The following is a 144,179-nucleotide window of genomic DNA, read 5'->3' as shown; positions in this document are numbered from 1 at the left end:
GGACTCCAAATCTTGTCCTTATTTAAGTATGCGACAGCGGAAGCTCTTAATAATCACCTGAGAATAAACATGCTTAAAACGTCAACAAAAATGTTGGTGAGTTATAGGTTTAACCTATATATATCAAATCGTAACAATAGACCACAAGATTTCATATTTCAATACACATCCCATACATAGAGATAAAAATCATTCATATGGTGAACACCTGGTAACCGACATTAACAAGATGCATATATAAGAATATCCCCATCATTCCGGGACACCCTTCGGATATGATATAAATTTCGAAGTACTAAAGCATCCGGTACTTTGGATGGGGTTTGTTAGGCCCAATAGATCTATCTTTAGGATTCGCGTCAATTAGGGTGTCTGTTCCCTAATTCTTAGATTACCAGACTTAATAAAAAGGGGCATATTCGATTTCAATAATTCAACCATAAAATGTAGTTTCACGTACTTGTGTCTATTTTGTAAATCATTTATAAAACCTGCATGTATTCTCATCCCAAAAATATTAGATTTTAAAAGTGGGACTATAACTCACTTTCACAGATTTTTACTTCGTCGGGAAGTAAGACTTGGCCACTGGTTGATTCACGAACCTATAACAATATATACATATATATCAAAGTATGTTCAAAATATATTTACAACACTTTTAATATATTTTGATGTTTTAAGTTTATTAAGTCAGCTGTCCTCGTTAGTAACCTACAACTAGTTGTCCACAGTTAGATGTACAGAAATAAATCGATAAATATTATCTTGAATCAATCCACGACCCAGTGTATACGTATCTCAGTATTGATCACAACTCAAACTATATATATTTTGGAATCAACCTCAACCCTGTATAGCTAACTCCAACATTCACATATAGAGTGTCTATGGTTGTTCCGAAATATATATAGATGTGTCGACATGATAGGTCGAAACATTGTATACGTGTCTATGGTATCTCAAGATTACATAATATATAATACAAGTTGATTAAGTTATGGTTGGAATACATTTGTTACCAATTTTCACGTAGCTAAAATGAGAAAAATTATCCAATCTTGTTTTACCCATAACTTCTTCATTTTAAATCCGTTTTGAGTGAATCAAATTGCTATGGTTTCATATTGAACTCTATTTTATGAATCTAAACAAAAAAAGTATAGGTTTCTAGTCGGAAAAATAAGTTACAAGTCGTTTTTGTAAAGGTAGTCATTTCAGTCGAAAGAACGACGTCTAGATGACCATTTTAGAAAACATACTTCCACTTTGAGTTTAACCATAATTTTTGGATATAGTTTCATGTTCATAATAAAAATCATTTTCTCAGAATAACAACTTTTAAATCAAAGTTTATCATAGTTTTTAATTAACTAACCCAAAACAGCCCGCGGTGTTACTACGACGGCGTAAATCCGGTTTTACGGTGTTTTTCGTGTTTCCAGGTTTTAAATCATTAAGTTAGCATATCATATAGATATAGAACATGTGTTTAGCTGATTTTAAAAGTCAAGTTAGAAGGATTAACTTTTGTTTGCGAACAAGTTTAGAATTAACTAAACTATGTTCTAGTGATTACAAGTTTAAACCTTCGAATAAGATAGCTTTATATGTATGAATCGAATGATGTTATGAACACCATTACTACCTTAAGTTCCTTGGATAAACCTACTGGAAAAGAGAAAAATGGACCAAGCTTCAATGGATCCTTGGATGGCTCGAAGTTCTTGAAGCAGAATCATGACACGAAAACAAGTTCAAGTAAGATCATCACTTGAAATAAGATTGTTATAGTTATAGAAATTGAACCAAAGTTTGAATATGATTATTACCTTGTATTAGAATGATAACCTACTGTAAGAAACAAAGATTTCTTGAGGTTGGATGATCACCTTACAAGATTGGAAGTGAGCTAGCAAACTTGAAAGTATTCTTGATTTTATGAAACTAGAACTTTTGGAATTTATGAAGAACACTTAGAACTTGAAGATAGAACTTGAGAGAGATCAATTAGATGAAGAAAATTGAAGAATGAAAGTGTTTGTAGGTGTTTTTGGTCGTTGGTGTATGGATTAGATATAAAGGATATGTAATTTTGTTTTCATGTAAATAAGTCATGAATGATTACTCATATTTTTGTAATTTTATGAGATATTTCATGCTAGTTGCCAAATGATGGTTCCCACATGTGTTAGGTGACTCACATGGGCTGCTAAGAGCTGATCATTGGAGTGTATATACCAATAGTACATACATCTAAAAGCTGTGTATTGTACGAGTACGAATACGGGTGCATACGAGTAGAATTGTTGATGAAACTGAACGAGGATGTAATTGTAAGCATTTTTGTTAAGTAGAAGTATTTTGATAAGTGTATTGAAGTCTTTCAAAAGTGTATAAATACATATTAAAACACTACATGTATATACATTTTAACTGAGTCGTTAAGTCATCGTTAGTCGTTACATGTAAGTGTTGTTTTGAAACCTTTAGGTTAACGATCTTGTTAAATGTTGTTAACCCAATGTTTATAATATCAAATGAGATTTTAAATTATTATATTATCATGATATTATCATGTATGAATATCTCTTAATATGATATATATACATTAAATGTCTTTACAACGATAATCGTTACATATATGTCTCGTTTAAAAATCATTAAGTTAGTAGTCTTGTTTTTACATATGTAGTTCATTGTTAATATACTTAATGATATGTTTACTTATCATAGTATCATGTTAACTATATATATATCCATATATATGTCATCATATAGTTTTTACAAGTTTTAACGTTCGTGAATCACCGGTCAACTTGGGTGGTCAATTGTCTATATGAAACATATTTCAATTAATCAAGTCTTAACAAGTTTGATTGCTTAACATGTTGGAAACATTTAATCATGTAAATATCAATCTCAATTAAGATATATAAACATGGAAAAGTTCGGGTCACTACATAACAATCTTATTTCAAGTGATGATCTTACTTGAACTTGTTTTCGTGTCATGATTCTGCTTCAAGAACTTCGAGCCATCCAAGGATCCGTTGAAGCTAGATCCATTTTTCTCTTTTCCCGTAGATTTATCCAAGGAACTTAAGGTAGTAATGATGTTCATAACATCATTCAATTCATACATATAAAGCTATCTTATTCGAAGGTTTAAACTTGTAATCACTAGAACAAAGTTTAGTTAATTCTAAACTTGTTCGCAAACAAAAGTTAATCATTCTAACTTGACTTTTAAAATCAACTAAACACATGTTCTATATCTATATGATATGCTAACTTAATGATTTAAAACCTGGAAACACGAAAAACACCGTAAAACCGGATTTACGCCGTCGTAGTAACACCGCGGGCTGTTTTGGGTTAGTTAATTAAAAACTATGATTAACTTTAATTTAAAAGTTGTTATTCTGAGAAAATGATTTTTATTATGAACATGAAACTATATCCAAAAATTATGGTTAAACTCAAAGTGGAAGTATGTTTTCTAAAATGGTCATCTAGACGTCGTTCTTTCGACTGAAATGACTACCTTTACAAAAATGACTTGTAACTTATTTTTCCGACTATAAACCTATACTTTTTCTATTTAGATTCATAAAATAGAGTTCAATATGAAACCATAGCAATTTGATTCACTCAAAACGGATTTAAAATGAAGAAGTTATGGGTAAAACAAGATTGGATAATTTTTCTCATTTTAGCTACGTGAAAATTGGTAACTAATCTATTCCAACCATAACTTAATCAACTTGTATTGTATATTATGTAATCTTGAGATACCATAGACACGTATACAATGTTTCGACCTATCATTTCGACACATCTATATATATTTCGGAACAACCATAGACACTCTATATGTGAATGTTGGAGTTAGCTATACAGGGTTGAGGTTGATTCCAAAATATATATAGTTTGAGTTGTGATCAATACTGAGATACGTATACACTGGGTCGTGGATTGATTCAAGATAATATTTATCGATTTATTTCTGTACATCTAACTGTGGACAACTAGTTGTAGGTTACTAACGAGGACAGCTGACTTAATAAACTTAAAACATCAAAATATATTAAAAGTGTTGTAAATATATTTTGAACATACTTTGATATATATGTATATATTGTTATAGGTTCGTGAATCAACCAGTGGCCAAGTCTTACTTCCCGACGAAGTAAAAATCTGTGAAAGTGAGTTATAGTCCCACTTTTAAAATCTAATATTTTTGGGATGAGAATACATGCAGGTTTTATAAATGATTTACAAAATAGACACAAGTACGTGAAACTACATTCTATGGTTGAATTATCGAAATCGAATATGCCCCTTTTTATTAAGTCTGGTAATCTAAGAATTAGGGAACAGACACCCTAATTGACGCGAATCCTAAAGATAGATCTATTGGGCCTAACAAACCCCATCCAAAGTACCGGATGCTTTAGTACTTCGAAATTTATATCATATCCGAAGGGTGTCCCGGAATGATGGGGATATTCTTATATATGCATCTTGTTAATGTCAGTTACCAGGTGTTCACCATATGAATGATTTTTATCTCTATGTATGGGATGTGTATTGAAATATGAAATCTTGTGGTCTATTGTTACGATTTGATATATATAGGTTAAACCTATAACTCACCAACATTTTTGTTGACGTTTTAAGCATGTTTATTCTCAGGTGATTATTAAGAGCTTCCGCTGTCGCATACTTAAATAAGGACAAGATTTGGAGTCCATGCTTGTATAATATTGTGTAAAAACTGCATTCAAGAAACTTATATTGTTGTAACATATTTGTATTGTAAACCATTATGTAATGGTCGTGTGTAAACAGGATATTTTAGATTATCATTATTTGATAATCTACGTAAAGCTTTTTAAACCTTTATTGATGAAATAAAGGTTATGGTTTGTTTTAAAATGAATGCAGTCTTTGAAAAACGTCTCATATAGAGGTCAAAACCTCGCAACGAAATCAATTAATATGGAACGTTTTTAATCAATAAGAACGGGACATTTCAGTTGGTATCCGAGCGTTGGTCTTAGAGAACCAGAATTTTGCATTAGTGTGTCTTATCGAGTTTGTTAGGATGCATTAGTGAGTCTGGACTTCGACCGTGTTTACTTGAAAAATGATTGCTTAACAAATTTTGTTGGAAACTATATATTTTTAACATGTGAATATTATGTGATATATTAATCTCTTAACGCGTTTGATATTATGTGATAGATGTCTACCTCTAGAACAAGTCCCATTGACTCACCTAATAATAATGAAGAGTCAAATGTAAATTGGAATGATTCGTGGACTGATTCACAAGTTCCCGAAGAGGAACCGGAAGAAGAGTCAGAACCGGAAGAAGAATCAGAACCGGAAGAAGAATCGGAACCGGAAGAAGAATCGGAACCGGATGAAGAAATAGAACCGGTGAGAGAAATAATAAAACGGTTAAGTAAAAGAAAATCCTCAACCAACCGACCAAGGTTAATTATGGTCAATGGTGTTTCTGCCAAGGAAGCAAAATATTGGGAGGATTACCAATTCTCCGATGAATCGGATTCCGACGAGAATTCCGATGATGTTATAGAAATTACCCCAACTGAATTTAAAAAGGCAAAAGAAAATAATAAGGGAAAGGGCATAAAAATAGAGAAATCTAATTCCAACCCCGATGAACTTTATATATATCGTCAACCCCCGAAGTCCTTAAGTTGTAACAATGACCCGGGAACCTCTAAACCACCAGGTTTTTCTAAACCAATGTGGAAAACGACGGCTCGTATTAGGGGAACATCATATATCCCTAGAAACTTGGCAAAACGAACCAAAACCGAAGAAGAAGAAGAAGCAAGCGAGTCGGAATAAGATAGTTGTATTCGTGTGGTGTAATATATGTAATATAGCATTCTTATGCTTTATGATATATGTAAAAATTGCTTGTATTAATAAGTATTTTTTTATGAATCTAACTCTTGTCTATTTTACAGTATAAAAACACAAAATGGATAGACAACCCAATATTTTAAGAGACCTACCCGGAGACATGATTGATGAAATCTTGTCTAAAGTCGGTCAGAATTCTTCGGCACAACTATTTAAGGCGAGATCAGTTTGTAAGACATTCGAAGAACGTTCCAAGAATGCCTTGGTTTATAAAAGGCTTTCATTCGAAAGATGGGGGATATCACATTGGGAAATCCATAAGTTATGATGTGTTTACTTTGACGCATATATTGCGGGGAACCCAAATGCTATTTTACGCAATGGGTTAAGAAATTATTTTGACTCAATATATCCGAATATTGAACTTCGTGATTTAGAAAAAGCGGCTAACATGCAACATAAAGAAGCATGTTATGCTTACGGATTTGTAATGTTCGCTTCTCACCAAAGTGAGAACAAGAACATTGGGCTACAACTATTAAACAAAACGTTCCCACAAGTGACGGAGTCGGTAATTGGGGTAAGAAATGAGGTTTTTAGATTGTTACGGGACTGTTGGACATTACGTAACCTGAAATGTCCCGTTCTTATTGATTAAAAACGTTCCATATTAATTGATTTCGTTGCGAGGTTTTGACCTCTATATGAGACGTTTTTCAAAGACTGCATTCATTTTTAAACAAACCATAACCTTTATTTCATCAATAAAGGTTTAAAAAGCTTTACGTAGATTATCAAATAATGATAATCTAAAATATCCTGTTTACACACGACCATTACATAATGGTTTACAATACAAATATGTTACAACAAAATAAGTTTCTTGAATGCAGTTTTTACACAATATCATACAAGCATGGACTCCAAATCTTGTCCTTATTTAAGTATGCGACAGCGGAAGCTCTTAATAATCACCTGAGAATAAACATGCTTAAAACGTCAACAAAAATGTTGGTGAGTTATAGGTTTAACCTATATATATCAAATCGTAACAATAGACCACAAGATTTCATATTTCAATACACATCCCATACATAGAGATAAAAATCATTCATATGGTGAACACCTGGTAACCGACAATAACAAGATGCATATATAAGAATATCCCCATCATTCCGGGACACCCTTCGGATATGATATAAATTTCGAAGTACTAAAGCATCCGGTACTTTGGATGGGGTTTGTTAGGCCCAATAGATCTATCTTTAGGATTCGCGTCAATTAGGGTGTCTGTTCCCTAATTCTTAGATTACCAGACTTAATAAAAAGGGGCATATTCGATTTCGATAATTCAACCATAGAATGTAGTTTCACGTACTTGTGTCTATTTTGTAAATCATTTATAAAACCTGCATGTATTCTCATCCCAAAAATATTAGATTTTAAAAGTGGGACTATAACTCACTTTCACAGATTTTTACTTCGTCGGGAAGTAAGACTTGGCCACTGGTTGATTCACGAACCTATAACAATATATACATATATATCAAAGTATGTTCAAAATATATTTACAACACTTTTAATATATTTTGATGTTTTAAGTTTATTAAGTCAGCTGTCCTCGTTAGTAACCTACAACTAGTTGTCCACAGTTAGATGTACAGAAATAAATCGATAAATATTATCTTGAATCAATCCACGACCCAGTGTATACGTATCTCAGTATTGATCACAACTCAAACTATATATATTTTGGAATCAACCTCAACCCTGTATAGCTAACTCCAACATTCACATATAGAGTGTCTATGGTTGTTCCGAAATATATATAGATGTGTCGACATGATAGGTCGAAACATTGTATACGTGTCTATGGTATCTCAAGATTACATAATATATAATACAAGTTGATTAAGTTATGGTTGGAATAAATTTGTTACCAATTTTCACGTAGCTAAAATGAGAAAAATTATCCAATCTTGTTTTACCCATAACTTCTTCATTTTAAATCCGTTTTAAGTGAATCAAATTGCTATGGTTTCATATTGAACTCTATTTTATGAATCTAAACAAAAAAGTATAGGTTTCTAGTCGGAAAAATAAGTTACAAGTCGTTTTTGTAAAGGTAGTCATTTCAGTCGAAAGAACGACGTCTAGATGACCATTTTAGAAAACATACTTCCACTTTGAGTTTAACCATAATTTTTGGATATAGTTTCATGTTCATAATAAAAATCATTTTCTCAGAATAACAACTTTTAAATCAAAGTTTATCATAGTTTTTAATTAACTAACCCAAAACAGCCCGCGGTGTTACTACGACGGCGTAAATCCGGTTTTACGGTGTTTTTCGTGTTTCCAGGTTTTAAATCATTAAGTTAGCATATCATATAGATATAGAACATGTGTTTAGTTGATTTTAAAAGTCAAGTTAGAAGGATTAACTTTTGTTTGTGAACAAGTTTAGAATTAACTAAACTATGTTCTAGTGATTACAAGTTTAAACCTTCGAATAAGATAGCTTTATATGTATGAATCGAATGATGTTATGAACATCATTACTACCTTAAGTTCCTTGGATGAACCTACTGGAAAAGAGAAAAATGGATCTAGCTTCAATGGATCCTTGGATGGCTCAAAGTTCTTGAAGCAAAATCATGACACGAAAACAAGTTCAAGTAAGATCATCACTTGAAATAAGATTGTTATAGTTATAGAAATTGAACCAAAGTTTGAATATGATTATTACCTTGTATTAGAATGATAACCTACTGTAAGAAACAAAGATTTCTTGAGGTTGGATGATCACCTTACAAGATTGGAAGTGAGCTAGCAAACTTGAAAGTATTCTTGATTTTATGAAACTAGAACTTTTGGAATTTATGAAGAACACTTAGAACTTGAAGATAGAACTTGAGAGAGTTCAATTAGATGAAGAAAATTGAAGAATGAAAGTGTTTGTAGGTGTTTTTGGTCGTTGGTGTATGGATTAGATATAAAGGATATGTAATTTTGTTTTCATGTAAATAAGTCATGAATGATTACTCATATTTTTGTAATCTTATGAGATATTTCATGCTAGTTGCCAAATGATGGTTCCCACATGTGTTAGGTGACTCACATGGGCTGCTAAGAGCTGATCATTGGAGTGTATATACCAATAGTACATACATCTAAAAGCTGTGTATTGTACGAGTACGAATACGGGTGCATACGAGTAGAATTGTTGATGAAACTGAACGAGAATGTAATTGTAAGCATTTTTGTTAAGTAGAAGTATTTTGATAAGTGTATTGAAGTCTTTCAAAAGTGTATAAATACATATTAAAACACTACATGTATATACATTTTAACTGAGTCGTTAAGTCATCGTTAGTCGTTACATGTAAGTGTTGTTTTGAAACCTTTAGGTTAACGATCTTGTTAAATGTTGTTAACCCAATGTTTATAATATCAAAAGAGATTTTAAATTATTATATTATCATGATATTATGATGTACGAATATCTCTTAATATGATATATATACATTAAATGTCGTTACAACGATAAACGTTACATATATGTCTCGTTTCAAAATCATTAAGTTAGTAGTCTTGTTTTTACATATGTAGTTCATTGTTAATATAATTAATGATATGTTTACTTATCATAATATCATGTTAACTATATATATAACCATATATATGTCATCATATAGTTTTTTTACAAGTTTTAACGTTCGTGAATCACCGGTCAACTTGGGTGGTCAATTGTCTATATGAAACCTATTTCAATTAATCAAGTCTTAACAAGTTTGATTGCTTAACATGTTGGAAACATTTAATCATGTAAACATCAATCTCAATTAATATATATAAACATGGAAAAGTTCGGGTCACTACAGTACCTACCCGTTAAATAAATTTCGTCCCGAAATTTTAAGCTGTTGAAGGTGTTGACGAATCTTCTGGAAATAGATGCGGGTATTTCTTCTTCATCTGATCTTCACGCTCCCAGGTGAACTCGGGTCCTCTACGAGCATTCCATCGAACCTTAACAATTGGTATCTTGTTTTGCTTAAGTCTTTTAACCTCACGATCCATTATTTCGACGGGTTCTTCGATGAATTGGAGTTTTTCGTTGATTTGGATTTCATCTAACGGAATAGTGAGATCTTCTTTAGCAAAACATTTCTTCAAATTCGAGACGTGGAAAGTGTTATGTACAGCCGCGAGTTGTTGAGGTAACTCAAGTCGGTAAGCTACTGGTCCGACACGATCAATAATCTTGAATGGTCCAATATACCTTGGATTTAATTTCCCTCGTTTACCAAATCGAACAACGCCTTTCCAAGGTGCAACTTTAAGCATGACCATCTCTCCAATTTCAAATTCTATATCTTTTCTTTTAATGTCAGCGTAGCTCTTTTGTCGACTTTGGGCGGTTTTCAACCGTTGTTGAATTTGGATGATCTTCTCGGTAGTTTCTTGTATAATCTCCGGACCCGTAATCTGTCTATCCCCCACTTCACTCCAACAAATCGGAGACCTGCACTTTCTACCATAAAGTGCTTCAAACGGCGCCATCTCAATGCTTGAATGGTAGCTGTTGTTGTAGGAAAATTCTGCTAACGGTAGATGTCGATCCCAACTGTTTCCGAAATCAATAACACATGCTCGTAGCATGTCTTCAAGCGTTTGTATCGTCCTTTCGCTCTGCCCATCAGTTTGTGGATGATAGGCAGTACTCATGTCTAGACGAGTTCCTAATGCTTGCTGTAATGTCTGCCAGAATCTTGAAATAAATCTGCCATCCCTATCAGAGATAATAGAGATTGGTATTCCATGTCTGGAGACGACTTCCTTCAAATACAGTCGTGCTAACTTCTCCATCTTGTCATCTTCTCTTATTGGTAGGAAGTGTGCTGATTTGGTGAGACGATCAACTATTACCCAAATAGTATCAAAACCACTTGCAGTCCTTGGCAATTTAGTGATGAAATCCATGGTAATGTTTTCCCATTTCCATTCCGGGATTTCGGGTTGTTGAAGTAGACCTGATGGTTTCTGATGCTCAGCTTTGACCTTAGAACACGTCAAACATTCTCCTATGTATTTAGCAACATCGGCTTTCATACCCGGCCACCAAAAATGTTTCTTGAGATCCTTGTACATCTTCCCCGTTCCAGGATGTATTGAGTATCTGGTTTTATGAGCTTCTCTAAGTACCATTTCTCTCATATCTCCAAATTTTGGTACCCAAATCCTTTCAGCCCTATACCGGGTTCCGTCTTCCCGAATATTAAGATGCTTCTCCGATCCTTTGGGTATTTCATCCTTTAAATTTCCCTCTTTTAAAACTCCTTGTTGCGCCTCCTTTATTTGAGTAGTAATGTTATTATGAATCATTATATTCATAGATTTTACTCGAATGGGTTCTCTGTCCTTCCTGCTCAAGGCATCGGCTACCACATTTGCCTTCCCCGGGTGGTAACGAATCTCAAAATCGTAATCATTCAATAATTCAATCCACCTACGCTGCCTCATATTCAGTTGTTTCTGATTAAATATGTGTTGAAGACTTTTGTGGTCGGTATATATAATACTTTTGACCCCATATAAGTAGTGCCTCCAAGTCTTTAATGCAAAAACAACCGCGCCTAATTCCAAATCATGCGTCGTATAATTTTGTTCGTGAATCTTCAATTGTCTAGACGCATAAGCAATCACCTTCGTTCGTTGCATTAATACACAACCGAGACCTTGCTTTGATGCGTCACAATAAATCACAAAATCATCATTCCCTTCAGGCAATGACAATATAGGTGCCGTAGTTAGCTTTTTCTTCAATAACTGAAACGCTTTCTCTTGTTCATCATTCCATTCAAATTTCTTCCCTTTATGCGTTAATGCAGTCAAGGGTTTTGCTATTCTGGAAAAGTCTTGGATGAACCTTCTGTAGTAACCAGCTAGTCCTAAAAACTGGCGTATGTGTTTCGGAGTTTTCGGGGTTTCCCACTTTTCAACAGTTTCTATCTTTGCCGGATCCACCTTAATACCTTCTTTGTTCACTATGTGACCGAGGAATTGAACTTCTTCCAACCAAAATGCACACTTTGAAAACTTAGCGTACAATTCTTCCTTCCTCAATACTTCTAACACCTTTCTCAAATGTTCACCGTGTTCTTGGTCATTCTTTGAGTAAATAAGTATGTCATCAATGAAAACAATGACAAACTTGTCAAGGTATGGTCCACACACTCGGTTCATAAGGTCCATGAACACAGCTGGTGCATTAGTTAAACCAAACGGCATGACCATAAACTCGTAATGACCGTAACGTGTTCTGAAAGCAGTCTTTGGAATATCATCTTCTTTCACCCGCATTTGATGATACCCGGAACGTAAGTCAATCTTTGAATAAACAGACGAGCCTTGTAGTTGATCAAATAAGTCGTCGATTCTCGGTAGTGGGTAGCGGTTCTTGATGGTAAGTTTGTTCAACTCTCGGTAGTCGATACACAACCTGAATGTACCATCTTTCTTCTTGACAAACAAAACAGGAGCTCCCCACGGTGATGTGCTTGGTCGAATGAAACCATGCTCTAAAAGTTCTTGTAATTGGCTTTGCAGTTCTTTCATCTCGCTGGGTGCGAGTCTGTAAGGAGCACGAGCTATTGGTGCAGCTCCTGGTACAAGATCTATTTGAAATTCAACGGATCGATGTGGGGGTAATCCCGGTAATTCTTTCGGAAATACATCGGGAAATTCTTTTGCAATGGGAACATCATTGATGCTCTTTTCTTCAGTTTGTACTTTCTCGACGTGTGCTAGAACAGCATAGCAACCTTTTCTTATTAGTTTTTGTGCCTTCAAATTACTAATAAGATGTAGCTTCGTGTTGCCCTTTTCTCCGTACACCATTAAGGGTTTTCCTTTTTCTCGTATAATGCGAATTGCATTTTTGTAACAAACGATCTCCGCTTTCACTTCTTTCAACCAGTCCATACCGATTATCACATCAAAACTCCCTAACTCTACTGGTATCAAATCAATCTTAAATGTTTCGCTAACCAGTTTAATTTCTCGATTCCGACATATATTATCTGCTGAAATTAATTTACCATTTGCTAATTCGAGTAAAAATTTACTATCCAAAGGCGTCAATGGACAACTTAATTTAGCACAAAAATCTCTACTCATATAGCTTCTATCCGCACCCGAATCAAATAAAACGTAAGCAGATTTATTGTCAATAAGAAACGTACCCGTAACATGCTCCGGGTCTTCCTGTGCCTCTACCGCATTAATATTGAAAACTCTTCCACGGCCTTGTCCATTCGTGTTCTCCTGGTTCGGGCAATTTCTAATAATGTGGCCTGGTTTTCCACATTTATAACAAACTACATTGGCATAACTTGCTCCGACACTACTTGCTCCGCCATTACTCGTTCCGACACCATTTGTTCCTTTCGTTCTATTAATCCCTGGTCCGTAGACCTCACACTTCGCCGCGCTATGACCATTTCTTTTACATTTGTTGCAAAATTTGGTGCAGAACCCCGAGTGATTCTTTTCACACCTTTGGCATAGTTGCTTCTGATTGTTGTTGTTGTTGCGGTTATTATTGTTGTTGGGATGATTGTTGTAGTTGCTGTTGTTGTTGTTGTTGTTGTTGGGCCGTTTGTTGTAGTTGCGATTGATGTTGCGATTGTTGGGATAATTGTTGCGATTATTGTTGTAATTGCTGTTGTTGTTGTATTGGTGATTCTTATCACCGTTTTCCTCCCACTTTCTTTTGACTTGCTTCACATTGGCCTCTTCAGCAGTCTGTTCTTTAATTCTTTCTTCAATCTGGTTCACTAGTTTGTGAGCCATTCTACATGCCTGTTGTATGGAGGCGGGCTCGTGTGAACTTATATCTTCTTGGATTCTTTCCGGTAATCCTTTCACAAACGCGTCGATCTTCTCTTCCTCATCTTCGAATGCTCCCGGGCACAATAGGCACAATTCTGTGAATCGTCTTTCGTACGTGGTAATATCAAATCCTTGGGTTCGTAACCCTCTAAGTTCTGTCTTGAGCTTATTGACCTCGGTTCTGGGACGGTACTTCTCGTTCATCAAGTGCTTGAATGCTGACCACGGTAGTGCGTACGCATCATCTTGTCCCACTTGCTCTAGATAGGTATTCCACCATGTTAACGCAGAACCTGTGAAGGTATGCGTAGCGTACTTCACTTTGTCCTCTTCAGTACACTTACTTATGGCAAACACCGATTCAACCTTCTCGGTCCACCGTTTCAATCCGATCGGTCCTTCGGTTCCATCAAATTCCAAAGGTTTGCAGGCAGTGAATTCTTTGTAGGTGCATCCTACACGATTTCCTGTACTGCTAGATCCAAGGTTATTGTTGGTATGTAGCGCAGCCTGTACTGCGGCTATGTTTGAAGCTAGAAAAGTACGGAATTCCTCTTCATTCATATTCACGGTGTGTCGAGTAGTCGGTGCCATTTCCTTCAAAATAGTTAAATGGAACAAGTTAATCATACAGAATATTAAGAGTAGTTAATAGTATTTCGTAGCATAATATGAACTCATTTATAAAAGCTTTTTCTTCATATTAGCGTTTTATAAGTTTAAATTCGGGTAGTACCTACCCGTTAAGTTCATACTTAGTAGCTAATATACAATTCAACTACTACAATTCTATATGAAAAACTGATTGTAATAATATTTCGCGTTCAAACTTTTATACAATATTTTACAAACTTACAATACCGCTTATTTTACATAAAGCATGAAATATAGCACACAATAACTTTGATACAAGATAGTTGTGAAGACAATTCTAGCTAGTACACAAGTCGTTCGGCAAAGGCAATAAAGACACGTAATTCATACGTCCAGAAACAAGTCATGCATTCTGGTTTTACTAGGACTACTTCCCATCCTTGGTCTTGTGCAACATAACCGTTATGGCCGTTGATAAGACAGCGTGTTGTAACGTCATCAAAGGGACGAGGGTTACGTAATGTCCAACAGTCCCGTAATAATCTAAAAACCTCATTTCTTACCCCAATTACCGACTCCGTCACTTGTGGAAACGTTTTGTTTAATAGTTGTAGCCCGATGTTCTTGTTCTCACTTTGGTGAGAAGCGAACATTACTAATCCGTAAGCATAACATGCTTCTTTATGTTGCATGTTAGCCGCTTTTTCTAAATCACGAAGTCCAATATTCGGATATATTGAGTCAAAATAATTTCTTAACCCGTTGCGTAAAATAGCATTTGGGTTCCCCGCAATATATGCGTCAAAGTAAACACATCGTAACTTATGGGTTTCCCAATGTGATATCCCCCATCTTTCAAACGAAAGTCTCTTATAAACCAAGACATTCTTGGAACGTTCTTCGAATGTCTTACAAACTGATCTCGCCTTAAATAGTTGTGCCGAAGAATTCTGGCCGACTCTAGACAAGATTTCATCAATCATGTCTCCGGGTAGGTCTCTTAAAATATTGGGTTGTCTATCCATTTTGTGTTTTTAAACTGTAAAATAGACAAGAGTTAGTTTCATAAAAAAATACTTATTAATACAAGCAATTTTTACATATATCATAAAGCATAAGAACACTATATTACATATATTACACCACACGAATACAACTATCTTATTCCGACTCGCTCGTTTCTTCTTCTTCGGTTTTGGTTCGTTTTGCCAAGTTTCTAGGGATATATGATGTTCCCCTAATACGAGCCGTCGTTGTCCACATTGGTTTAGAAAAACCTGGTGGTTTAGAGGTTCCCGGGTCATTGTTACAACTTAAGGACTTCGGGGGTTGACGATACATATAAATTTCATCGGGGTTGGAATTAGATTTCTCTATTTTTATGCCCTTTCCCTTATTATTTTCTTTTGCCTTTTTAAATTCAGTTGGGGTAATTTCTATAACATCATCGGAATTCTCGTCGGAATCCGATTCATCGGAGAATTGGTAATCCTCCCAATATTTTGCTTCCTTGGCGGAAACACCATTGACCATAATTATCTTTGGTCGGTTGGTTGAGGATTTTCTTTTACTTAACCGTTTTATTATTTCCCCCACCGGTTCTATTTCTTCATCCGGTTCCGATTCTTCTTCCGGTTCCGATTCTTCTTCCGGTTCCGACTCTTCTTCCGGTTCCTCTTCGGGAACTTGTGAATCAGTCCACAAATCATTCCAATTTACATTTGACTCTTCATTATTATTAGGTGAGTCAATGGGACTTGTTCTAGAGGTAGACATCTATCACATAATATCAAACACGTTAAGAGATTAATATATCACATAATATTCATATGTTAAAAATATATAGTTTCCAACAAAAATGTTAAGCAATCATTTTTAAAGAAAACACGGTCGAAGTCCAGACTCACTAATGCATCCTAACAAACTCGATAAGACACACTAATGCAAATTTTCTGGTTCTCTAAGACCAACGCTCGGATACCAACTGAAATGTCCCGTTCTTATTGATTAAAAACGTTCCATATTAATTGATTTCGTTGCGAGGTTTTGACCTCTATATGAGACGTTTTTCAAAGACTGCATTCATTTTTAAACAAACCATAACCTTTATTTCATCAATAAAGGTTTAAAAAGCTTTACGTAGATTATCAAATAATGATAATCTAAAATATCCTGTTTACACACGACCATTACATAATGGTTTACAATACAAATATGTTACAACAAAATAAGTTTCTTGAATGCAGTTTTTACACAATATCATACAAGCATGGACTCCAAATCTTGTCCTTATTTAAGTATGCGACAGCGGAAGCTCTTAATAATCACCTGAGAATAAACATGCTTAAAACGTCAACAAAAATGTTGGTGAGTTATAGGTTTAACCTATATATATCAAATCGTAACAATAGACCACAAGATTTCATATTTCAATACACATCCCATACATAGAGATAAAAATCATTCATATGGTGAACACCTGGTAACCGACAATAACAAGATGCATATATAAGAATATCCCCATCATTCCGGGACACCCTTCGGATATGATATAAATTTCGAAGTACTAAAGCATCCGGTACTTTGGATGGGGTTTGTTAGGCCCAATAGATCTATCTTTAGGATTCGCGTCAATTAGGGTGTCTGTTCCCTAATTCTTAGATTACCAGACTTAATAAAAAGGGGCATATTCGATTTCGATAATTCAACCATAGAATGTAGTTTCACGTACTTGTGTCTATTTTGTAAATCATTTATAAAACCTGCATGTATTCTCATCCCAAAAATATTAGATTTTAAAAGTGGGACTATAACTCACTTTCACAGATTTTTACTTCGTCGGGAAGTAAGACTTGGCCACTGGTTGATTCACGAACCTATAACAATATATACATATATATCAAAGTATGTTCAAAATATATTTACAACACTTTTAATATATTTTGATGTTTTAAGTTTATTAAGTCAGCTGTCCTCGTTAGTAACCTACAACTAGTTGTCCACAGTTAGATGTACAGAAATAAATCGATAAATATTATCTTGAATCAATCCACGACCCAGTGTATACGTATCTCAGTATTGATCACAACTCAAACTATATATATTTTGGAATCAACCTCAACCCTGTATAGCTAACTCCAACATTCACATATAGAGTGTCTATGGTTGTTCCGAAATATATATAGATGTGTCGACATGATAGGTCGAAACATTGTATACGTGTCTATGGTATCTCAAGATTACATAATATATAATACAAGTTGATTAAGTTATGGTTGGAATAAATTTGTTACCAATTTTCACGTAGCTAAAATGAGAAAAATTATCCAATCTTGTTTTACCCATAACTTCTTCATTTTAAATCCGTTTTAAGTGAATCAAATTGCTATGGTTTCATATTGAACTCTATTTTATGAATCTAAACAAAAAAGTATAGGTTTCTAGTCGGAAAAATAAGTTACAAGTCGTTTTTGTAAAGGTAGTCATTTCAGTCGAAAGAACGACGTCTAGATGACCATTTTAGAAAACATACTTCCACTTTGAGTTTAACCATAATTTTTGGATATAGTTTCATGTTCATAATAAAAATCATTTTCTCAGAATAACAACTTTTAAATCAAAGTTTATCATAGTTTTTAATTAACTAACCCAAAACAGCCCGCGGTGTTACTACGACGGCGTAAATCCGGTTTTACGGTGTTTTTCGTGTTTCCAGGTTTTAAATCATTAAGTTAGCATATCATATAGATATAGAACATGTGTTTAGTTGATTTTAAAAGTCAAGTTAGAAGGATTAACTTTTGTTTGTGAACAAGTTTAGAATTAACTAAACTATGTTCTAGTGATTACAAGTTTAAACCTTCGAATAAGATAGCTTTATATGTATGAATCGAATGATGTTATGAACATCATTACTACCTTAAGTTCCTTGGATGAACCTACTGGAAAAGAGAAAAATGGATCTAGCTTCAATGGATCCTTGGATGGCTCAAAGTTCTTGAAGCAAAATCATGACACGAAAACAAGTTCAAGTAAGATCATCACTTGAAATAAGATTGTTATAGTTATAGAAATTGAACCAAAGTTTGAATATGATTATTACCTTGTATTAGAATGATAACCTACTGTAAGAAACAAAGATTTCTTGAGGTTGGATGATCACCTTACAAGATTGGAAGTGAGCTAGCAAACTTGAAAGTATTCTTGATTTTATGAAACTAGAACTTTTGGAATTTATGAAGAACACTTAGAACTTGAAGATAGAACTTGAGAGAGTTCAATTAGATGAAGAAAATTGAAGAATGAAAGTGTTTGTAGGTGTTTTTGGTCGTTGGTGTATGGATTAGATATAAAGGATATGTAATTTTGTTTTCATGTAAATAAGTCATGAATGATTACTCATATTTTTGTAATCTTATGAGATATTTCATGCTAGTTGCCAAATGATGGTTCCCACATGTGTTAGGTGACTCACATGGGCTGCTAAGAGCTGATCATTGGAGTGTATATACCAATAGTACATACATCTAAAAGCTGTGTATTGTACGAGTACGAATACGGGTGCATACGAGTAGAATTGTTGATGAAACTGAACGAGAATGTAATTGTAAGCATTTTTGTTAAGTAGAAGTATTTTGATAAGTGTATTGAAGTCTTTCAAAAGTGTATAAATACATATTAAAACACTACATGTATATACATTTTAACTGAGTCGTTAAGTCATCGTTAGTCGTTACATGTAAGTGTTGTTTTGAAACCTTTAGGTTAACGATCTTGTTAAATGTTGTTAACCCAATGTTTATAATATCAAAAGAGATTTTAAATTATTATATTATCATGATATTATGATGTACGAATATCTCTTAATATGATATATATACATTAAATGTCGTTACAACGATAAACGTTACATATATGTCTCGTTTCAAAATCATTAAGTTAGTAGTCTTGTTTTTACATATGTAGTTCATTGTTAATATAATTAATGATATGTTTACTTATCATAATATCATGTTAACTATATATATAACCATATATATGTCATCATATAGTTTTTTTACAAGTTTTAACGTTCGTGAATCACCGGTCAACTTGGGTGGTCAATTGTCTATATGAAACCTATTTCAATTAATCAAGTCTTAACAAGTTTGATTGCTTAACATGTTGGAAACATTTAATCATGTAAACATCAATCTCAATTAATATATATAAACATGGAAAAGTTCGGGTCACTACATAACCCTCGTCCCTTTGACGAAGTTACAACACGCTGTCTTATCAACGGCCATAACGGTTATGTTCCACAAGACCAAGGATGGGAAGTAATCCTAGTAAAACCAGAATGCATGACTTGTTTCTGGACGTATGAATTACGTGTCTTTATTGCCTTTGCTGAACGACTTGTGTACTAGCTAGAATTATCTTCACAACCATCTTGTATCAAATTTATTGTGTGCTATATTTCATGCTATATGTAAAATAAGCGGTATTGTAAGTTTGTAAAATATTGTGTAAAAGTTTGAACGCGAAATATTATTATAATCAGTTTTTCATATAGAATTGTAGTAGTTGAATTGTATATTAGCTACTAAGTATGAACTTAACGGGTAGGTACTACCCGAATTTAAACTTATAAAACGATAATATGAAGAAAAAGCTTTTATAAATGAGTTCATATTATGCTACGAAATACTATTAACTACTCTTAATATTCTGTATGATTAACTTGTTCCATTTGACTATTTTGAAGGAAATGGCACCGACTACTCGACACACCGTGAATATGAATGAAGAGGAATTCCGTACTTTTCTAGCTTCAAACATAGCCGCGGTACAGGCTGCGCTACATACCAACAATAACCTTGGATCTAGCAGTACAGGAAATCGTGTAGGATGCACCTACAAAGAATTCACTGCCTGCAAACCTTTGGAATTTGATGGAACCGAAGGACCGATCGGATTGAAACAGTGGACCGAGAAGGTCGAATCGGTGTTTGCCATAAGTAAGTGTACTGAAGAGGACAAAGTAAAGTACGCTACGCATACCTTCACAGGTTCTGCGTTAACATGGTGGAATACCTATTTAGAGCAAGTGGGACAAGACGATGCGTACGCACTACCGTGGTCAGCATTCAAGCACTTGATGAACGAGAAGTACCGTCCCAGAACCGAGGTCAATAAGCTCAAGAAAGAACTTAGAGGGTTACGAACCCAAGGATTTGATATTACCACGTACGAAAGACGATTCACAGAATTGTGCCTATTGTGTCCGGGAGCATTCGAAGATGAGGAAGAGAAGATCGACGCGTTTGTGAAAGGATTACCGAAAAGAATCCGAGAAGATATAAGTTCACACGAGCCCGCCTCCATACAACAGGCATGTAGAATGGCTCACAAACTAGTGAACCAGATTGAAGAAAGGATTAAAGAACAGACTGCTGAAGAGGCCAATGTGAAGCAAGTCAAAAGAAAGTGGGAGGAAAACGGTGATAAGAATCACCAATACAACAACAACAGCAATTACAACAATAATCGCAAAAATTATCCCAACAATCGCAACATCAATTGCAACTACAACAAACGGCCCAACAACAACAACAACAACAACTACTACAACAATCATCCCAATAACAATAATAACCGCAACAACAACAACAATCAGATGCAGCTATGCCAAAGGTGTGAAAAATATCACTCGGGGTTCTGCACCAAATTTTGCAACAAGTGTAAAAGAAATGGTCATAGCGCGGCGAAGTGTGAGGTCTACGGACCAGGGGTTAATAGAACGAAAGGAAAAAATGGTGTCGGAACGAGTAATGGCGGAGCAAGTAGTGTCGGAGCAAGTTATGCCAATGTAGTTTGTTATAAATGTGGAAAACCGGGCCACATTATTAGAAATTGCCCGAACCAGGAGAACACGAATGGACAAGGCCGCGGAAGAGTTTTCAATATTAATACGGCAGAGGCACAGGAAGACCCGGAGCTTGTTACGGGTACGTTTCTTATTGACAATAAACCTTCTTACGTTTTATTTGATTTGGGTGCGGATAGAAGCTATATGAGTAGAGATTTTTGTGCTAAATTAAGTTGTCCATTGACGCCTTTGGATAGTAAATTTTTACTCGAATTAGCAAATGGTAAATTAATTTCAGCAGATAATATATGTCGGAATCGAGAAATTAAACTGGTTAGCGAAACATTTAAGATTGATTTGATACCAGTAGAGTTAGGGAGTTTTTATGTGATAATCGGTATGGACTGGTTGAAAGAAGTGAAAGCACAGATCGTTTATTACAAAAATGCAATTCGCATTATACGAGAAAAAGGAAAACCCTTAATGGTGTACGGAGAAAAGGGCAACACGAAGCTACATCTTATTAGTAATTTGAAGGCACAAAAACTAATAAGAAAAGGTTGCTATGCTATTCTAGCACACGTCGAGAAAGTACAAACTGAAGAAAAGAGCATAAATGATGTTCCCATTGCAAAAGAATTTCCCGGTGTATTTCTGAAAGAATTACCGGGATTACCCCCACATCGATCCGTTGAATTTCAAATTGATCTTGTACCAGGAGCTGCACCAATAGCTCGTGCTCCTTACAGACTCGCACCCAACGAGATGAAAGAACTGCAAAGCCAATTACAAGAACTTTTAGAGCGTGGTTTCATTTGACTAAGCACATCACCGTGGGGAGCTCCTGTTTTGTTTGTCAAGAAGAAAGATGGTACATTCAGGTTGTGTATCGACTACCGAGAGTTGAACAAACTTACCATCAAGAACCGCTAACCACTACCGAGAATCGACGACTTATTTGATCAACTACAAGGCTCGTCTATTTATTCAAAGATTGACTTACGTTCCGGGTATCATCAAATGCGGGTGAAAGAAGATGATATTCCAAAGACTGCTTTCAGAACACGTTACGGTCATTACGAGTTTATGGTCATGCCGTTTGGTTTAACTAATGCACCAGCTATGTTCATGGACCTTATGAACCGAGTGTGTGGACCATACCTTGACAAGTTTGTCATTGTTTTCATTGATGACATACTTATTTACTCAAAGAATGACCAAGAACACGGTGAACATTTGAGAAAGGTGTTAGAAGTATTGAGGAAGGAAGAATTGTACGCTAAGTTTTCAAAGTGTGCATTTTGGTTGGAAGAAGTTCAATTCCTCGGTCACATAGTGAACAAAGAAGGTATTAAGGTGGATCCAGCAAAGATAGAAACTGTTGAAAAGTGGGAAACCCCAAAAACTCCGAAACACATACGCCAGTTTTTAGGACTAGCCGGTTACTACAGAAGGTTCATCCAAGACTTTTCCAGAATAGCAAAACCCTTGACTGCATTAACGCATAAAGGGAAGAAATTTGAATGGAATGATGGACAAGAGAAAGCGTTTCAGTTATTGAAGAAAAAGCTAACTACGGCACCTATATTGTCATTGCCTGAAGGGAATGATGATTTTGTGATTTATTGTGATGCATCAAAGCAAGGTCTCGGTTGTGTATTAATGCAACGAACGAAGGTGATTGCTTATGCGTCTAGACAATTGAAGATTCATGAACAAAATTATACGACGCATGATTTGGAATTAGGCGCGGTTGTTTTTGCATTAAAGACTTGGAGGCACTACTTATATGGGGTCAAAAGTATTATATATACCGACCACAAAAGTCTTCAACACATATTTAATCAGAAACAACTGAATATGAGGCAGCGTAGGTGGATTGAATTATTGAATGATTACGACTTTGAGATTCGTTACCACCCGGGAAAGGCAAATGTGGTAGCCGATGCCTTGAGCAGGAAGGACAGAGAACCCATTCGAGTAAAATCTATGAATATAATGATTCATAATAACCTTACTACTCAAATAAAGGAGGCGCAACAAGGAGTTTTAAAAGAGGGAAATTTAAAGGATGAAATACCCAAAGGATCGGAGAAGCATCTTAATATTCAGGAAGACGGAACCCGGTATAGGGCTGAAAGGATTTGGGTACCAAAATTTGGAGATATGAGAGAAATGGTACTTAGAGAAGCTCATAAAACCAGATACTCAATACATCCTGGAACGGGGAAGATGTACAATGTGACGATCGCTCTAAATCCATATGGACGAACACGTCATTCATTGATTTCATTGCGAGGTATTTGACCTCTATGTGATACATTTTGTAACATTGTATTCGTTTGAAAAGGTATTTCATAAATGAATATATAAATTCCAGGTTTTTAACATCTGATGATTCCTACGTATAGACAATCACCATTTAAATGGTTTACAATAATACATCTGTTGACAATACAGTCAAAATAAGATACATGGTAATGGTTTGGTGAATGCAAGTTTCTTGTATATAGCATGTATGACTCCAAGCACATATCTTGTATCACGTATAAGCAAACAGCGGAAGACTTCTAGAAACCTGAGAATAAACATGCTTCAAGTGTCAACACAAAGGTTGGTGAGTTCATAGTTTTAATATTACACATAATCCGTATATCAATGTGGATTACAAAAGTTCAGTTGTTTTATTCAAAACGTTTATCAATAGGTTTTACATAAAAGGTGGATCACAAGATTTCAGTTGTTTCATCCGAAACGTTTATCAATCGGTTCTACAAAATTGAGCACCCTGGTAACTAAACTTTAACGTTTATATAATTTGTACCCTTTGTATAATCATCTTAATAATACACGCAAACCAACGTGTACGCTTCTCAAATAGTATACGTCCGTTAAAAGGCTAGCGCTCTAGCTCGGACGGGGATATCAAGCCCTATGGATCCATATACTACTACCTGCGCCCACCAGTTCTTATAACTGGCAGTTACTAGTTACCAAAGCTAAGGGATTTTCGGTTCAAACTCAGTGTAGAATTTAGTATGTACTTGTATCCATTGCGTTTAAAATAAAGTGCATATATTCTCAGCCCAAAAATGTATTGCAAAAGCAATTAAAAAGGGATCAATGAAACTCACGCATATAAATATTGTATATCGGTTAATAAAGCATTTGCATGTATTCTCAGCCCAAAAATGTAGAGAGTAAAAGGGATCTTATGAAACTCACACAAAATCAGTTTTAGTATTTGTATCCATTTAGTAAAACAGTTTATAAAACTGCGCATGTATTCTCAGCCTAAAAATGTAAAGAGAAAAAGGGATCATATGAAACTCACGCATATAAATATTGTAAATCAGTTAATAAAGCATTTGCATGTATTCTCAGCCCAAAAATGTAATGGGTAAAAGGGATCATATGAAACTCACAGTTTAATATTGATATACAATATTGCAGGAAAGCACGTAGACGCATCGGAGATGATAAACACGAGGTTTGATTCACAAAAATACCCCCGAACATTACCCATAATTTCCTTGGCAATAACTCATATTTTCCTTAGCTCTTTCCCGCTCGAAAACATATTTTGAAATCATTTGGACATTACCTCGTCGTAGTATTTTATGTGTAATACTAATAATACAAATACTACTAATAATAATAAGATTAATAATAATATTAATCTTAATAATAATAATAATAATAATAATAATAATAATAATAATAATAATAATAATAATAATAATAATATAAATTATAATAATAATACGGAGTAAAAATAAAATGAAAAAAAAAAGAATGGAACCAGTCGAGCTTTTATAGGTGTCTCCTGAATTCAGACCCCATGCGATCGCATGGGTTCTGTGCCTATATGCCATGCGATCGCATGGCTGCTCCTGCCAGCTCACATTTGCTTTGTAATTTAGCTCGTCGACATAATTAAATATTAATATAATATATATAATTTAAATAATTAATTATATATTATATTAAATTCACGTGCATAGTTGACTTGTAATTTTTGTTCCGATAAGTCGTACGTCATCACTCGACTTATGTCCCGGTTCTGGTTTTTCGAATGTCCTTTCGTACGCTGAGAAAACTTGCATTTTACGTTTCGTGACACGTACCTTTGTCAAAATATAGCCTTAAGTTATCCATAAACTATACCACTCATAGTATATCTTAAACTTTCGAGTATTTTGGTCATTTACTTCTATAAATCATCGTCTCGTTATTTGCTAAAAATACATTTTAAAATAGTGTTTTACTGTAGCAAAGTTACTGTAGCAAAGATGAATTTTACTGTAGCAATTCACTGTAGCAAAGTCAATTTCACTGTAGCAAATAGTGATTTTCGAAAACACTGTAGCATTTTGAGTAATGTGGCAATTTGAAAACACTGTAGCAAATTAGTGTTTAACTGGTTCATCTTAAACGCTTTAGTTAACTTATCTAAATATCAATTGAATCAATAAACGAATGTTACTGATGTTTATTATATATATGTATATATCTTTTTAATATACATAAATCAGTTTTTAAATACACATTGGACGTTATTTATAAATAAATTTTAATAATAAATATTTCAACTTATCATATACATTCAAATAGATATTTAAACCAATAAGTTTAATGTACGGTATCAAACAATTAATACATTGTTACCTTTTCATGTTATAGTATATATGTATCTTTTTACATATAATTGTTCGCGAATCGTCGAAAACAACCGAAGGTATTTAAATATATAAAGTAATTCAAAAATTTTGAGATTCAGTTTTACAGACTTTGCTTATCATGTCGGAAATGTTAATCATACAAAGATTAAGTTTAAATTTAGTCGAAATTTCTGGGTCATCACAGTACCTACCCGTTAAAGAAATTTCGTCCCGAAATTTGAGTGAGGTCGTCATGGCTAACAATAAAAATGTTTTCATGACGAATATGAGTTGATAAATAGAATTTTATTACCGTTGAGTAATATGGATAAAACAATCCAATTACTCGAAGCGTATAAGAGAAGTTATCGTAATAGAGTGAAATGGAGAATAGAGATGCGTCTTATCTCTTGACGTAGTAACGATTGATTTCCGGAATTTAAGGAATAGAAAATCTTCATTATCTAAATAAGATTTGATTCTTCGGGAATTAAGGAAATTATGATTTCCTTTGATTAAATGCGTAATCTACCTCAATTGCTATGTCTGATATTTCGCTATAAATTGACCTCTTCCGTTTCATTTATTTTCACCACTCCTACTTTCTTTCCCAATTAATACATTCAAAAGATTGTGAAAATGCTTAATCCAGTTCTGGTTCTTGACCTAATATTGACGTTTGCCACACTCATCCTTCTTTTCCAGCTCCCACCAGAAGAATCTGTTTATTTCTATTATGCTCTAGGGATAGTTGTATTTATCATTCTCACGTGTCTTTATATTGCTATACGCATTGATATACACGGTTTGTAAATTTATGTGTTTTTATCTGGCTTTTATTTTCCATTATATTTCGGAGCTTCATGCTTTCGTTTTCTCTTCCCGACCTTAAGTCAAGCGGATACTGGTCCAGAATTCGTAGCTATACATTTCAGAATGAACATAGTTAATGTTCTAAGAAGGTAATCGTAATGGCACGATCTTGATTTGTCAAATTACCAGAATATCCGAAAAAGACCGAATCATCAAGAAAATATTTTCTTGATATGTTTAGAGGTTAAATAGAATAAAAGAGTTATGTAACATGGTTCATTATGAGGGTGGGATCTGTGAACCTTTATCACGTTCCATTAGAAACTCAGCATGACTTACTGTAATATAATCACGTTGATCAAGTGTCATTATATTATACTAATTCATGCTTCAGTTCCCAACACTACTTCAAAACATTCAAATTTTAAACTTGAAGGTTTCAGAATTTAGAAACTAAAATAGTTTCTTTTATGATGTAATACAGATAGCGCGAAGAGATGAATGATTTCAGATAAGAATGCTTATGAAAATATCTTCAGAAATATCGAGGATATTTATAATAAAAGATACGATGATATCTTAGAATTTCTAATATCGAAGAATGATGAAGAAAATTTGTTCGTAACGGATTTTGAGTTTGTAGCAAGGTATTCGTTAATGACTTCAGCAGATACTGAATCATTTGTATTCTTTGAAGGCAGGTTTAGTCTTTGTGATTTATCCACAGCCCTCCTTCATACTTTGCTCAATCCGTTTTCCAGTTTCAAACCTTCTCTTTTTCTCAGCTTTACCACCATACTATTCTTTATCATCAAACTTTTGATTGTTAAGGTTGTTTACAGTTTTTGCTGCTTCATCGGCATTGTTCCAATTTCAGAGAACTAGTTTCATAGTTTGGGGTGTTTTTTGGAAACTTCACATTCGAAGTATGTAATTCAAGGAGGTAGATGTTATATGTACACATATAACTGTTGGCGTAGACGTGCTGCAAGATTTCAAAATACTGATTGCAAATTCCCGATAGTTGGAACGGCAACTATTGTTACAAGATGTGGATGAGTACATGATAGGGTTTCAATGTATATATAGTGATTTCCGGAGAGATTCAAATAGCATAGTGACGGAGTCGCTGGTACATTTACTGCTAATATGGTGGAACATAAAAGGTTCCCCAGTAACAAAAACGTATATGCCAAAGTTATAAGTCTGAAAGGTCGTCGTTGACTAGTTGAATGGGTGATAATGCTGGATACTTTTAAAAAGGAATTGCAAGGTTATTTTCAGTAATAATAATGCCGAAGGATTTATCACAGATACGTGTTAAAGTTTTACTTAGGTTTCGAGAGCTTTCCAGATATATGATTATAAGTACAAATCTTTCTTCTCGTAGATATCGTGTAGTTGGTTTGTCTTCTCGTTTGTTCATTAGTTGAAGTGTTTCCAAGAATTTCGATGGGTTTGAATGCAAAATGTAATCATATGATGTTCTAGTACTGTTCTGAATTCAAAGCATGGTTTTCGAAGCATGGTTTTGAAAGATGTAGGAATCTAAGAGTGATGTTTTTCATTTAATCTTGACTTGGATTCTGATCTATCAAAATCAGAATATGAAATTGAATGAAAATGGTTATTCTGCGATGAACAGATACGTAATCTATAGGTTTGAGCAGTATAGTTAATGATTGCTGAATCAGAATTGAAGAATGTATAGTGTAACATATTAATGTGGAATTTATATATTTCTAGGGTATTACCTACCCGTTAAAATATTCTCATCATTAACAGTTTGTACAAAAGGATTTTCAATTACAATCTTTATGAAAATATATGTATGTATATTTCCTTCAGATGTAATATAGATTTAATGAGTTATTAAACTCATTTGGTTTTCGGTTGGAACTAGAAACGAATAATCTCTTCTATATTAAAGATTACATAATCGTCGCAGGATATTTCTCCAATGAAGTTATGAATTAATACTGTAGCAAAGTCAATTTCACTGTAGCAAATAGTGATTTTCGAAAACACTGTAGCATTTTGAGTAATGTGGCAATTTGAAAACACTGTAGCAAATTAGTGTTTAACTGGTTCATCTTAAACGCTTTAGTTAACTTATCTAAATATCAATTGAATCAATAAACGAATGTTACTGATGTTTATTATATATATGTATATATCTTTTTAATATACATAAATCAGTTTTTAAATACACATTGGACGTTATTTATAAATAAATTTTAATAATAAATATTTCAACTTATCATATACATTCAAATAGATATTTAAACCAATAAGTTTAATGTACGGTATCAAACAATTAATACATTGTTACCTTTTCATGTTATAGTATATATGTATCTTTTTACATATAATTGTTCTCGAATCGTCGAAAACAACCGAAGGTATTTAAATATATAAAGTAATTCAAAAATTTTGAGATTCAGTTTTACAGACTTTGCTTATCGTGTCGGAAATGTTAATCATACAAAGATTAAGTTTAAATTTAGTCGAAATTTCTGGGTCATCACATACAAGGATCTCAAGAAACATTTTTGGTGGCCGGGTATGAAAGCCGATGTTGCTAAATACGTAGGAGAATGTTTGACGTGTTCTAAGGTCAAAGCTGAGCATCAGAAACCATCAGGTCTACTTCAACAACCCGAAATCCCAGAATGGAAATGGGAAAACATTACCATGGATTTCTGATAATGCTAAAAACGAACATATATTTCATAGCATTATTCCTCAAGAAAGACAAGCTTTTAGTTGCAATTGTTCTATTTACAAGTGATATTCGTTTAAATAATAAAAGGTGAAGACAAAAGTCAGATTCGACGAATTGAAGACGCAAACGACCAAAAAGCTCAAAAGTACAAAAGACAATCAAAGAGGTTCCAATTATTGATAAGAAACGTCTCGAAATTACAAGAGTACAAGATTCAAAACGCAAAGTACAAAATATAAAATTGTACGCAAGGACGTTCGAAAATCCGGAACCGGGACCAGAGTCAACTCTCAACGCTCAACGCAACGGACTAAAAATTACAAGTCAACTATGCACATAAATATAATATAATATTTAAATAATTCTTATAATTATTTATATATTATAATAAATAATAAAAACCGTCGGCAAGAAAGACTCCAAAGGGACTGAGCTGTAATTTCATTCTCCGCGACTCGCGGAGTTTGAAGGCAAAAATGCCGCGAGTCGCGGAGCCCCAAAAGTCGACTTTTCCTATAAAAGCAATCGAATTCTGATCGCAAATCATCATCTTTTTCTTCTTCTCCTCATACGTAAAATATATATATATATTTATAATTTATATTTTAATTTTAATTATAATTCTAATAATAAGGGTATGTTAGCAAATGTTGTAAGGGTGTAAGTCGAAATTCTGTCCGTGTAACGCTACGCTATTTTTAATCATTGTAAGTTATGTTCAACCTTTTTATATTAATGTCTCGTAGCTAAGTTATTATTATGCTTATTTAAAACGAAGTAATCATGATGTTGGGCTAATTACTAAAATTGGGTAATTGGGCTTTGTACCATAATTGGGGTTTGGACAAAAGAACGACACTTGTGGAAATTAGACTATGAGCTATTAATGGGCTTTATATTTGTTTAACTAAATGATAGTTTGTTAATGTTAATATAAAGATTTACAATTGGACGTCCCTATAAATTACCATATACACTCAATCGGACACGATGGGCGGGGTATTTATATGTACGAATAATCGTTCATTTAACCGGACACGGGAATGGATTAATAGCCACTAGAATAATTAAAACAGGGGTGAAATTATGTACAAAGGACACTTGGTATAATTGATAACAAAATATTAAAACCTTGGGTTACACTCAGTCGACATCCTGGTGTAATTATTAAACAAAGTATTAAAATCTTGTTACAGTTTAAGTCCCCAATTAGTTGGAATATTTAACTTCGGGTATAAGGATAATTTGACGAGGACACTCGCACTTTATATTTATGACTGATGGACTGTTATGGACAAAAACCAGACGGACATATTAAATAATCCAGGACAAAGGACAATTAACCCATGGGCATAAAACTAAAATCAACACGTCAAACATCATGATTACGGAAGTTTAAATAAGCATAATTCTTTTATTTCATATTTAATTTCCTTTATTTTATATTTAATTGCACTTCTAATTATCGCATTTTTATTGTTATTGTATTTAATCGCACTTTTAATTATCGTACTTTTTAATTATCACAAGTTTATTTTATCGCACTTTTATTATTCGCAATTTCATTTATCGTTATTTACTTCATGCTTTAATTTAAGTCTTGTATTTATTTTTAATATTTTACATTTGGTTTTAACTGCGACTAAAGTTTTAAAATTGACAAACCGGTCATTAAACGGTAAAAACCCCCCTTTATAATAATAATATTACTTATATATATATTTGTATTTTTATAAAAGTAAACTAATATAGCGTTGAGCTTTGTTTAAAAAAGATTCCCTGTGGAACGAACCGGACTTACTAAAAACTACACTACTGTACGATTAGGTACACTGCCTATAAGTGTTGTAGCAAGGTTTAAGTATATCCATTCTATAAATAAATAAATATCTTGTGTAAAATTGTATCGTATTTAATAGTGTTTCGTTGTAAAATTTAATAGTATTATATACCACTCCGCTACCACATCAAGTATTTTTGGCGCCGCTGCCGGGGACTTCTCTTAAAAGCCGGAAGCGCAACGCTAATAAAAAAAAAAGATTTTTAGTTTACTTTTATTAAAATTCGTTTTTGTAAAAAAAAAACGTTTTAAATATTCGAAAATATAAAAAGAAAAACAAAAATATAAATATTTTTAGGAGTTTGATAAATATTTAAGTTTTATAAAGTTTCTTTGTTTTTATAAAAACATAAGTTTTATTTAAGTATTTTGTTTTTATTTAAAAACATATAAATATAAAAAAAATATATATATATATAAATCTAGTTTTAAGATTTTTATTTATAAAATTATAAAGTGATTCTATTTTTATTTAAGTTTTAAATATAAAGTTTTATTAATACACATATTTAAAAACATAAAATAAAATAAATAAATAAATAAAGAAAAACGCGTTGAAATTAAACCTGTCAGTTGAAATTCTGAACCCCGCGACTCGCGGGGTTTGATGCATTAAATACCGCAACTCGCAGAGGTATTCTGACACGCGACAGAAGCCCTAATCAGGCATTAATTACGGAGTTATTATTATTATTATTTATTAATTAAAACCCTAATTATGTTTTTAGTTTTTAATTAGTTTTTAGTTTTTATTATTATTTTGTATATTTTGTTTAAATTAGTTTAATTAATTTGTAAAATTAATAGTTTTATTAAATAAATAATATAAAAATAATATTTTTATAAAAATTGTAATTTTTACAACTTTTTGTATATTTTTATATTTTGTCCCTTTTTAATCGCTTTAGCGTAACTTTTGTATTTTTAGCTCATATTTAGTTTTAAACTTAGTTTTTGCCATAGTTATTTTTACTCCTAGATTTTTAGGCTTTTCCGTAGAATTCCTTAAGTGCTTTTTCTTTAGACTAAGATTTAGGTGCTTTAGAATTTTGCGACGCCTTTTTAAGTTTTAGTTTCTTTTTAAGTTATTTCCATTTGGGATTTAGTTTTTCTTGTAAGCTTTAATATTTTTAGACGACTTTTTACCTATGTATCAATTATCATTCCAATTAGTAATTTCAATTTGCGATTATAATTTTAAGTTAGTTGTAGTAATAAGGTTAGGTTAGTCAAGTATTTTTAAGTTTTATAAGTTTCTTTTATTTTTCCGTCACCTTTTATTTTTCAACCATTTTTCTTTTTCGACCTTTTTCAACGAACTCTTTTTCTTTCTTATTTCTCGCTATTCTAGTTTTAGGACATAGATTTTTATTCTACTTCTTATCTAAATTTCTTAAAATTACGAAAATTTATTTTAAGTGGTTAAATTAATAGACATCAAAATTTTCTGGTTCGTAGTAATAGTTGGATTTGTACGTGGACCGGGTTATTGGAGCCAAACAGTCCTCAATTATATTGAGACCAAACGAATCCTGCCCCTCTGCTGCATCTTTTGGCTATTCGAAACGTGGGCAAAATCAGAAAAGTCTATTAATTGGATAACTTATTATAATTTTTCTTTCCTTTTTAAAACTAATAAGATATTCAGTGAATGCACCGAGCAAGACGTTCACCACCTTTTGTACGTTCACCACCTGTAACTAGATCAAGACATTTAGCAAATATAACCGCCGTTGATTTTTCTTTAGAATCGTCATCCAGTCGACCAAGTACTTCAGTTCAAATTTCCGATAATCCATTTTTTGAACCCGACCTCACAATTGAGAATCCGGAGAATATTCAGGAACGGTTCGTAGATCCTGAACCACTAAACTTTCCTCCGGAGCCACCAATCATTCAAACAGAGATTGTTGAGGAACGAACCATTAAATCAGAATCATCTAGTGATACCGATTCAACAAATTCAATTATGGAGAATCTGGAACCTTTAAGTATGGAAGACCGAATGAGAGCTAAACGCACTGGCCAAGGTCACGCAATTACTCATCCAGACATTAATGCGCCAGATTATGAAATCAAAGGACAAATTCTACACATGGTGACTAATCAATGTCAATTTAGTGGTGCGCCGAAGGAAGATCCAAATGAACATCTACGTACCTTTAATAGGATCTGCACACTATTTAAAATCCGAGAAGTGGAGGATGAACAGATATATCTCATGTTATTTCCCTGGACTTTAAAGGGAGAAGCCAAAGATTGGTTGGAATCGTTACCTGAAGGGGCGATTGATACATGGGATGTTTTAGTTGACAAATTTCTTAAACAATTCTTTCCTGCATCTAAAGCCGTAAGACTTCAAGCAGAAATTGTTACGTTCACACAGAAACCGAATGAAACTCTATATGAGGCATGGACAAGATATGGAAAGTTGTTAAGAGGATGTCCACAACATGGTTTAGACACCTGTCAAATAGTACAAATATTCTACCAAGGATGCGACATCACTACAAGAAAAGACATAGATATAGCAGCTGGTGGTTCTATTATGAAGAAAACCGAAACTGATGCTTACAAAATTATTGATAACACTGCTTCCCACTCACATGAGTGGCACCAAGAAAAAGATATCATTAGATCATCTAAAGCAGCTAGAGCCGATTCTAGCCATGACTTAGATTCCATTTCCGCAAAGATAGATGCTGTGGAGAGACGAATGGAAAAGATGACTAAGGATATTCACTTAATACGAATTAGTTGTGAGCAGTGTGGAGGACCACATTTGACAAAAGATTGTCTCAGTATTGAATTAACAATGGAACAAAGAGAGAATATTTCATACATAAACCAAAGGCCTGGAAATAATTATCAGAATAATTATCAACCGCCAAGACCGATTTACAATCAAAACCAGAATTATAACCGAAATATTCCATACAACAACCAACAAGGTCCTAGCAATCAACAAGTATCCAATAATACTTACAATCAGCAAAGACCAAATTTTCAAAACAAACCACCACAACAAACCGATGATAAAAAGCCGAATTTAGAAGATATGATGACAAAGCTAGTTGAAACTCAAACACAGTTTTTCACATCTCAGAAACAAACCAATGAACAAAATGCTCAAGCATTTAGAAATCAACAAGCTTCTATTCAAAATCTGGAACAAGAAGTAAGTAACCTAGCAAGGTTAATAGGTGAAAGAAAACCGGGAAGTCTACCTAGTGATACAAACGCTAACCCCCGGAATGAAACAGCTAAAGCCATTACCACAAGAAGTGGTACAACACTTAAACCACCTGAAATACCTGTAACTTCTGATGAAGCCATTCCTACTCCACAAGAACCACAACCTGATCAAGATAAGGAAAAAGAACCGGTAGTTGAAAAGGTTAATGAAGATAACACAGCTAAGGCTAAACCTTATGTTAAACCATACCAACCACCACTTCCTTATCCGAGTAAAATGAAGAAAGAAAAACTTGAAGCCGAGCAATCCAAATTCTTGGATATGTTTAAAAAGATAAATGTAAATCTTCCTTTCATTGATGTGATTTCAGGAATGCCTAGATATGCTAAATTCTTGAAAGATCTAATCTCAAATAGAAAGAAAATGGAAGAACTCTCGGCTGTTACTATGAATGCTAATTGTTCAGCAGTGTTGTTGAATAAGATACCAGAAAAACTATCTGATCCAGGAAGTTTCACAATTCCATGTTTTCTGGGTAGTCTTAGTTCAATAGAAGCATTGGCAGACTTAGGTGCTAGTATAAATCTAATGCCGTATTCACTATACGCTAAACTAGACCTTGGAGAATTGAAACCAACCAGAATAAGCATACAACTAGCCGATAGATCAATAAAATATCCTAGAGGGATAATGGAGAACATGCTAGTTAAAGTTGGTACTTTAGTATTTCCAGTAGATTTTGTTGTTCTGGACATGGAAGAAGATTCTCAAGTTCCTCTCATATTAGGAAGACCATTATTAACCACGGCTAAAGCAATGATAGACGTGTTCGGTAAGAAACTGACCCTAAGTATAGAGGATGAGAGTGTTACCTTTTCAGTTGATAGAGCAATGCAACAACCACAATCTGCAGATGATACATGTTATTATATTCAAACTACAGATGCACATGCAGAATTATTAGAAGAATTTCCAGAATTACAAGGAACAGGAGAATGTTCTTTAGGAGAAGGTAATGAACCAATTGATGAAGCTGAAATGTTAGCTACACTTATGGCTAATGGATATGAACCAACAACAGAAGAAATTCAAATGCTAAAAGAAGAAGACAGATATCGATACAAATCATCGATAGAAGAACCTCCGAAATTAGAGTTAAAGCCACTTCCAAACCATTTGGAATACGCTTATTTACATGGTGAATCTGAATTACCTGTAATAATATCGTCTTCTCTTACTGAAAATGAGAAATCACAACTCATTTCTGTGTTGAAAGCTCATAAACCAGCCATTGCATGGAAGATTCATGATATTAAAGGAATAAGTCCTTCGTATTGCACACATAAAATCCTTATGGAAGAAGGTCATAAAACGTATGTGCAACGCCAACGAAGACTAAATCCTAATATGCAAGATGTAGTTAAGAAAGAGATTATTAAACTGCTAGATGCAGGTTTAATTTATCCAATCTCTGATAGTCCATGGGTAAGCCCAGTTCAATGCGTGCCTAAGAAGGGTGGCATGACTGTCATTACAAATGAGAAAAATGAGCTTATTCCTACTAGAACTGTAACAGGATGGCGTGTGTGTATTGATTATAGAAAATTAAATGACGCCACCAGAAAAGATCACTTTCCCTTACCTTTTATTGATCAAATGTTGGAAAGATTAGCCGAAAATAGTTACTATTGTTTTCTAGATGGATTTTCCGGATATTTTCAAATTCCAATAGCACCCGAAGATCAAGAGAAAACCACATTCACGTGCCCTTATGGTACTTTTGCTTACAAACGCATGCCATTTGGACTTTGCAACGCCCCTGCAACCTTTCAAAGGTGCATGATGGCAATTTTTCACGACATGATAGAAGAATGCATGGAAGTTTTCATGGATGACTTTTCAGTCTTCGGTGATACATTTGAATCATGTCTAGCTAATCTTGAAAGAATGCTTCTTAGATGCGAACAATCAAATCTAGTACTTAATTGGGAGAAATGCCATTTCATGGTTAAAGAAGGCATCGTTCTTGGACATAAAATTTCAAAAGAAGGAATTGAGGTGGATAGAGCTAAAGTAGATGTAATTGCTAAACTTCCACATCCCACCAATGTTAGAGGAGTTAGGAGTTTTCTAGGGCATGCCGGTTTTTACTGACGTTTCATAAAAGATTTTTCTAAAATTGCCACTCCTATGAATAAACTCCTAGAAAAGGATGCTCCATTCATCTTTTCAGATGAGTGTATCAAATCTTTTAATATTCTTAAAGAGAAACTCACTAATGCACCGATCATGATAACACCAAATTGGAATCTACCATTTGAACTAATGTGCGATGCAAGTGATTTTGCAATGGGAGCCGTTTTAGGACAAAGAATTGAAAAACGATTTCAACCTATATATTATGCTAGTAAGACGTTACAAGGAGCACAAACGAACTATACAACTACTGAAAAAGAACTCCTTGCTATTGTCTTTGCTTTTGACAAATTTCGATCATATCTCGTTCTAGCAAAAACGGTGGTCTATACCGACCATTCTGCTCTTAGATACTTATTTTCAAAACAAGATGCTAAACCAAGATTAATCCGTTGGATCTTACTCTTACAAGAGTTTGATATTGAAATCCGAGATAAAAGAGGAGCAGAAAATCTCGTCGCTGATCATCTTTCTCGTCTTGAAAATCCCGAATTAGAAGTTCTAAATGAATCAGCCATACAAGACAATTTTCCTGATGAATATCTATTGAAGATAGATTATAAAGAAATCCCATGGTTTGCAGACTATGCAAATTACTTGGTTTGTGGATTCCTTGAAAAAGGATTATCGTACCAAAGAGGAAAGAAATTCTTCAGTGATATAAAACACTATTTCTGGGAAGATCCACATCTGTTTAAAAGTTGTCCCGATGGAATAATACGCCGATGTGTATTTGGAGATGAAGCTAGTAAAATATTAAACCATTGTCACACAGGACCAACAGGAGGGCATTATGGGCCTCAACTAACAGCAAGAAAAGTTTATGAAGCTGGATTCTATTGGCCTACAATTTACAAAGACGCACACCTTCTTTGCAAATCCTGTGATGCATGTCAAAGGGCCGGAAAAATAAGTCAACGTGATGAAATGCCACAAAATGTCATCCAAGTATGTGAAGTATTTGACATTTGGGGTATTGACTTTATGGGTCCATTTCCAAAATCTCATAAAAATCTATATATACTCGTAGCCATTGATTATGTATCTAAATGGGCGGAAGCACAAGCTCTCCCAACTAACGATGCACGAGTTGTAGTCAACTTTTTAAAACGTCTTTTTGCAAGGTTTGGAACACCGAAAGCTTTAATAAGTGATCGGGGTACTCATTTCTGTAATAATCAACTTGAGAAAGTTCTTAAAAGATATGGAGTAACTCATAAAATCTCCACCGCATATCATCCACAAACAAGTGGACAAGTTGAAAATACCAACCGAGCTTTAAAACGTATTCTAGAGAAAACCGTAGGATCAAATCCGAAGGAATGGTCCATTAAATTGGAGGATACACTCTGGGCTTTTAGAACAGCCTACAAAACTCCAATTGGAACCACACCTTTTAGACTTGTTTATGGAAAAGCATGTCATCTTCCAGTAGAAATTGAACACAAAGCATTTTGGGCTTTGAAGACATGTAATCTTGATTTACATGAAGCCGGACGTCTACGATTAAGTCAACTAAACGAATTAGAAGAATTAAGACATGAAGCATACGAAAATTCGTTAATCTATAAAGAAAGAACGAAGAAATGGCATGATAAAAGAATCAGAAGTTCAAAAGAATTTAAAGAAGGAGACAGAGTTCTTCTTTTTAATTCACGATTCAAGCTATTTCCTGGAAAATTGAAATCAAGATGGTCTGGACCATTCATAGTCAAAAGAGTTTTCCCATACGGAACGATAGAATTGATAAATTCAAATGGGATTGAATTTAAAGTTAATGGTCACAGAGTTAAACATTACATACATGGTCCGATAGAAGTCGACAACGAAGTTAATCACAATTTCGACACCACAGCTAACTAAGTGTGGGGAGAATCAAGTCTTTAAAAAATAATATGTATTTCTGTTAGAGTTAGATTGTCTGTTTTCGTGTAGTTCTCGAAAATGGAACCCGAATGGTCTTTCCCTAGCAGACCCTAAAGAACTAGTCTTCTCCCCCCATTCTGAATTTTTATTTTTTTTAGGTTTTTACGAAATGAAGACTGCCTGTGAACTAAACCATGGTCTAATGCTACACGCTTTGATCACTAAACGTAATAATGACATACTACTGAGTGAATTAGTATCAGTAATCAGAGAAAGAATGGACGGAGTTAGAAAAGAATCCAGATGCGAAGATAATAAGTTACAATTTGGTAAAGGAAAATTAAAATCCGCAGCGAAAAGAAGAGCACGACACCTAGAAAGATGTCACAAATGCGGAAAATGGTCACATGGAGGTAAATGTTCAAATAATCAAACCTATTCAAATACCGAATTTGCTACTTTATGCAGAGACGGACCGTTCATATGTTTAGAAGAAAAGACACTGAATGCTCGAGGTTACGCCTATGTAGCCATGGAAAACCAATTAAACCGACTATCTTATGAATGGGATAGATCATATAACTAAGAAATGTATTTCACAGGTATGTCTGTACAGTTTTTATTTTTATTTTTAACCTTTTGATAATAAACGCTAATTTGTTCGCTAAAAAGTATTAAATTGGTATTGAATAAAATTAGGTTTGGCGACCGAAATTATTGATATCATTCAAAAATTTATTACATCACTGCGAAATTTAACGTTTATTCTTAAGGTATAAATATCTTTAATCAATCAACACAAAATATTTCAAAAATTCGTCATGAGTTAAATTAGGTCTTGGAACCGAAATTACTTTACCGAAAAGAGGGGCTCATATTTTTGATAATATTTGATTGATTAAAGTGGGATAAAAAGACAAAAAGATTTTTAATTTTATTTTTACCATGTTTTTAAAATTAATATATAAATCTTAAATTAATATTGTAAACTTTGTAAAAACAATATTTTTAAAATTGTAAATATTTGAAAAAATTAATATAAGTTTGGTATGAATTTATAATATGAATTTTTAAATTAAGTTTGGTGTGAATTTTTAATTTTTAAAATATGAATTTTTAATTTTATGCATTTCAAATTTTAAGTTTGGTGTGAAATTTTAATATTAATTTTGAATTTTATATTTAAGTTGTGTGAATTTAAAAACAAAAATTTACTTTATCTCATTAAGTTAAAATATGATTTTTAAAATTCGTCGTAAGTTGAAGACTATGTCTTTGAACCGAAATTGCTTTACCCGAGGGAGGGACGAGAACTTTTATTATCATTATTTTTAATCTTATTGAATTAAAGTATGCCAAAAACATTAAAAAACAAAAAAAATCTTAGCTTTTAAAACAATCGCTACAAAAAGACAAATTTTAAAATTTTGTCGAAGGACGGACTAGGACATCGATCCGAAACGACCTCGTCCTAAATAACAAGGGAAACAAAATTTTAAAAATTAAGTACTTAATTGTTTTATAAGTTAATGATTATATAAAAAAAAATAGCAAACTCCGCGACTCGCGGAGTTTGAAGGGGAAATCTCCGCGAGTCGCGGGAGGACCAATTTACAGAAAAAAAAATAACACGCAAGAACAGCTCAAACTACACACCACAACTCAAAAATACTGCGAAAACTGCACGAAAAAACCCGAGAAAAAACCCCCAAAATCACAATTTTTAACCGTTAATCACCAAATCTTTTACTAAAATCATGTTGAGAAGGATGCTATCTAGGAATTACTCAAGAAAAACGGTAAATTTCTACACCTAAACACCATTTAATCCGAAATTAGTGTTCTTGAGCCATTTTTTTTCCCAATTTGATTTTGATGCTTTTTAGTGTAATTAGGCTTAATTTGTTTATGTATTATGCTTATATAACCTAGATTGATGCTGTTTAACATGATTAGAAGCTTTAAACTTCAAATTTTGAGTAATCTAGGGTTTGTGTTCTTGAGCAAATTTGGGGCTTTTTGATATAAACAGGTTATGGCCGATTTTTGTCATGAATTGTTGCTAAAATAAGTAGTGTAACATGTTTAGGTAGTTAAATGATCCAAACTTTGAGCCTAAATATGATTTTGAGAATTAAAGTGGACTTTTTCAAGTCTAAAATTCATGAACTTGATTTTTGAAAGACAATGCCATTTGAAACTTGTTTAATTACTAGTAATGATTATTTTGACATGTTATTTGAGTTGAATGCTTATGAACTTGGCGAACATTTTCGTATATGCTTATTTGAAAAAGTGTAGATTTGATAAAAATATGAAAATGAGCTTAAGTTTGATATAAATTGATCATGTCATTGTAATTATTTTGATTGATGATTTTGCTGACACTAATGCATATTTGGATGCACAAAAATTGTGTTTGATGTGTTTTGCAGACTGAAAGGGGTGAATCTTCATCCCAAGCCCGCAATGCTCCTGCTGAGAATGTGGAACAACAGGAGGTGGATAACTACTACAAGCAGGATATACCTCATCCAGTCATGACCTTTTCTGATATGCACTTGGAAGTGTTGCACCCGAACCTGAGATTTGACAGACTTTGGATAGATTATCCAAAATATCAAAGGGGTTTGCATACTCTTCATTCTAAGGTTGTTGAGGTACCGAGGGTCATAGAATGGGGACCCTTAGAAGCTGTAGAATTGGCCGGGCCAATTAGGGAATTACTTGTACAGAGGTATGGTAATTCTTCTTTTAATGACTGGGTACGTTTATTCACCATTCGTAGACCTGTATATAAAGTATGGTGTGAAGAATTTTTGTGTAGTATAGAGTTGAATGATCGGGTAGCTAGTTTAACCGATCGTTCTTTTATTAGATTTTTGTTAGGCGGTTCGATGCGCCACATGTCTTTACTAGACATGGCTCAGGCTTTACGTATATATACGCCTGAGGAGTTAGCATCTGCCGATTGTAGAGGATTGATACTAAACGGTAGAAAGATAGATGAAAATTTTGATACACATGGTGTGTGGAGTCAAATGACAAGCCATCACCATTTCAAAGGGGGAAATTACTCTTATTTGGATATAGATAGAGCCGAATTAAGAGTGATTCATAGGTTTTTAGCTAATTCGATTACACAAAGGGGTAAAAACAAGGAAAAGGTAAATGAACAAGATTTGTTTTACCATATGTGTATTCGAGACCCACAAAGCGCTGTAAGTATACCATATTGTGTGGGTTATTATTTATCAGCTATGGTTCGGGGGATGCGACCGCATAGCATAATAGGAGGTGGTATTTTTATTACTTTGATTGGTGAATATCTCGGTGTGGATATAAGTCGGGGGGGATTATTAGTAGAAGAACCGGAACCCCGCGATACTATAGGTTTAAATGTATACCATGGTGCGAAAGTTTTGAAGAGGCGAAATAACGCCGTAGTACAATACCATGGTAGACATCCACAGGTGGAGAGAAACCAACAGCAAGGTAATGTAGGAGGGGGGAATGAGATGCAAGAAATGCAAAGGTTTATAGCTTCTCAGGAATACGAAAATGCTAGACAGAGAGCATTTGAAGATTGGCAAGTTCATCAGAACCAAATCATAGCTCATTGCCAACATATAGGTAGAAACTATATTCCTACACCGAAACCCATCTTCCCTCCTTGGTCTATAGAGATGCAGCCACCATATCCTACGTATAACCCTGCCGAAGCATTCTATAGCACCTATGGTTATGTCTGGAACCCCTATTGGTACCAGTATCATCCCTAGTATACTTAGTTTTTTTTTTTTTTTTTTGTAATTTGTAATTATTGATACGTTTAATGCTTTTGTTAATATTGTAATCATTTTTATAATTATCTAACTTTTATTCTTAGATTTTAATAATTTTTGAATGTGGGGTAATATACCAAACTTCAAAAATATGTATATATGTTTGCAGTTTATCTTATGTACACAACAGGGTAAAACAACGCATTTTCAAAGACTGGCATTAAGTTCAGCAAAAGCAACTAATTTTGACGACAAGATGCAAAATATATGTGAAATAACAACAAGACGGAATGAACAAATGATGTGCACCATTTATCATTCAGCAAACAAACGCCAATATATTTGGAAACTTTGGTAAAAATTTAATCATTTTCACACAAATCACCCTCAATAATTTAAATTGTTACTGATTTCTTGCAAATGAGGGCATTGCAAGATCTTAAGTGTGGGAAGGGGTTAAATTCTTTCGGATTTTAAATTTTTTATCTTAAACACTTGGTTACCATTAAAAATACTAGTAAAGCAGTAGTTGTATTAGAATCTAGTGCTCTCTGATAATAAAGAATAGCCCTAGTCTTATATACTGACTACCCAATTCTAGTAAAATTTTTCAAAATTTTCAATTAAATGAATTCAAAATCATGTTTATACATATTTATGAACGATAAAACTAGGTTTTAACACCGAAATTATTGTTACCTCGGAAAGGACATAAATTGAGAAACAAACTAAAATGTTAAAATTCATTTAAAATGGAATAGAGGACGATAAAAAGGAAAATAAAAGCCAAGTGTGGGAAAATTTACCAAGTTATCTTAAACATATGTCACATATATCTGTAACAAATAACTGAAAATACTTTTGCTTTGGACTAAACTAAACTGTTTTACCAAATGAAAGAAAAGAAAAGATGGATCTACACGATGAATCAATTCCATCATTAAAAGGAAGTAAAGTCTTCCGAAAAAGAAACGCGCTTCTTGATCTAGGTCATGAAGTTGTCGTCCAGGCCAGCTGTAGGTTGACGAAAAATCCAGAAAAGTCATCACTAAAATCAGCAGGAAATCCACGGACCTCAGCATCAAACAGGGTCGCCAAGTGGTCAGATTTATCCTAACCATGAGAAGGATTTATCTCGTACAATGGGGGGGCACCATGCAAATTAGCTGGATAAGACTAATGAATCAGATCCCCAGAAAGGATAATCTCCTTAAAGATTAAAAATCAGCTTTTAAGACTGATAATACTCAATCCTAGAGATTGACCTTAAAGATTGAGAATTCAAACTCATGGAATTCAATGATATCTAAACTCGAGCTTAAACGAGAAAATATTTTGATCAAAATTATAAACCGATTTGTTTTCTGAAAACCCATTTTCAATGCGTTCATTACCATTGAACGTAAAATCCTAGGAATTCACCTGGAATTCATTAGGTCACCTGAACTAAATCGGGTGTCAACCGTAAGAACGGTGGTTGCATAGTGGTCAAAGACAGGACCTTGTGCCATACCGAAAAATCATAAGGGTGAACTTTACTATTGCTCCTACCAAGGATAGTAATTGCGTCCGACACGTTATAGACCATAATTAAAAGCATGTCAGGGGACATTGCCTTAACAGTTGCTTGTTCAACGCTTTCCTTTATAACCGGACGGTAGTTTACCGAAAGGTAATATATGGGATAAGTAAACTGGACGTGTTGCTTTCCAAATACAAGGTTAGCAAGTGGGTGACACAAAACCGCAAGTTTTGAGCTAAAATTTTCAAATCTGAAACCCACCAAACCCACAAAAATATTTTGCAAACACCGGTAAAGGATTATCCCGGAAAACTTATCTAGGGTAAAAACTAGATTTAATTTTCAAAAGATCAAATGTTTTCATAAAGATCCAATTTCCTTAATGGATCTAAATTTTTATAGTCATGTGGGACTGTAAACCATATCGTTACTACCATTGTTTATACCGCCATATAGAAATCACTGATATACAAAGTGTGAAGAATAAAGAAGTGATTCTAGTATTTCAAGACGATATTGCTTGAGGACAAGCAACGCTTAAGTGTGGGAATATTTGATAATGCTAAAAACGAACATATATTTCATAGCATTATTCCTCAAGAAAGACAAGCTTTTAGTTGCAATTGTTCTATTTACAAGTGATATTCGTTTAAATAATAAAAGGTGAAGACAAAAGACAGATTCGACGAATTGAAGACGCAAACAACCAAAAAGCTCAAAAGTACAAAAGACAATCAAAGAGGTTCCAATTATTGATAAGAAACGTCTCGAAATTACAAGAGTACAAGATTCAAAACGCAAAGTACAAAATATAAAATTGTACGCAAGGACGTTCGAAAATCCGGAACCGGGACCAGAGTCAACTCTCAACGCTCGACGCAACGGACTAAAAATTACAAGTCAACTATGCACATAAATATAATATAATATTTAAATAATTCTTATAATTATTTATATATTATAATAAATAATAAAAACCGTCGGCAAGAAAGACTCCAAAGGGACTGAGCTGTAATTTCATTCTCCGCGACTCGCGGAGTTTGAAGGCAAAAATGCCGCGAGTCGCGGAGCCCCAAAAGTCGACTTTTCCTATAAAAGCAACCGAATTCTGATCGCAAATCATCAACTTTTTCTTCTTCTCCTCATACGTAAAATATATATATATATTTATAATTTATATTTTAATTTTAATTATAATTCTAATAATAAGGGTATGTTAGCAAATGTTGTAAGGGTGTAAGTCGAAATTCTGTCCGTGTAACGCTACGCTATTTTTAATCATTGTAAGTTATGTTCAACCTTTTTATATTAATGTCTCGTAGCTAAGTTATTATTATGCTTATTTAAAACGAAGTAATCATGATGTTGGGCTAATTACTAAAATTGGGTAATTGGGCTTTGTACCATAATTGGGGTTTGGACAAAAGAACGACACTTGTGGAAATTAGACTATGAGCTATTAATGGGCTTTATATTTGTTTAACTAAATGATAGTTTGTTAATGTTAATATAAAGATTTACAATTGGGCGTCCCTATAAATTACCATATACACTCAATCGGACACGATGGGCGGGGTATTTATATGTACGAATAATCGTTCATTTAACCGGACACGGGAATGGATTAATAGCCACTAGAATAATTAAAACAGGGGTGAAATTATGTACAAAGGACACTTGGTATAATTGATAACAAAATATTAAAACCTTGGGTTACACTCAGTCGACATCCTGGTGTAATTATTAAACAAAGTATTAAAATCTTGTTACAGTTTAAGTCCCCAATTAGTTGGAATATTTAACTTCGGGTATAAGGATAATTTGACTAGGACACTCGCACTTTATATTTATGACTGATGGACTGTTATGGACAAAAACCAGACGGACATATTAAATAATCCAGGACAAAGGACAATTAACCCATGGGCATAAAACTAAAATCAACACGTCAAACATCATGATTACGGAAGTTTAAATAAGCATAATTCTTTTATTTCATATTTAATTTCCTTTATTTTATATTTAATTGCACTTCTAATTATCGCATTTTTATTGTTATTGTATTTAATCGCACTTTTAATTATCGTACTTTTTAATTATCGCAAGTTTATTTTATCGCACTTTTATTATTCGCAATTTCATTTATCGTTATTTACTTCATGCTTTAATTTAAGTCTTGTATTTATTTTTAATATTTTACATTTGGTTTTAACTGCGACTAAAGTTTTAAAATCGACAAACCGGTCATTAAACGGTAAAAACCCCCCTTTATAATAATAATATTACTTATATATATATTTGTATTTTTATAAAAGTAAACTAATATAGCGTTGAGCTTTGTTTAAAAAAGATTCCCTGTGGAACGAACCGGACTTACTAAAAACTACACTACTGTACGATTAGGTACACTGCCTATAAGTGTTGTAGCAAGGTTTAAGTATATCCATTCTATAAATAAATAAATATCTTGTGTAAAATTGTATCGTATTTAATAGTGTTTCGTTGTAAAATTTAATAGTATTATATACCACTCCGCTACCACATCAATTTCATCACTAAATTGCCAAGGACTGCAAGTGGTTTTGATACTATTTGGGTAATAGTTGATCGTCTCACCAAATCAGCACACTTCCTGCCAATAAGAGAAGATGACAAGATGGAGAAGTTAGCACGACTGTATTTGAAGGAAGTCATCTCCAGACATGGAATACCAATCTCTATTATCTCTGATAGGGATGGCAGATTTATTTCAAGATTCTGGCAGACATTACAGCAAGCATTAGGAACTCGTCTAGACATGAGTACTGCTTATCATCCACAAACTGATGGGCAAAGTGAAAGGACGATACAAACACTTGAAGACATGCTACGAGCATGTGTTATTGATTTCGGAAACAGTTGGGATCGACATCTACCGTTAGCAGAATTTTCCTACAACAACAGCTACCATTTAAGCATTGAGATGGCGCCGTTTGAAGCACTTTATGGTAGAAAGTGCAGGTCTCCGATTTGTTGGAGTGAAGTGGGGGATAGACAGATTACGGGTCCGGAGATTATACAAGAAACTACCGAGAAGATCATCCAAATTCAACAACGGTTGAAAACCGCCCAAAGTCGACAAAAGAGCTACGCTGACATTAAAAGAAAAGATATAGAATTTGAAATTGGAGAGATGGTCATGCTTAAAGTTGCACCTTGGAAAGGCGTTGTTCGATTTGGTAAACGAGGGAAATTAAATCCAAGGTATATTGGACCATTCAAGATTATTGATCGTGTCGGACCAGTAGCTTACCGACTTGAGTTACCTCAACAACTCGTGGCTGTACATAACACTTTCCACGTCTCGAATTTGAAGAAATGTTTTGCTAAAGAAGATCTCACTATTCCGTTAGATGAAATCCAAATCAACGAAAAACTTCAATTCATCGAAGAACCCGTCGAAATAATGGATCGTGAGGTTAAAAGACTTAAGCAAAACAAGATACCAATTGTTAAGGTTCGATGGAATGCTCGTAGAGGACCCGAGTTCACCTGGGAGCGTGAAGATCAAATGAAGAAGAAATACCCGCATCTATTTCCAGAAGATTCGTCAACACCTTCAACAGCTTAAAATTTCGGGACGAAATTTATTTAACGGGTAGGTACTGTAGTGACCCGAACTTTTCCATGTTTATATATATTAATTGAGATTGATATTTACATGATTAAATGTTTCCAACATGTTAAGCAATCAAACTTGTTAAGACTTGATTAATTGAAATATGTTTCATATAGACAATTGACCACTCAAGTTGACTGGTGATTCACGAATGTTAAAACTTGTAAAAACTATATGATGACATATATATGGATATATATATATATATATTTAACATGATACTATGATAAGTAAACATATCATTAAGTATATTAACAATGAACTACATATGTAAAAACAAGACTACTAACTTAATGATTTTTAAACGAGACATATATGTAACGATTATCGTTGTAAAGACATTTAATGGATATATATCATATTAAGAGATATTCATACATGATAATATCATGATAATATAATAATTTAAAATCTCATTTGATATTATAAACATTGGGTTAACAACATTTAACAAGATCGTTAACCTAAAGGTTTCAAAACAACACTTACATGTAACGACTAACGATGACTTAACGACTCAGTTAAAATGTATATACATGTAGTGTTTTAATATGTATTTATACACTTTTGAAAGACTTCAATACACTTATCAAAATACTTCTACTTAACAAAAATGCTTACAATTACATCCTCGTTCAGTTTCATCAACAATTCTACTCGTATGCACCCGTATTCGTACTCGTACAATACACAGCTTTTAGATGTATGTACTATTGGTATATACACTCCAATGATCAGCTCTTAGCAGCCCATGTGAGTCACCTAACACATGTGGGAACCATCATTTGGCAACTAGCATAAAATATCTCATAAAATTACAAAAATATGAGTAATCATTCATGACTTATTTACATGAAAACAAAATTACATATCCTTTATATCTAATCCATACACCAACGACCAAAAACACCTACAAACACTTTCATTCTTCAATTTTATTCATCTAATTGATCTCTCTCAAGTTCTATCTTCAAGTTCTAAGTGTTCTTCATATATTTTACAAGTTCTAGTTACATAAAATCAAGAATACTTTCAAGTTTGCTAGCTCACTTTCAATCTTGTAAGGTGATCATCCAACCTCAAGAAATCTTTGTTTCTTACAGTAGGTTATCATTCTAATACAAGGTAATAATCATATTCAAACTTTGGTTCAATTTCTATAACTATAACAATCTTATTTCAAGTGATGATCTTACTTGAACTTGTTTTCGTGTCATGATTCTGCTTCAAGAACTTCGAGCCATCCAAGGATCCGTTGAAGCTAGATCCATTTTTCTCTTTTCCCGTAGGTTTATCCAAGGAACTTAAGGTAGTAATGATGTTCATAACATCATTCGATTCATACATATAAAGCTATCTTATTCGAAGGTTTAAACTTGTAATCACTAGAACAAAGTTTAGTTAATTCTAAACTTGTTCGCAAACAAAAGTTAATCCTTCTAACTTGACTTTTAAAATCAACTAAACACATGTTCTATATCTATATGATATGCTAACTTAATGATTTAAAACCTGGAAACACGAAAAACACCGTAAAACCGGATTTACGCCGTCGTAGTAACACCGCGGGCTGTTTTGGGTTAGTTAATTAAAAACTATGATAAACTTTGATTTAAAAGTTGTTATTCTGAGAAAATGATTTTTATTATGAACATGAAACTATACCCAAAAATTATGGTTAAACTCAAAGTGGAAGTATGTTTTCTAACATGGTCATCTAGACGTCGTTCTTTCGACTGAAATGACTACCTTTACAAAAATGACTTGTAACTTATTTTTCCGACTATAAACCTATACTTTTTCTGTTTAGATTCATAAAATAGAGTTCAATATGAAACCATAGCAATTTGATTCACTCAAAACGGATTTAAAATGAAGAAGTTATGGGTAAAACAAGATTGGATAATTTTTCTCATTTTAGCTACGTGAAAATTGGTAACTAATCTATTCCAACCATAACTTAATCAACTTGTGTTGTATATTATGTAATCTTGAGATACCATAGACACGTATACAATGTTTCGACCTATCATGTCGACACATCTATATATATTTCGGAACAACCATAGACACTCTATATGTGAATGTTGGAGTTAGCTATACAGGGTTGAGGTTGATTCCAAAATATATATAGTTTGAGTTGTGATCAATACTGAGATATGTATACACTGGGTCGTGGATTGATTCAAGATAATATTTATCGATTTATTTCTGTACATCTAACTGTGGACAACTAGTTGTAGGTTACTAACGAGGACAGCTGACTCAATAAACTTAAAACATCAAAATATATTAAAAGTGTTGTAAATATATTTTGAACATACTTTGATATATATGTATATATTGTTATAGGTTCGTGAATCAACCAGTGGCCAAGTCTTACTTCCCGACGAAGTAAAAATCTGTGAAAGTGAGTTATAGTCCCACTTTTAAAATCTAATATTTTTGGGATGAGAATACATGCAAGTTTTATAAATGATTTACAAAATAGACACAAGTACGTGAAACTACATTCTATGGTTGAATTATCGAAATCGAATATGCCCCTTTTTATTAAGTTTGGTAATCTAAGAATTAGGGAACAGACACCCTAATTGACGCGAATCCTAAAGATAGATCTATTGGGCCTAACAAACCCCATCCAAAGTACCGGATGCTTTAGTACTTCGAAATTTATATCATATCCGAAGGGTGTCCCAGAATGATGGGGATATTCTTATATATGCATCTTGTTAATGTCGGTTACCAGGTGTTCACCATATGAATGATTTTTATCTCTATGTATGGGATGTGTATTGAAATATGAAATCTTGTGGTCTATTGTTACGATTTGATATATATAGGTTAAACCTATAACTCACCAACATTTTTGTTGACGTTTTAAGCATGTTTATTCTCAGGTGATTATTAAGAGCTTCCGCTGTCGCATACTTAAATAAGGACAAGATTTGGAGTCCATGCTTGTATGATATTGTGTAAAAACTGCATTCAAGAAACTTATTTTGTTGTAACATATTTGTATTGTAAACCATTATGTAATGGTCGTGTGTAAACAGAATATTTTAGATTATCATTATTTGATAATCTACGTAAAGCTTTTTAAACCTTTATTGATGAAATAAAGGTTATGGTTTGTTTTAAAATGAATGCAGTCTTTGAAAAACGTCTCATATAGAGGTCAAAACCTCGCAACAAAATCAATTAATATGGAACGTTTTTAATCAATAAGAACGGGACATTTCATTATATACTGACTACCCAATTCTAGTAAAAAAATTTCAAAATTTTCAATTAAATGAACTCAAAATCATGTTTATACAATTTTATGAACGATAAAACTAGGTTTTAACACCGAAATTATTGTTACCTCAGAAAGGACATAAATTGAGAAACAAACCAAAATGTTAAAATTCATTTAAAATGGAATAGAGAACAATAAAAAGGAAAATAAAAGCCAAGTGTGGGAAAAATTACCAAGTTATCTTAAACATATGTCACATATTTCTGTAACAAATAACTGAAAATACTTTTGCTTTGGACTAAACTAAACTATTTTACCCGATGAAAGAAAAGAAGAGATGGATCTACACGATGAATCAATTCCATCATTAAAAGGAAGTAAAGTCTTCCGAAAAAGACACGCGCTTCTTGATTTAGGTCAAGAAGTTGTCGTCCTGACCAGCTGTAGGTTGATGAAAAATCTAGAAAAGTCATCACTAAAATCAGCAGGAAATCCACGGACATCAGCATTAAACAAGGTCGCCAAGTGGTCAGATTTATCCTAACCATGAGAAGGATTTATCTCGTACAATGGGGGGCACCATGCAAATTAGCTTGATAAGACTAATGAATCAGATCCCCAGAAAGGATAATCTCCTTAAAGATTAAAAATCAGCTTTTAAAGCCTGATATTACTCAATCCTAGAGATTGACCTTAAAGATTGAGAATTCAAACTCATGGAATTCAATGATATCTAAACTCGAGCTTGAATGAGAAAATATTTTGATCAAACATAAAACCGATTTGTTTTCTGAAAACCCTATTTTCAATGCGTTCATTACCATTGAACGTAAAATCCTAGAAATTCACCTGGAATTCATTAGGTCACCTGAACTAAATCGGGTGTCAACCGTAAGAACGGTGGTTGCATAGTGGTCAAAGACAGGACCTTGTGCCAGACCAAAAAATTATAAGGATGAGCTTTACTATTGCTCCTACCAAGGATAGTAATTACGTCTGACACGTTATAGACCATAATTAAAAGCATGTCAGGGGACATTGCCTTAACAGTTGCTTGTTCAACGCTTTCCTTTACAACCGAACGGTAGTTTACCGAAAGGTAATATACGGGACAAGTAAACTGGACGTGTTGCTTTCCAAATACAAGGTTAGCAAATGGGTGACAAAAAACCATAAGTTTTGAGCTAAAATTTTCAAATCTGAAACCTACCAAACCCACAAAAATATTTTGCAAACACCGGTGAAGGGTTATTCCGGAAAACTTATCTAGGGTAAAAACTAGATTTAATTTTCAAAAGATCAAATGTTTTCATAAAGATCTAATTTCCTTAATGGATCTAAATTTTTATAGTCACGTGGGACTGTAAACCATATCGTTACTACCATTGTTTATACCGCCGTATAGAAATCACTGATGTACAAAGTGTGAAGAATAAAGAAGTGATTCTAGTATTTCAAGACGATATTGCTTGAGGACAAGCAACGTTTAAGTGTGGGAATATTTGATAATGCTAAAAACGAACATATATTTCATAGCATTATTCCTCAAGAAAGACAAGCTTTTAGTTGCTATTGTTCTATTTAAAAGTGATATTCGTTTAAATAATAAAAGGTGAAGACAAAAGACAGATTCGACGAATTGAAGACGCAAACGACCAAAAAGCTCAAAAGTACAAAATACAATCAAATAGGTTCCAATTATTGATAAGAAACGTCTCGAAATTACAAGAGTACAAGATTCAAAACGCAAAGTACAAAATATAAAATTGTACGCAAGGACGTTCGAAAATCCAGAACCGGGACCAGAGTCAACTCTCAACGCTCGACGCAACGGACTAAAAATTACAAGTCAACTATGCATATGAATATAATATAATATATAATTAATTCTTAAAATTAATATATATATTATATTATATTTATAAAACGTCGGCACAAGGAAACAAGCAACATGTGAGCTCTCCCAGCTGGCCATGCGATCGCATGGCCAGGAAGAAGAAAGTCCATGCGATCGCATGGCATGAAAAGTCAGGCCACATCTCCTATAAATTCGCAGTTTGGTGAACGCAAAAACATATATATCCATCCTCTCTATATCTATACGTAAATATTTATATTTATATTTTAATTTTAATTTTAATTTTAATCCTAATAATAAGGGTATGTTAGCGAATGTTGTAAGGGTGTAAGTCGAAATTCTGTCCGTGTAACGCTACGCTATTTTTAATCATTGTAAGTTATGTTCAACCTTTTTAATTTAATGTCTCGTAGCTAAGTTATTATTATGCTTATTTAAAACGAAGTAATCATGATGTTGGGCTAATTATTGAAATTGGGTAATTGGGCTTTGTACCATAATTGGGGTTTGGAAAAAAGAACGACACTTGTGGAAATTAGACTATGGGCTATTAATGGGCTTTATATTTGTTTAACTAAATGATAGTTTGTTAATGTTAATATAAAGATTTACAATTGGGCGTCCCTATAAATTACCATATACACTCAATCGGACACGATGGGCGGGGTATTTATATGTACGAATAATCGTTCATTTAACCGGACACGGGAATGGATTAATAGCCACTAGAATAATTAAAACAGGGGTGAAATTATGTAAAAGGACACTTGGCATAATTGATAACAAAATATTAAAACCTTGGGTTATACTCAGTCGACATCCTGGTGTAATTATTAAACAAAGTATTAAAATCTTGTTATAGTTTAAGTCCTCAATTAGTTGGAATATTTAACTTCGGATATAAGGATAATTTGACGAGGACACTCGCACTTTATATTTATGACTGATGGACTGTTATGGACAAAAACCAGACGGACATATTAAATAATCCAGGACAAAGGACAATTAACCCATGGGCATAAAACTAAAATCAACACGTCAAACATCATGGTTACGGAAGTTTAAATAAGCATAATTCTTTTATTTCATATTTAATTTCCTTTATTTTATATTTAATTGCACTTCTAATTATCGCATTTTTATTGTTATTGTATTTAATTGCACTTTTAATTATCGTACTTTTTAATTATCGCAAGTTTATTTTATCGCACTTTTATTATTCGCAATTTCATTATCGTTATTTACTTTACGCTTTAATTTAAGTCTTGTATTTATTTTTAATATTTTACATTTGATTTTAACTGCGACTAAAGTTTTAAAATCGACAAACCGGTCATTAAACGGTAAAAACCCCCCTTTATAATAATAATATTACTTATATATATTTGTATTTTTATAAAAGTAAACTAATATAGCGTTAAGCTTTGTTTAAAGATTTTCCCTGTGGAACGAACCGGACTTACTAAAAACTACACTACTGTACGATTAGGTGCACTGCCTATAAGTGTTGTAGCAAGGTTTAAGTATATCCATTCTATAAATAAATAAATATCTTGTGTAAAATTGTATCGTATTTAATAGTATTTTCTGCTAAAATATAAAGCTATTATATATACACTCCGCTACCACATCAGTAGACGTTTGTGCATTGGGAAGGGGAGAGGGATCGGGAATTGGTGTTTCTGGGATATCCTCATTTAAACAGTAGCCGTTATTGCTATCATTATCCGCTTGTACCGAGCCGTTGCTGCAATTATGATCATCATTAATTTCAAAAACTTTTGGTTTCCATACGTTTGGTAGAGTGGGGAGCCGAAGAGTTTTCCTATGAATTATTGACCGAATTATGATCGGAGATGTTACCGGAGTTTAAAGTGTCATGGTTTTTTTGCGAATGATCGTTAGGGGGTTACCTTCAATCGAGTCATCATCATCCATGTTAGATTCTTCGTCCGAAACCGGTTCATCGTTATCTGATTCATCGTTCGAAGTATATTCAGAGGGTGTGACATCATGATAATTAAACATTGAAAAGTTTTGAACTTCCTTGACATAAACCAACGTTTGTTTTGATTCGTCATGATTGATAATGGCTTGTGTATCGATAGGTTTAAAATCATTGGTCTTTATGATCACCGAACCATGAGAAAGGTCTTGGTTATCTTCGTTGGAGATAGAACAATTAATTGTTTCAATAACCTGACCCCAATTGTTTGCAATATCACGAAAGGTTGATTCTAACCAACATGTAATCGGAACCCCAAAGATGTTAATGTATGCTAGTCGACCGGAAGTGGAATATTCATCAGGGTCCCATGGATTGATGTCATCGAGCCAGTTCCAGAGAGGGTGATTTTGGTTACTAAGCATATCGAGGGCTGGTCGTTTATCATCGTATACCAGCATAATATCGTGCCCGCCGAGATATTTGATCGTGAAACCATCTAAGTTTTCGCTTTGGCAAATCTCATGAAAATATTCAAGGTATTCAAGGTCCTTAACCTTACCAATGACTGCGTGACCAAGTAAATATAGTAATGATTCATTAGGGTTTACCTTGATCGAAGGAGTGTTGATGTCGCTAGGTTTCTTGTTCGTGGTTGCCTCCATAAAGCTGCGTTCGTCAACCATTTTGGACAAGTTAGGTTTAGGGTATCGAGTGTTGACAGGTTTAGGTGAAGGATGATAAGTAGGATTAGAGGTGTCGTTTGGTTTCTTATCCCAGGCTTTATAAACCTTAAGTAAAAAGTCCCCAGCAACAACCAAATTAAGTCTTCTAGCCAATGATTCCTTGTGATACTCAGGAACATCGATGAATCTGACGAAACCGAATCTTTTGCCATTTTTAAGGGTTTTTTTAGGAATGTAAACCTCATGAATGTTCCCATATCTTTTGAAAATGGCCCATAAATCCACTGATGTCCAATTATCAGGAAAGTTGTAGAACAAGTATGAAGTGATTCGATCCTTATCGATCGGTTTTAGGGATGGTGGTGTGTTAGCATTATGTTTGTCGAATTGTTTGATGAGGTTTCTTGATGATTCACTGTGATGACCCAGAAATTTCGACTAAATTTAAACTTAATCTTTGTATGATTAATATTTCCGACACGATAAGCAAAGTCTGTAAAACTGAATCTCAAAATTTTTGAATTACTTTTATATATTTAAATACCCTTCGGTTGTTTTCGACGATTCGCGAACAATTATATGTAAAAAGATACATATATACTATAACATGAAAAGGTAACAATGTATTAATTGTTTGATACCGTACATTAAACTTATTGGTTTAAATATCTATTTGAATGTATATGATAAGTTGAAATATTTATTATTAAAATTTATTTATAAATAACGTCCAATGTGTATTTAAAAACTGATTTATGTATATTAAAAAGATATATACATATATATAATAAACGATAGTAACATTCGTTTATTGATTCAATTGATATTTAGATAAGTTAACTAAAGCGTTTAAGATGAACCAGTTAAACACTAATTTGCTACAGTGTTTTCAAATTGCCACATTACTCAAAATGCTACAGTGTTTTCGAAAATCACTATTTGCTATAGTGAAATTGACTTTGCTACAGTAACTTTGCTACAGTAAAACACTATTATAAAAATGTGTTTTAACAAATAGCGAGACGATGATTTATAGAAGTAAATGACCAAAACACTCGAAAGTTTAAGATACACTTTGAGTGATATAATTAAGGGATAATTTAAGGCTATATTTTGACAAAGGTACGTGTCACGAAATGTAAAATGCAAGTTTTCTAAGCGTACGAAAATGCGTTCGAGAAACCGGAACCGGGACATAAGTCGAGTGATGACGTACGACTTATCGGAACAAAAATATCTAGTCTACTATGCACAAGAATAAAATATAATATATAAATAATTATATTAATTATTTATATATTTATATTTATTTTATATTATGTCGACAAGCTAGGAGCCAAAACAATGTGAGCTGTCCCTGGTCCTCATGCGAGTCGCATGGCCATAAGGCCATTTCCATGCGAGTCGCATGACTCCAGATTCCAGGCCAGGTACTATAAATTCAGGTGTTTTGCTCGAATGAAAAAATCAAAACACACATACACAAATATATATTACTCCGTATAATATTTATTATTATTCTTATTATTATTATTATTATTATTATTACTATTAAGATTATTATTAATCTTATTAATCTTATTATTAGTATTATTATTTTTGCAATACAAAAATAATAATGTACATAAAATATTACGACGGAGTACTGTCCAAGTAATTTTCAAAACGAGTTTCCGAGCGAGCTAGAGCTAAGGAAAATATGGGTTATTGCCAAGGAGGTTATGGGTAATGTTCGGGGGTATTTTTGTGAATCAAACCTCGTGTTTATTATCTCCGATGCGTCTACATGCTTTCCTACAATATTGTATATCAATATTAAACAGTGAGTTTCATAAGATCCCTTTTACTCTCTACATTTTTGGGCTGAGAATACATGCAAATGCTTTATTAACCGATATACAATATTTATATGCGTGAGTTTCATTTGCTCCCTTTTTAATTGCTTTTGCAATCTATATTTTTGGGCTGAGAATACATGCACTTTATTTTAAACGCAATGGATACAAGTACATACTAAATTCTACACCGAGTTTGAACCGAAAATCCCTTAGCTTTGGTAACTAGTAACTGCCGGTTATAAGAACTGGTGGGCGCGAGTAGTTGTATATGGATCCATAGGGCTTGATATCCCCGTCCGAGCTAGAGCACTAGCCTTTTAACGGACGTATGCTATTTGAGAAGCGTACACGTTGGTTTGCGTGTATTATTAAGATGATTATACAAAGGGTACAAATTATATAAACGTTAAAGTTTAGTTACCAGGGTGCTCAATTTTGTAGAACCGATTGATAAACGTTTCGGATGAAACAACTGAAATCTTGTGATCCACCTTTTATGTAAAACCTATTGATAAACGTTTTGAATAAAACAACTGAACTTTTGTAATCCACATTGATATACGGATTATGTGTAATATTAAAACTATGAACTCACCAACCTTTGTGTTGACACTTGAAGCATGTTTATTCTCAGGATTCTAGAAGTCTTCCGCTGTTTGCTTATACGTGATACAAGATATGTGCTTGGAGTCATACATGCTATATACAAGAAACTTGCATTCACCAAACCATTACCATGTATCTTATTTTGACTGTATTGTCAACAGATGTATTATTGTAAACCATTTAAATGGTGATTGTCTATACGTAGAAATCATCAGATGTTAAAAACCTGGAATTTATATATTCATTTATGAAATACCTTTTCAAACGAATACAATGTTACAAAATGTATCACATAGAGGTCAAATACCTCGCAATGGGACCAGATGTTGACGTGTTCGTCCATATGGATTTGGAGCGATCGTCACATTCACGTTGTTTAAAGTGATTATATATGAGATTAGAAGATGAGTTGAGATTGGTGATTTTAGGGTTAGGGTTATTGGGACCGGTTTTGATGAGAGAAGAGGATGGGTTTTTTCGGTTGCCATGTTCAACCTTAACCCAGATGCCTTCGTTGATGGGTTTATATCGGATGTGGTCGGTGGTGGTGCCGGATTTGTTGTGGCGGCGTAGGAAAGGGGTGTAAAAGGTGATGTGGGAATGTGAAACATGATGAAGAGTATTTGATCGGTTATAATGAAAATAAAGAAGAAAAAGAAAACAAGATTGCAGAAGAAAAAAGCTAGTAGCCGTTACCGAAGCTTGATTCCGGCGATGAAACAGGAGAAGGAGATGTAGATAGCATTTTTTTTTATGGTATAAAGCTCTGAATGTTTCGATAGATATAGATATAATCTATATAATAAATAAAATAAGAACCAAAAACAAAAATAAGATCATAAAAATAAATAAGAGAAAAAGGGAGATCTACAACAGATTTAATAAGATCAATGAGAAAAGGGAGATTTAATTAAAGCTCTAATACAGGATCCTTAACCAGATCTACAACTATTTGATAAAGCTGTTCGTATATTTAACAGATCTAGCGATTAAATGATTAAAAGAGATGGATAACGCAAATCATCGAAACGATAATTAAAACTCTTCATTTGGGTGTTTTGGAATTGGATTCTTTCAGAGAGGAGAGAATTAATTATTTGAGAGGTGATCTAAAGAAAATTAAGTTGCACCCATAATACGGCGGTTTTTGGGTTTGATTTCACGGACGAGAGTGGTTTCTTGATGATCGATCGCCAGTTTGACTAGTCAAGTGAGAGCAACTTCTAGAGAGAAACTACCAAAGTTTATATACTCCGTAAACTTAATGCAAGCTTAAACTAATACTATGTAGTACATTGCTATCGCCTATCGGTATGTAGTAAGGGAGATGATATTTCCAACATAAATTTTGATAAATCCACATAAATTTAATAAGTTAACTTTAATTATACCTTTGCACAAATTTCTTACTAGTATGTACTGGAGGGTATTATTGAAACAATGCACATAATTGTTGTGAATCTATCAATTTAGGAATTGGAAATATCACCTCCCATAGAGTAAGGAGTATTATTTTTTAGAGACGGTTATATGATTTTACAATTACTTTACGTATATGGAGTAAGGAGGTTAATTGCAAATAGGTAAAACTACACGAACTGAGTAAAGTTAGTAAAAGTTCAGGGACAGAAAATGTAATTTTGTACGAACTTATTCGCTAAGTTACTTGACGTCTATAAATATAAAGGGTACCCCCCATAATTCGTATTGTAAACTGACAACGCACGGCGAAAGTAAACAACTTTAACGTGGATTTTGCTTATTGCTCCGATTGCAATAGTGTTACGGCGGTGGTTGAAAACCCAGACGGAGAAACTGTTTGCTCGGAGTGCGCACTCGTTATTGATTCGAACACAATCGATGAAACCCCTGAATATCGTATTTTTTCCAACGATTCAGGCGATAATGATGATCCTGCACGTGTCGGTGCTCCCACTAACGTACTACTTAACCACGGTGGTTTATTTACGGTGATTTCCAAACCGGACGGCGTTACTAGGTCGTCTTCCTTGGGCCGGTTGCAGAACCGTATAACTAATCCTGACCGTTCACTTTTATCAGCGTTTGAAACGATTGCTACCATGTCTGATAGGTGAAACCTAGTCCTAATTCTATGTTTACGTTAATTTAGGGTTTTATTTATGATTACGTTAGTTTAGGGTTTTATAATTTTCAATAAGCAGTAGCCGTCTAAATGATGGAAAACAGGGGAAGTAGGCAGTTTGGATGTAGAAACTAATAACATTGTAATTGTAATATTAAACATAATAATAAATAATAAATTTGTAAATATAATAATTAGCTAATAATCAAGTTGAATGGATATTGGTACCTCTGCTTGTCCAATATAAAGTTTTAAATATAGGTCAGAGTTGAATATATATCCGTTTTTGATTTTGTAACCATTAGCTAATTGGGTTGATCTGGTCCCCTGTGCAATGTAAAGTTCATTATTATGCAAATGGTTCAAATTAAGTATGGGCATTAGAACAAATCCATGACATATGACAGACTAAACTATTTCACCTAACTGTAGTAGTAAAACAAAACAACAATGAAGTAAGCAACTGTAATACATACATACATGTCTTAATTCTTAATAATAATAAATTGGTTGACAATATTAGTTTAGTTCATCATTTAAATACTTAAAAGATATTGGCATCAGATAGATAGTAGCTTTCCTTGTTTCCATATCATCATTGCATAAACTCGTAGCAATTGATGATGTTTGGAGCGCTCTGATGCATTTATTTGATATTTTTCAGGTTGGGCCTTGCTGCTGATTATGTGGTCAGTTTATATTTTGGTTGCTTTATTTATTACTTTACCAGTGTGATTGTGCTTTATCTAATACTTAAAATTTATCGTACCTCTTCTGAAACGGCAGAGACGTTTTTGTTCCAATCTTGGGATGACAAAACGTGCTGTTAAAGCGGCTCTGGAATCTGCCCAGGAGTCCAAAAAGTTTGATATAAGGTAGTAATTAATATGTTGTCTTATTGTTGATTCGACAAGCCTAGTGTTTTACATGTTACCTGATGATATTAACGTATTGTTTGATAGTTCTGTTTCTTTTGCTGTTTTTGTTGAAATCTGATGTTGGATTTTTGTTGTTTGTGATGAAATTAATCTGATGTTTGTTGTTTATTATTTTAGGAGAAGCCCAGACTCGATTGTTGCGGCTGTAATTTACGTAGTGACTCTAATCTCTGATGATGATGATAAGAAATCCATCAAAGGTTAAGTTACCTCCTCCATTTACTATGTCATTTACTATGTCATAGTAATAGAATTGTCATTTGTTGATGTATCATGATGATACTTGTAGTTGACATCATAAGTGTTGATTTGGTGCAGATGTATCACTAGTAACAGGCGTTGCAGAAGGGACAATTAAGAACACATTAAAGGATCTGTCTCCTCATTTATCCAAAATAATACCCACTTGGTATAATGCTCAGCAACAGCATATCATGAAGAACCTACTCACCAACCCTTTTTGAATATGTACATTGTTTTCAAGTAATTAGAAACTTATGAGCTTAAACTTATTTTTTTTTTTATATAAGCTCCAGCTAGTAGAATTGTTTAGGTTTAGGTGACAAAATTTATAATCGAAGTGGTTTAAAACAAATTGGATACAAGATCACACGGCAAATTACTATGGAGAAAAGGATATTTTGGTTGAGTTAAAGTTTGAAATAACATCATTGCGCCAAGTAGAAATAATTACAATGTACTTAAAGGATAATCACTTCAGTTTATGTAGTTAAGGGTACACAGTAAAGACTTCCACGTCATCCATACTTAGGCTTCTGACCGAGTACTGGAACGTCCATCCGTAGCACGCACCAGCATGTGTGCCGTTTTTGTTGACTGCAAAAAGAGCGCCAACAAAATTCGGATACTTTTTTGCTATTCTTGATATTGCATCTTTCGCAGCAAGCCTTGGTTCAACTCCTAATCGCATACTCTCCACAACTTGATAACTGAAATAATCAATTAATGCATAAAATTGAACCAAATTAGATTACATTGGACAACTAATGTGCTTACTGTGTACAATCCAAAATGAATATAGGGCTCGCATAATAAAACGGGTCGCGACACCCCACAAATACTTCATTTTGAATATGCATTCTGCATACACTTTCAGTGTTCAATTAATTTTTTTACCCGATGAATGAAAAATACAACTCAATCTGACCCATTCATATATTTATAATGGGTCAAGATTGATATCTGACCCGACCCATTTATATATCTAAAATGGGTCTAGATTGCTATATCTAGTCTATTGCTATATAATCATCTTACCATGGCAGAAAACGCATCATGATATCACCATCACCAGTCGCACCACAAGCTCCAACTTCATCATCGGCATATGCAGATGATCCAGCAATTGGTCCATCACCAACCCTACACTCAATAAGTTTATATAATATATTTAGTATATAAACGCTTTAATCCCAAAAAAATAATAATAATAAAAAATGAATATCCTCTGTTTGACAAAGTTAAATCATAACTACTTGACGCCTACCGTCCAGGGATCTTAAAACTAGCACCATTGGTTGATGTTCCAACAGCAATGTGTCCAAACTAAAACCAAAACAAAATTTGATACATTAATTAAATTAAATAGCTATAATATCTATATAACTATAACTATAACTATAAGTAATAAAATAAAAGTAAAAGCAACATACTTGATCAAATATTGCCATGGATATTGTATCATGGTTATGAAAATCCACATGTGATGATTTCATTTCAATGGTGTCACAAACATTGTCCAACAAACATGTCTTTTCACCAAGGTTTACATCTTCTTTTCGATGGTAAGGACCACAACTGTTGGTAGGTAAAACATTTTTCCTGAAATTAGGCTGACATTGATTTTCTCTCCAATTTCTCCATTTTTCCATTGATTCTGTTGAGCTAAGATTTGAAGGTCCCGGAAGACCCATCGTAACCGCAAAAGCCGACGCTTGATCACCCACAAGCATAGTGTGTTCGGTGTATAGCATTACTAATTTTGCGGCTTTTATACCGTCTTTCACATATCTCATAGCACCAACAGCTCCAACCTCCATTGTTGCCTACATATATCTTACCAGTTCCAAAATACAGTCCAATTAATGATTTTCAGATAAATTATATAGACCAAAAATTAAATTAAATATATACATTTTTAAAATTGGTTATGTTCTTAAGTTCCAAAAATCAATAAATAGCAATGTTATATGATGTTACCCCGTTCATGATTAAGGCATCGATTGTAGATTCACTACGCTCATCCGGGCTTCCACCAGGTCCAACTGTTTATTATTACAAATTCATTCACAAAAAACAGTCCAAATTTGAGTTTTAAAATTAATAGACAAACGAATCATACTTGATTACCATTGGTTTAAAGAAACGTACCTGTACCATCACACCTAAGTATCTCACAAGTGGAACAACCTTCAACAACTGCATCAATGGAAGATAATCCACCATTGATAGCTTTCCACCCAGCTCTAACAGCTTCTAGAAACGGCCAAGTGCTGACTACTAATGGGAATTTATTTGCATTCTTGACCTCGTGTCCTGTTACCTGTATATATATCAGCAAGTGAAAGTAAAGGTAACGTTTGGCGTGCAAAAAGTAAAGGCCATAATTGCTCATAATTTAGCAATACAAGAAGTAATTTCTATCGGACATATGTATTAGGATAAATTTCTTCGAAAACCATCTTTTTTTAGAACGGAAAGCTCAGACACCCTACATTACATAATTTTACATGAATAACGTCCTAAATAGGACTCGAACCCATGACCGATACCGCCAGGCCAAAGGCCCTTTGGTCTTCGAAGACCATCTATATCGCGGCGTTAAATCTTAAATCGGACGACACTTGGAAAATCTAAAGTCATAGTCAAAAAACTACTTCTCTCCGAAAAATGCAAAATCTGATTCCAAGTCACAGTGACAGTTGCGGAAGGTCTAATATGTATGATCCGCTTCGATTAGTATTTTTAAATTCCATATATGTATATCTATGCTTTTAGTTTCTCAGTTCAATAAATTTTCCATAACAATACTCATATGCATATTGATCTAGTTATTATATACCTATATTCATTCACGATAAGCAACAAAAATCGTAACGGGTTAAAGGTAAAATATACCTTGTTTCATTGTTTGACCCTCAAATGTCAAAGCTGAGCTTAATTTAGGGTACATCGATAACTGTATCTGAATTGAATTTAAACATATATGCTGAATACTATAGAGCTTTGGAATCAAACATAGTAAAATATCATATCTATAAATATGTATGATCCTAACATAAGGAAAACATAAATATTGTAACTCATTTAGTATAGTATAAGAACATATTGAAATTTATAACCTATGATTCATAATCAGAGAAACATATATACGTAAATATATGCAATTAAAACGTATTACCGTGGATAGAAGTGCGATGAGAATGAGAGGAAGCACGGCCACCATTTTCACCGCCGTTGCGTTGACTGATTAATTAAAGAGTTGATGATGTCAGCTTTTTCTTTTTGGTCCCTGATAGTATTAAGTTTGAAAATATTACAAATTTGGTCCCTAATAATATTATAACGAACTTGGAAATTTAGTGCCTCATATTTGTAGTTTGTAAGTTGTTACCTTGAAGCTTGAAGTTTGTCATTATATTTACACACATGGTGGCCAAATTAACAGTTCAGTGCAGTTAAATGCAATTTCGTTGATCAAAATCAAATCAAAATGAATAATAATAGATGGCTTAAATGATTTATCTTATAAAAACATGTATGAGTTATATGAGTAATGAGTTATGATGATTGTGATAGAGTTGGACATGTTGACTATTCTATAAATATAATTATATAAATAAAATTGCACATATGGCCTGGTTGGTTGAGTTCATGCCTCAATTACAATTACAATTACAATTACAATCTATACTTTCTATTAAATTGCTAAAATGATGATGTCCTCCTAACTCTATTTTAACTCATCATATGACACATGTAATCTTCACAATAATCACGGTGATGTCATTAATATTTTAATAACTTAAATAAATAAAATAAAATAATTTAGGAAGTGATTATTACCATAATTAAAAAACTAAGCTTCTAATCTATCATTTTTTTCTTCTTGAGATATTAAAATGTAATTTTAAAATGAGACTTACACTCTATAAGCTTAAAAAAATCTACTAATTTTGTTTTGAAATATTAAAAGAAGCATATTGTTGTGTAGTACTCCGTATGATTTTGTTTTATTAGTGCAAGTGCTATTAAAACCATTGATTTTTAGCTTCGTTTGACATTTGTCTTTTAACTTTTCATATGAGAATATTTATCAAAAGTTTGATAGGTCATGTGTTGTACATTTAATTTATATCTCTAAAATGATGATGTCATAAATAAATCTTATTTAACCTTAAAAAATTCATAAATAAAAGAGAAAATTTTAAACTCATGTGATGTTGTCATTAAAATAATTAATTGTGTTTAATAGAAAAAATTAACATGTTAATTGTATAATATATGAAGCATAATGTACAATTTTATGATAAAACACTCCATTATCGTATGTACAATATTTGAGGCATTATGTACAACCTTATGATAAAACACATGCATGACCATATGTATAAACTTTGAAACACAAATTCAAGTTCAGTATAAGTTTTTATTCCACTCGTATATTCCAGTCAAAGATTCATAGAATCGAAATTTATACCCCATAATAATTAATTATTATTATATTATTATTCAAATGTGAGTTTTCTTTACGGGATTAATTACGTTATATATGTATACGAAATGCATGTTTTAATAAAAGATGTAGTGTATGCTTTTATGACAGAGAAAATAGTAATTGTGATGAAAATTGGAAGATTGTGGTGAGAGAATAAATGTAGTTCATTTATTTTGATCAAGTTAAGTACGTCAATATGTTTGTAAAAATAACGACAAGTTTCTTATTGGAATCCGTGATTCCACGGGTCATTAAACTAAATGACTTTAGCATTTACGTTCACTCAATACCTAAAACATATCATATTAAACTGTTTCGTTTAGATAAACCCGTGATTCTACGGGTCATTTCACTAGTTACAATATATATGACATCCTCATAAAAAGTTTCAAATCTCACTACCGCATATATTAGAGTGACTAAGAAAATGGTCACAAAATAACTCGATCGATTAGGTTGTATACATCTGAGTAAAAATAGTTTTCGTTTCACGAGTAACTAGGATGACTATCCATTTTTTTCACATGTTTTGGTAATCAGCCGTAGCAGTCAAGTTGGACTAGAAAATGTAATTGTATCAGTACTAAAAAAATCATCGTTTCATATGTTTTGGTAATCATCCCTAGTAGTCAATAATAACAACAATATCTGTTGGTGCATATTCGTGAATCCCTAGTTCTTATTCGTTGTTGCTTAACTCTGTCTTGTAATGTGTTCTTAATGATTAATCGTTACTTTGCGTTCTTATTAATTACATAATCTTATTATTACTGAAGTCTCAGTCGGACGACTGTAGATTCAGTCGAACGACTGACTAGCTCAGTCGGACGACTGTAAGACTACAGTCGGCTGACTGTCGACATCTGGTATTATATATACGGGAACTCTGGAACAGATTAGTGTTACGCATTCTCACTACCCTCTCCGGTTCCCTTCGTCCCCATTCGTCTCCGACCACTTTTACCACCGAAATAACACCATCAGGCCACGTCTTAACCTAGGATTCGACCTAGATTCGACTTAGACGCTTATCGCTTGACCCGTTATTCGATTAAACTTGATTTCGTGTTTTCGCCACGAGATCCGGCCATAGACCGACCTCTAGATCCGTAGAAAGCCATCTACAAACTGGTATCAGAGCTGGAATCGTAGGATTTGGTCTAGTTTAATCGAATTTTGTGTTTTGTGTGTTTTTGGGTTTTACCCGAAAATTGTCAAATCCGGTCATATTTTACGTTAAAGTTGGTTGTTTTTGGTTGATTTAGGTTCCGTTAAGTCTTTGCTAGATAACCATCGGTTTGCATTAGGCCTAAAGTCCCAAAAACGAGTGGTGGATCGAAAAGTAAGCTAAAAACCCTAAAGTACGACCTGCTACTGCAAGAACGTTACTCGGACGACTGAGCGCCTTCAGTCGAGCGAGTGAGACTAGGTTTAGGACACCCGAGCGAACGAAACCTTCACCCGGACGAGTGAACATAGACAGTCGGACGATTGAAAAAGTAATACCAGGGGCATTATAGTCACGAAGTGCTGCCCAAATTTAGTTAGTCACTCGGACGACTGAAGGGACAATCGGACGAGTGTAGCTTAAACAGAACTCAGAATTTGAAATTTTTAAACTTGAACTCATTCACTTAATCAAACCAAACATGTCTGACACTAATGATCAACTAGCACAACAGTACGCTTTGGCAATCAATCCCGGTTTACAGAAACTGATTTTGTCCGAGAGTTTAACAGGTTCGGCTAACCGTAGTCCGAAACTCGAGAACTTAAATGACTTCTTAGATTGGAAGGGCCGCTTCCAAATCTACTTGAATGGTATCGATGCAACTCTCTGGGATTATATTTTGATTGGCTACGTATGGCCAACCGTGGTTGTGGGAAATGACTTACATGAAAAGAACAGATCGGAATTTCAAGCCGAAGAGAAGGCTGCGTATGCACAAGAATGTAAGGCATATGCCCATCTTACGCAAGCCTTGTCTCCGGAAATCTTTCATCAGTTCAAGCAGTACTCGACATCCAAAACTCTTTGGGATGCACTTGTAGCTGCAACAGAGGGTTCCGAGGGGTACAGAAAAACCAAGGGTCAGTTGTTAAAAGCGGAGTGGAAAAGGTTTGCAGCTTTACCAGATGAGACCTTAGAACAGACTGTTACGAGATATAGGCATCTGATTAGTGAATTAAAAAGTTATGGACTTACCGTGGATGAACAGAAGGCTATAAAACAGTTCAAGCTTGGGTTACCGTTGAAGTGGGACTACATAGTCTCTCAAATTAGTACAACTACTGGAGAAGGTCCAGGTGGGATAATGACTTTGTATGGTTTCACATCAAAGTTGATGGAGAAAGAATTAGAAATGCAGACTAGGGAAGCAAGACTTAACGGTGCTCAAAATCCGAAGTTATACAGAGCAACCACCGGTATCTCCTCGATTCCGGTGCAACATGCCCCACTCCAAACTGCTTACATGTCTGCGAGCTCGTATGGTACATCTTGCCCATTGCCGCCAGTACAGCAATCTTATGTTCAACAACCATCGCCTCAAAGTGGAGAGAAAAGAAAGGCCTCAGAGGAACTTCAGTTACCTTTGATGCATCTAGACAATTACAAAGGCAAAGCGCCTGAGGTCATTAAGGAGGAAATGCAACTAGCGGCTGTTGTGGTAAACTGTTGCAATGAGATGATGGCAGGTAGTGCGGTTAATAGCCATTTGAGTGCTGAGGATTTAGAACAAATAGATGAAGATGAACTTGAGCGGATGGACATTATCTGTGCTATGGGAATTGTTATCAGAAGGGCGAAGAAGTATCTGAAACGGACTGGTCAGACGAGTTTGAATGGCAACAAAGATTCAAAGTTGGGTTTTGATAAGAATAAGGTTAGGTGCTTCAATTGTGGTGAGTACGGACATTTTAAGAAAACTTGCACTAGACCTCACAAACCAGGGTTTCAGAATCCGTTTGCTCCTAATAGTGGGAATGTTGACAGGAAAGTAGTTACCATTACTGACGGACCTAGGGAGACTGTGTGTGAAACATCATCTTCTGCAATGAATACAACCTATGCTGATGAGGGATTTGAATGGTCAATTGGGTTGGGTGATGCTGAACATGCTAATGTAGTTTTTATGGGTAAGTCAGAATCTGAGAAAGAAGCTGAACGGTTAGAAAGAGTGAAAGCTGGTTGTTTGGGTAACAGTGATTGTGCTTGTTATGTTTGCAAGTGTGAAGCTCGAGTTAAACGGGCTGATGAGATAGTGAAATTGTGTTTGAGAAAGAGAGTAGAAAAGGGTCTTGCTGAGAAGTTTAAAGCTGTGTTGTCTGATGTGTCTTCTGATTCGTCTGATCATGAGCTTATTGGGTTGGATTTTGCTGAGGGTAATTGGTTTGAAAAAATAGTTGATGGTAATGTTGCTGCTAAGGGTAAGGGATGTGATGGTAATGCTGCTGATAAGGTTGATGAATACTCGGATGGTACCAGTTCAGAGTCTGAGCTGGAATCGGAAACGGAGTATCAGGAATCAGGTGGACTGAAAGACAACTGTGCCTTCATGGCAAATACTTCTGAGACACCTAAGGTACCAAATGATTCTACTTCTGCTTGTTTAAAATGCCATGCTTATGAACTAGAAGTAGCTAGGTTAGAATCCATTGTAGATACCTTGAATAAGATTCCCACTACATGTAGTGAATGCCCTAAGTATGCTAGTGTAGTTGATAGCCTTAGAAAGGAAGTAGCTGTAAATAAGAAGGATTATGAGGATGCCCTGTTTTACTTGAATAAGCAGCAAGATTATGTAGATAAGATCAAGAACCTAGAAACTAAGGTAGATGGTTTAACTGCTGATGCTCTTTTGAATAAGAGAATTTTAGATATGAACCTTACTGAAATGGAAGTACTTAAGACTGAGAGAGAATCCTATAAGAATAAGTACGAATGTGAGAAGGCTAGGCTTGACAATTACCAGAGAATGTCGTATGTGCATGAGTTTCATTCGCACAAGAACGTAGGAAAGACCGGGCTTGGGTATGACGGGATTCCTCCACCTCTAATGGGTGACTATTCCAGTACCCCACAGGAGAAAAGTGGAGAGAAATCCGGCAAACCCACAAAAGCCGAGGTTTTAAAAGTTGAACCAAAGGACCAAATCTTTATTGAGGGTATTGTGGAAGACAGTCAAACTGACTCTGAGAGTGAAAGTGAGACTGTTGAAGTGAAGAAACCAACCCCTGTTAGTAAGCCAGTCACCATCCTTAAGAATCCTTCAAATGCTAAGAAGGTGACTGAGCAGAAACAGAGACCGAGAACCGTAAAACCTGCTGATAGATCTAAGCCCTCAAACAAGAAAAGTACGCCACCACCAGTTGTGAAGTTCCAACAGGGACTAAACCATGAGCATGAATATGCTTCTGGCAAAAGAGTAACTGATGGTAGTGTACCCAAATATATACCACCAGGTCGTAGACAGCAGGCAAAACCCCAAACCAAAACACCGACCAAACCTGTTTCACTAAAACGACAGTCCACACCTACCAAAATTCAGGTCCAAAGATCCCGATATCGAGGACCGCCTTCCGTGAATTCTGATGACAGCTACCGAGCTGCCGAAACTACTTGTTATACGTGTGCGACCTCAGGTCATAGGGCGGGAATTTGTCCATTTAAACAGACCCCAAAAAGGAAGGTTGACCTCAATCCAAGGCCAGTTTACTGGCAGAGGTCAGTCTCTCCGTTGTCAGACCGTGACCGAAATGATTTCCAGACTGCCGATTATTATAGAAAACCTGTTGTTCAAAAAGTCTGGAAACCGAAAAGTGAAGTAAAACGAGAGGGCAACTCTAAAGGTCCGTCTGGATCTCAAGGGAAATGGGTTGAGTTGCCGGTTGTTGGTGTTGATGGGAAACCCACTGCCATTCGGGCATGGGTGCCCATTGTGAACTAATCATTTACTGTTTTGTGCAGGTCGCTTACAATCCACGTACCAGCACGTGGATAGTTGACAGTGGAGCGTCCAGGCACATGACGGGGAATCTGGCTTTACTTTCTAATGTTAAACCAATAGACGGTGGACCAGTTTCTTTTGCTGGAGCTGAAGGGGGTAATATTACTGCTCAGGGCATTCTGTCAAATGGCTCTGTTAGTTTTGATAAAGTGAATTATGTGGAGCAGATGTCTCACAATCTGCTGTCTGTTTCCCAAGTGGCTGAAAAGAATTACAAAGTGTTGTTTGATGATAAGAACAGCTACATTCTGAAGAAAGAGTTTGAGATTCCTAAAGATATGATCCTTATGACTGCGCCGCGACACAAAGACTTATATATACTTGACATGAAGAAGGCCACTGCTGCTGTTGGTGGTCAACAAGCTTTTGTCTCGAAAGCTTCTGAACAAGAGTCAGTGTTATGGCACAAGCGTATGGGTCACTTAAGTTTGAGAAAGATGAACCATCTGGCCCACAAAGGTTTGGTTGAGGGGCTGAATGTTAAGAGTTTTCATATTCCGGATGGTTGTGTTCCGTGTAAGAAAGGGAAACAGACAAAGAAATCTCATCCCGCGAAAAAGTTTCATTCGATTAACATTCCTCTAGAGTTATTACATATGGATCTTTTCGGTCCAATTAAGCAGAAAACACTTACAGGGGAAGTTTATTGTCTTGTGGTAACGGATGAGTACTCACGATTCTCGTGGGTTGTGTTGTTGAAACAGAAGTCGGAAACGTTTGAGCAGATCCGACTGTTAATTTTGAAGCTTGAAAGTTTGTACAACTTAAAGGTAAGGAAGATAAGGACTGATAATGGTACTGAATTCAAAAATCAGTACATGGACCACTTTTGCAAAGAGAAAGGGATACAACAACAGTTTAGTCCTGCGTACACCCCACAGTCTAATGGTGTAGCTGAGCGAAAGAATCGTACGTTAATTGAGACTGCTAGAACCATGTTAGCAGACTCGGGCCTTCCTATTAACTTTTGGGGTGAGGCCGTGAACACTGCTTGCTATATCATGAACCGTGTGCTAGTTGTTAAGAGGCACGGGAAGACTTGTTATGAATTGCTACAAAATCGGAAACCTAACATTAAACATCTAGAACCGTTTGGTGCGCCGTGCACTATAATGATCAAAGATACCGGTGGTAAATTTCACCCGAAAGCTGTTACTGGTATATTCTTAGGTTATGGGAATCCGAATAAAAGGGTGTATAACACAGAGACGAAACGTGTTGAAGTTCACTATGAGGTTGAGGTGCCTAAGATGGATCCAAAGGCTATTACAGTTAAGGGTTTTGCTTGGCACTTTGACTACAACGATCTCTTTGACTCGTTTAATCTTCCTCCAGAAGTTACTGATGAAGATTTAGCTGCACAGTTTTTGTGGGAGACTCGATCTTCTGCAGCGAATGTTCCTGTTACTAGTGTTCCTACTCCTGTTCCGAATGCTAATGTTCCGTCTACTTCCAATTCGGTTCCTGAGTTGGAAAATACAAGTGATTATGAGGCTGAGCAATCTGTTACTGGTAGTGAGTCAGAAGAGGAAGAAGAACAGCCGGTTCCACCTTTAGTCGAAACTTATTCGGGTCCTTATGAGTCTTCAGGGTCCGAATCAGATGAAGCACCCCGCAGTGATGTAGGGGGAGTACGTAGATCGAATCGAAATATTATACGTCCGTGTCGATTGAATGATTATTTTGTGGATGATACTGGTGTTCCGGGTAAACCTCCTACCGAAGCCTCAACTTCGGAACCTACTGAATCATTAAGTGCTAATGTTGTGACAGCATTTTACTCGAAACTGAATCGATCGGGGAGGATCTTCAGACATGCCCATTCTTGTTTTGTGTGTCAGATCGAACCGAAAGATGTTTACGAAGCCTTATTGTATGATGATTGGGCTTTGGCAATGCAAGAAGAGCTGTTGCAGTTTAGACACTTAGAGGTGTGGAAGCTTGTTAATCCACCTCACGGTTGTAAGCCGCTGGGTTTGAAATGGGTTTTGAAGAACAAAAAGGATGAGCAGGGTATAGTGGTAAGGAATAAAGCAAGGTTAGTGGTCAAGGGATATCTTCAGATCCCTGACATTGATTATGATGAAGTTTTTGCTCCAGTGGCGAGACTGGAGGCGATTCGAATTTTCTTGGCATTCGCTTCTTACAAAGGTTTCAAGGTTTACCAAATGGATGTCAAGAGCGCGTTTTTGTATGGGAAGATTAATGAGACTGTGTATGTTGAGCAACCGCCTGGGTTTGAGGATCCGCATTTTCCAGAAAAGGTTTACAAGTTAGACAAAGCTTTGTATGGTTTGCATCAGGCTCCGCGGGCATGGTACGCAACCTTGTCCAATTACATGATAGAGAATGGTTTTAGGAGGGGTGTTATTGACCAGACGCTCTTCATTAAAGAAAAGGGGAAGCATTTGATGTTGGTACAGGTTTATGTCGATGATATTATTTTCGGGTCTACAGACAAAGGTATGGTTGATGATTTCGAGGAGGTCATGCAGAGCAAGTTTAAGATGAGTTCTTTGGGGACAATCAAGTTTTTCCTCGGTCTCCAGGTTGCACAAACAGATAAAGGCATTTTCTTACACCAGACGAAATATGTTGCCGATATTCTTACTCGTTTTCAAATGGAGGCTGAGAGACCTGCTAAGACACCTCTTTCGGTTAATCACGGCATCTCACCGGATATGGACGGTGCGAAGGTTGATCAGACTTTGTACCGGGCCATGATTGGGTCCCTTATGTACTTGACGGCGTCTCGACCGGACATAATGTTTGCGGTTTGCCTGTGTGCTCGTTATCAGGCGAACCCGAATGTTCATCACATGTTGGTCGTTAAGAAGATAATGCGCTACTTGAAAGAAACGCCGAGTTTGGGTTTGTGGTATCCGTGTGCGGATGGGTTTGAGTTAACAGCGTACAGTGACTCGGATTATGGTGGATGCAAAAAGGATTTCAAGTCAACTTCTGGGGGTTGTCAGTTTTTAGGAAAGCGGTTGGTCACATGGCAGTGTAAGAAGCAGACTGCGGTAGCTCAATCTACCTGTGAAGCGGAATACATTGCTGCAGCAAGCTGTACATCTCAAGTTATCTGGATCCAACAACAGCTGCGTGACTACGGTTTGCAAATTTCTAATACCCCTATTTTTGTTGATAATACTGCCGCCATAGCGGTCACTAAGAATCCCGTAAACCATTCAAAAACTAAACACATCGGGATTAAATACCACTTTATAAGGGATTGTTATGAAAAACGTTTAATTGATGTAGTTCAAATTGGGACTACTGAACAGAGGGCTGATCTGTTCACAAAAGCTTTTGATAGACCACGTTTTGAATTTTTATTAACTGAAATTGGACTAAAGCTTTTAAAAGACATGGTTCCCGACAAAGAGACTGAAAAATAACTCGAGTCATAGTCTTTTCTGTAACATTACTGCCTTTTAGTTTTGTGTGTCTATTTATTTTCTGTTTGTATAGATAAAATCCAAAAAGCCAAAAAGATTTTCGGTTTTAGTATTTTAGGGGGAGAAAATCGCAACATCAGAAAATACAAAAAAAAATGAGAAAAACAAAAATACAAAAAAATAGAAAATGGAAAAAGAGTTATTTAACCTTGTTGGGAGATGAGGAAATTTTACTGATCATGTATGTTTAACGTTCTAAGCGTATGTAATATAGGCTTTTATCAAAGGTGTATTGGTAAGTCTTACTGACCTAATCTTGGAATGAGGTGATCACACGAACAACCAAGTAAATATCTTGACAAGGAAATCGTGGAAAGGTTTATAGCGGTTGATGGTAGTCACTTAACTACCACAGGTGCGTATGAAAGAAATAATTGTTGGGGAAATCAACAAAAGGTGAGGGTATCCCCTATTGAGACTTTCTCTGCGAGACAATTAGCGCTGGGTATTAAGTACTTGCAATACAATACTCAGAAAATCAATACAAGGCGATGTATTCTGTTATGCGTGCACACTGTTTTTAGTTACCTTACATGCCAAGATTAGGAGAATCGAAATTAATACTCAAATATGCACTCAAAACAGTAGATACTTAAGTGTACACCGAGGTAAACATATTTCAGATAAACAGACAATCATGGGCTGTTGAAAAGCAATTGAAGACACATTTATTGAAGACATCATGTTCAAGATACACAAAGACAACCGTTGTTTCAAAAAAAAAAAAAAAAAAAAAAAAAAAAAAAAAAAATTGAGATGAAAAATGAAAAATGAAAAATTGAAAAAAATAAAAAAATTAGTAGAAAAATTTTGAGACAACTGGTTGGTCTAGAAGACATTTGAAGTCAACAGTTCTGAAGAAGACAAGGATTCAAATCATGATCAATCGTCAAGAACGAGATTGAGATGAATTCTACACACGAAGAATGTTCATGTTTCAGATCATTTCACGATAATACCAAGGTGTATTCTTAAGTTTAGGCAATCAAGGAGATATCTCAAAAATCTCTGAAGTTATAGGTTAGGCCATCATATGCGATTATTATTCCGTTTCCCAAGTAACTTTAATAATAATTAGAATACGGCATAAGGGGTCTCTAGCGACAGTGGTCAACTTCTTGACGCATGTATTCAGGATACTGGTTCTGTGAGATCTAGCCGAGCTAATTGTTTCAAAGTGTTAAGTCAAGGTAGAGGCTCATGGTCGACAGGGATATTCCGAAAATTACTGTGAGAACCTTCCTTCACAATTAGATCCAAAGTATGCACTCGTGGTAACGGACAGCGTCGGGATTTTCGTGCTCAATTGACTACCGTAAACATCGTGCGATCTGAAATGAGGACTGACTCTATGATCTAAGCAAACATAGTAATATGTCAAAGTAATTAATATAACGTGATCATCAAAATGTCTGGGGTGACAGTCAGTAATTCTAGTCGTGTGCTAATACCAAGAGCCGAAGATAAAACTTATAGGTACTTAAATCTTATGAAATGAACGTTCATAAACTACAACTTAATGACAGTTCTGATCCCTGAATTATCAAAGTTATCTATCTCACAAAAATATGTTCCTTAATGTTTGCTAGTTTCATATGTAGATTTGTTTCATTTATGTTTAATTGTTCTTCAGCTATGTTTCATTCAGAAAAATACAAAAAGATTTTCGTTTATTTTGTTTGTTAGTGTAGTAAGACTGATAAGAGTCGTTTTTAATGATGTCTCTTTGTCGAAATGGAACTTAATTATGATTGGAATTCTAATTGGACTAAATGTGATGAATTTTAATGTGAAAGATCAGTCCCAGGGGGAGTTTTGAGCAAACGGTTTGGGAAAGTGAAGTTTAAAGAAAAAGTTGATTTTTTTTGAATTTTGAAGTGACAGTCGAGCGAATGAAGGGTTCACTCGCACGAGTGAGACTTCAGTCGAACGACTGAGAGTGAAAATATGGGATCAGTGACTGCTGTACACTCGTACGAATGAGGTTCTCACTCGAACGAGTGAGATGTCACTGACGTACAGTCGTACGACTGTGTATGTCTGGTATATAAGGAGATGAACGACAGTCGATTCAAAATACTTGTGAAAATTGGCGAATTTTATCTGGGATTTCGAATTTGAGAAAAGAGCTTTTGCTTTCGTTTTTAATACTCATCTTTGTCTTGTGATTTCAGCGCTCATATTCAGGTACTTTAACTCGTACAGATTCGCAAGTTATGGATGATTTTGTGTTTGAAAACCCAAGTTTAAATTAAGACTTTTTGGACCGTTGAATCATCAAATTGGTTTGTGCTTTACGTTAAGCGGCCTATAAAGGCTATTCGCTGTGAATTACAGGTTCTAAAACATCGTATTTGACCAAATCTTCCATCGGACCCAAACAGATCTGATGAACTTCAGTCGGACGAGTGACGTTCGTCACTCGCACGAGTGTGAACTTCACTCGAGCGAATGAATTGTCACCCGGACGGGTGTATCTACACTCGGACGACTGTACTTGCTATTTGATCAGGCCAAAATTCTTGTTTCACCCGTACGACCGAAGTCTTCACTCGAACGAGTGAAGTGACACTCGAACGAGTGTACCTGACACTCGCACGAGTGTATATGTTTCAGTTTGACTTTTAGGGTTATTTCGTATCGTTTGACCTGGTTGCGTTGTTCGTCCTGATGTTATGTTTTGTGATTGGTCATGCTCTAAGTCTCTAGTTTCTGTGAATTGTTTGGTTCTGCAGATATGTCTGCCACTACTGAACCTACTGCCTCACGATCGTCTGAGGAGACTCAGGAAGAAATTCCTATTGTTCCGTTGTCAAGGGACTTGCCAGGTTTAAAGGCAAGCAAAGAGCAAAACGTCTGTGCGTACTTAAACGAGACCAGTGACGAATCCAAGGCCTATGGGTTCGTCGACATTATTCTTTTTCTGAAGCGTTCGAGAATCTTCAACGCTATTAATGTTGAGCGTACTCCATACTACTCACACCAGAGGAAGTTCTGGGAAACTGCTGAGTTAGTGACTGAGGATAACAAGCCAGTGATTTTAGGGCTTGTCGATGGGAAGGTTGTGCGTATTTCTACGCAAATCATTAGGGATGTTATAGGTTTTCCCGATTCTGATGAAATGCCGACAATGCTAAATGTGAAGAAGGTCAGGAAGTGTTTGAAACGATGTGGGTATGCGGATGACATCGTTGTTGGTGCTGTGAAAAGGACGCGGTTCTGTCCTCAGTATCGTTATTTGACTTACGTGATTCTTCGTTGTTTGAGCCCTCTGAAGGGAGGTTACGATGGTTTATCTGCGGTTTTGTGCTCGATGTTTGTTGCGTTAGCGTTAAATCATCCGTACAACTTTTCGAAGACTATTTTCGATAACCTTGTCAGCAATCTCAAGGCTGACACAAGGTCACAGTACCTGATGTACCCTCGATTCCTCCAGATCATAATAGATAGTCAGGTTCCTGACCTGCGTAAAATCAAGGAGGATGTTATTGAGTTGATTCACCTGAACGCGGTTGGTTTAACGCGTTATCAACAAAAGAAGAAGGGGACGGCTGATGTTCCGTTTAAGAGGTTGATTGGTCACTTAGCCAATCCAAATTACGTTTGTCCAGAGGGTGATGCTTGTCGTCACTCAGACAGTGAATCAGATGTAGAGGAAGAGATTGAAGTTGTTGGTGAGCAAGAGGTTGATCAACCGCCTCAATCTCAGCCAGAAAATCGTCCTGTCGACGGTGGTCAAGGTGAGGAGTTGCCGGCCGAAACGGCCGAGGCGTTGAAGCGAAAGATGGAGGAAACTCCACAAGTGTCAACTAAAGCTGTGAGGGTTAAACGTATGAGGTTAATGAAGAAAGTTCTGAAACCTGGCGAGTCTTCGTCAAACATCCAATCTCAATCCCAAACCCAAACAAATCCTACAACAGAAACACCTCCTGTCACTCAAACTCCAACAGATCCAATTCCACAACCTCCACCCACTCAATCAACTCGAACCTTAACCCTAACCAACCCTGATGTAGCCTTGTTAAGTCAGCGATACGTTACGCTGTGTGAAAACTTTGAGCAGTTTCAAAAAGCTGCTGAAGATGAGAAGAAGAAACGTGAAGAAGAGTCCAAGTGGTTAAGGGCAGCCTATGAGGCCCAACAGAAGTTGATTGAGGCTCAAAGGAAAGAGATAGATGAGCTGAGAGCGACGTCGGATAGTCACGCTTTAGCCCTACCTCGGGCTGAATCTTTGGCTCAGACGGCTATTAAACGACTCGAAGAACTAGAACAGAATCTGGAGGTGGTTGAGACTATTGAAGAGAGAGGTGGACCTAGCCAGTTTGGGGATTTTAACGAACAGCTCGACTTGGAAGTGGCAAAAGGGTATGACACCGACCACCCTTTACATCCGACTCCGTTACAGGTTATAACTGTCGCGGAGTTCATAGCAATGCAAGATAAACTAAATCATTCTTCTGTTTTTGATGATTTAGAGGAGGGGGAGATTCCTCACGACCTCTCTAGGGAGGACATCGATCGGCTGGTGCGTCTAGAGCAAGAAGCGAATTTATATGCTGACGCAAATGCAGCCTCGTCGTCGTCAAAGGTCCACTTTGATGATGATTCTTTTGAATCGGTTGGAGACAGTGATGATGATTTTGTTGATGAACCTGCTCCTGTTGGTGAAACCGATAATTCTTTTGATGATGTTGTTATAGAGGATGAACCGGTGGAGGATTACCCACGGTATGAGGGAGTTGATGATGATCTCCCTACTTTTGCTGATTTTGAGAAAATGAATGAGGAGATTTTGAACAGAAAGTGTGAAGAGAAAGAACGAACAGAGGTGTTACCGGAAGGGTTTTTGCCGGTAAGGTTTTTGAAAGAAAAGGTAGAGGTTTTGGAAGCGCAATGGAAAATTGCTTTGCGCTGCAGAAATTATTGTGAAAAGCCGAAACTCGAGCCCAATTGGTTGAAGTATGTGACCAAGAAGGACGAGCACATGGGCAGAGGGAAAGTCCTAGCTTGGGCCTGGATTAACGAGTTGAATTGTTATGCGATCAAGAAAGAAGGTGGAGTGGATTACATGAAAAACCCTTGGGATTTTAAGACTCTGCCTTACTATGAATTCATGCAAGTTGCCAGGCTACGGATGTTATATCAGGAGATCAGTGGACTCTCCGATATCTTGGCAAAGTGGATAAAAACATCTTTCAAATCAAAGAACTTCGAGGGTTTCCGACCTCAGTTTCCAAAGATTTTTTATCGCACAAACAAGAAAACGGGCCTAAGACGTAAGATTGTGAAATATGATGCGGTGCGCTACATGAGACAAGTACCAGTGAAAAAGATGCCGCAAAACTTTAGCCCACGTTTTCGTTGGTGGTATTATGACGATCGCTCAGAGGAAGCCGTCATTGTGTTGGAAAAGACGAAGGGGGATGACAATGATACGATCCGTGTTCTCGATCCGGTCTGGCTCAGGAATTGTTCCAAAGCTGACATTCATACTTTGCATTTCAGTCGGATGATGTATCGACCTCAGAATCGTGTCCAAGCAGAACAGTTTAGCAAAGTCGCCAAGGTTTGCTATCTGCGAGGCATGAATGCCGATCCTAAACAGGGTTGAAGACAAGACAGATACTTTATATAGAACTAGGTCTTAGGGGGAGTTTGTTGGTGCATATTCGTGAATCCCTAGTTCTTATTCGTTGTTGCTTAACTCTGTCTTGTAATGTGTTCTTAATGATTAATCGTTACTTTGCGTTCTTATTAATTACATAATCTTATTATTACTGAAGTCTCAGTCGGACGACTGTAGATTCAGTCGAACGACTGACTAGCTCAGTCGGACGACTGTAAGACTACAGTCGGCTGACTGTCGACATCTGGTATTATATATACGGGAACTCTGGAACAGATTAGTGTTACGCATTCTCACTACCCTCTCCGGTTCCCTTCGTCCCCATTCGTCTCCGACCACTTTTACCACCGAAATAACACCATCAGGCCACGTCTTAACCTAGGATTCGACCTAGATTCGACTTAGACGCTTATCGCTTGACCCGTTATTCGATTAAACTTGATTTCGTGTTTTCGCCACGAGATCCGGCCATAGACCGACCTCTAGATCCGTAGAAAGCCATCAGAAAATACAAAAAAAAATGAGAAAAACAAAAATACAAAAAAATAGAAAATGGAAAAAGAGTTATTTAACCTTGTTGGGAGATGAGGAAATTTTACTGATCATGTATGTTTAACGTTCTAAGCGTATGTAATATAGGCTTTTATCAAAGGTGTATTGGTAAGTCTTACTGACCTAATCTTGGAATGAGGTGATCACACGAACAACCAAGTAAATATCTTGACAAGGAAATCGTGGAAAGGTTTATAGCGGTTGATGGTAGTCACTTAACTACCACAGGTGCGTATGAAAGAAATAATTGTTGGGGAAATCAACAAAAGGTGAGGGTATCCCCTATTGAGACTTTCTCTGCGAGACAATTAGCGCTGGGTATTAAGTACTTGCAATACAATACTCAGAAAATCAATACAAGGCGATGTATTCTGTTATGCGTGCACACTGTTTTTAGTTACCTTACATGCCAAGATTAGGAGAATCGAAATTAATACTCAAATATGCACTCAAAACAGTAGATACTTAAGTGTACACCGAGGTAAACATATTTCAGATAAACAGACAATCATGGGCTGTTGAAAAGCAATTGAAGACACATTTATTGAAGACATCATGTTCAAGATACACAAAGACAACCGTTGTTTCAAAAAAAAAAAAAAAAAAAAAAAAAAAAAAAAAAAAATTGAGATGAAAAATGAAAAATGAAAAATTGAAAAAAATAAAAAAATTAGTAGAAAAATTTTGAGACAACTGGTTGGTCTAGAAGACATTTGAAGTCAACAGTTCTGAAGAAGACAAGGATTCAAATCATGATCAATCGTCAAGAACGAGATTGAGATGAATTCTACACACGAAGAATGTTCATGTTTCAGATCATTTCACGATAATACCAAGGTGTATTCTTAAGTTTAGGCAATCAAGGAGATATCTCAAAAATCTCTGAAGTTATAGGTTAGGCCATCATATGCGATTATTATTCCGTTTCCCAAGTAACTTTAATAATAATTAGAATACGGCATAAGGGGTCTCTAGCGACAGTGGTCAACTTCTTGACGCATGTATTCAGGATACTGGTTCTGTGAGATCTAGCCGAGCTAATTGTTTCAAAGTGTTAAGTCAAGGTAGAGGCTCATGGTCGACAGGGATATTCCGAAAATTACTGTGAGAACCTTCCTTCACAATTAGATCCAAAGTATGCACTCGTGGTAACGGACAGCGTCGGGATTTTCGTGCTCAATTGACTACCGTAAACATCGTGCGATCTGAAATGAGGACTGACTCTATGATCTAAGCAAACATAGTAATATGTCAAAGTAATTAATATAACGTGATCATCAAAATGTCTGGGGTGACAGTCAGTAATTCTAGTCGTGTGCTAATACCAAGAGCCGAAGATAAAACTTATAGGTACTTAAATCTTATGAAATGAACGTTCATAAACTACAACTTAATGACAGTTCTGATCCCTGAATTATCAAAGTTATCTATCTCACAAAAATATGTTCCTTAATGTTTGCTAGTTTCATATGTAGATTTGTTTCATTTATGTTTAATTGTTCTTCAGCTATGTTTCATTCAGAAAAATACAAAAAGATTTTCGTTTATTTTGTTTGTTAGTGTAGTAAGACTGATAAGAGTCGTTTTTAATGATGTCTCTTTGTCGAAATGGAACTTAATTATGATTGGAATTCTAATTGGACTAAATGTGATGAATTTTAATGTGAAAGATCAGTCCCAGGGGGAGTTTTGAGCAAACGGTTTGGGAAAGTGAAGTTTAAAGAAAAAGTTGATTTTTTTTGAATTTTGAAGTGACAGTCGAGCGAATGAAGGGTTCACTCGCACGAGTGAGACTTCAGTCGAACGACTGAGAGTGAAAATATGGGATCAGTGACTGCTGTACACTCGTACGAATGAGGTTCTCACTCGAACGAGTGAGATGTCACTGACGTACAGTCGTACGACTGTGTATGTCTGGTATATAAGGAGATGAACGACAGTCGATTCAAAATACTTGTGAAAATTGGCGAATTTTATCTGGGATTTCGAATTTGAGAAAAGAGCTTTTGCTTTCGTTTTTAATACTCATCTTTGTCTTGTGATTTCAGCGCTCATATTCAGGTACTTTAACTCGTACAGATTCGCAAGTTATGGATGATTTTGTGTTTGAAAACCCAAGTTTAAATTAAGACTTTTTGGACCGTTGAATCATCAAATTGGTTTGTGCTTTACGTTAAGCGGCCTATAAAGGCTATTCGCTGTGAATTACAGGTTCTAAAACATCGTATTTGACCAAATCTTCCATCGGACCCAAACAGATCTGATGAACTTCAGTCGGACGAGTGACGTTCGTCACTCGCACGAGTGTGAACTTCACTCGAGCGAATGAATTGTCACCCGGACGGGTGTATCTACACTCGGACGACTGTACTTGCTATTTGATCAGGCCAAAATTCTTGTTTCACCCGTACGACCGAAGTCTTCACTCGAACGAGTGAAGTGACACTCGAACGAGTGTACCTGACACTCGCACGAGTGTATATGTTTCAGTTTGACTTTTAGGGTTATTTCGTATCGTTTGACCTGGTTGCGTTGTTCGTCCTGATGTTATGTTTTGTGATTGGTCATGCTCTAAGTCTCTAGTTTCTGTGAATTGTTTGGTTCTGCAGATATGTCTGCCACTACTGAACCTACTGCCTCACGATCGTCTGAGGAGACTCAGGAAGAAATTCCTATTGTTCCGTTGTCAAGGGACTTGCCAGGTTTAAAGGCAAGCAAAGAGCAAAACGTCTGTGCGTACTTAAACGAGACCAGTGACGAATCCAAGGCCTATGGGTTCGTCGACATTATTCTTTTTCTGAAGCGTTCGAGAATCTTCAACGCTATTAATGTTGAGCGTACTCCATACTACTCACACCAGAGGAAGTTCTGGGAAACTGCTGAGTTAGTGACTGAGGATAACAAGCCAGTGATTTTAGGGCTTGTCGATGGGAAGGTTGTGCGTATTTCTACGCAAATCATTAGGGATGTTATAGGTTTTCCCGATTCTGATGAAATGCCGACAATGCTAAATGTGAAGAAGGTCAGGAAGTGTTTGAAACGATGTGGGTATGCGGATGACATCGTTGTTGGTGCTGTGAAAAGGACGCGGTTCTGTCCTCAGTATCGTTATTTGACTTACGTGATTCTTCGTTGTTTGAGCCCTCTGAAGGGAGGTTACGATGGTTTATCTGCGGTTTTGTGCTCGATGTTTGTTGCGTTAGCGTTAAATCATCCGTACAACTTTTCGAAGACTATTTTCGATAACCTTGTCAGCAATCTCAAGGCTGACACAAGGTCACAGTACCTGATGTACCCTCGATTCCTCCAGATCATAATAGATAGTCAGGTTCCTGACCTGCGTAAAATCAAGGAGGATGTTATTGAGTTGATTCACCTGAACGCGGTTGGTTTAACGCGTTATCAACAAAAGAAGAAGGGGACGGCTGATGTTCCGTTTAAGAGGTTGATTGGTCACTTAGCCAATCCAAATTACGTTTGTCCAGAGGGTGATGCTTGTCGTCACTCAGACAGTGAATCAGATGTAGAGGAAGAGATTGAAGTTGTTGGTGAGCAAGAGGTTGATCAACCGCCTCAATCTCAGCCAGAAAATCGTCCTGTCGACGGTGGTCAAGGTGAGGAGTTGCCGGCCGAAACGGCCGAGGCGTTGAAGCGAAAGATGGAGGAAACTCCACAAGTGTCAACTAAAGCTGTGAGGGTTAAACGTATGAGGTTAATGAAGAAAGTTTTGAAACCTGGCGAGTCTTCGTCAAACATCCAATCTCAATCCCAAACCCAAACAAATCCTACAACAGAAACACCTCCTGTCACTCAAACTCCAACAGATCCAATTCCACAACCTCCACCCACTCAATCAACTCGAACCTTAACCCTAACCAACCCTGATGTAGCCTTGTTAAGTCAGCGATACGTTACGCTGTGTGAAAACTTTGAGCAGTTTCAAAAAGCTGCTGAAGATGAGAAGAAGAAACGTGAAGAAGAGTCCAAGTGGTTAAGGGCAGCCTATGAGGCCCAACAGAAGTTGATTGAGGCTCAAAGGAAAGAGATAGATGAGCTGAGAGCGACGTCGGATAGTCACGCTTTAGCCCTACCTCGGGCTGAATCTTTGGCTCAGACGGCTATTAAACGACTCGAAGAACTAGAACAGAATCTGGAGGTGGTTGAGACTATTGAAGAGAGAGGTGGACCTAGCCAGTTTGGGGATTTTAACGAACAGCTCGACTTGGAAGTGGCAAAAGGGTATGACACCGACCACCCTTTACATCCGACTCCGTTACAGGTTATAACTGTCGCGGAGTTCATAGCAATGCAAGATAAACTAAATCATTCTTCTGTTTTTGATGATTTAGAGGAGGGGGAGATTCCTCACGACCTCTCTAGGGAGGACATCGATCGGCTGGTGCGTCTAGAGCAAGAAGCGAATTTATATGCTGACGCAAATGCAGCCTCGTCGTCGTCAAAGGTCCACTTTGATGATGATTCTTTTGAATCGGTTGGAGACAGTGATGATGATTTTGTTGATGAACCTGCTCCTGTTGGTGAAACCGATAATTCTTTTGATGATGTTGTTATAGAGGATGAACCGGTGGAGGATTACCCACGGTATGAGGGAGTTGATGATGATCTCCCTACTTTTGCTGATTTTGAGAAAATGAATGAGGAGATTTTGAACAGAAAGTGTGAAGAGAAAGAACGAACAGAGGTGTTACCGGAAGGGTTTTTGCCGGTAAGGTTTTTGAAAGAAAAGGTAGAGGTTTTGGAAGCGCAATGGAAAATTGCTTTGCGCTGCAGAAATTATTGTGAAAAGCCGAAACTCGAGCCCAATTGGTTGAAGTATGTGACCAAGAAGGACGAGCACATGGGCAGAGGGAAAGTCCTAGCTTGGGCCTGGATTAACGAGTTGAATTGTTATGCGATCAAGAAAGAAGGTGGAGTGGATTACATGAAAAACCCTTGGGATTTTAAGACTCTGCCTTACTATGAATTCATGCAAGTTGCCAGGCTACGGATGTTATATCAGGAGATCAGTGGACTCTCCGATATCTTGGCAAAGTGGATAAAAACATCTTTCAAATCAAAGAACTTCGAGGGTTTCCGACCTCAGTTTCCAAAGATTTTTTATCGCACAAACAAGAAAACGGGCCTAAGACGTAAGATTGTGAAATATGATGCGGTGCGCTACATGAGACAAGTACCAGTGAAAAAGATGCCGCAAAACTTTAGCCCACGTTTTCGTTGGTGGTATTATGACGATCGCTCAGAGGAAGCCGTCATTGTGTTGGAAAAGACGAAGGGGGATGACAATGATACGATCCGTGTTCTCGATCCGGTCTGGCTCAGGAATTGTTCCAAAGCTGACATTCATACTTTGCATTTCAGTCGGATGATGTATCGACCTCAGAATCGTGTCCAAGCAGAACAGTTTAGCAAAGTCGCCAAGGTTTGCTATCTGCGAGGCATGAATGCCGATCCTAAACAGGGTTGAAGACAAGACAGATACTTTATATAGAACTAGGTCTTAGGGGGAGTTTGTTGGTGCATATTCGTGAATCCCTAGTTCTTATTCGTTGTTGCTTAACTCTGTCTTGTAATGTGTTCTTAATGATTAATCGTTACTTTGCGTTCTTATTAATTACATAATCTTATTATTACTGAAGTCTCAGTCGGACGACTGTAGATTCAGTCGAACGACTGACTAGCTCAGTCGGACGACTGTAAGACTACAGTCGGCTGACTGTCGACATCTGGTATTATATATACGGGAACTCTGGAACAGATTAGTGTTACGCATTCTCACTACCCTCTCCGGTTCCCTTCGTCCCCATTCGTCTCCGACCACTTTTACCACCGAAATAACACCATCAGGCCACGTCTTAACCTAGGATTCGACCTAGATTCGACTTAGACGCTTATCGCTTGACCCGTTATTCGATTAAACTTGATTTCGTGTTTTCGCCACGAGATCCGGCCATAGACCGACCTCTAGATCCGTAGAAAGCCATCTACAATATCTAATCATCAATATCTATTTGATAATATAAGGTATGAAGATAGTAAGGTTTAGTGTTTCAACCCGAAAGTAAATAGAGTTGTTCCTTTAATTTTGGGCAGAGCAAGTAATCCCCATATACATTTCCTGATTTATAATGATGTATAAGTGATTGTGATAGAGTTGGATATGTTGACTATTCTATAATTGTTAAGTCTATCATCTCATATAATTTCATAAAACAATACACTGTCTTAAATATGATTAAGATTGTGATTATGACATAAATTTGGACACGTTGATTTGTCTCTATAAATGAATGCTTTGACAGCGAGTGCCCACAAAGCTACAAAACTATAAGTTGGACTAAAAACGGTAACTGTATCAAAAATCAAAATATCATTTTTTTTTTTTTATCCATATGTTTTGATAACTATCCCTAGCTGTCAAGTTGGACTATATGTATAGTTACATATATATGCATATACTCCGTATGTAATACCGATTCCCACCCTTCTCAAAACTGGTTAGAACTCTATGGCTGTTGGGTCATACGTAAGCAGTGAAGTTCGGAAGTACAATGGTCGGGTTACGTCATTTGTCGTGTTGTCATGCGTGGTTGCTGCAACCGGAGGAATCATTTTTGGATACGATATCGGAATTTCAGGTTTCTGAAGTTATATTTCTGTAAACTGATCTATGTAACTTTTTGCATTAGATTAAATTGTTTGAAAGAAAGTAACATTTTCTTTTTATTTACTCTAAGGTGGAGTGACTTCAATGGCGCCATTTTTAGAGAAGTTTTTTCCAAAGGTGTACACCAAAATGATAAAAGACACCAAGATCAGCAACTACTGCAAATTTGATAGTCAACTTTTGACTTCTTTCACATCTTCACTATATGTAGCCGGTCTAATTGCAACCTTTTTCGCTTCACCGATCACTAGAGCGTTTGGACGCAGACCCACGATTCTTATTGGCGGGATCGCATTTCTTTTAGGTGCAGCCCTTGGGGGTGCAGCTTTCAATTTGTATATGCTTATAATCGGTCGCATCTTGCTTGGTGTTGGAGTCGGCTTTGCAAACCAGGTAAACGTTTTTCCATTCTTTAAATTTATATGAAATTATACTAATTGTCCTTATCTTTTAAAAATCATATTGATTGATAGTCCTTGTGGTTTTTATGAAGTTACATGATACATCAATCACTCTTATCTTTTAAAAATTACACCGAGATCGTTCCTAACTTACCTAAAATTGTACATTAATGGTCCCGATTTACCTAAAATGTGCGTTAATCATCCCTCCTAGTAACTTGCATTTTAAGTGAGTCATAGACCCACCAACATACACTTGAAGTAATTCACGGATGATCGGTGTAATTTTAAGAAAATAAGGATGATTGGTGTAATTTCATGAAAGCCACAAGGACGACCGCCTTGCACTACCAAATTAATCAAGGACGGTCGGTGTAGTTTGCAAGAGATAAAAACGGTTGAGGTAGTTTCATGTAAACAACAATGATTATCGGTATAATTTACTATATTCTTCATTAACTTAGCCAACTATCATCTTCTTAATTTAAAAGGTCAAGTCTTATATCTTTCTTTTTTTCTTTTTGATCATCAGTCGGTTCCATTATATCTATCAGAAATGGCGCCATCACGATACAGAGGAGCATTTAACATGGGTTTCCAGTTTTGTGTTGGCGTAGGCGTATTAATAGCAAATCTTCTAAATTATGGGACACAAAAGATAAAACAGGGCTGGGGTTGGCGAATCTCGTTAGCCATGGCTGCTGTTCCCGCCTTAATTCTAACATTTGGAGCTCTTTTTTTACCAGAAACACCTAACAGCCTAATACATAAAGATTCAAATAAAGCTAAACAAATGCTACGAAAAATCAGAGGTACGGATGACATACAACCCGAATTTGATGATCTTGTGGTTGCAAATGAAATCTCAAAAACCATCAAACACCCTTTCAGAAACATTTTAAGACAAAAATACAGACCTCAACTTGTTATGGCAATCCTTATTCCATTTTTTCAACAAGTTACCGGAATTAATGTCATCTCTTTTTATGCACCGATCCTATTCAGAACAATAGGATTCGGTGAAAGTGCTTCGCTGATGTCAGCAGTTGTAACTGGATTAGTCGGATTAAGCATGACGTTTCTATCATTACTGATAGTAGATAAAGTTGGTCGCCGAACTTTATTCACCATTGGAGGGGTTCAAATGTTCATTTCACAAATACTAGTTGGGTCAATTATGGAGGCAAAGTTACAAGATCATGGTGGACTAAGCAAAGGGTATGGGTACTTAGTGTTGATTTTGATTTGCACTTATGTTGCTGGTTTCGGTTTATCCTGGGGCCCGTTAGGATGGTTAATTCCTAGTGAGATATTCCCGTTGGAGATACGATCTGCGGGACAAAGTATCACTGTGGCGGTCGGGTTTCTTTTTACTTTCATCGTTGCTCAAATGTTTCTAGCGATGCTATGTCATTTTAAGGCGGGAACGTTTTTCTTTTTTGGTGGATGGGTGGGTGTGATGACTGTGTTTGTGTATTTGTTTCTTCCTGAAACTAAAGATGTTCCGATTGAAACAATGGATCGGATATGGAAGCAGCATTGGTTTTGGAAGAGATATGTGGGTGAAGAAGATGATAAAGATACAACATTTAATAATAATAATCCTATTACTACAGAGCTTATATAGGTCAACAGAAAAACCCAAAGATACTAGTCATTTGAGCTAAGTGCGTGTTTCGATTTGATAACGAATGAATTATAGGCATAGATTATGCAACTTTATATCAAACTTTGGACTTTAATATATTTGTGCATATTATATTACTATATGTCAAGTCAAATGTTTTCTTTTTTTTAGCAAAAATAACTAAAATTTATATAGAAACGAGGTTGTTTCCAAAAGAAAAACGCACTCAACGGACGGGGGAAATCGGAAAGCTCGCATCTAGAAACCATCTAACTATATATAAACAAGCTTATAAACAAGCCTCCCCTGACAACCCGAAAAACCTTAATACAAAACTTTCCAATACTAATTCGAAATTACCCGATACAGATGGGAGACAGGAACCAAACCAAACCAAATAAACCATGTGAAATCAACCTCTAGGGCCTGCCCGTTTCAATTTACCATTAATCGTCTCTTTCAAAGTGTTCTTCCCGGGCCGATTTTCTATCTTATAAGATAACACATTGGCGGATCCATCACCCGAAACATTCCTCGGCCACGCGTGTCATCATTTCGTCCAATGTCGTGAAAGCCTCTACGGACATATTTCCTTTCCCATTTGCTGATGAACCGCCATCTCTTACATCATAATAACCCATAAACAAGTTTTGTATGGCGTCCCCATAATCCAAGTTATCAATATGATCTTTAAGCTTATAATTACCCAAAGTGTGTTTTGCCAACAATACTTCTTTCTTTTTATTCTTCTTTAACCGAGCCAATCTTTCCGCAAACATTATGTTATCATCATTTGACTCCGAAACACCAATAGAAATGACATCATCATTTGGCTCCACCAAGTTAACATCAATGACATCACCACAATTTACTACTTTACAATGAATGGACTCAAAAGCCAAAACCTTTTGTTTGCATTTGTTAATCGGTTCCACCAAGTTAACATTAGTAACATCACCATTGTGTTCGCTCGAACCAACTTGATCAACCATCGTTGATTTGCCTTTATTGCACAATGTTTTCTTTATAACTTCAAAATTAGCAACCCCTCCACTGGAAGGTATATCAACCAAAACAACAGGGGCATCACACCTATCCATAGATTAAAGAATGTCACCATTGTCTAATCCACTGTACCAAATTGCAAACCTGAATAAATAGAACCCGCTGCCGCCACCCTATCCGGTTCACGCCTAGCCGATGCCTGATCATTCTGCTTGACCCCGAAGCCATCGAAACCCATACCGTTAGAAACCACGAACTGATTGGTCGACTCCAACAAGTCTTGATCGAAACCGTCAACAAGAACCCGATTAAGACATTTAATATCCAATATTTCCGAGACCCAAACATTACACCTTGAACAATTCGAATCTTTCAAATCCACTTCAACCAAGTCATGAATATGCTTCGCATTCGTCGATTTAACAAAAAACAAAAAGAGAACCAATGGTTTTTAAAGACAATGAACATTTAGCCACGAATACGAACTTCGTATCCACCAAAGGAATTGAGTCCAGCAACAAAACATTAGAGGTTCCTAGTTCACACTCAATAAATACATTTTTTTTAAACATGAAATTTCCTTCAAAAATGTAGACTGGGCATGAAAGTTGACACCCGTGCAGTCACATTTACAAGTTTCTAGTTATATATAAGAAATGATTTATCATAATCAAAGGGGACACCTATAACTCGACTTAACCTATCCCAAAAACGACATCAAGCATAAGGATACAACCAAGTTGTCGATGACTAATAACTGTTACTAATAAGGGGAAAATACAATTTAACTTACTCGAGATATAAATGCAGAACAAAACTTAGCAACAAGGGGACATAGTCGTAAATAAACCAGTAATGTATTGTATTGTATTGAACATATGCAAAGATTACTCTTGATTCTATAGATGTTATATGCAACTATGCAAGAATGAAATACTACATCATATTTGCAAGTCAGAAATATGGTTGGATTGATTTCAACTAGTGCAAGCAGTTTTCAGAAACATACACGATTAGTACGCACATGTATAATACGTAATGCAGGTAACTGATTTATCAAACAGCACAGAAGTTAATTAGGTAGTAGTCAAATCATGAAGGATAGATACAATAAGCAGTCCTAACAGATCATTTCAATCATCATTTACAATCTTATGTAGTTGACAGAGTAGGCAATAAAATGTACAAAGTGCACACACAACAATAGATATAACAGTTGTTCAAACAGCATACAGCATAATACATGATTCTATATTTCATACAAGTATGCATTACTGTATTTATTATGTATCTATCTTAAATTAAAAATCAAGATTTCAACATACCTATACATATTTTCATTAAAGGGAACAAAAAGCGAAACCTAATAATTTAACTAAATCAAGGAACGGCAAAACCTAATAGCAAAAAGAATTAGGGTTACAAGTTCTAATTCCAGGCGAACATTTATTTTCCAAATTAGGGTTTTGACAGAAACAAATTACAAATTTTGGGGGAATTCTCGAACAAATTATGCACTAAATTAAGTAAATCAGTAAACGTCAAAAACTAATAGCAAAGAATTAGGGTTTATACGAAAACAAAGACACAAAATTTAAGGTTTTGACAAAAAGAAAGTAAAGAAATTTGAGGAGATTTCCAACAAATATGCAATAAATTAACAGAATCAGCGGCAAAAAAAATTAGAGTTTCAACGAAAACGGAGATCGATTTGGGGAAAAAAAAATTTGGACCATTTCTCGATTTGTGCGTGTCATCCTTGCGCAGGGGCCATGCTAATCTTCTCTGTATCGTTCCAATTTTATCGGATGTCCCCGAAGGGACGATGATGGAAGCTGATCACTACTTTAAAAAGTTAACGAGGGTTGCTCTTCTGGTCGGTGTGGGACGAGTTCAGTTGATTTGACAATATTTTGGTTACACTAACTATAAAATCACTATTTTATTCTTTTATTTTATTTTTCTTGCAACTATTTTACAATTTTATTAAGGAGTACCAAATAAAGTCGTATTTTTTTATTAATCATAACGATATACTAATAGCTTTTTTCGATACTATCGGTGATGAATAATGAATCAAAGAAATAAACTATGTAAAGTTACGTAATTCGTTTGCTGCCATTTGAAAACATATGACCAATGATCCTACTATACGACTTAAATTGTACACAGTACTTATATTACGAAAACGTGATTCGGCGTGTGCGTTTGGCTTGGCCTTGACAGTATCAACATATGTCTTCGAGCATAGGCAAGATAAACAATCGTCTAGGGCCCAAAAATTTCAAAGGACTTAAAATTTTGAATATGTAAATAGTTTTTTCAATATATTTAATTAAATTAAATAAAAAATTTAGAAGGACCTAAAATTTTGAAGCTGCGTTAGTAAGTAAGTACTTTTATTACTTTAGTGGAGGTACCAATCAGAGATCAACTAGTATTAGTGGATCTCTGCATATATACTAGACCTTTTACTTCTGCCTTTTCACGTCTCTAAATACATCTGTATCCGATGTGCAATTTCCCTCTTCCTTTACCGACGAACTTCACATTGTGTTGTTGCTCTAAAGACTCCATTCTTTCTGGTCTCGAGGCCCTCGGGAGTAGTCCCCCCCCCCCCCGGGTCTTTGCCAATCAAACGACGCGGCTCCATACCCTCAAAATCCGGTAACAGGGACTTCAATAAAAGCTTAGGCTGACTTGAAGTCTCCTTACCTGAGGGGTAGTGAGCGGAGTGAGTGCAGGCCCTCGTCCATCACGTGGATGGGTTTGTGTTCCGGAGCCGGGTATTACAATGTTATCCTCGATCGGAGCATAGAGTCATTTTACGCGCTAAAACCCTTATTAAACAGGGTTTTGGTCCTAACATACATGAAAGTTGACAAAAGACATTATGTCTTAAGTCAACATGTTCATATAACTAGTTTGTAAGCGTTGACAAGAGCCATTATGTCTTAAGTCAACCAGTTCCTATAACAGGTCAACCCTTCTTTCATTGCTTTCCCTTCGGTTGGGGTAATTTTGTGGTATTTAGAGGTAGTTTGGGTGATTCTTTGTCCGATTTAGTTGTGGTTTGTGGTGGTGATTCTTTGTCCGATTTAGTTGTGGTTTGTGGTGGTGATTCTCATTTGTGTATTAACGTTTTCTTGTTGTTTACGTGAATTTGAAGATGATAAGCAGTCGATTTTAGGTTATCTTTATAGATTATGGAGTTTCAGTTATCGTATTTCATGTGTTAGCAGTCGATATGATTGCTTGAGTTTTGTTTATTATTGGTTTGTAATAGTTTATACTTCAATAGAGACGTCAAATAAATTGTAAAATTCAGGGCGGAACATGAGCATGTGCAAGATTCGCACTTGAGTGTTTGTTAATTATTGATTTGTAACTGTTAACCCGCACACCTATGGTTTTATTATAAATTAATATAAATATAAATATATTTTCAATATAAATTTATAGTTATTCGTGAGTTTATCCTAGTATCGTGGATCGTGGACATGTACTAGTTAATATATATGTAGTTATATATCTATGTTACGAAAACGAGCGAAAAATTATACCCTTGACAAGTAGACGGCTCATGGCAAGATAAATTTGAAAGACGGATCGCATATATAATATATCTGTGTCCGTCGCTTGGGGGTTCCGTCTGTCGACCCGAACTTAATTTGCACTCGCTTGATAATTTTTATTTATTTTTGGAATGGCTACACTCGCTTGATAATAAGTGTGTGGCCCTAATCACGTATCATTTTCTTTTGCAAAAATAACGAAAACTCACGGAAATAACAATGTTTTCTAAAAGAAATAATAATGTTTTCTAAAAGAAAATGAATTCAATCAATGAATACAACACGACACACACCGAAAAAGACTCGGAAACTAAAAAGCTACAGAACAAAACTACCTAAACTAGACGAACATAACCCCAAGACTAAACAAACGAAATTAGGTTCTATTTTTAATGACGATTTTTTGACATCAGTAGATCATTTATTTCAACGACTCTCATTGTTTGCGTGTAAGACACACGTTTGGGCGTAAACCCGAACCCGATCGACAGTATCAGGAACACATTCGTTCTGGCAGTGTTTTGGGTATAAGTCCGCGAACGAATCCGATAAAATCTTCTTATACGGTCAATATATACCATCATTATTGATTTTCAATTGATTTAAAGAAAATTACCGAGTATGTTATTGATAAAGAAGATTGAAGTCATGTCCATATCCAATGACTCAAAGTAGGAACATTTGGGCTAAGTTCAACAATCGAAACCATGCTATACAACACAAACTCTAAAATCACCAAAGTAAATCAACAAAATCTAACACGTATCAATCTGTACAAGGGTAAAACGTCGATTACATCATCAAATTATCCGTCTGCCATCACTACTTCGATATCCATCTTGTATTCTTCTTTTATATAAAACCCGAAGACATTTTCTTAGTCGAATTCACAATAATCATAACTGAAAAATATCCAGCAGAGTTCTGGAAACAAAACTGGAAGATGGTTAAAGCTATTAGGGTTTATGAGCTTGGTGGCCCCGAGGTTCAATTTTATCCACTTTATTCCTTTAATTCCGTCCTGTCTGTTTCTCGTATCTTTATGTAAAATTCATATATTTGTATCTAAATTCAATTACTCCGTATTAGTATTACTACAAATTAGCACTTGCCCTGTTTTTCATGTAATAAAGTTGATTTGAATTGAACTTCTGTTAACATATACTCTGTTCGATATAGATACACCATACTTCAAATACTTAAGAAATTCACTAACTCTGTAATCTAATAATACTGAGTATAATGATATTTAAATGTTATTCTACCAATTCTTTATGCTGCTTATATATGGTATATATCTGTATATATACATGTACATGCTGCTGAAGAAATTGTTTGTATAGGTACTGAAATGGGAGGATGTGGAGATAGGGGATCCCAAAGAAGGAGAAATAAGAGTGAAGAACAAAGCTATCGGTGTTAACTTCATCGATATATATTTCCGAACCGGAGTTTATAAGATTCCCGAAATTCCATATACACCAGGTTTTCTTTTTGGTCTTCAGTAATAACATTAGTAAAATTCTTTCGTATCTAATCTTCGAAGTCTGTATGAACGATTGTCGACTGCCAAGTTGAATGCTTTATAAGTGTGATCTGCAGGGGGGAAGCAGCAGGTGTGGTGACAGCCGTTGGGCCTGGTGTGAATGGTTTGAAAATTGGAGACGTTGTTTATCATTCTGGGAGTGCAATGGGAACATATACAGAGGAACAGATTGTTTTAGCAGACAAAGTTGTGCTTCTTGGGTCAGTTGATCCTATTGTGGCTGCTTCTGTCATGATTAAAGGACTCACTGCTCGGTTCCTAGTTCGAACTTGGTTCAAGGTTAGATATAATACTTGTGTTGGAAACATGCTATATTTGTTTTTGTGCAATTTAGATACTCTTTAGAGGTGTAAGTGTGTAACATACAGCAACTTATGGACTTGCATAACCAAAAATCAAACTTATGCCTAAAAGAAGTTAGGTCACCTTAAAAGAAGCATGTGACTGATGGAACTTACTGATCTCAGACAACTATTAGGATTTGATGTTATAGGTAGATAGTGGTTTATTTAATTGAGGTTTTTTTTTATGGTAGTATCAAGATAGATAGGTAGGGTGTCAATACAAAAAAATAAAAAAAAATAAAAAAAAAAGTGAACTTTAATAAATGTTGATCAAAGCTGAGAAATTTTTTTTTTTTTGGAAAAGCAGAAAGATTCACATTAATAACAACTCAAATGTACAAGAGATTTCGCAAGGTGGCCTGATGCCTCATACATACAAAAATACAGTGAATTGCTAGCCTAAAACATACATGAGAAGGTGCAAAGATTGCAACTGACATCAAGTAATCAGAGGCGAGCAATTACTTTCTCATCCTCATGGTTATACAAAAAGAGACGCCGGGTTATGAAGCCAACTATGCCAATCGATTTTCACACGCCTACACCGTTTTGATATCCACTCGTAACTCTTTACTTGTATCTCGCTCAAAGCAACCGGAGGAGTCCAATACGTATTTTTGAACACTTTTTGGTTCCGGTTTCTCCAAATGAGATATCCGCACACCCACTTGACCGCTTGCCAAACCTTCGCACTAAAGTCCGATGAATGAGAAGAGGAGTGCTCGATTTCGAAGATGTCAGCAAAACACTGATGTTGATTGTTTCCTTTTCCCCACCAAGATAAAACTTTTTCCCAAATGTCCTTTGCAAATTTACATGAAAATAAAGAATGTTCAACCAACTCCAAACCATCGTCACAAAGTGGACACCGCACGGTGTGAAGGTCGATACCACGTTTATCGAGTTCCGTTAGTACAGGTAACCTTTTCCGTTTTGCCCGCCATATAAACACTTCAACTTTTTTTGGAGTCAAATTGTTCCTAAGTGTCGCACCGCTTGGAGCCCCCTCTGATGAAAACAATTTCGAAAACAGCAAGTCCGAGAGGACTTTCGTAGAGAAGGATCCATTGCCACACAAAGTCCATCGCCATGAATCGTCTTTTGAAGGGTCAAAGACTAAGGTTGTTAACTGATTATTTAATTCCAACAGCTCGCTATTAGTTCGTCCACTTGGAACCCGGATCCAACCTTCGGTTTTAACTGATGGAGTAGCCTGCCAACAGATTCGATCTCGAACTGATGCCTCTTGATTTTGTTCCAACCTAAATAACCTGCTGTACACGAGTTTGAGAGGGGCATTTCCCAGCCACGTGTCGTGCCAGAAGCTGGTGTTGCTGCCGCTTCCTATAACTTTCACCATTGAGTTTTTGAAATCGATCCCAAGCTCATTTATTTTGTAACCTGTTTTAACAATTTCTCGCCACAAACTATTAGAGCAAGAAGCATTATGAAACCCACCCGAATTAATAAGACCCGCAACCCCATAAATGCTTTTGATGACTTTAACCCACAAGGAGGTGGTTTCGGTATTAAACCTCCACCACCACTTGCCGATTAAAGCCAAATTTTTACAATTTAGAGAACCCAAATTTAACCCACCATCCTCGAAAGGACGAGTAACATCCTCCCATTTAACCCAAGATATTTTTGTGATATCACCCGACCCGCCCCGCCCCAAAAAAATTTACGTCTCACACTCTCAAACTTTTTAAGCACGCAAGGCGGGGCACGGAAGAGCGAGAAGAAGTACAATGGCAGACTATTTAGAACCGAACCGACGAGAGTCAAACGTCCACCAAATGACATCGTCCTAGCTTTCCAATCCGATACCGTTTCTCAAACTTATCAATAACCGGCTTCCAACTATCCAATTTTTTCATGTTAGCACCAATCGGGAGGCCGAGATAATTGAATGGGAAAGAACCAACATTGCAACCAAATCTTCTTGCCATGTTGATGATCTCAGTTGAAGCTACTTCCACACCGAATAAGTTGCTTTTGTTATAATTGACTTCAATCCGAGGTTAGCTCAAAACACTTTAGTAGCTTCATGAGGTTTTCGATATTGCTCGCACTCCATTCGCCAAAAAATATCGTGTCATCCGCGTATTGTAGGTGTGATAGGGATATCCTATCGTTCCCGATCGTGTCATCCGCGTATTGTAGGTGCGTTCCCGATATCCTATCGTTCCCGATTTCTACGCCTTTGAAACGATTATTTGAAATCGCGGATTTAGTGAGCCAATTTAATCCTTCCGCCGCAATAATGAAGAGGAAAGGCGAAAGCGGGTCGCCTTGCCTCACCCCCCTAGAGATTTTAAATTCTTTCGTAGGCGACCCGTTTACCAAAACCGAAATAGAGGAAGATTTAAGACATGTAAGTATCCATTTTCTCCATTTTATCCCGAAGCCCATGATACCCATCATCTCCATAAGGAAATCCCAATTCAAACTGTCAAAGGCTTTTTCAAAGGCTACCTTAAAAATTAGACTTTTGACCTTTTTCTGTTTCAAGTAATTAATTGATTCGTTTGCGATTAAAACCCCATCGATGATATTGCGCCCTTTTAAAAAAGCGCTCTGCTCAAAATTCACCAATTTAGGGACAACTTTTCGTAGTCGGTTTGATAGAATTTTCGCGATGATTTTATATAGACTACCGATTAGGCTGATGGGTCGGTAATCCGAAAGGCTGATCGGATCAATCTTCTTAGGGATTAACGTGATAAAAGCCGCATTGCAACCTGTGGAGATCTCGCCTTTTAGCCAAAAATAATTGGTGGTATCCATGAGATCATCTTTCAAATAATTCCAAATTTTTTTGTAGAAACGGAGATTGAACCCATCCGGTCCAGGTGCCTTAGAGCTCCCACATCCTTTTACGGCCGACCAAACTTCTTCCTCACTGAATGATTGTTCCAGGTCGACTGATTCAGAATCGGTCAGTTTAAAACAACCTATATCATGAACAAGGGCAGGGCCTGATGGGCCGGACATTTCACCAGCAGCAGCTTCGGCCCAATTCAAGATTTGGGGTCTGATGGTTTGAGACTGATCCGAAAAGATTTTCGAAAAGTGGTTCACAACAGCTTCTTTGATCTCGATTGGGTTTTCATTCCAAATTCCGTTAATATGTAGCCCACGAATATTACCTTTGTTGTACTTCCGTCGAATTGTGGAGTGAAAATATTTTGAGTTCTCATCTCCCTCAATTATCCTCAATTATCCACCGGATCCTTGCTTTTTGTTTTAACATATTCGATTTGGACTTCTCCTTTTCGACCCACTTACGTCTACATTCAATCCACTTGACTCGATCCTCATTTGAAAGTTGATTTGACTCCGCTTTCAATTCCCACTCTTTTGCTTCTTTCTTTAATTCGTTGATTTCACAATCAAGTTTACCATAGTTATATTTACTCCAAGACCTTAGAGCAAATTTGACATTCTTTAGTTTATCCCGAAAGACACAATCTCTTCTAGTGCTTGTAACCGGTTGACTCCAAGCTTCATTGATTACATTATCAATTCCTTCACAACTAAACCATTCATCGAATATTTTGAAAGGTTTTGGACCGAAATCAATGATCTTGTCCCGGAGAATTAGAGGACAATGGTCCGATAATCTACGATCAAGAGCAATTACCGAAAGATCGTCCCAAAGTTTCATGAAACTATCCGAAACCAAAAATCTATCGAGTTTGCTAAGTTTCACACCGTCATCACTTATACGGGTAAAACGTTTCCCACTAATTGGTATTTCAATCAACCCGTTGTTTCTGATGAAAGTATTAAACCTATTCGCTCTATAAGCATGGAATTGAGAGTTTAATCGGTCCGATGCAACTCTCACTTCATTAAAATCTCTGCATAAGAGCCATGCCGTATCCACATTATTTATGAGCCCCGACAACGATTCCCACATAATTATTTTATCAGCATCATTGTGAAGCCCATAAACATCTACAATAGTCGACTCCAGACCCGAATGTACCCATTTCCCACGAATTGCTTGAAAAAACTCATTTCCAAACGCATCTTGCGCCTCAAAACTACCCTTATCCCAAATCAAAAGCATACCACCCGAGTTACCAACGACCTCCTTCTGGATAAACCCAAAGTCAGGTTTGCCCCACAAGGATTGTACCCACCAATCTGACAAAAAACGACATTTCGTTTCCTGAAAAACAGCAATATCGGGCCTCTCTGAGACACAGAGGTTCCTGACCCAACCGAATTTGCCCTCGACTGCAAAACCACGTATGTTTAACGATGGTGTCTTCATAATTAACGGAATTAAAACGAAAGAAACAAGGAACATAGAGCACTTACAATGGATTGGAGGTGGGCCACCTCAATCTAATGTTTTCACCGTATTCCTTTAATTCGCCACTGTTGAAGGATGTCTGAGGCCTTTGATTGCTTTGATTGCCAGTTTTTGCATGATCTTGACAGTGCCTAGGTCTCAATTTTGACTTTCTTCCACAACACTTGCATTTGTAATTAACCGCATGTTCTCCAGGTCCCCCACATCTCGCCATAGACTTGAATCTCATAATTCTTGATGAGGCTCTACAATTACCCATGGCTCGCCAGTAACATTCGCTACAATTGGAAGTATCTATCGAGTGTGTCGAATGTGTGTTCTTCGATCTCAGATTGCTTTCTCCAGAATGTGATTTTTTCTGTTTTGTAAGCCCACTAGGATCCACATACTTCCTTTTGTTATTCCCTTTGTTTTTTAACCCAATATCGCAAGTTGGGCTATTTGCCCTAGGAGGAATTGAAACAGTTGGCCCAATTTTGTTTGGCCCAATATTATTTGGATCACAGTTTGATTCCACGTACCCGGTTGGTTCCACCCCAATTTTGTCAATATTTTGGCCATCATGTGGGACCCCCTTTCCAGGAAACTCTTCGGTATTAGGGTTTGGATCATTATTGCACTCCTTGGGAGAAAATACTGAGCCGGAATTTTCGATTGGAGTTTCAAGAATTACCTCGTTATCATCAAATAATTCATCAATACCAAAATACTTTGACTCTTCATCTTCGCTACCTGAAAGATTATCCGATGAAAGATTTTCCGGCACCACAGCCGGATTTTCCACAGATTGATCCCCTTCATCTGAATCAGATTCATAAGCCTTATCTTCTTCACATAATATATCATCATCATCTCTGATTGAACTTAACATGTCATCACTAGAATAATCGTCTGAGTTTATGCTGGCACTAGAGTACCCCGCATAATGACTGGATTCATACCATCCCGCTTTTGAATTACCCATATTACTAGGGATAACTCTAAATTCTTCCGAGACAGTGATGAAGTAATCTTTGGATCTAAATCGGAGTTTGATGGACTCGTTGACCACCTCAGGATCCTTGAGCTTAACAAAGACCTTACCCTGAGACAGTTTTCGAGCATGTACACCGTCCCCCACCACTCAGCAATGGACGAAAATGTTTTTTCATTCCAACATGGGGGAGGGACCCCACTGATATTTAGCCAAGCCATTCGAGCCTCTGGCCAATGTTCAAAGTCCCAGATATGTGTTTTGTGAATCCACTTACTTAGGGGGTGGTCTTCTTTTAGGATGAGATTTGCCACATCCAAAGAATCCATGACGATCAGGATAGCAAGCCCCTTGAGACATTTAATTTGACAGTTGCCAAAACCTTCACTTTTGAGGATAGAATCAAGGTTATCCAGAACATCCGGATATTTAACCTCACAGATAACAGTTCTTTTGAGTAAGTCATGAATCGCTGTGTCATCTTCATCAATCACCACCACTTTCTCATCCTCACCTTTGAATCCCCCAGTATTTATAAATGCTCCATCCCTTTTTCTTATATCATTTAGATGATGCCTTAGATCACCAGATTTCTCCCCAATCACTTCGGTGAAACGCCTGCCATCCTGAAAACAATTGACGTTTACGGCCGGCCTAGGTTGGTAAGTGTTCTTTTCAGTGATCTTAGGACCTCTTTTTGTGGCATTGAAAATCTTGATGGCCACGTCATTGATTTTAATCCCTTCCAGCGATCTCAGCAGAGTGTCTTTATCTTGTACGTCGCCAGAACGAACAAAAGCGAATCGGGATCCATTCCTGAGTTGTTTATTTGCCACATAAACATCTCTTACAGATCCATAACTTTTGAATAGTTTCCATAGGTCGACAATTTTCCAATCATCAGGGAAATTGAAAAACATGTACGACGTTAAGTGATTTCGATTCGAACTCCCGCCGTGGTTCCCGTAGTTGCTGCCGTTGTACCGCCTCCCGACTCCCGCCGTGCCTACCTTTGCTGTGCCTGCGTTCACTCTCTCTCTCTCTCTCTCTCTCACATTTTCTCTCTCACCCTAATTTTAAGCTATTGCTTCTTGATTGTTGATTGTTTATGATACAAATTTTGTTGATTGAAATTAACCTTCATTGATGAGTTCTTTTTGTAGGTTGTAACCCTAATTAATGAATATTAGATTATAAGAACGTTAACGTTCATAACAGTGAATGTTGATTAACATTCATGAACATGATGAATGTTAAAATTATAAATATTCATCAATTAAGGTTATGATTGAACAATCATCATCATGAATGTTAACTGTTTACATGTTACCTATTTACCTCCCCCATATCTCGCCTTCTGCGGATTTGGGTAATGCTGATGTTGTAGTTGTTGTTGTTGAGACAATAAACAAGATGTAGAAAGAAAGAGTGTCTGGTAACAGGTCAAAATTGGTAATTCGTGCAGGCTGGTTAACTTGAAACATGTTTGTCTAGAACCTCCTTTATTTATAAGCAGTTACCATGGACTTTTGACCCATTTGACTTGGTAAGATTATAAATGATATCCCCGAACCCCTTATTCATAAGTAAATTGGTTGAAAATGCCACATGCACTACACATTTGTTAACTACTAAGGAGAAAACCATAAATTCTTTAATTTGAGGAATTCGAAACCAGAGTCCCAGAATAAGTAATATTTTTGTTACAGTAATCAGCTTACGCTATATAAATATGGCAAGTAAGTTCATTGGCATCCCTATATTAGCGTACCAAAATCTGAACCTAAGTTTACATCAAAAAATGCCGACCACTAAAATACACGGTGTGAAAATCTTTTTTCTAGTAAACGGTTTTTGTACATAAGTTTTCCTGAAAGTTGAAAGTTTTGGTGTACAGGTTGAACAAGGACACACGGTACTCGTCCACGCAGCAGCAGGTGGGGTCGGATCTTTATTATGCCAATGGGCAAATATGCTCGGTGCAACGGTTATTGGAACCGTTTCAACTAAAGAAAAGGCTGTGCAAGCCAAACAAGACGGATGTCATCACGTTATTATTTACAAAGATGAGGATTTTGTCACCCGTGTTAATGAAATAACATCAGGTGAAGGACTTGATGTTGTCTTCGACTCTGTTGGTAAAGACACCTTTGAGGTAATCAAATTTTTTTATTTTAAAAAAATTATAATAACATATTTTATATTTGATTTAGATGGTGATGCAATTATTTTTTTCAGGGGTCATTGGCATGTTTGAAACCTCGAGGATATATGATGAGTTATGGTCAATCTTCGGGCACACCTGACCCTGTCCCTTTATCTGCACTAGCCGCAAAATCACTGTTTTTGACGAGACCCTCACTAAGGACGTCTGGTTTTTCAAAGGACGAGATGCGTGAAGCTACCAAAGAAGTGCTTACTAATGTGGAGTCGGGTGCTTTAAAGGTCCGTGTAAATCATACTTACCCGCTATCTCAAGCTGCTCAAGCCCATGCTGACATGGCAGGTCGAAAAACTTCGGGGTCCATCGTGCTGATACCCTAGTACTATCGAGGTCTAGTTGGTTTGTATGTATGTATGTGTGTATGGGATTTTGTAAGTTTGTAACATGAACGAAAGATGGTTGTAACCTCTGATTTTTAGGTGTTTAGTCTTTAAATCGTGTTTAATAAATAAAAGGGTCTATAAGATCCAAAGTTGTGGTATGGCATTTTTTATATTCCTCAATATTCACCTAGGTATTAGTTTTTTTGTTTTGTTTAGATAATAGTTCAAGTTATAATTATAGTTAATATACTTTTTTAGAAAGGCAACATCTTATTCTATCTGCCTTACAACCCAACCATCTTGCCATTGTTTCAATTTTCGGATCTCCACATGCAATTCCGAGCACACGACTTTTATTAAAATTGACCTTTAATCCGATATCTTCAAAACATGTAAGTAGCTTCATTAGGTTGCACGTATTGTATCAACTCAAATCACCAAAATAGATTGTCATCGACATATTAAAGAAGCGAGAACACAATTTTTTTCTCTTCCGACTTCTATTCCCTTAAATAGTTGCTTCTCTTTTAGCATATTGCTACTTTTGTTAAAGCATCCGGCCCTTCATATGATATGATACTTAATAATTTACCACGTAATTTGATATTCCCTCTTCATATGATATTTTTCTTTTAATTGTTTCAGATTAATTTTGAACAATTATACTCCGTAAATGGATATCTATAGATCATTCTATAATGTTTTAGGGCCGTGACTTGTTGGGACCCGAGTTCCTTTCAAGAAGTCTCATGTTCGAATCATGTTTAGGACGAATATATTGTGGTGGTGTGGAAAGAGTTGGAAATAGCAAGGAAGTAATTATGCTGGATTGTGTACATCAAAATATGGGGTCGGATTACTCGCCCTAGGCTCTCAGGTAGCCTGAACAGAAAAACCTTTCTACATTTAATTTTTTTGTTCTATGATATTTCAACTTTACATTTCAGTATATAAAAAAGATGATTTGATCCACAACACATTATAGTTGAATATTCAATATTTATATTTATATATTCTTATATTATATGATATATCATATATGTAATATGTAATACATAATATATAAATATGCATATAAATATATGATCATTCTAAGTTAAGAACCATTATTTCATATTCTTGCAACCTTCTAATTATAGTTAAATATGAATATTTATATATTTCGAAATCTAAAAAGTTTCTATCCATAAACAGATTATACAGTTGTAAACTTATATATTCACATTTTAATGTGGACATAAATCTTTATAGATATAATTTTATGAGATTTTTCAATAAGTATTTTTTTTTTCTTGAAAAAAATAAATTTTATAGGAGATATAAAAGGATGATACCTAAAAATATATATTTTAATATGCATGATATAGTAGTTTTTATTATGGATATACCTTTAATATTTAAATTTTAATTTTAATTTGTTCCACTATTATTTCATAACTAATAATTATAATTATTTACATATATTTTTATTAAGGACATATAAAAGTAAGTTACCTATAAATAAATATTTTTATAATATGCATGATATAGTTTTATCATCAATATACCTTAATATTTAAATTTGTTCCAATATTATTTCATATTAAATAATTATATACTAAATATTTATAATTATAATTATTTACATATACGAGTATTTTTTATCCAAAACTATATACGGAGTAACAAATAAACCCTAGCGAAGCACCCTTGTTTCTTCAAAGTCAACCAGAACTTGTACAAACAATTTGCTGAACTACAGCAACAGTACACACACCACTACCCGCATTACCATAACGCCCGTTAATCTCAAACACAATCGCCGTCAATTCCTCAATTCAACTATGGACACGCTCGATACAAACCATATTAATCCCCACCATTCATCTCTACAATCCGAAACCCTAATTTCCTCAACCACAAACCCCCAAATTCCAACCTCAATTAACCACAAAAACACAAACCAATCCGATACAAACAACGTTACGCACTCTTCAGAAAACCTAATTTATTCTCAACAAACTCAGATTTCGGAGGAAGATGCTATCAACAGGCAAATGGATAACACCTCAATTAAACCGTTAATTCAGGTAACAAACAGTGCAATTAAGGATTGTTCAGCTGGCGAAGAGGAAGAAACAAGCAGACGCCGGAGGAAAAAAAGCCGGTGGGATCCAGCGCCTAGCATCGACTATAGTGCCGGTAGCGACGGTACGCGAAAGCGAAAATCTCGATGGGAAGACGAAGTGCCGAATCCGCTGATACAGTTGCCTGATTTCATGAAGGAGTTTACTGCAGGTATTGTACTTGATCAAGAAGTTCAAGTACTTAATGCTAAATTGATAGAAATAAGTAGAAAGTTACAGTCTGGATTGTTGTTAGATGATAGACCTGAAGGTGCTAGATCACCTTCACCTGAACCGGTTAACGATAACTTAGGGATTAGGATTAATACGCGAGAGTATCGAGCTAGGGAACGATTAAATAAAGAGAGGCATGAGATTATATCACAGATTTTGAAAAAGAATCCGTCATTTAAACCACCTGCGGATTACAGGCCACCAAAAGTTCAAAAGAAGCTTTATATACCTAAGAATGCGTATCCCGGGTATAACTTTATTGGACTTATTATTGGGCCGAGAGGGTTAACGCAGAAAAGGATGGAAAAGGAGACGGGTGCGAAAATTGTGATACGTGGTAAAGGGTCGATGAAAGAAGGTAAGTTTCAGCAGAAGGGTAATTTGAAACCTGATCCGTACGAGAATGAGGATTTGCATGTAATGGTGGAGGCTGATACGCAGGAAGCAGTTGATGCTGCTGCAGGGATGATTGAGAAGCTTTTGAATCCTGTTGATGAAGTATTTAATGAACATAAGAAACAACAACTTAGAGAACTCGCTGCGTTAAACGGGACTATACGAGATGAAGAGTATTGTAGATTATGCGGTGAACCGGGCCATCGGCAATTTGCATGTCCGTCGCGTACTTCGACTTTTAAAAGTGAAGTTTTATGTAAAATATGTGGTGATGGTGGGCATCCGACTATCGATTGTCCAGTTAAAGGTGTAAACGGTAAGAACATGGATGATGAATATCAGAACTTTTTAGCTGAGCTAGGAGGAACAGTTCCTGAATCGTTGACCAAGTCAACTTCTTCGACTCTTGCTATTGGTGCACCCAGTTCTGGAACCAATCATGCTTTGACTAATGGAATGAAACCTTCTTTGAAGGAGTATGATGAAACAAACTTGTATATTGGGCACTTGCCGCTCACTTTAGATGATAATACTTTAATCCAATTGTTTTCTCCTTTTGGTGAAATTGTGATGTCTAGGGTTATGAGAGGATACGGTTTTGTGAAATATTCAAATGTTCAGCAAGCTAATACTGCTATTGCTAGCATGAATGGTCATCGTTTGGATGGGAAATCAATCGTTGTTAGAGTTGCTGGAAAGCCACCTCAGCAGCCGGCTGTCCCGCCAGGTCCTCCTGTCCCTATGGCCCCCACTACTATTGCTGCTGCTGGTTCACCGCTTGTTAGTAATCCGGTTCCATGGCGTCCAACTGGACCATCAGTTCCTATCTACTCACCTTACCAACCGTTACCTCCTTATGGAGTACAACAATATCCTACACCAATGCCTAACATGACATCATCCATGACATCAGCAACTGCCCCGTATGGTGAGATGTACACCCCTGCAATTTCACCAAGTGTTCATCCTGCTTATTCAACGGCTACTTATGCTTATGCATCTTACTATGGTGTACCTCCTGCTGCACCTGTTTACCCTTCGGTTACTAATAATGTTTCCATTATGTCTCAATCTGCGGTTGACCATTCACAGATGGTTGCGAATGCCCCATGGGCCTCATCAAATCCTGATGTTCCTCCACCACCTGCTGTGTCAGCGGAGACAAGAAAAGCTGCTGCAGCTACATATTATGAGAATTTTGTGGTTGATATGAAATGAATGCTCTTGTTGGCTGGTGAGGATTTAAATTTAGCCCCTTTAAAAGGCGGAACACATTTGTGTTATAGCTGTTGGCTAGTCGGTCTAAAGGCAGAATTGGCTATTCGGCCTAAATGAACAAATGAAATCATCATGATTGGTAACTGTTTTCTCTCTGACATCTTCTTCTTTATTGTGGTTTCTTTGCAAAATGAAATTTTTGGATACAGTAGCTATCATCTATACTATCAGGATCGTGAGACTTATTTATTCATGTTTAAAGCATCTTAATGAAATTTATAATTCATGTTTAAAGGATCTTAATGAACTTTTTCCATCGGACAATAGTATTTTACTTAACAAGCCAAGAACAAACAGTCTAAAATCTTTAATAACTTTTGAATCATATGTTTTTTTATTCTACTACTTGAGGCTCATACTATGAAATCGATAAGGAGTTCAAACTTGTGAGTAAAATTGAAGACCCAAGTGTGCTCTGACACAAAGTGTTTGTCCTAAGTCTGGAAGTAAGTTTCTTAATCAGCAGGTTGAACTGCGCATAAGATACTGTTCTGAGTTTAAGTGGTACTATATAGTAATGTATATGATAAACTCATTAGTTGGTAAGTTACGGAGTATGTTATTAGATGGACGATAAAGACATATATGCAAGGTGTATATAATATAGATCTCTGCACTTTGCTTATGTTAATTTCCTTGTGGTTAAGCCTCCTATGAACCAGGTCTCCGTATTCTGACATTCCCATGTGGTTACGCCATGAACCTGTTTGTCGTATCATGTAGATGCACGTTCAACAATCTTATGGTTTGAACTGTAACTGCTGCTACGGAACATGGGAATAACAAAAAATTGATACAGACACGACTATTCTATTCTCTTCTTTGCATATTTTCTGGTGTAAATAGCATGATTCCAATTCATACTATCTCATCAGTCTTCCTTTGATACCAATTGGCTATGGTAACCCAGGTACATTTTTACCAAAGGGCTTATGGCCTAGTGGTATCGAGGAGCCCTCTGACTTTGAGCTCATGAGTTTGAGTCCTGTTTAGTACATTATTGTAGTCATGGTTGCAAAACTCGGATGACTCGGCCGAGTTCTCGGTCATAACTCGGCATCCGAGTTCTCCCCGAGTCGCCGAGAACTCCTCAAAAACCTCCTGCCGAGAACTTCCTGAGTCACGAGTTTTACAACCTTGACGGTGTATTACATTATCCGTGTAAAATTATGTTGTTGGTTGCGTGAGTTTGTTGTTTAAAAAAACAGGTACATTTTCAACAAATTTTCAAATTGCAAGAGAGTTTCGTGAAAAGACAGAATATGTCAAATATGATACACTTAAATCAACTATGCTTCAGAGCTTATCCCAAAGGGCAAAGATAAACTGTCCTTGTCTATATCGCTAACTAGAAATTGTCTGCAATTTAGAGAAAACTCATGCTTCATGCATAGTAATCCAGTGAGGTACTTAAGATTAATTCTCATAACCTTGTAGTAATATCATATCATGTGTAACTTAACTTTATTAACAAAATGAGACACACATAACCATGTAAAGGGGTTGAACGTTTGTAATGTCCGAATTCTGATTTTTAAGACCTGGAAGCCCGGCTCACAACTATAATCAAGATGGTCATAACTGTAAGCAAAAAAGAACTCCTTAGTTTCTTCTCAAATGGTCCGGCCGCCACTTCATTGGTTGCACCGTCTCCCTTCGCGTTCTTTTTGTATTCTGAAGAAGACTGAAACAACAACCTGTTTACCGTTTCTGTAATATTCTCAAATACTTCCATCACTTTTGTTTTCATGTTGATCATAATCCAACGTATAACATATGATATAATCAAATCTTCAGAAGATTCAACCTTTTCCGATCTCCCTGAAATACTCTTATTTGCTGCAAATTTAATACACCCAATGACCCAAATAATAACAAAACAATCCATTTTTAATTAGGCCATTTTTTTAAGTATCAAAATCTAGTTAGTTATTCATTGTGTCATACATACCTTCATCGACTGAATCTCTAAGCTCACGAACCGCCTCATTGTTCATAATAGCTTCCCAAACAGATTTATCAGATGCTAATGATATTACCATTTTCTAAACAATTTACACTTAAATTACATCATTCAAATTTAAATTAATGTATGGATCCTTTATAACTGTTAAAAGGTACCTTAACCGAAGGTTCAGTTTGCAGCAAACGAAAAGCATCATAAACACTTTGAGAACCACTAGATTGCATCAGACTCGTTGATGGCTCAATCCAATCTAAGTCCCACCCCGAATCATGAACCCTAGAGTTTACAGGAAGAACAAAAACACTGATTTAGAGGATATATATACAACGGTTCAACAATTATGAATTTGAAATATAATCGAATACTTAATTACTGTTGAAGGGAAGAAACTGCATGATGAACTTCATCTATGGATGGAACAGTACTAAAAACAAAATCATCATATTCATTAGGATGGTTGTTAGAAGAGATAGAAATGGATTTAAAATTATTATTATTAGTAGTGTTACTATTAGATGAAGAAGGTTTGTAAGTGGGTCTTGATGTGGGTGAGTTGGTGCTGGTGGTGGTTGAGCCACAGCCACCGGAGGTAGCCCTCACGGCTCTGTGAACGGTTTTCATCATCCCCGGACCACCACCGCCCATTGGTCCGAACGACCTTCTCATGTGGTGGTTATTTGTTTTGTAGCGTAGTTTTTAAGAAAATTGGTAAGGGTAATTATTGATAAACAGGATATGTTTTTTATTTGGAAATGGAAGTTGCAACGTGGTAGAGAAGATATATTTTTATTCCCGCTCCTCCAAGTATCTTTTGTTCTTTACATGCCCCAAGCAATTTGAGTGGTGATGTAAAACCAAGGTCGAAGAAATCGGAATTCGGGGAGTTCTCGCCGGGACCATTTCTTGGAGTTCTCGGAGAACTCGGGGAGAGCTCGGGAAGTTCTCGGCGGTTGACTTTCGTTGACTTCTGAGATAATTTTTATGATACCCGAGATTTGACCGAGTTTTTGTAGTGACCCGAACTTTTCCATGTTTATATATATTAATTGAGATTGATATTTACATGACTAAATGTTTCCAACGTGTTAAGCAATCAGACTTATTAAGACTTGATTAATTGAAATAGGTTTTATATAGACAATTGACCACCCAAGTTGACCGGTGATTCACGAACGTTAAAACTTGTAAAAACTATACGATGACATATATATGGTTATATATATAGTTAACATGATTTTATTATAAGTAAGTATCTCATTAGGTATTTTAACAATGAGTTATATACATAAAAATGAGACTATTAATTAAGAAACTCGAAAACGATATATATAACGATTATCATTATAACAACGTCTTACTAGGTACATATGAATCATATTAAGATATTGATACACTTGGTTAATTATGTTAAATGATAAGTAAATATATCATTACGTGTATTAACAATGAACTACATATGTAAAAATAAGACTACTAACTCAAGTATTACGAAACGAGACTTATATGTAACGATTATCGTTGTAACGATATTTTAATGTATGTATCATATTAAGAGATATTCATACATCATAATATCATGATAATATAATAATTTAACATCTCATTTGATATAATAAACATTGGGTTAACAACATTAATTGAGATCGTTAACTTAAAGGTTTCAAAACAACACTTACATGTAACGACTAACGAAGACTTAACGACTCCATTAGAATGTATATACATGTTGTGTTTTGATATGTATTCTTACACTTTTGAAAGACTTCAAGGCACATATCAAAGTACTTCTACTTAACAAAAATGCTTACAATTACATCCCCGTTCAGTTTCATCAACAATTCTACTCGTATGCACCTGTATTCGTACTCGTACAATACACAGCTTTTAGATGTATGTACTATTGGTATATACACTCCAATGATCAGCTCTTAGCAGCTCATGTGAGTCACCTAACACATGTGGGAACCATCATTTGAGAACTAGCATGAAATATCTCATAAAATTACAAAAATATTAGTAATCATTCATGACTTATTTACATGAAAACAAAATTACATATCCTTTATATCTAATCCATATACCAACGACCAAAAACACCTACAAACACTTTCATTCTTCAATTTTCTTCATCTAATTGATCTCTCTCAAGTTCCATCTTCAAGTTCTAAGTGTTCTTCATAAATTCCATACGTATAGTTTCATAAAAATCAAGAATACTTCCAAGTTTGCAAGTCTACTTCCAAGCTTTCTAATCCATTCCAAGTAATCATCTAAGATCAAGGAACCTTTGTTATTTACAGTAGGTTATCTTTCTAATTCAAAGTAATATTCATATTCAAACTTTGATTCAATTTCTACAACTATAACAATCTTATTTCGAGTGAAAATCTTACTTGAACTGTTTTCGTGTCATGATTCTGCTTCAAGAACTTTCAAGCCATCCAAGGATCCTTTGAAGCTAGATCCATTTTTCTCATTTCCAGTAGTTTTATCCAGAAAACTTGAGGTAGTAATGATGTTCATAACATCATTCGATTCATACATATAAAGCTATCTTATTTGAAGGTTTAAACTTGTAATCACTAGAACATCGTTTAGTTAATTCTAAACTTGTTCGCAAAAAAAGGTTAATCTTTCTAATTTGACTTTTAAAATCAACTAAACACATGTTCTATATCTATATGATATGCTAACTTAATGATTTAAAACCTGGAAACACGAAAAACACCGTAAAACTGGATATACGCTGTCGTAGTAACACCGCGGGCTGTTTTGGGTTAGTTAATTAAAAACTATGATAAACTTTGATTTAAAAGTTATTCTTCTGGAAAAATGATTTTTCTTATGAACATGAAACTATATCCAAAAATCATGATTAAACTCAAAATGGAAGTATGTTTTCCAAAATGGTCATCTAGACGTCGTTCTTTCGACTGAAATGACTACCTTTACAAAAACGACTTGTAAGATGTATTTCCGACAATAAACTTATACCTTTTATATATAGATTCATAAACTTAAGTTCAATATGAAACCATAGCAATTGGATTCACTCAAAACGGATTTAAAATGAAGAAGTTATGGGTAAAACAAGATTGGATATTTTTGATCTTTTTAGCTACGGGAAATGTTTAACAAATCTATACAAATCATATCCTAGCTAACTTATATTGTATTATACATGTATTCTAATATATTATGTAATCTTGGGATACCATAGACACGTATGCAAATGTTTTGACATATCATATCGACCCATGTATATATATTATTTGGAACAACCATAGACACTCTATATGCAGTAATGTTGGAGTTAGCTATACAGGGTTGAGGTTGATTCCAAAAATATATATACTTTGAGTTGTGATCTAGCCTGAGACGTGTATACACTGGGTCGTGGATTGATTCAAGATAATATATATCGATTTATTTCTGTACATCTAACTGTGGACAACTAGTTGTAGGTTACTAACGAGGACAGCTGACTTAATACACTCAATTCTTTAAAACATAATAAAAATGGTTGTAATTATATTTTGATCATACTTTGATATATATGTACAAATTTGTATAGGTTCGTGAATCGATCCGTGGCCAAGTCTTATTTCCGAGGAAGGAAATATCTGTGAAAGTGAGTTATAGTCCCACTTTTAAAATCTAATATTTTTGGGATGAGAATACATGCAGGTTTTATAAATGATTTACAAAATAGACACAAGTACGTGAAACTACATTCTATGGTTGAATTATCGAAATCGAATATGCCCTTTTTTATTAAGTCTGGTAATCTAAGAATTAGGGAACAGACACCCTAATTGACGCGAATTCTAAAGATAGATCTATTGGGCCTAACAAACCCCATCCAAAGTACCGGATGCTTTAGTACTTCAAAATTTATATCATATCCGAAGGGTGTCCCGGAATGATGGGGATATTCTTATATATGCATCTTGTTAATGTCGGTTACCAGGTGTTCACCATATGAATGATTTTTATCTCTATGTATGGGATGTGTATTGAAATATGAAATCTTGTGGTCTATTGTTACGATTTGATATATATAGGTTAAACCTATAACTCACCAACATTTTTGTTGACGTTTAAAGCATGTTTATTCTCATGTGAATACTAAGAGCTTCCGCTGTTGCATACTAAAATAAGACAAGATTTGGAGTCCATGTTTGTATGATATTGTGTAAAAACTGCATTCAAGAAACATATGTCGATGTAATATATTTCTATTGTAAACCATTATGTAATGGTCGTGTGTAAACAGTATATTTTAGATTATCATTATTTGATAATCTACGTAATGTTTTTAAAACCTTTATTGATAAAATAAAGGTTATGGTTGTTTTAAAAATGAATGCAGTCTTTGAAAAACGTCTCATATAGAGGTCAAAACCTCGCAACGAAATCAATTAATATGGAACGTTTATAATCAATATGAACGAGACATTTCAGTTTTGGCCTAGAAACTCAATTTATCGATCGTTGACCGATTTTTTAGCCGATTCCAAAAAGAAAACTCGGCATCCAAAACGATTTCTCGGCGAGAACTCGGCCGATTTTTCTGAATTTTGCAACCTTGTGTAAAACAAACTTGTTCTTTAAATGATTTGGTCATGCACATAATCATATTTTTTGTAACGACGATTATTTAGGCATAGTAGATCAGTTATTTCAACAACTCTCATCATGTGCACGTAACACACACGTTCGGGCGGAAACCCGATCGACGGTACCCGAGAACGCATCCATTCGGGCAGTGTTCCGGGTAGAGGTCCATGAATGAATCCGGTAAAACCTCCATATAGGGTCAATATATACCACCATTATTGGTGTTCAATTGTTTTAAAGGAAATCATGTCATCCCTAAGAATCAAATCCATGACATCTACCTATCACATAACTCAAAGGACATGTGAGGAACCGTTGGACTATGCCCACAAGTTCATAATCATATTTATTGAACGGTTGATTGAATGATTAAACGTTAAATGATTAAAATATTTTAGTTGAAGTTATCTTTAAATAATAATAATATATTCGATAATTATTAAAAATAATAATTGTCATCATTATTAAAAAGAAGAATAATAATAATATTTTTGATAATTATTAAAAATAATCTTTTGTCAATAATTTAAAATTAATGCTTTAACTTTTAAAATTAAAATAATAAATAAAAGAATATCATTATTGACATATATTATAGATATAATTTAAATTTAAATAATAAAATTTGAATAGATTAGGGTATTAAAATGTTAATAGAGTATTTCATTCTGCATTATTCGATATAGATTGTAGAACAATTCAACATCATTTGTTATTTAGATGTCATTATCAAACGTACTGAATGAAGGATAGTTTAACATTCAATGATGAACCATTCAGTTAAGAAGTAATCAAACGTACCCTTATTCATGAGCGGTCTTCCTAGAAATATAATTGTGTTAATACCCTCTGGTATATCCATAACTAGGAAATTTGTAGGAAACATGAATATGTCAACCTTTACCATAAAGTTTTCAACTATTCCCTTTAGTTATCTTACTGATTGGTCTACTGATTATATGTTAATCTTCGGTGGTTGTAGGTGCACAATTGCCAATCTCTTAAATAAAAAGCAAGGTATTAGGTTAATGCTTGCTCTCAAGTCGAACAATGCACGAATGGTTGATGATGGTATTAGACATTGTATTAGAAGATGATTGGTCCAACCCAATTGTATAGTCGGGCTCGGTCCATTAGGTTAATTAGATTAGTTATTCTATAAATAATGGATCAATAATACAAATCACCTACACGTTTCTATTCAATTACATGGTATTAGATGTTCAACTTTCTTCTTTCTTTTTTTCGCCGCCGCCACTGAAAACCGGTCTGCCGCCGCCACCAAAACTGGTCTGCCGCCGCCACCATGTTACGGTCTGCCGCCTTTCTTACTCTCTCTCTCTTTCGCGTTCCCCGTCCGCGAATCTTTTCTTTCCTACTAGCTTCCCTTCTCCTCTTATCAACCTCAACCAGCGGGCACTACTTAGCCGTTTTCTTTTCTTCTACTCTTTTATTCTCCAATCACTGTTACTATTTCTCTTTCTCTTTATTGGACCACTATCGAATTCGTATATCACGTGTTTTGTCACAAGCAAAGCTTGGAATCAACTACACTCTTTCTTCTGTTGTTTGATTTTAATTTTACTAAATCTAAAAAAAAAAAAAAATCTCTTTTGTTGTCATCTTTGAAATCTATATCGTTCATCTATTCTTGAATCTTTACCGTCGCAACGAGTGTTGTTTTATTATTTTCTATCTCATACGGAGTATTATTTTCTTTTTTTCTCTTCTTTCATAAAAATGAAAAAAAAAAAAAAATATCTCCTAGTTATCTTATTCCTTCCAAATATCATTTCTTTTCATTTTGAAAAGTTTCTAATAATTACTCTATACGTTCCTTTTTAAATTATTAAATTTATACGTTCCTTTTTAAATTATTAAATTTATTGATATTGATTGATATTAATTTCTTTAAATCCTTTCCTTTGAAAGAATATCTTTTATCTTTTATCTTTTCTTTTATCTTTTCTTTTATATCTTTTATATACACATAAATCATGAGCATAAACCAGACACGTGTCATACCAGTATTCAATCTCACAAAATACCTTTTTCTCATAGTTTTGAATTATAAAATTGATTAATTTTGTAACACTGACGCGTGTCCTTCTAACTTGCAGACTAATACGCACGCTCTATTCAGTTTAGGGTTTCAAAATTCAAAATCCACAAATCTCGGTCGATTATATCAAACTGCCTTCAGATCTAATCATAAACTAACAATTCGTTTCTAGCGTTTCATCGTTTCCAAATCCATTCCCAAAGAAACACCCACACATTAAAATAAATCGATCAATGAATCAGTTTGCTAGCCCTGTAAAAATAAATCGAAGCAGAAGCGGCATTCTTGCTTAATAACGGTACTCAGATCTTCCCTGTTTTAATAACGGTCCTGTCTTATTTGTCAATGATCTCAAACAACCAACAATTGTGATTACATCTGTGTTTTTAGGATTCTGCGGTACCGAGGAATCTATAATGGCGAGATTTCAACCGATTGAAAGACGGGTATGATTTAAAGGTGCCTTTTTTAATTAGTCGATTGTAGTGCTTATTGTTTCACTTGAATTTTTCTGTGTTCACCTCTTTTTTTTTTTTTTTTTTGGTAATTTACATTCGCAAGGTAGACACATTCATAAGCTATACATAAATGTATGTTTTTGATGGATGCACACCATGTGTTCTATGAAATGTCATTGTTAAATTTATGTTTTTTAATTGAAATTGCATATTCGATTTTGGTTTACCTAAGAAGAGAGTATAAAGTTTTAACCAAAGATCGGTTTTTTCTAACTATAACTGATAAAAGGCCATATGGGTTCATGACTTGGCATCTCTATTTCATGTAAGCTTTGCAATCTACTATTCATCGCTTAAATGATATTGTTTTTTAGCTTCTCTGATCTAATTACAATAAAGTACGTGAAATCGAATGTTGATTGCTGTTCGCTTTCTCTAATACATGAATCATTTTTTTCTATATAGTTGATGGTGAATGGTAATGGTAATAATTAAGTGTTTGTAGATGTAGATATAATTTAGGTGCATAACATGTAACACAACCATGACTGTCGTTACAAATTTGATGATATTCTGTTATATATTTGAATTGTATGCAGTTATATGTTTCTCATTATATTGTGTCATGTGTCAGTAATTTGTTGAATTCTAATTAAGAACATTCTAAATTAATCCGTAATGATTGCAAGTGCATATTGTGAAGGATGTGAAGTCGACCTACAATTGCATTTTGATAAAACTGGCGAGTAAAGATTGCAAAGGTTAGATAATGGTCATATTCTTTTTTTGTAAAGCTACAGAATTGCATTGTGAGTGTGCATAAGTGAAAGGTAATGTAATCTCTTATGTGTGTCAAAATAGGCAGCTGGATAACGGGTGTAAACAGTATTTTCTATCATAAACAGGTAACTTTATTTGACTTGATTAAGGTCATCTTAAATTGCTTTTTAAAGGGTTGTCAGGTGAAGAAGGAAGTTTATGATTAAATACTTGAATGGATATATAAATTACGCAGATACGTCTTAATTGTAAAGTGATGTGATTCTTACTTTAAAGTCAATATTATTGCTACTTACTAATGACGTGTTCTAACAATATGAATTTGTTAATGTCAAACTCATAACATTATTAGAACTGGGAAGTGAAGATGATTGTGGTTTACTTCAAACTTTTTGTTAATTAAAGTTTGTGGTTTATCTCAAACTTTTTTGTTTGTTTTGTTAACTCAAGTAGGAATACTTGAGAGGGTTGATCATGCTTCTCTGGAACAGGTTACTTTCAGACATCTTGATCAATTTTCAACGCCACTCGGGGTCTATGAAGCTTAAAAGTTGAAGCTTCTTATAGCTATTGGATGCCTTAATTTTTGTTGTAATAGAGGTGGTAATGGCTATAATATGAAAATGATGGTTTTTGGATGGGTCTCAACACTAGAATTTATACATGACACATTGTCATGACTGGTAAGATGATCAGTGATTTATCAACGTTTTATTATTAGTCATGTTTGGAATTCACTGTGCATTTTTATTATATAGGTGGAAAATATATTACTAGAATGCAAGTGCAGCCGCATAAGGCGATCATTGGTGGTACTTGGTACTAATACATTTGCTCATCAAAGCGGGATATATCATGTTGGTATTTGGTTATGGACTTATGGCCTTACATACAGGTAATTTTGAGAAAGTGGTCATTCAACAAAATTATTAAATAAACTTACTAGATACAACATGCTTTCTATTGTAGATGATGGTGTCATGCAGAACAAAAGCAGATATGAAATTATGTCTCCTGAGTTAGACTTCTTTGATCTAAGGTCTCTAGAGTTACACTTGAAAAACTAATGTTTGATGATTTAATCAGATTCTGAAAATGGGTATGTATTCATTTGACTGATGATTTTAAAAACTATACATTTCAAAACACTAATGCCTATCAGTTGATCATTAATATGTGAGTCAGTTGATTTTAATCATGTGTTATCTTTAATGGGTCAAATGGGTAATTGATAAGCCCTGGATTGGACACAATATGTAAAAACAATCTGTGGAATGTGGTGAAGCCAAGTTGAGTTATTCAATAATATATCTTATAGAATTATTTATTTTATATATTTATGTACCGATAGTTTCTCTTAAACAAATATGTCAAATTAGATGGTTGGACGCAGTGTGTTACGGGTGATGGTCACATTGCAGCCTGCATTTCAAATGGCCACATTTTTAGACTGCGGGTAATGCACATTGACTGTGAAGGTATTACCAATTTATATTTTACTTATCTTTTTAGTACTCATTTTTATACAGTTCACTAAATGTTCATAATTTCTTAGTAGTCGTTCTTTGGTCATGGCTATGTTGATGCTCATACAGATTCTTGCAATTATGCTTAATTTAATCTACCAAATTCTTTTCTATAGTCCATGTATATAATATTGTGTACAAGGTACATTGGGCTCCAAAGACTGACAGACCGCAAGACAAGGTTTTTTACAACTATTGGGTTTGTTCTTTTTAAACAGTTTGTTGGATTTAAAGTATTTGTGTTCTTATATCATGTTCGTGGTGCAGGTTTCATAATGGTCCCGACGTCTTGGTCATTGTAGCATATGCTACGACGCGTATACAAGGTAGATGATTTTGTAACTGTAATGTTTTGATCATAACTGTAATGTTTTCGGTTGTTGACAAGGTAAATGATTTTGTACATGTATACATAGATTGTTTTGTCGGTGTCTTTAATATGGGTAAACAAATCCTCATCCAATGGTACATGGAATACAATAATGATTTTTGAGCGATTTCAATTTAATCTGAAGGTGGTCATTAGTAGATCAATGTATACTTTAGCTAAAATGGGAGACTGAAAATGATACGGATTCTTATCGTGAATCATCCTTTAATGTACAATTTTTTTTAGCTCCTGCCTACTAGGTTTTTCACAGGCCGTCGTCTTCTCATTTGTATCATTTGGTTTCTACCTTTGTGGAGAAGATTATCGGGCCACATACACTCTTCTGGGATACTTCAATTAACATCTACAAATATGAGATTTTCATTATCCTGAATCATCCTCTAACGTGCAATTTTTTTAGCCCCATTGTGCGATTTAGTTACTTCTGTAACCCAGTGGATATGCAGATATGTGAACGGGAGCAAATTTTGATTTACAAGTCGAGCAATGGAATTGTATGTATAAGTTCATATAATAAACAACATGATTGTGTTTGTATAATAATAAAGTGAACAACTTATGTTTATTTGACGCACTACGATATTTGTGAGATTTTCATTATCATACCGTCAAATGATATAACATTTTACGTTTTGAGTTAGTTTGCTTAAGAGTCCCCGTGCAACACACGGGCTTTTAAATCTAGTAAGATTACATATCTCATCTATTTCTGTCTTCTTACCTTTTCCTCTTCCATTTTTTTTTCTCCGTCGATTTTTTTTTCCCTTCCTTATATCAACAACAAAAAAAGCATGATTCTCAAGCCACTACATCATGAAGACTTGGTTGTATTTTTTTGTTTACAATGTTCCAAATGTTTATATCACTATATTATGTATTTACCTTCCTGAGCGTCTGTAATTTACTCCCACTCTAACTACGGAGGAGTATTAGACATTGTATTAGAAGATGATTGGTCCAACCTAATTGTATAGTCGTGCTCGGTCCATTAGGTTAATTATATTAGTTAAGGGTTTCATTGTATTCTATAAATAGTGGATCAATAATACAAATCACCTACGAGTTTCTATTCAATTACATGGTATCGGAACTTAGGTTCCTACCACTCTTCTACTAAAAACTGGAAGGTATAAACACGTGAGTATGAAAACATCAAGTATCTTTTACAGTAGTTTTTTTAATTATCTCTTAATTGAATAGTTCAATATTGAATGTTGAACTATTCAGTATTTAATGTACATTTGTTTTTAACCTTGAAAATGAAATATGATACTGAATTGTTCACTATTCAAAGTTAAAATACTTTCATCGTGAAAGACACAAATCTTAAATACAAGATTAAATAATTGGCCAATCACCTATTTACCCATTTTTTTTTACCCCTTTCTGAGCTGGAACCAAAAAAAAAAAAAAATTGACAAATTGCCCGCGCAAGGCGCAAGAGACCTTGCGTCCTTGCGCCTTGCGTCCTTGCGTCCTAGTCTTAATAAATTAGGTCAAATATGCGATACAGACACCACATACACAAACACACCGACAGACTGACTCCTTGCGACCTCTTTGCGACCAACGACGATTACGAAGAACCTTGCACTTGCGACCCCCTTGCGACCCTTCTTCTGAGAATCACCATTACATCACCACCACCACCAGCATCACCATCACCACCACCATCAATACATCATCTCCGCCACCACACCATCACCATCACCACCACGATTGGCTTTCTGAGATAAAGGCGAAGATAAAAAACCGACAAAAAACTCCATCAAGATGTCACAAGATCAGGTAAGTTTATCCTTTTTAACTATTCTCGTTCGATTACTCATTTATTATGTCGAAATTGATTTATAAGTTATGTTGCACACCAAGTGTTCGATGTAATGCTTCAACGAGCTTGGTGATGCAAAACTCAATTAAACTGTTGCAAGATTTGTTTGAGTTACATTCTTTGGTAACTAACATATTCTAAAAACTGGAACACGATTGTTAGTCGTGGCATAAAACTACAAGCTGGTATAGGCGCAGGGTACTTCTTGCGTCCTTGCGCTTGTTCGAAGTAGTTGGCGCAAGGCTCGGCTTGCGTCTTTGCGCCTGTGTGATAAACCAGACGCAAGGTAATACTTGCGTCCTTGCGCCTGTACATTTTTGCTGAAAAACTGTCTGTTTCAGGGATATGTTGAGGCGAAGTTGACGATGAAGAATATGTTGAATGTTATACCTCAACTAAAGGCATTAATGACTGAAAATCAACAAAATTTTTTTAGGGGAACTTGTTTTGGTCCTTGGCTAGATCTTCTATACACGGGCAATGATCCGGGCCTTGTACATGCAATGCTCCAAAGAAAAAGTGAGCGACCGATAGGAATAGACGAAAAGTACCCAGCTGATGATGAGGAAATATGGTTTACTTTCCGTCCGAATTTCAAAATTAGATTTAGAAGGCGGGAATTTTGTCTCATCACGGGGTTTAGGTTTAGTCATCGCACGGACATGGCACATTACATTCCCAGAAGTTATGATGTAGAAACACCACCGATTAGACGTTGTTTCCCAAAACGTAAAGATAATGCAAACATTACAATTACCGATATCCAAAAGCTTTTATATAATGGTGATGATTTTGTGGTTAGTGATGAAGATGTCGTGCGACTAGCCATTATTTTGATTGTGGAGAGAGCATTTATGGGTAAGCAAGTGATTCATGTGGTGAGCAAAAAATACCTATGGTTAGTCGAAGACTTTGCTAAATTGAATGACTACCCGTGGGGTAATCGTATTTGGGATGCCACTTACCCCGTAGTTAAAGATGGATTTCAAGCTCGGGAAAGTCAGTTAGAGGTCGGAAAGGGTTATACTTTGGCGGGTTTTTTGTGGTCATTTAAGGTAAATAAAAATAAAAGTTTGGTATATTTGGATAATATTACTACATTTGAATCGTATATTATTTAATGCGTCCTTATTTATTTAATTTGGTAGATTTGGATTCTTGAGGCATATCGACGAACCATTAAAAGTTTTGCCCACAAGACAGACAAGAATGGAGTACCGAGGGCCTTATTTTGGAAACGTTCATCGGCTGAGTCTTTTTCAGTCACTGAGTACCTGCATCTACTAAACGTTATGGTAAGTATTGTTTATAATATAAAAATTTTGTTGGTGCTGGAAGAATACAAATTAAAAATATAGGATAATATGGGTTCTGTGATGGGCGCAAGATCAATCTTGCGTCCTTGCGTATTGTAGGCGCAAGGTCCATTCTTGCGACCTTGCGCCTGTATTTTTGAGGCTACACAAGATTAAGACTTGTGTGGTCATTTACGAGTCACAAGATTAATCCTTGCGCCCTTGCGCCGTCATCTTAGGTCTTTTGGCCAACGCAAGAGTAGTCTTGCATCATCATTAACGAGGCGCAAGGTTTGTCTTGCGTCCTTGCGCCTCGTTAAATAGAAGACGCAAGGTTCACCTTGTGTAGTGACCCGAACTTTTCCATGTTTATTTATATTAAATAAAATTGTTATTTACATGATTAAATGTTTCCAACATGTTAAGCAATCAAACTTGTTAAGACTTGATTAATTGAAATAGGTTTTATATAGACAATTGACCACCCAAGTTGACCGGTGATTCACGAACGTTAAAACTTGTAAAAACTATATGATGACATATATATGATTATATATATAGTTAACATGATATTATGATAAGTAAGTATCTCATTAGGTATTTTAACAATGAGTTATATACGTAAAATTGAGTTTATTGAATTAAGAAACTCGAAACGGTATATATAACGATTATCGTTATAACAACGTCTTACTAAATACATATGAATCATATTAAGATATTGATACACTATGTTTAATCATGATAAATGATAAGTAAACATGTCATTAAGTGTATTAACAATGAACTACATATGTAAAAACAAGACTACTAACTTAATGATTTCGAAACGAGACATATATGTAACGATTATCGTTGTAACAACATTTAACTGTATATATATCATACTAAGATATATTAATATATCATAATATCATGATAATTTAATAATTTAACATCTCATTAGATATAATAAACATTGGGTTAACAACATTTAACATGATCGTTAACTTAAAGGTTTCAAATCAACATTTACATGTAACGACTCAGTTAAAATGTATATACATGTAGTGTTTTAATATGTATTCCTACACTTTTGAAAGACTTCAATACACTTATCAAAATACTTCTACTTAATAAAAATGCTTACAATTACATCCTCGTTCAGTTTCATCAACAATTCTACTCGTATGCACCCGTATTCGTACTAGTACAATACACAGCTTTTAGATGTATGTACTATTGGTATAAACACTCCAATGATCAGCTCTTAGCAGCCCATGTGAGTCACCTAACACATGTGGGAACCATAATTTGGCAACTAGCATGAAATATCTCATAAAATTACAAAAATATTAGTAATCATTCATGACTTATTTACAAGTAAACAAAATTACACATCCTTTATATCTAATCCATATACCAACGACCAAAAACACCTACAAACACTTTCATTCTTCAATTTTCTTCATCTAATTGATCTCTCTCAAGTTCTATCTTCAAGTTCTAAGTGTTCTTCATAAATTCTATAAGTTCTAGTTTCATACAATCAAGAATACTTCCAAGTTTGCTAGCTTACTTCTAATCTTGTAAAGTGATCATCCAACCTCAAAATCTTTCTTATTTACAGTAAGATATCTTTAGAATACAAGGTAATACACATATTCAAACTTTGGTTCAATTTCTATAACTATAACAATCTTATTTCGAGTGATGATCTTACTTGAACTTGTTTTCGTGTCATGATTCTGCTTCAAGAACTTTCAAGCCATCCAAGGATCCTTTGAAGCTAGATCCATTTGTCTCTTTTCCAGTAGGTTTATCCACAAAACTTGAGGTAGTAATGATGTTCATAACATCATTCGATTCATACATATAACGCTATCTTATTCGAAGGTTTAAACTTGAAATCACTAGAACATAGTTTAGTTAATTCTAAACTTGTTCGCAAACAAAAGTTAATCCTTCTAACTTGACTTTTAAAATCAACTAAACACATGTTATATATCTATATGATGATATGCTAACTTAATGATTTAAAACCTGGAAACACGAAAAATACCGTAAAACCGGACATACGCCGTCATAGTAACACCGCGGGCTGTTTTGGGTTTGATAATTAAAAACTATGATAAACTTTGATTTAAAAGTTGTTCTTCTGGAAAAATGATTTTTCTTATGAACATGAAACTATATCCAAAAGTCATGGTTAAACTCAAAGTGGAAGTATGTTTTTCAAAATGGTCATCAAGACGTCGTTCTTTCGACTGAAATGACTACCTCTTACAAAAATGACTTGTAACCTGTATTTCTGACTATAAACTTATACCTTTTCTATATAGATTCATAAACTTAAGTTCAATATGAAACCATAGCAATTGAATTCACTCAAAACGGATTTAAAATGAAGAAGTTATGGGTAAAACAAGATTGGATATTTTTGATCTTTTTAGCTACGGGAAATGTTTAACAAATCTATACAAATCATATCCTACCTAACTTATATTGTATTATACATGTATTCTAATATATTATGTAATCTTGGGATACCATAGACACGTATGCAAATGTTTTGACATATCATATCGACCCATGTATATATATTATTTGGAACAACCATAGACACTCTATATGCAGTAATGTTGGAGTTAGCTATACAGGGTTGAGGTTGATTCCAAAAATATATATACTTTGAGTTGTGATCTAGCCTGAGACGTGTATACACTGGGTCGTGGATTGATTCAAGATAATATATATCGATTTATTTCTGTACATCTAACTGTGGACAACTAGTTGTAGGTTACTAACGAGGACAGCTAACTTAATAAACTTAAAACATCAAAATGTATTAAAAGTGTTGTAAATATATTTTGAACATATTTTGATATATATGTACATATTTGTTATAGGTTCGTGAATCGTCCAGTGGCCAAGTATTACTTCCCGACGAAGTAAAAATCTGTGAAAGTGAGTTATAGTCCCACTTTTAAAATCTAATATTTTGGGATGAGAATACATGCAGTTTTATAAATGTTTTATGAAATAGACACAAGTAAATGAAACTACATTATATGGGTGAATGATCGAAGCCGAATATGCCCCTTTTACTTGGTAGCCTAAGAATTAGTAAACCGATCTACTAATTGACGCGAATCCTAAAGATAGATCTATTGGGCCTAACGAACCCCATCCAAAGTACCGGATGCTTTAGTACTTCGAATTCGTTATTATCATGTCCGAAGGATTTCCCGGAGAATACGCATCTTGTTAATGTCGGTTACCAGGTGTTCACCATATGAATGATTTTTATCTCTATGTATGGGATGTATATTGAAATATGAAATCTTGTGGTCTATTATTATGATTTGATAATATATAGGTTAAACCTATAACTCACCAACATTTTTGTTGACGTTTTAAGCATGTTTATTCTCAGGTGATTATTAGGAGCTTCCGCTGTTGCATACTAAAATAAGGACAAAATTTGGAGTCCATGCTTGTATGATATTATGTAAAAACTGCATTCAAGAAACTTATTTTTGATGTAATATATTCTTATTGTAAACCATTATGTAATGGTCGTGTGTAAACGGTATATTTTAGATTATCATTATTTGATAATCTACGTAATGCTTTTAAACCTTTATAGATAAAATAAAGGTTATGGTTGTTTTAAAAATGAATGCAGTCTTCGAAAAACGTCTCATATAGAGGTCAAAACCTCGCGACGAAATCAATTAATATGGAACGTTTATAATCAATATGAACAGGACATTTCACCTTGCGTCCTTGCGCCTGTGTTTTTAACTTTGCTGTTGTTGTACAGGATGATTGTCTCAAGAATAAACGACCTTTTCGTACTCTGCATCCCACTGATGTTGAGAGTGGATGTCAATGGTGGATAAAAAGTTGCCAACACTTTGAAGGGACGGAAGTTGATGAGGAAGTTGAAGAACCCGTTGAAGATGAGCTGCAAGATGAGGAACATGGTGGTGGAGCACAGTCTCAGTCTCAATCTCAATCTCAATCTCAGTCTCAAACAAACATATCTACTAATGCAAAGGAATTATACAATTCTTTGGTGAAATGGATGGATATGCAAGAAAAAGAGCTGCAAGAGTGTAGAAAACAAATAAATGATCACGAGAAACGTATATCTGAACAAGAGAAACGATTATCAGAACAAGAGCAACATCAATATGAGGATTTACTTGGTCGATCCTTCTCAGACAATGAAAACGACAAATCAGCTCAACGGATTAGACGTGGAATGAGAGATCGACGACCAACACGTGTACTAAGCTCCCCTTTCACAACACCGGGATACAGAAAACCAATCGAGAAGGTAAGCCTATAATTACAGTTTTTTTACCTTATACTTGCACTTTTTTTTATTAATTTTTGTAACTAAACAGGCTGATTTTGTAACAAAAAATAGGCGCAAGGTCATACCTTACGTCCTTGCGCCTGTTTAGCTAAACAGGCGCAAGATTACATCTTACGACCTTGCGCCTTCGTTAAAAATGTGGCGCAAGGTCATACCTTGCGTCCTTGCGTCTGGCGCAAGGTGTACCTTGCGCCATCTTGACTGACTTCTTTAAATCACAGCTGTCAGATGATGTTGCTCGGAAAGTGAAAAGGCTGAGGGTGTCTGAGGCTGAGGAGGTTGTTAATCTGGATACTGAATAACAAGAAAAAGAAGAACCTCACCCTAATGTTGAAGAAACTGTTGTTGCTCTGATTGTGAAAAAGCGTAAAAGGTCGCAAAAGGATTGGGTTACTGACGAGGAAGTTTGGTCGATGATAGACAAACTAGTGAATGATCAAGGAACTCTACTACCACCACCACCAAATGCTTGGAGAGATGGTAGAAAGCACGTCGGGCCTTCAAAAGATCCGAAGTGTATGGCGGAAAATAAGCAAGAAATGTGGTGCATGTTCGTTTTTCAGAACGAACAATTTTTATACCTCACACCTGAGTTTTGGATCAGGTTACATGGTCTTGGATATTCTGGTTACTTGGAAAACTTAGTAAATTTCTTGCTTATTTGTTTTAATTCTTGAAAATCTCAGTTAATGTCTAACATATTTATTTTATCACAATTGTAGCATATTGATGGATGGGCTACACTTATGTTGAGATATCGTCAGAGGGTTCTCCCCCGAGCAAGCCAGTATTCCACTCCTGTTATCCCGACCGACTCATTTGCTTGTAGTTCTCAATGGACTGTGATGCCATTGGGTTTCCTTTCTAGGCTTGCAGCGTTTCAGTCCTATTATGATGATACACAAAAGGAGGAAGAGAAACGGAAAGAAGCGGAGAAAATTGGAGAAGTAGCCATCACAGGGAAGAATCCACCTGATTATATGTATTTGATTGGACTAGGGGATGGTAGTGATGAGCTATATCCATCTTGGGCCCATTGTGATAAGGTTTGTTTTAATTCCCCCTTTAAATTTTAAAATTTGAGATGTTCTGGAACAGGCGCAAGGTTCAGTCTTGCGACCTTGCGTCTCGTTTAGGCCATGCGCAAGGTCTTCCTTGCGTCCTTGCGACTCGTGTTTAAGTTAAGTCGCAAGGTGTTTCCTGTGCCCTTGCATCAGGCGTAAGGTGTGGTCTTGCGTCCTTGCACCTACTTCAGTTCAGCTAATATTGTGTAATAATCATTGCAGATTTTGATCCCCGTTCACTTTTACGATGCTGAACACTTTATTCTCATTGTGTTGAACTTGGAAGATCTGAAGATATAGGTGTATGATAGTTTGCTCGGTCATGCTGATCAAGAATTGGCCAAGCTCACCAAAGATCTGGGAGATCAATTGCCTGTATACTTAAAAGTAATTGATTACTTTAACCAAAGGCAAGACTCCCAGATTGTTGAATACTTGGAAAATAAGGAGAGTATAGAGTTAATGACCGAGGCAGCACCAGTCGTGCCAGTGCAAAGTGGTGGTAATGGAGACTGTGGTGTTTGGGTCTGCATCTATATGGAGAGGGTGATCTTTGGGTGGGATGAAATTCCCAACATTGGAGATCCTAAAAAGGCTGCAGAAGACTACAGACTGAGATTGGCCAAGACCTTCTTTCGTGCACGCTTTGATACCCAGGAACCCCCACCGAAAGAAAAAGTTGGTAACTGAGGTTGTATTTTTAATACTGTATTTAAATATGTAAGTTGTATATAAAACTGTAAATGTTGTAAATTGTGAAAAGGTCCAAAACTGTTTTTTTGCAGGCGCAAAGGTAATTAATTAGACCTTGCGACCTTGCGTCTCATTGTGTTCGAGGGCGCAAGGTTCTTCTTGCGACCTTGGGGCCTCGTGTTTAGCATCAGGCGCAAGTAGCATCTTGCGACCTTGCGCTTTGTTTTTAGTAGTCTGCGCAAGGTGCTTCTTACGTCTTTGCGCCCTGTTTAGTATTAGACGCAAGGTGCTTCTTGCGACCCTGCGCCTTGTTTAGTATCAGGCGCAAGGTGCATCTTGCGACCTTGCGCCTGTTTTTTACAACATAAAATAAAAAATAAAGATATGAAATAACACACGAAATCACATCATAAAATAAAAATTAAGCAATATTACAACAATGGACGAAATCACACCTTAAAATGTTCCTGAAAATAAACTTATTCCGGGAACTAATTACTACCTAAACTGTACGTTGGATAAAACTGATATTGATAAGCTTGAGATGGTTCGACTGTCTCTTTCGACTTTGAGGTTGTGTTTCTCGACCGTTGAGAAGTTGATTCACCTGTTCGGTCATAAGCAGCTGGGCATGTTGATCGAGAATGACCTGGTTCGTTGCAACGTCTACAAGTTCTTACTTTTTTTGTAGTTTCTTCACTTTTTGAAGGAATGCGTTTTTTTACCTTTAGGACGTTCAGGTTGTCTTTTCTTTAGAACTGGGGGGTGTACAATTTGCAAAATCCCGGGTCCCGAATCCGACCATTCAGACCGATGGGGGAGAGGAAGAATGTGTTCGGAATACGTATTTATGAATGTTTGAGAGGTGAACCAATGTGATACATAACAACTAATATCCTCCACTCCGAAGAGTCGTGCTGATGCAATCACATGACCGCAAGGTATGGCTGATAATTGTCATTGACCACATGAACAAGTTTTATCTTGTAGATTAACAAACCCATTTTTTCGTCCATCATGTACCTCTATTAGATCGTTTGTCGATGGAAATGCTCGCCGTCTTCTTGATTTGTCCGTCCTTTTGGCCAGTTTACGTTCAAAATATGGAGTAACCGGTGAAGTAAGACTAACTGATTTGTTGCGATGTTTGAAATACCAATCCTGTATTGAACAATGAAAAAATTCCAACAACATGCAAACGTGTAGTTTACGAGCATGTCTTGATAGAGCGTTTATAGACTCTACACTGTGAAATGTCCCGTTCATATTGATTATAAACGTTCCATATTAATTGATTTCGTCTCGAGGTTTTGACCTCTATATGAGACGTTTTTCAAAGACTGCATTCATTTTTATAACAACCATAACCTTTATTTTATCGATAAAGGTTTAAAAAACATTACGTAGATTATCGCATAATGATAATCTAAAATATACCGTTTACACATGATCATTACATAATGGTTTACAATAAAAATATATTACATCAAAGTAAGTTTTCTTGAATGCAGTTTTTACACAATATCATACAAGCTTGGACTCCAAATCTTGTCCTTATTTTAGTATGCAACAGGGGGAAGCTCTTAATAATGCTTAAAACGTCAACAAAAATGTTGGTGAGTTATAGGTTTAACCTATATATTATCAAATCATAATAATAGACCACAAGATTTCTCATTTTTCATAAATATCATTACACTAGCAAGTGCATAAAAATCATTCATATGTTGAACACCTGGTAACCGACGTTAACTTAATGCATAGAATATCCCCAAAACAGAACCTCTCATCTGTATAATAATCTCGAAGTACTAAACCATCCATAACCTGAATGGGGGTTGTTAAGCCCAATAGATCTATCTTTAGGATTCGCGTCAATTAGGGGCCATTTCCCTAATTCTTAGGCTACCAGACTTGAAGGTCGATATTCGATTTAATAATCCAACCATAGAATGTAGTTTCGCATACTTGTGTCTATTTTGTAAAACATTTATAAAACTGCATGTATTCTCATCCCAAAAATATTAGATTTTAAAAATGGGACTATAACTCACTTTCACAGATTTTTACTTCGTCGGGAAGTAAGACTTGGCCACTGGTCGATTCACGAACCTATAACAAATATGTACATATATATCAAAGTATGATCGAAATATATTCACAACACTTTTTATTACGTTTTAATGATTTAAGTGTATTAAGCCAGCTGTCCTCGTTAGTAACCTACAACTAGTTGTCCATAGTTTGATGTACAGAAATAAATTGATATATATTATCTTGAATCAATCCACGACCCAGTGTATACACATCTCAGGCTAGATCACAACTCAAAGTATATATATTTTTGGAATCAACCTCAACCCTGTATAGCTAACTCAAACATTACTGCATATAGAGTGTCTATGGTTGTTCCAAATAATATATATACATGGGTCGATATGATATGCCAAAACATTTGTATACGTGTCTATGGTATCACAAGATTACATAATATATTAGAATACATTTATAATACAATATAAGTTAGCTAGGATATGATTGATATAGATTTGTTACCAATTTTCACGTAGCTACGACAAACAAAATTATCCAATCTTGTTTTACCCATAACTTCTTCATTTTAAATCCGTTTTGAGTGAATCAAATTGCTATGGTTTTATATTGAACTCTATTTTATGAATCTAAATATAAAAAGTATAGGTTTATAGTCAGAAATATAAGTTACAAGTCATTTTTGTAAGAGGTAGTCATTTCAGTCGAAAGAACGACGTCTTGATGACCATTTTGAAAAACATACTTCCACTTTGAGTTTAACCATGATTTTTGGATATAGTTTCATGTTCATAATAAAAATTATTTTCCTAGAAGAACAACTTTTAAATCAAAGTTTATCATAGTTTTTAATTATCAAACCCAAAACAGCCCGCGGTGTTACTACGACGGCGTATGTCCGGTTTTACGGTGTTTTTCGTGTTTCCAGGTTTTAAATCATTAAGTTAGCATATCATATAGATATAGAACATGTGTTTAGTTGATTTTAAAATTCAAGTTAGAAGGATTAACTTTTGTTTGCGAACAAGTTTAGAATTAACTAAACTATGTTCTAGTGATTACAAGTTTAAACCTTCGAATAAGATAGTTTTATATGTATGATTCGAATGATGTTATGAACATCATTACTATCTCAAGTTTTATGGATAAACCTACTGGAAAATAAAAAAATGGATCTAGCTTCAAAGGATCCTTGGATGGCTTGAAAGTTCTTGAAGCAGAATCATGACACGAAAACAAGTTCAAGTAAGGTTTCCACTCGAAATAAGATTGTTATAGTTATAGAAATTGAATCAAAGTTTGAATATGAGTATTACCTTGAATTAGAAAGATATCTTACTGTAAATAAGAAAGATTTCTTGAGATTGGATGATCACTTGAAATGGATTTGCAAGATTGGAAGTAAGCTAGCAAGATTTCTTGAAGTGTTCTTGAATGGTTGTTTTTATGATGATTAAAGCTTGTAATTGAAGCCAAAAGATGGTGAAAATGCTTGGAGATGATCAAGTATGATGTTAGGAGTATTTTAAGAGAGAATTTGGAGTGTAAGTATGAGAAAATGGAATGGAAAAATGGGGAGAAATCATAAAAACGAAATTACTTGTTATAAAGAAAAAAAAGATCCTTAAGTTTGTTTTTATCTCATTAGTCATACAAGTTGTTAAATAATGGTTCTGTATGTTTTTGACTCTAAGATGGCTGCTAAGAATGAATGATTAAAGGTGTATATACCAATAGTAAATACATCTAGAAGCTGTGTATTGTACGAGTACAAATACGGGTGTACACGAGTAGAATTATTGATGGAAACGAATGAGAATGTAATTTTGAGCATTTTTGCTAAGTAGAAATACTTTGATATATGTCTTGAAGTCTTTCAAAAGTGTATTAATACATCTTAATACACTACATGTATATACATTTTAACTGAGTCGTTAAGTCACCGTTAGTCATTACATGTAAGTGTTGTTTTAAGACCTTTAAGTTAACGATCTTGTTAAATGTAATTAATCCATTGTTATTATACTTAAATGAGATGTTAAATTATTACATTATCATGATATTATAATGTATGAATATATTTTAATATGATATATATACATTAAAATATCGTTACAACGATAATCGTTACATATATGCCTCGTTTCGAAATTCTTAAGTTAGTAGTCTTGTTTTACATATGTAGTTCATTGTTAACACACTTAATGATATACTTAATTATCATTTTATCATGATAAACATAGTGTATCAATATCTTAATATGATTCATATGTATTTAGTAAGACGTTGTTATAACGATAATCGTTATATATATCGTTTCGAGTTTCTTAATTCAATAAACTCATTTTTATGTATATCACTCATTGTTAATATACTTAGTGAGATACTTACTTATCATAATCTCATGTTAACCATACATATATCCATATATATATCATCATGTAGTTTTTACAAATTTTTAACGTTCGTGAATCGCCGGTCAACTTGGGTGGTCAATTGTCTATATGAAGCACATTTCAAATAATCAAGTCTTAACAAGTTTGATTGCTTAACATGTTGGAAAAACTTAATCATACAAATATAGTTTTCATTTAATATATAACATGGAAAAGTTCGGGTCACTACAGTACCTACCCGTTAATTAAATTTCGCCCCGAAATTTTAAGCAGTTGGAGGTGTTGACGCATCTTCTGGAAATAGGTGCGGGTATTTCTTCTCCATCTGATCTTCACGCTCCCAGATAAACTCGGGTCCTCTACGAGCATTCCATCGAACCTTAACAATTGGTATCTTTTTTTTCTTAAGTCTTCTAACCTCACGATCCATTATTTCGATGGGTTCTTCAATAAATTGAAGTTTTTCGTTGATTTGGATTTCATCTAACGGTATAGTGAGATCTTCTTTAGCAAAACACTTCTTCAGATTCGAGACATGAAAAGTGTTATGTACAGCCGCAAGTTGTTGAGGTAACTCCAGTTGGTAAGCTACTGGTCCGACACGATCTATAATCTTGAATGGTCCAATGTACCTTGGATTTAGTTTCCCCCGTTTACCAAATCGAACAACGCCTTTCCAAGGTGAAACCTTAAGCATGACCATCTCTCCAATCTCAAATTCTATATCTTTTCTTTTACTGTTCGCATAGCTCTTTTGTCGACTCTGGGCGGTTTTCAATCGTTGTTGAATTTGGATGATTTTCTCGGTAGTTTCTTGTATTATCTCCGTATCCGTAATCTGTCTATCTCCCACTTCACTCCAACAAATTGGAGACCTGCACTTTCTACCATAAAGTGCCTCAAACAGCGCCATCTCAATACTCGAATGATAACTGTTGTTGTAGGAAAACTCTGCTAACGGTAGGTGTCGATCCCAACTGTTTTCGAAATCGATAACACATGCTCGTAGCATGTCTTCAAAGGTCTGTATCGTCCTTTCACTCTGCCCATCAGTTTGTGGATGATAAACAGTACTGATGTCTAGACGAGTCCCCAATGCTTGTTGCACTGTCTACCAAAACCTTGAAACAAATCTGCCATCCCTATCAGAGATTATAGAGACTGGTATTCCATGTCTGGAGACAACTTCCTTCAAGTATAGACGTGCTAACTTCTCCATTTTGTCATCTTCTCTCGTTGGCAGGAAGTGTGCTGACTTGGTGAGACGATCGACTATTACCCAAATAGTATCATAACCACTTGCAGTCCTTGGCAATTTAGTAATGAAATCCATGGTAATGTTTTCCCATTTCCATTCTGGGATTTCAGGTTGTTGGAGTAGACCTGATGATTTCTGATGTTCGGCTTTGACCTTTGAACACGTCAAACATTCTCCTACATATTTAGCAATATCGGCTTTCATACCCGGCCACCAAAAGTGCTTCTTGAGATCTTTGTACATTTTTCCTGCTCCGAGATGTACTGAGTATCTGGTTTTATGTGCTTCCTTAAGTACCATTTCTCTCACATCTCCAAACTTTGGTACCCAAATTCTATCAGCCCTATATCGGGTTCTGTCTTTCCGAATTTTAAGATGTTTCTCCGATCCTTTGGGTATCTCATTCTTCAACTTTCCTTCTTTTACAACCCCTTGTTGCGCCTCCTTTATTTGAGTAGTAAGGTTAGTACGAATAATTATGGTCATAGCTTTTGCCCGTATAGGTTCTCTGTCCTTTCTACTCAAAGCGTCGGCTACCACATTCGCCTTCCCCGGGTGGTAACGAATCTCAAAGTCGTAGTCATTTAACAATTCAATCCACCTACGCTGCCTCATGTTTAGTTGTTTTTGATCAAATATATGTTGGAGACTTTTGTGGTTGGTATATATAATACTTTTAACCCCATATAAGTAATGCCTCCAAGTCTTTAATGCAAAAACAACAGCGCCCAATTCCAAATCGTGAGTCGTATAATTTTGCTCGTGAATCTTCAATTGTCTAGAAACATAAGCAATTACTTTCGTTCGTTGCATTAATACATAACCGAGACCTTTCTTTGAGGCATCACAATATATAAAAATCATCATTCCCTTCAGGCAATGACAATATAGGTGCCGTAGTTAGCTTTTTCTTCAACAATTGGAACGTTTCCTCCTGTTCATCCTTCCATTCAAATTTCTTTCCTTTATGCGTTAATGCAGTTAAGGGTTTTGCTATTTTGGAAAAATCTTGGATGAATCTTATGTAGTAACCAGCCAATCCTAAAAATTGACTTATATGCTTCGGAGTTTTCGAGGTTTCCCAGTTTACAACGGTTTCAATCTTTGATGGATCAACCTGAATACCTTCTTTGCTCACAACATGTCCGAGGAATTGAACTTCTTTCAACCAAAATGCACACTTTGAAAACTTAGCGTACAGTTTTTCTTTCCTCAACAATTCCAGTACTTTCCTCAAATGTTCTTCATGCTCTTGATCATTCTTTGAGTAAATAAGTATGTCATCGATGAAGACAATGACAAAATTGTCGAGAATTGGTCCACACACTCTATTCATGAGGTCCATGAACACAGCTGGTGCGTTAGTCAAACCAAACGGCATAACCATAAACTCATAATGACCGTATCGCGTCCTGAAAGCAGTCTTCAGAATATCATCCTCCTTTACCCGCATTTGATGATATCCGGAACGTAAATCGATCTTCGAATAAACCGACGAGCCTTGTAGTTGATCAAATAAGTCGTCGATTCTCGGTAGTGGGTAACGGTTCTTGATGGTAAGTTTGTTCAACTCTCGGTAGTCGATACACAACCTGAATGTACCATCCTTCTTTTTGACAAACAAAACAGGAGCTCCCCATGGTGATGTACTTGGTCGTATGAAACCACGCTCTAAAATTTCTTGTAATTGGCTTTGAAGTTCCTTCATTTCGCTGGGTACGAGTCTGTATGGAGCACGAGATATTGGTGCAGCTCCCAGTACAAGATCTATTTGAAATTCAACGGATCGGTGTGGAGGTAATCCCGATAATTATTTCAAAAATATATCGGGAAATTCTTTTGCGATGGGAACATCATTGATGCTCTTTTCTTCAGTTTGTACTTTCTCGACGTGTGCTAGAATAGCATAGCAACCCTTTCTTATTAGCTTTTGCGCCTTCAAATTACTAATAAGATTTAGCTTCGCGTTGCTCTTTTCTCCGTACACCATTAAGGGTTTTCCTTCATCTCGTACAATGCGAATTGCATTTTTGTAACATACGATCTCTGCTTTCACCTCTTTCAACCAGTCCATGCCGATTATCACATCAAAACTCCCTAACTCTACTGGTATCAAATCAATCTTAAACATTTCGCTACCCAGTTTAATTTCTCGATTCTGACATATATTATCTGCTGCAATTAATTTACCGTTTGCTAATTCTGGTATAAACTTATTATACAAAGGTGTCAATGGATAACTTAATTTATCATTGAAATCCTTACTCATATAGCTTCTATCCGCACCCAAATCAAATAAAACATAAGAATATGTATTGTCAATAAGAAATGTACCCGTAACAAGCTCCAGGTCTTCCTGCGCTTCAACCGCATTAATGTTGAAGACTCTTCCTCGGCCTTGCCCATTATTATCCCCCTGATTTGGACACATATTTTTGTAGTGGCCCTTCTTCCCGCATCTGAAACAGGTAATGTCGGCATAACTTGTTCCGGCATTATTTGTTCCCTTAGCCATTGATCCGTAGATTTTGCACTTTGTTGCACCATGGCCCTTTCTATTACACTTAGTACACACTACTGTACAGAGCCCAGTTGGATGGTATCCTTCACATCTCTGGTAGAATTTCTGCCTCTTGTTGTTATTATTGGGATTGTTGTTGTTGTTGCGGTTGTTATTGTTGTTGAAACGGTTGTTGTAGTTGTTGCTGGGGTGGTTGTTGTTGTTGCATTTGTTGTTGCGAAAATTGGTGCGATTGTAGTTGTGATTGTTGGGTTGATTATTGAAATTGTGACCCTTGTCACTGGTTTCTTCCCATTTCGTCTTGACTTGTTTCTTATTGGCTTCTTCGGCCGCATGTTCTTTAATCCTTTCCTCAATTCTATTTATAAGTTTATGAGCCATTCGACTTGCCTTTTGTATGGAGGCGGGCTCATGTGAACTTATATCCTCTTGGATCCTTTCCGGTAACCCTTTTACAAATGCGTCGATTTTCTCTTCTTCATCTTCGAACGCTCCCGGACACAATAGGCACAACTCTGTGAATCGTCGTTCGTATGTGGTAATATCAAACCCTTGTGTTCGTAACCCTCTAAGCTCTACCTTGAGCTTATTGACCTCATTTCTGGGACAGTACTGCTCGTTCATTAAGTGTTTGAATGCTGACTACGGTAGGGCGTAAGTAGCATCTTGTCCCACCTGTTCTAGATAAGTGTTCCACCATGTTAACGCAGTACCCGTGAAGGTATGCATAGCGTACTTTACTTTGTCTTCTTCAGTGCACTTACTTATGGAAAACTCCGATTTAACCTTCTTAGTCCACCGTTTTAATCCGATTGAACCCTCGGTTCCATCGAATTCCAAAGGTTTACAGGCAGTGAATTCTTTTTAGGAGCATCCTATACGAGTTCTCGTGGCGTTAGTTCCATTGCTGGATTCAGAGTTATTGTTATTTTGCATCGCAGCCTGTACTGCGGCTATATTTGCTGCAAGGAAAGAACGGAATTCTTCCTCGCTCATATTCAGGGTGTGTCGAGTAGTTGGTGCCATATCCTTCAAAAATAGCCAAAAGAATTTAGTTAATCATATAGAATATCAAGTGTAGTCAATAGTATTTCGTAGCATAATATGAACTTATTTATAAAAGTTTTTTCTTCATATTAGCGTTTTATAGTTTTTTTTTCATTCGGGTAGTACCTACCCGTTAAGTGAAATGTCCCGTTCTTATTGATTAAAAACATTCCATATTAATTGATTTCGTTGCGAGGTTTTTGACCTCTATATGAGACGTTTTTCAAAGACTGCATTCATTTTTAAAACAAACCATAACCTTTATTTCATAAATAAAGGTTTAAAAAGCTTTATGTAGATTATCAAATAATGATAATCTAAAATATCCTGTTTACACACGACCATTACATAATGGTTTACAATACAAATATGTTACATCGAAATCAGTTTCTTGAATGCAGTTTTTACACAATATCATACAAACATGGACTCCAAATCTTGTCCTTATTTTAGTATGCAACAGCGGAAGCTCTTAATATTCACCTGAGAATAAACATGCTTTAAACGTCAACAAAAATGTTGGTGAGTTATAGGTTTAACCTATATATATCAAATCGTAACAATAGACCACAAGATTTCATATTTCAATACACATCCCATACATAGAGATAAAAATCATTCATATGGTGAACACCTGGTAACCGACATTAACAAGATGCATATATAAGAATATCCCCATCATTCCGGGACACCCTTCGGATATGATATAGATTTCGAAGTACTAAAGCATCCGGTACTTTGGATGGGGTTTGTTAGGCCCAATAGATCTATCTTTAGGATTCGCGTCAATTAGGGTGTCTGTTCCCTAATTCTTAGATTACCAGACTTAATAAAAAGGGGCATATTCGATTTCGATAATTCAACCATAGAATGTAGTTTCACGTACTTGTGTCTATTTTGTAAATCATTTATAAAACCTGCATGTATTCTCATCCCAAAAATATTAGATTTTAAAAGTGGGACTATAACTCACTTTCACAGATTTTTACTTCGTCGGGAAGTAAGACTTGGCCACTGGTTGATTCACGAACCTATAACAATATATACATATATATCAAAGTATGTTCAAAATATATTTACAACACTTTTAATATATTTTGATGTTTTAAGTTTATTAAGTCAGCTGTCCTCGTTAGTAACCTACAACTAGTTGTCCACAGTTAGATGTACAGAAATAAATCGATAAATATTATCTTGAATCAATCCACGACCCAGTGTATACGTATCTCAGTATTGATCACAACTCAAACTATATATATTTTGGAATCAACCTCAACCCTGTATAGCTAACTCCAACATTCACATATAGAGTGTCTATGGTTGTTCCGAAATATATATAGATGTGTCGACATGATAGGTCGAAACATTGTATACGTGTCTATGGTATCTCAAGATTACATAATATACAATACAAGTTGATTAAGTTATGGTTGGAATAGATTTGTAACAAATTTTCACGTAGCTAAAATGAGAAAAATTATCCAATCTTGTTTTACCCATAACTTCTTCATTTTAAATCCGTTTTGAGTGAATCAAATTGCTATGGTTTCATATTGAACTATATTTTATGAATCTAAACAGAAAAAGTATAGGTTTATAGTCAGAAAAGTAAGTTACAAGTCGTTTTTGTAAAGGTAGTCATTTCAGTCGAAAGAACGACGTCTAGATGACCATTTTAGAAAACATACTTCCACTTTGAGTTTAACCATAATTTTTGGATATAGTTTCATGTTCATAATAAAAATCATTTTCTCAGAATAACAACTTTTAAATCAAAGTTTATCATAGTTTTTAATTAACTAACCCAAAACAGCCCGCGGTGTTACTACGACGGCGTAAATCCGGTTTTACGGTGTTTTTCGTGTTTCCAGGTTTTAAATCATTAAGTTAGCATATCATATAGATATAGAACATGTGTTTAGTTGATTTTAAAAGTCAAGTTAGAAGGATTAACTTTTGTTTGCGAACAAGTTTAGAATTAACTAAACTATGTTCTAGTGATTACAAGTTTAAACCTTCGAATAAGATAGCTTTATATGTATGAATTGAATGATGTTATGAACATCATTACTACCTTAATTTCCTTGGATAAACCTACTGGAAAAGAGAAAAATGGATCTAGCTTCAATGGATCCTTGGATGGCTCGAAGTTCTTGAAGCAGAATCATGACACGAAAACAAGTTCAAGTAAGATCATCACTTGAAATAAGATTGTTATAGTTATAGAAATTGAACCAAAGTTTGAATATGATTATTACCTTGTATTAGAATGATAACCTACTGTAAGAAACAAAGATTTCTTGAGGTTGGATGATCACCTTACAAGATTGGAAGTGAGCTAGCAAACTTGAAAGTATTCTTGATTTTATGAAACTAGAACTTTTAGAATTTATGAAGAACACTTAGAACTTGAAGATAGAACTTGAGAGAGATCAATTAGATGAAGAAAATTGAAGAATGAAAGTGTTTGTAGGTGTTTTTGGTCGTTGGTGTATGGATTAGATATAAAGGATATGTAATTTTGTTTTCATGTAAATAAGTCATGAATGATTACTCATAATTTTGTAATTTTATGAGATATTTCATGCTAGTTGCCAAATGATGGTTCCCACATGTGTTAGGTGACTCACATGGGCTGCTAAGAGCTGATCATTGGAGTGTATATACCAATAGTACATACACTTAAAAGCTGTGTATTGTACGAGTACGAATACGGGTGCATACGAGTAGAATTGTTGATGAAACTGAACGAGGATGTAATTGTAAACATTTTTGTTAAGTAGAAGTATTTTGATAAGTGTATTGAAGTCTTTCAAAAGTGTATAAATACATATTAAAACACTACATGTATATACATTTTAACTGAGTCGTTAAGTCATCGTTAGTCGTTACATGTAAGTGTTGTTTTGAAACCTTTAGGTTAACGATCTTGTTAAATGTTGTTAACCCAATGTTTATAATATCAAATGAGATTTTAAATTATTATATTATCATGATATTATCATGTATGAATATCTCTTAATATGATATATATACATTAAATGTCTTTACAACGATAATCGTTACATATATGTCTCGTTTAAAAATCATTAAGTTAGTAGTCTTGTTTTTACATATGTAGTTCATTGTTAATATACTTAATGATATGTTTACTTATCATAGTATCATGTTAACTATATATATATCCATATATATGTCATCATATAGTTTTTACAAGTATTAACGTTCGTGAATCACCGGTCAACTTGGGTGGTCAATTGTCTATATGAAACATATTTCAATTAATCAAGTCTTAACAAGTTTGATTACTTAACATGTTGGAAACATTTAATCATGTAAATATCAATCTCAATTAATATATATAAACATGGAAAAGTTCGGGTCACTACAGTACCTACCCGTTAAATAAATTTCGTCCCGAAATTTTAAACAGTTGAAGGTGTTGACGAATCTTCTAGAAATAGATGCGGGTATTTCTTCTTCATCTGATCTTCACGCTCCCAGGTGAACTCGGGTCCTCTACAAGCATTCCATCGAACCTTAACAATTGGTATCTTGTTTTGCTTAAGTCTTTTAACCTCACGATCCATTATTTCGACGGGTTCTTCGATGAATTGAAGTTTTTCGTTGATTTGGATTTCATCTAACGGAATAGTGAGATCTTCTTTAGCAAAACATTTCTTCAAATTCGAGACGTGGAAAGTGTTATGTACAGCCGCGAGTTGTTGAGGTAACTCAAGTCGGTAAGCTACTGGTCCGACACGATCAATAATCTTGAATGGTCCAATATACCTTGGATTTAATTTCCCTCGTTTACCAAATCGAACAACGCCTTTCCAAGGTGCAACTTTAAGCATGACCATCTCTCCAATTTCAAATTCTATATCTTTTCTTTTAATGTCAGCGTAGCTCTTTTGTCGACTTTGGGCGGTTTTCAACCGTTGTTGAATTTGGATGATCTTCTCGGTAGTTTCTTGTATAATCTCCGGACCCGTAATCTGTCTATCCCCCAGTTCACTCCAACAAATCGGAGACCTGCACTTTCTACCATAAAGTGCTTCAAACGGCGCCATCTCAATGCTTGAATGGTAGCTGTTGTTGTAGGAAAATTCTGCTAACGGTAGATGTCGATCCCAACTGTTTCCGAAATCTATAACACATGCTCGTAGCATGTCTTCAAGCGTTTGTATCGTCCTTTCGCTCTGCCCATCAGTTTGTGGATGATATGCAGTACTCATGTCTAGACGAGTTCCTAATGCTTGCTGTAATGTCTGCCAGAATCTTGAAATAAATCTACCATCCCTATCAGAGATAATAGAGATTGGTATTCCATGTCTGGAGACGACTTCCTTCAAATACAGTCGTGCTAACTTCTCCATCTTGTCATCTTCTCTTATTGGCAGGAAGTGTGCTGATTTGGTGAGACGATCAACTATTACCCAAATAGTATCAAAACCACTTGCAGTCCTTGGCAATTTAGTGATGAAATCCATGGTAATGTTTTCCCATTTCCATTCCGGGATTTTGGGTTGTTGAAGTAGACCTGATGGTTTCTGATGCTCAGCTTTGACCTTAGAACACGTCAAACATTCTCCTACATATTTAGCAACATCGGCTTTCATACCCGGCCACCAAAAATGTTTCTTGAGATCCTTGTACATCTTCCCCGTTCCAGGATGTATTGAGTATCTGGTTTTATGAGCTTCTCTAAGTACCATTTCTCTCATATCTCCAAATTTTGGTACCCAAATCCTTTCAGCCCTATACCGGGTTCCGTCTTCCCGAATATTAAGATGCTTCTCCGATCCTTTGGGTATTTCATCCTTTAAATTTCCCTCTTTTAAAACTCCTTGTTGCGCCTCCTTTATTTGAGTAGTAAGGTTATTATGAATCATTATATTCATAGATTTTACTCGAATGGGTTCTCTGTCCTTCCTGCTCAAGGCATCGGCTACCACATTTGCCTTCCCCGGGTGGTAACGAATCTCAAAGTCGTAATCATTCAACAATTCAATCCACCTACGCTGTCTCATATTCAGTTGTTTCTGATTAAATATGTGTTGAAGACTTTTGTGGTCAGTATATATAATACTTTTGACCCCATATAAGTAGTGCCTCCAAGTCTTTAATGCAAAAACAACCGCGCCTAATTCCAAATCATGCGTCGTATAATTTTGTTCGTGAATCTTCAATTGTCTAGACGCATAAGCAATCACCTTCGTTCGTTGCATTAATACACAACCGAGACCTTGCTTTGATGCGTCACAATAAATCACAAAATCATCATTCCCTTCAGGCAATGACAATATAGGTGCCGTAGTTAGCTTTTTCTTCAATAACTGAAACGCTTTCTCTTGTTCATCCTTCCATTCAAATTTCTTCCCTTTATGCGTTAATGCAGTCAAGGGTTTTGCTATTCTGGAAAAGTCTTGGATGAACCTTCTGTAGTAACCAGCTAGTCCTAAAAACTGGCGTATGTGTTTCGGAGTTTTCGGGGTTTCCCACTTTTCAACAGTTTCTATCTTTGCCGGATCCACCTTAATACCTTCTTTGTTCACTATGTGACCGAGGAATTGAACTTCTTCCAACCAAAATGCACACTTTGAAAACTTAGCGTACAATTCTTCCTTCCTCAATACTTCTAACACCTTTCTCAAATGTTCACCGTGTTCTTGGTCATTCTTTGAGTAAATAAGTATGTCATCAATGAAAACAATGACAAACTTGTCAAGGTATGGTCCACACACTCGGTTCATAAGGTCCATGAACACAGCTGGTGCATTAGTTAAACCAAACGGCATGACCATAAACTCGTAATGACCGTAACGTGTTCTGAAAGCAGTCTTTGGAATATCATCTTCTTTCACCCGCATTTGATGATACCCGGAACGTAAGTCAATCTTTGAATAAACAGACGAGCCTTGTAGTTGATCAAATAAGTCGTCGATTCTCGGTAGTGGGTAGCAGTTCTTGATGGTAAGTTTGTTCAACTCTCGGTAGTCGATACACAACCTGAATGTACCATCTTTCTTCTTGACAAACAAAACAGGAGCTCCCCACGGTGATGTGCTTGGTCGAATGAAACCACGCTCTAAAAGTTCTTGTAATTGGCTTTGCAGTTCTTTCATCTCGCTGGGTGCGAGTCTGTAAGGAGCACGAGCTATTGGTGCAGCTCCTGGTACAAGATCTATTTGAAATTCAACGGATCGATGTGGGGGTAATCCCGGTAATTCTTTCGGAAATACATCGGGAAATTCTTTTGCAATGGGAACATCATTGATGCTCTTTTCTTCAGTTTGTACTTTCTCGACGTGTGCTAGAACAGCATAGCAACTTTTTCTTATTAGTTTTTGTGCCTTCAAATTACTAATAATATGTAGCTTCGTGTTGCCCTTTTCTCCGTACACCATTAAGGGTTTTCCTTTTTCTCGTATAATGCGAATTGCATTTTTGTAACAAACGATCTCTGCTTTCACTTCTTTCAACCAGTCCATACCGATTATCACATCAAAACTCCCTAACTCTACTGGTATCAAATCAATCTTAAATGTTTCGCTAACCAGTTTAATTTCTCGATTCCGACATATATTATCTGCTGAAATTAATTTACCGTTTGCTAATTCGAGTAAAAATTTACTATCCAAAGGCGTCAATGGACAACTTAATTTAGCACAAAAATCTCTACTCATATAGCTTCTA

At 35.4% G+C, this 144,179-nt stretch overlaps 8 protein-coding genes, 1 long non-coding RNA gene and 1 other non-coding gene across 14 annotated transcripts; 6 read left to right on the top strand and 4 right to left on the bottom strand.

Moving 5' to 3' along the window:
* Positions 1–58,319: 58,319 nt before the first annotated feature.
* Positions 58,320–61,618, top strand: LOC139863165 (transcription initiation factor IIB-2-like). Its single transcript, XM_071851813.1, has 6 exons — positions 58,320–58,417; positions 59,464–59,775; positions 60,452–60,476; positions 60,574–60,662; positions 60,843–60,925; positions 61,044–61,618. Exons 1-6 carry the CDS (start codon positions 58,320–58,322, stop codon positions 61,187–61,189), a joined length of 753 nt encoding a protein of 250 aa, XP_071707914.1. The 3' UTR covers positions 61,190–61,618.
* On the bottom strand, positions 61,322–64,261 carry LOC139861426 (probable isoaspartyl peptidase/L-asparaginase 3). Of its 3 annotated transcripts, XM_071849817.1 has the most exons (7): positions 64,147–64,261; positions 63,117–63,288; positions 62,946–63,010; positions 62,399–62,791; positions 62,233–62,291; positions 62,004–62,108; positions 61,322–61,675 (listed from the first exon to the last, which is right to left on the bottom strand). In XM_071849817.1, the coding sequence occupies exons 1-7, from the start codon at positions 64,189–64,191 to the stop codon at positions 61,456–61,458; spliced, it is 1,059 nt and encodes a 352-aa protein (XP_071705918.1). In that variant the 5' UTR covers positions 64,192–64,261; the 3' UTR covers positions 61,322–61,455. The 3 variants fall into 3 exon arrangements, with proteins under 3 accessions (XP_071705918.1, XP_071705917.1, XP_071705919.1); XM_071849816.1 differs by lacking the exon at positions 64,147–64,261 and having other exon boundaries at positions 63,117–63,857; XM_071849818.1 differs by lacking the exon at positions 64,147–64,261 and having other exon boundaries at positions 61,323–61,675; positions 62,399–62,801; positions 63,117–63,181.
* Positions 64,262–86,543: 22,282 nt separating this feature from the next.
* Positions 86,544–88,941, top strand: LOC139862848 (hexose carrier protein HEX6). The gene is made up of 3 exons (XM_071851479.1): positions 86,544–86,767; positions 86,867–87,189; positions 87,730–88,941. The coding sequence occupies exons 1-3, from the start codon at positions 86,638–86,640 to the stop codon at positions 88,822–88,824; spliced, it is 1,548 nt and encodes a 515-aa protein (XP_071707580.1). The 5' UTR covers positions 86,544–86,637; the 3' UTR covers positions 88,825–88,941.
* Positions 88,942–91,550: 2,609 nt separating this feature from the next.
* LOC139865241 (U6 spliceosomal RNA) lies at positions 91,551–91,653 on the bottom strand. The gene has a single exon (XR_011764762.1). It is a non-coding gene; the product is annotated as a U6 spliceosomal RNA (small nuclear RNA).
* Positions 91,654–94,221: 2,568 nt separating this feature from the next.
* On the top strand, positions 94,222–95,295 carry LOC139863164 (uncharacterized). The gene is made up of 3 exons (XM_071851812.1): positions 94,222–94,389; positions 94,748–94,890; positions 95,007–95,295. Exons 1-3 carry the CDS (start codon positions 94,348–94,350, stop codon positions 95,293–95,295), a joined length of 474 nt encoding a protein of 157 aa, XP_071707913.1. The 5' UTR covers positions 94,222–94,347.
* Positions 95,296–98,502: 3,207 nt separating this feature from the next.
* Positions 98,503–99,579, bottom strand: LOC139863163 (uncharacterized). Its single transcript, XM_071851810.1, has one exon. The coding sequence runs from the start codon at positions 99,577–99,579 to the stop codon at positions 98,503–98,505; it is 1,077 nt and encodes a 358-aa protein (XP_071707911.1).
* A 2,916-nt stretch (positions 99,580–102,495) lies between these two features.
* LOC139861626 (uncharacterized) lies at positions 102,496–103,298 on the top strand. The gene is made up of 2 exons (XM_071850074.1): positions 102,496–102,749; positions 102,833–103,298. Exons 1-2 carry the CDS (start codon positions 102,567–102,569, stop codon positions 103,136–103,138), a joined length of 489 nt encoding a protein of 162 aa, XP_071706175.1. The 5' UTR covers positions 102,496–102,566; the 3' UTR covers positions 103,139–103,298.
* Positions 103,299–104,926: 1,628 nt separating this feature from the next.
* LOC139861918 (splicing factor-like protein 1) lies at positions 104,927–107,375 on the top strand. The gene has a single exon (XM_071850440.1). The coding sequence runs from the start codon at positions 104,965–104,967 to the stop codon at positions 107,092–107,094; it is 2,130 nt and encodes a 709-aa protein (XP_071706541.1). The 5' UTR covers positions 104,927–104,964; the 3' UTR covers positions 107,095–107,375.
* Positions 107,376–108,403: 1,028 nt separating this feature from the next.
* Positions 108,404–109,856, bottom strand: LOC139862773 (uncharacterized). Of its 2 annotated transcripts, none has more exons than XM_071851406.1 (4): positions 109,494–109,856; positions 109,276–109,396; positions 109,106–109,199; positions 108,404–108,975 (listed from the first exon to the last, which is right to left on the bottom strand). In XM_071851406.1, exons 1-4 carry the CDS (start codon positions 109,784–109,786, stop codon positions 108,689–108,691), a joined length of 795 nt encoding a protein of 264 aa, XP_071707507.1. In that variant the 5' UTR covers positions 109,787–109,856; the 3' UTR covers positions 108,404–108,688. The 2 variants fall into 2 exon arrangements, with proteins under 2 accessions (XP_071707507.1, XP_071707506.1); XM_071851405.1 differs by having other exon boundaries at positions 108,408–108,993.
* Positions 109,857–117,596: 7,740 nt separating this feature from the next.
* On the top strand, positions 117,597–119,125 carry LOC139864933 (uncharacterized). 2 transcript variants are annotated; one of them, XR_011764542.1, is made up of 3 exons: positions 117,597–117,723; positions 117,799–117,935; positions 118,027–119,125. It is a non-coding gene; the product is annotated as an uncharacterized lncRNA (long non-coding RNA). The 2 variants fall into 2 exon arrangements; XR_011764541.1 differs by having other exon boundaries at positions 118,010–119,125.
* The last annotated feature ends 25,054 nt before the right edge of the window (positions 119,126–144,179 follow it).

This window comes from Rutidosis leptorrhynchoides, chromosome 8 (genome assembly GCF_046630445.1).
Source record: "Rutidosis leptorrhynchoides isolate AG116_Rl617_1_P2 chromosome 8, CSIRO_AGI_Rlap_v1, whole genome shotgun sequence".
NCBI classification, from domain to species: Eukaryota; Viridiplantae; Streptophyta; class Magnoliopsida; order Asterales; family Asteraceae; genus Rutidosis; species Rutidosis leptorrhynchoides.
The sequence above is the reverse complement of the archived record's forward strand: the minus strand, read 5'-3'. Positions and strand labels throughout refer to the sequence as shown.

Excerpts from the sequence above, each read along its gene's own strand:
- LOC139863164 (XM_071851812.1), top strand. The coding sequence starts at position 94,348 with ATGGTTAAAGCTATTAGGGTTTATGAGCTTGGTGGCCCCGAG. Across the intron at positions 94,390-94,747 it reads ATGAGCTTGGTGGCCCCGAG|GTACTGAAATGGGAGGATGT; the intron begins GTTCAATTTTAT and ends TTGTTTGTATAG. Across the intron at positions 94,891-95,006 it reads GAAATTCCATATACACCAGG|GGGGGAAGCAGCAGGTGTGG; the intron begins TTTTCTTTTTGG and ends TGTGATCTGCAG.
- LOC139861918 (XM_071850440.1), top strand. The coding sequence starts at position 104,965 with ATGGACACGCTCGATACAAACCATATTAATCCCCACCATTCATCTCTA.
- LOC139861626 (XM_071850074.1), top strand. The coding sequence starts at position 102,567 with ATGCTCGGTGCAACGGTTATTGGAACCGTTTCAACTAAAGAAAAGGCT. Across the intron at positions 102,750-102,832 it reads TTGGTAAAGACACCTTTGAG|GGGTCATTGGCATGTTTGAA; the intron begins GTAATCAAATTT and ends TATTTTTTTCAG.
- LOC139863165 (XM_071851813.1), top strand. The coding sequence starts at position 58,320 with ATGAAAATAAAGAAGAAAAAGAAAACAAGATTGCAGAAGAAAAAAGCT. Across the intron at positions 60,477-60,573 it reads GCCTTGCTGCTGATTATGTG|AGACGTTTTTGTTCCAATCT; the intron begins GTCAGTTTATAT and ends CTGAAACGGCAG. Across the intron at positions 60,663-60,842 it reads TCCAAAAAGTTTGATATAAG|GAGAAGCCCAGACTCGATTG; the intron begins GTAGTAATTAAT and ends TTATTATTTTAG.
- LOC139862848 (XM_071851479.1), top strand. The coding sequence starts at position 86,638 with ATGGCTGTTGGGTCATACGTAAGCAGTGAAGTTCGGAAGTACAATGGT. Across the intron at positions 86,768-86,866 it reads ATACGATATCGGAATTTCAG|GTGGAGTGACTTCAATGGCG; the intron begins GTTTCTGAAGTT and ends ATTTACTCTAAG. Across the intron at positions 87,190-87,729 it reads GAGTCGGCTTTGCAAACCAG|TCGGTTCCATTATATCTATC; the intron begins GTAAACGTTTTT and ends TTTGATCATCAG.
- LOC139861426 (XM_071849816.1), bottom strand. The coding sequence starts at position 63,360 with ATGAGCAATTATGGCCTTTACTTTTTGCACGCCAAACGTTACCTTTAC. Across the intron at positions 62,792-62,945 it reads ATGCCTTAATCATGAACGGG|GCAACAATGGAGGTTGGAGC; the intron begins GTAACATCATAT and ends AGATATATGTAG. Across the intron at positions 62,109-62,232 it reads AGTTTTAAGATCCCTGGACG|GGTTGGTGATGGACCAATTG; the intron begins GTAGGCGTCAAG and ends TATTGAGTGTAG.
- LOC139863163 (XM_071851810.1), bottom strand. The coding sequence starts at position 99,579 with ATGAAGACACCATCGTTAAACATACGTGGTTTTGCAGTCGAGGGCAAA.
- LOC139862773 (XM_071851405.1), bottom strand. The coding sequence starts at position 109,786 with ATGAGAAGGTCGTTCGGACCAATGGGCGGTGGTGGTCCGGGGATGATG. Across the intron at positions 109,397-109,493 it reads GCAGTTTCTTCCCTTCAACA|GGTTCATGATTCGGGGTGGG; the intron begins GTAATTAAGTAT and ends TGTAAACTCTAG. Across the intron at positions 109,200-109,275 it reads AAACTGAACCTTCGGTTAAG|AAAATGGTAATATCATTAGC; the intron begins GTACCTTTTAAC and ends TAAATTGTTTAG.